General features: G+C 41.9%; 5 protein-coding genes and 1 long non-coding RNA gene across 6 annotated transcripts in view; 2 read left to right on the top strand and 4 right to left on the bottom strand.

Moving 5' to 3' along the window:
- Positions 1–21248: 21248 nt before the first annotated feature.
- Positions 21249–37352, bottom strand: LOC138978748 (carbohydrate sulfotransferase 13-like). The gene is made up of 3 exons (XM_070351540.1): positions 37087–37352; positions 23909–23976; positions 21249–22442 (listed from the first exon to the last, which is right to left on the bottom strand). The coding sequence occupies exons 1-3, from the start codon at positions 37172–37174 to the stop codon at positions 21321–21323; spliced, it is 1278 nt and encodes a 425-aa protein (XP_070207641.1). The 5' UTR covers positions 37175–37352; the 3' UTR covers positions 21249–21320.
- A 16561-nt stretch (positions 37353–53913) lies between these two features.
- Positions 53914–91679, bottom strand: LOC138978762 (DNA repair protein REV1-like). The gene is made up of 19 exons (XM_070351551.1): positions 91526–91679; positions 90010–90124; positions 89140–89308; positions 87417–88222; positions 86515–86801; positions 85377–85501; positions 83794–83948; positions 82128–82247; positions 79869–80089; positions 78359–78503; positions 77269–77399; positions 68811–69046; positions 66203–66308; positions 65342–65602; positions 62474–63034; positions 60989–61315; positions 58392–58581; positions 57645–57747; positions 53914–56009 (listed from the first exon to the last, which is right to left on the bottom strand). Exons 1-19 carry the CDS (start codon positions 91676–91678, stop codon positions 55886–55888), a joined length of 4335 nt encoding a protein of 1444 aa, XP_070207652.1. The 5' UTR covers position 91679; the 3' UTR covers positions 53914–55885.
- Positions 91680–92638: 959 nt separating this feature from the next.
- LOC138978768 (phosphatidylinositol N-acetylglucosaminyltransferase subunit P-like) lies at positions 92639–101305 on the bottom strand. The gene is made up of 4 exons (XM_070351557.1): positions 101097–101305; positions 99582–99654; positions 94639–94757; positions 92639–93649 (listed from the first exon to the last, which is right to left on the bottom strand). Exons 1-4 carry the CDS (start codon positions 101179–101181, stop codon positions 93540–93542), a joined length of 387 nt encoding a protein of 128 aa, XP_070207658.1. The 5' UTR covers positions 101182–101305; the 3' UTR covers positions 92639–93539.
- Positions 101306–102754: 1449 nt separating this feature from the next.
- Positions 102755–115013, top strand: LOC138978750 (cathepsin L-like). Its single transcript, XM_070351541.1, has 11 exons — positions 102755–102944; positions 103199–103243; positions 104036–104149; positions 104505–104612; positions 105009–105100; positions 105953–105980; positions 108671–108775; positions 109704–109770; positions 110216–110428; positions 112867–113002; positions 114462–115013. Exons 1-11 carry the CDS (start codon positions 102880–102882, stop codon positions 114638–114640), a joined length of 1152 nt encoding a protein of 383 aa, XP_070207642.1. The 5' UTR covers positions 102755–102879; the 3' UTR covers positions 114641–115013.
- Positions 115014–127033: 12020 nt separating this feature from the next.
- LOC138978749 (uncharacterized) lies at positions 127034–131205 on the bottom strand. The gene is made up of 2 exons (XR_011459792.1): positions 128660–131205; positions 127034–128414 (listed from the first exon to the last, which is right to left on the bottom strand). It is a non-coding gene; the product is annotated as an uncharacterized lncRNA (long non-coding RNA).
- A 4050-nt stretch (positions 131206–135255) lies between these two features.
- Positions 135256–144179, top strand: part of LOC138978751 (uncharacterized) — a 12635-nt gene continuing 3711 nt past the window's right edge. The window contains exons 1-2 of the mRNA XM_070351542.1: positions 135256–136081; positions 138344–138564. Coding sequence (XP_070207643.1) covers positions 135540–136081; positions 138344–138564 — 763 coding nt within the window. The 5' untranslated portion in view covers positions 135256–135539. The remainder of the gene's footprint in view (positions 136082–138343; positions 138565–144179) is intronic.

A 144179-nucleotide genomic window follows, 5' to 3' on the forward strand; every position in this document is an offset into this window, starting at 1 on the left:
GCGTTGGCACTGTCGCTCAATAATTGCTTATCAGCTGACACTGTCCCCTCCGCCAAACAAAAACAAGTCGCGTAAGGCGAAATTACTACATTTAGTCAAGCTGTGGAACTCACAGAATAAAACTGAACGCACTGCATTTTTTCACAATGACCGTAGTCCGCCGCTTGTGCAAAACGGACTTTGGTATTGCATTTCAGCATGGAGGCTTACAAATTGATTAATGACTTTGGTAATTAAAAATCTGAAAATTTTAATTAAAATTTTTTTTTTATAAAACGATCTAAAATTACTTTTATTGTATTCTTCATCATGTTCAAGTTTTCACTAAATGTTTTAACATAGAGGGGGAATGGAGACGAGGGTCGTGGTGTATGTGTGTATGTGCGTGTGTCTGTGTGTGTGTGTGTGTGTGTGTGTGTGTGTAGAGCGATTCAGACTAAACTACTGGACCGATCTTTATGAAATTTGACATGAGAGTTCCTGGGAATGATATCCCCGGACGGTTTTTTTTCTCGATAAATACCTTTGATGACGTCATATCCGGCTACGAAACTACGAGTATGCGGTCTTGGTGAAAAAATGCAGTGCGTTCGACAGCTTGACTAAATGTTGTTATTTTGCCTCACGCGACTTGTTATTCTCTGGCTCAGCAGATTGCGATTCGCGGTGACTATCGTCTGCTTCGATCGACTCGACAACACTACTACCACTCACACTGACACTGTCCACATTCGCGGTGTTCCTGTCATTTTGATTGCGACATGATGTTCAAATCCAAATCGAAAGCACTGACTGACTGATAAACTATCGCGAACCGGCGAACGCAAACGCTGAGAGTGTGGTTTCCCAGTGGTCAAAACATTTGTTTCAGGGATGAAACGCCAACTTTTGTGCTGCAGAAAAATGGCGAAATTTGTGTCCAGAAAGTGCCCGACACTTTGAAATCTGCATGCTTGTGCTGCACACACCTCTTCCATTTCCACAAGAGACTCATGAGTTTTATGAGGGAAAGTGTGTTATGAAATGCCTGGGGACATTGACGAGTTATTGCAGTTTGCGGCTGCTCTCCACCGAGGCATTCTTTTCGGGCATACAGTGGTGACTTTTCTGTGTGAAAATCAAGCTGGTACTAGTGGTAGAATCAACACAAAAACTTGTGACGTCACAGTGCACCGACGTCACAGTGCACCGAAAACCACGTGACCACTACTTGACCCCAGGCGACTTGTCTTGGTTAGCCCCGCAACACTAAATCTTCAACTACAACAACAATTATTTTTCAGTTTTTACAATATTTTTCCAGAGATGTTTGTAACATTTGGCATTCGATTTTCAAGTTTTTGGAGATACTTGAAAACCTTGGACTTTTCCTTTAAGGCTGGAGTTTTGGGCTATTTCTTTGTGTCTTGTATATGATATGAATGTATTGAAATCCTAACTGGGCAGAAAAGAAAAGCAGTGGAACCTCAGTCCCTTTTCAGACTAAATCAAGTTCCTAGTTTGTTTTAGGACCCTGAGTCAATTGTACGACTCCTTTTGCTATGATTTAAGGCCTCGTTTCTCAGACGTTTTCTTCTTAGTGTCACTAAATTTACCTGCATTGTAAGGTTTTTAAAAACCACCGTAGTGATATCTGCATGCTCACTAGTCATGGTTATCCATAGGGCCTACTGCCTGGCCACACAGCCAGCCTCAGTTTTAGCCTTGCCTCTGCAGCAGTCTGCATTCAGCTATCACAGTGAACTTACAGTCTCTTGCCGCATTCAGTCCTCTCTACTTTGTGCTTGTGTTTAACCTTACCTTAGTCTTATATGCAATACAGTGTAATCATTACTATACACGCCTTCACAGTGTTGTCTATGTGTGTGAGTGTCATACTACACATACATGATCATATCATTACAACCACCACCAAAAAAACACAAAAGGACGACGGCAAACAAAAACACACAAAAACAAGAGAAAGATAGAACACTGAAACCGTGGCAAACAAAGGAACACTAAAACAAGCAAACCGTCCGCTGAACACACAATAATAATCACACACACACACACACACACACACACACCGTGACACACACTGACACCGTGACACACACACACACACACACATCGGCACATACTTTGAGGTTTTGCTATTATTTTTTGTTTGCAGTAGAAACTCGGGGTATACACTGTTAAAATGTAACAAATACTGTCTTAGCTGTCATAATTATATAGACATTTTTGTGTTATGAAAGCTTTGGCTGTGGACAGAAACGAGTCCGTTTTAGGCGGCAAATTTAGAGTGAACGCTGCCAGAAGTGAAACAAAGCTAAAAAGCCTAACGGTTTTGAGGTTTGTGTTTCTGCAATTGTTTTGACATGTGCAACTTATTCAGAGAGGGTGAATAAAGCGAATGAAAAAAAAAAGATTGTTTTGAGCGCTCTAGCGCCGTTAGTTTGTCAGACAGGAGGTGGTCCATATTAGGAGCCGGTCCGGCGCATATTAGGAGCCTTTCCCCTACGTCTCCATCTATTTTTCGGATCCTCGAGACGTCTCACTCTACTGCACACTACGGGTCGCCGCGAAGAAATCATTGTGGGATCGTGGCGGTGGGGGGTTGAGCGTACTTGGACGGTTAGCACAAATACAGATAAAAAGATGTATTTGTGTGTAAGTTGGTACGTTTACGTCGGACAAAAGCTGCTTTCTTTCATATTTCTGCAACCCTGTTAACTGAGTCACGACTTGCTATAATCACGAGTACGCTGACGTACGAAGCAAACACAGGCCGTGAAAACAGGCTTGCCTTTTTGAAAGGAGCAAGCTTACCCGGACTCTTGTTCGTCTCATATGACTGCACATCCAGATCGCGATGAACTCAGCCGAGGACCTTACTCGGCAGAAATGCAATTATGCATGTGTTTTGAAAACTGAAACATTTACGCAGGACAGAAAATGGGTCTCTCTCTCTCTTTATGTTTCTATTTGTCTAGCTCTATCTGTCTGCCTCTGTCCCAGTCGGGTATCGCCATAACGGCTAAAGGGACGTTAAACAACAATAACAACACAGGCGGTATTTTTTGATGTGTGAAAAGCTTTTGATAAAGTTTGGCACAAAGGATTATTGGTAAAACTAGAGTCGATTGGTGTTCGAGGCCGACTATTGTTATGGTTTCGTAGCTATTTAACAAACCGTGTTCAGTCAGTTGTTGTTAAAGGTGCCAAGTCAGAGCTAAAAGGTTTACAAGCAGGCGTTCCTCAGGGTTCAGTGCTAGGCCCCTTGTTATTTTTGATTTATATAAATGATATTGTAAATGATATTGAGTCTGTTATCAAATTGTTTGCTGATGATACTAGTTTGTCACTTGCATTACATGACCCGATACGACGTGCCGAAATTCTTAATTTAGACCTTGATAAAATTAGTAGATGGGCAGCACGCTGGAAAGTTACATTTAATGAAACCAAAACAAAACTGCTGAATATAAAACGTGATTTAAACCAAAATGACCCCCTATTTTTTAATGGAAATCTCCTGGAAGACATACCAGAACACAAGCATCTTGGCATTTTTTTGCAAAACGATTGTAAATGGGACGCTCAAATTAGAAATATTGTGAAAAAGACCACTTTGTTGATTAACTGCTTAAGATATTACAAGTATAAGTTATGTAGAAATAGTTTGGAAATAATGTATAAATCTTTTATTCTGCCACACTTCGATTACGCTGATGTGTTATGGGACAATTGTACTGAAGCCTTATCAAACACACTTGAAAAATTACACCTTGAAGCATTACGTGTTATAATTGGCGGTGTGCGGGGAACAAGCCATGATAAGATTTACAAAGAAAGTGGTTTTTGTAGTCTAAAGGAACGCCGAAAACGACATAATTTAATCTTATTTCACAAAATGGTTCATGGTAAATGTCCACAATATCTAATTAACCTCTTGCCACCACTAGTCTCTTCACTAAATCCCTACCACAGAAGACGACCATTCGAAAGATTCGTACCAGCACATAGGACAGAAATATTCAGAACATCCTTCATTCCATTCTCCACAGTTTTATGGAATAATTTGCCTGATGTGATTAAAACAACAAATTCAATAAGCGAGTTTAAGCATTATTTACAAAGTCCTGATCATAGTGTACCAGCTTATTATTATTTTGGAAAACGACAGACAGAAGTTCAACACTGCAGAATGCGTTTAAATATTAGTAACCTTAATTCAGACTTGTGCAAACGCCATCTAAAAGATAACGCACAGTGTGCTTGCGGTGATCCAAATGAAACATCCGAACATTATTTATTAAACTGCACTTTGTATGCAGATGCTCGTCTGACAACAATCAACTCGTTGCCTGTTCATTTCAGACGCGTGGAAATATTATTAAAAGGTAGCGAGCATTATTCTGTTCGTAATAACATATTGATATTTGAGTCTGTCCAATCGTTTATTGTTAAATCTGGTCGATTGATTTGATGGATGTGTTCACGCATTGATAGTGTATATGTGTGTGGGCAGGCGTATGTGTACCTCCACACTGCCTCTCCCTGTGTTATCGTATTTGATTACATAAGCAGCGTATAAGTAATGATTATTATCGTTTGTCTCGTATTTTACATGTTAACGAATTACTGCCTTCCATAAAAAATTGTTACATTTACCTGAATTTACATGTTGCATGTCTTAGACTTGATGCTCTCTTCCTATGCGCTTTCGTCCTAGTCTCTCCTTGTGGTTGTTAGTACTTTCTTCCTCCTCCCCCTCCCTTTTCTTTTTATCTTCTGTAGATTCCTTTGTTCCTAGTTAGCTCCCCATCCCCATTCTTTCAATTTGTTCTTCTGGTTTATTGTTGTTATGTCCACCATTACGAACATGTGTGTAATTTCTAGTAGTACTGTTCTGGTCACGTGATATAAGCATTTGCTTGAGTGCGTGTCCTAGTTGTGTGTTTTGAACTGTTCATGCGAAGAAATCCTGAATAAAACTTTGTTTAAACCAAACAACAATAACTACCCAACTGTCTCTGTCTCTCTCGATCATCTCTCCCCCCCTCCCCCTCTTTCCCTCAACCCCACCCCCCCCCCCCTTCCCTTTCTGTTTCACTGTCTGTCTCAATGTCTCGCTGACTGGCTGTCTCTGTCTGTCTGTCTATCTCTGTCTCTTGCAATCTCTCCGTTTATAAAAGAGATAATCCAAGGTGTGTGTGTATGTATGTGTGTGTGTGTGTGGGAGGGGGGGGGGTTGAATGACAACAGGGGTCCCGGTAGGACAGGTAGTAAACAAGTCTGCACAACACTGGTGGGCGAAAAAGTATTCCATGATGACAAGTACACTGAGGCTCAGAGAAAAGAATTCTACACATCACTGGCTGTCATAAAAGGCAGGCCATGATGACGGGTACAATCCTACCCGGACCCTTGTGTCGCCCCGCTCTGCTGCACATTGGGCACACGTTGTACCCGCCGTGAACTATAACAGGGGCAGCATGCAGCTACTGATGTACCGGTCTAATTCATTACACCATATTATGGTGTTTTTGCACGCTGCAAGCATGACGTAAAGTTGTCACTGCATAATTATATTACCCCTTTTCAGGGGCCAATGGCCTGTAAATAAATAATCCACTGTCCACTGTCATCTCTCTCTCTCTCTCTCTCTCTCTCTCTCTCTCTCTCTCTCTCTCTCTCTCTCTAATATAGTTAGAAACAACGAAAGGATAAGTTCCAGACGTCTGTTTATATATACACTACCTCTCCACCTCCCTCTTCTCGTGAAGCCAAAGGTGTCAAACAAAACAAAGACAACTGACAAAAGTCAGTTAAAGTTTATGAAATAATAAGAACACGCTGAACCGTGTAAAGTTAGAAAACACTTAGCTGCTCTGTAAAAAGTCTTAGCCTGTACAGGCGTTAACACTACAAGTTGTCACAACTCAGTTCTTCATAAAGGATTAGGGTGCACTCAACTCTCGGTGTAGCCAGGGTCCACTGAGCAGCTAAGTGTTTTCTAACTTTACACTGGTGTTGCTGCGACTTTCACCTGTATGCACCACTGCGCCACGGCGTTTCATCGAATCGAGAGTTGAGTGCACCCATGCGTAAACGCCCCCCCCCCCCCCACACCTTGTCATCTTTCTAATCCTTTATGAAGAACTGATGAAACGCCGTGGCGCAGTGGTGCATACAGGTGAAAGTCGCAGCAACACCAGCAACAGCCGTAGAACAGCAACCGTACAGCAAGAGTGTAGCCCGTCTCCAGCAAACGTGTAGCCAAAGTGTAGCACGTCTCCAGAAACCAGGTAGAAACCGGGTAGCAAACCTCCAGCAAGTCTCCAGCAAGGCTCCAGCAAACGTGTAGCCAAAGTGTAGCACGTCTCCAGCAAGTCTCCAGCAACCAGGTAGCAACCGGGTAGCAAACCTCCAGCAACCGGGTAGCAAACCTCCAGCACTGAACCGGGTAGCAAACCTCCAGCAAGCTGAAACAGAGTAGTTGGTGCAGTTACCATGGCAACAATCCCCCCTTTTTCCACCTTTAAACATATCTAACTTCCCCCTTCAGCGAGCACGTGGTACCTGCAAGAATAGACTTTTAATAACAACTCAAGACATTTTCTCCCGGCCTCTCCATATCTGCAAAAACCATATACAGATTACAATTTAGCGTTATAATGAGCAAGTTATACGCTATCATGGAGAAACAAAACAGAGTTTACATTTCACAGACATTGACCGGTCACCAGCGTAAAGTAACGGCTAACTTTCTCAACAGCTCGTAAAACGTAGCTCTCCCAAGCAAACCGCTTGAATATTTGGCTCCCGCTCGTCAGCGAAAATATGTAGCCAAATCCCTCCGTCCTAAGCCTTCTGTGTATTGCACTAACATCAGAAGCCCGTTGGTAGACCTAAACCTGTCTTTCAACGCGTTGGAATCCTCCAAATCTTAGTCAACGGAAACCCAGACCTGTACGTCTGTAAAGTTCGTGTAGAAAAAGAAAACAAGTCGCGTAAGGCGAAAATACAACATTTAGTCAAGTAGCTGTCGAACTCACAGAATGAAACTGAACGCAACGCAACGCAGCAAGACCGTATACTCGTAGCATCGTCACTCCACCGCCCGTGGCAAAGGCAGTGCCAGTGGAATTGACAAGAAGAGCGGGGTATTCGTTGCGCTGAGAAGGATAGCACGCTTTTCTGTACCTCTCTTCGTTTTAACTTTCTGAGCGTGTGTTTAATCCAAACATATCATATCTATATGTTTTTGGAATCAGGAACCGACAAGGAATAAGATGAAAGTGTTTTTAAATTGATTTCGAAAAAAAATTTTGATAATAATTTTTATATATTTAATTTTCAGAGCTTGTTGTTAATCCAAATATAACATATTTATATGTTTTTTGGAATCAGCAAATGATGGAGAATAAGATGAACGTAAATTTGGATCGTTTTATAAAACTTTTTTTTTTTTAACAATTTTCAGATTTTTAATGACCAAAGTCATTAATTAATTTTTAAGCCACCAAGCTAAAATGCAATACCGAAGTCCGGGCTTCGTCGAAGATTACTTGACCCAAATTTCATCCAATTTGGTTGAAAAATGAGGGCGTGACAGTGCCGCCTCAACTTTCACGAAAAGCCGGATATGACGTCATCAAAGACATTTATCAAAAAAATGAAAAAAACGTTCGGGGATTTCATACCCAGGAACTCTCATGTCAAATTTCATAACATGAGATCGGTCCAGACACACACAGACACACACACACAAACACACACACACACACATACACCACGACCCTCGTCTCGATTCCCCCCTCTACGTTAAAATATTTAGTCAAAACTTGACTAAATATAAAAAGACGGGAAAGAAAGACCATGTGATCTCCCTGACCAATCAGCAGTCGCCTGTCCTAGAACAAGCGATCTCCCTGACCAATCACTGGTCGCCTACCATACACATGTATAGCATGCTAGGAACACGTGATTTTAACAGTGAGCGAAAAATCACCCCATAATTATTCCCGCACGGATTTCACGCCGGCAATTTCCACGTGCATTACGTGATTTTCAGCAAAAGCTTTTTCCGCAATGCGGCGACCAGCACAGGCGCATTACGTTGCAATTTGGGAAAGGCGCCCCACAAAGAGTTCCTTTCCCACTCGTGTCACTGAAACCGTGACAGACTTATTTTGGGGGAAATTTGGAATCACTACATGGTTGTTCTCAGATGTTATGCGTTCTTCCGGAAAATGTTTTTATACCCGTCACAGGTTTGTGAATTTACATCCTAAACATACATGACTTTGCATGCGTACAGACAAATAGTTGTTACAAAAACTGCCGAAGTTTCATTTGAGTATGACGACTGACGGACATTTGATAGCCATGTAAACACACGAGAAAAAAATGGAAGGTTCAGGCTGTTTGCTATTGACAGTGGTTATCACTGAATGCCTCTCAAATCATGCTGCGGTCACGGATGACTGAACATAGCTGTCGCACTGCAATCCTCAAAAAATATTTGATCGTGTTTACAGGATTAGGAAACGTAAACTAGTGATTGTATTTATATGAGACTTTGGCAGTATGTGTAACATCTATTTGTCGGTACGCATGCAAAGTCATGATATTTTTGGATGTAAACCTTAGAATTTATGACACGTTTTAAAACATTTTCCGGAAGATTACTTACCATCTCAACAAATATCTGTAACGATGCGAAATTTTACCGGACGTACGTCTCGTATGTAGAGTTATAGTGGGGCTCGTATGTTGCAGACGCACTCATAAATCATTCACATCTTGCAACAAACATCATACTTTGTGATATTGTTCTTTATAATTATTTAAGGGATTTCAGATACAGAGCCACTTCAGAAATCGTTTTTTGTGTGTTTTTGATAGGGAATAAAAGGCTGCATTTACAGCAGACGAAATTCGTACCAAAAGCGCTCAGCAGTAAATATTCCCAACTCAGCAAATGTAAAATTCAATGGTTTACCATGCACCAGAAGTTGTCTGCTGATAACACATGCATGACATAAATACTCATATCCCATGACCTCCCTTCTTTGTCTCTGTAACTTCAGTATGGGTATATATGTTGTATTTTTATAGCTCAATAAATACATCATGGACTCCAAAAAATATATGATAGTGCAGATTCCGATTTGGGCAAAGGACTACTTTCCTCCCGACCTTTGACCTCGCTCGCGCCGAACAATGTGACACATTTGTATGAAGTTCTAAAATCGTATTGCACGGCTCAGAAAACCATATCAGTTGCACGCAAAAATGAATCTCAGAACTGATCTGATGTATGAGATGCAATAAGCAAAAGTTTCTTTCATTATGAAAGCAATGCAGGTCGAAAAAAACGAACATTCAACTTACAAGATAACCAGATGCTAGCGAACCAAAACAAAAACACGAGTACCCTCCCCTTGCATCGTTAGCAGACGACTTTTGAGAATCTGTCGGTAGTGTGTTTTGCCGGTGTGCGCCTTCAGCTATCAAACATCGGCTGTTTCACGTGTTTTGCGAGCAAGTCTACTCTTTTGCCTGGCTCTGCAGTAAGTCCACATATTTTTCCGTAATCCAGTCATATTCCTTCAAAATGCAATCAATCGGCGGTGACAGACGTGTCGGTCGCGTTTTCCTCTCACCCATACCAGTTTAAGTTCATCCATGCAAACACACTCGCAAAACAGTTTATCACGTAGATACATTTCAAATAGGGAGCAAATGGTTAAATCTAAACCTACATATTTGTTCCCTAAGATTTGCTTCTCTGTCAATAAGCCTAATTACACACGTTCGAGAAAAACAACGTGGAATCAATTCTGAATCGAGTAAGCCAAATGGGTCCCAAACCCGTTTCGCCCGTTCTGCCGACCTGAAACGCAAAACAAAAGAATTGTGCGCTTCAACTAAACTAATTTCTATTCGACTTCATTACTTTCTTGCAACTTATGAACCTTTACTTAAAGCTTTTAAATGGTCTGAAAGTAGTGTTACCGCGTACTTATCGATGCACTCATTCGTTTTATTTTTTCAGCGACGGTCACTTAGTTTAAGGTTGCAAAAGGGCTAAGTCTCGCTGGCAACAGTTTTACCCTGCACAGATCGCAACAGTGCCGCTAGTAGTCTACACTTTGTGTTTGATGGTAGAATGGGATATACAGATTACAACACTCGTGTTTTTTTTATATGGCTTGTATTTCAGTCAAGACCCAGCGGGAATATCAATCGAGAGACACTCGCCAGAGGCTCGTGTCTCCCGATGATATTCATCCGCTGGGTCTTGACTGAAATACAAGCCATATAAAAAACCACTCGTGTTGTAACCTATACTTACTAGTGGTACCCGTGCTACGCACTTTGTGTGCTGCGCATGCGATGTCATTTTGTTGGTTATGTGCTTGTGAAAATGTTGTTTGCACCCCTCCCCCCCCCCCCCCGCACATTATCCCGCATATAATGAATTATATTCTCTTGGTGAAAAATAAAATGTTAACCCTTACACCGGTGCAATTCTGTAACACATGTTACATAGCCACTTGTGAATTAACAGAGAGAAAAATAACAAAAAACAGTCATATAGGTTTTCGCATCAATGGGAGGTAATCGGAACTGACCAAAAAGACTGCGCGACCGCACGCGACTATACAAACAAACAAAATAAAATACAGCAGGTATGACGTTTGCATGAATCCATGATTACGTCTACATGAACAACAGTGATAAAAGTGCGCATCTCTTCCCAGCCGTGCAGCGCTTTGAAAGTTGGAAGCATTAAAATTTAAACGGGTAAAAAGCCATCGTGAAGATACGAAAAAAAGTATGACGTCTAAAATACTTAATGATTCAAACGCATAGTATAACATATGTAATTGACAACAGAAAATATATACATGGTTCACACACACAATCGAGTGCACACATCCATGCTTATTTAAAGTCATGTACACACACACACACACACATACATACATGGCATCAAGCAACACACAATTAAATGACACATATGGAATATGGAAAACGTATAATGGACATGAACATGGCAAGTAATTTACACCGTTACCTACTATAAAATTGATGATATATATATACCACTCACTTGCTATTCGCCTAAAAGCTTGCGGTGTGCTGTGACACATATAAGAAACCAGAAGAAAAAAGGACTTTACTTTGGCGAAAAGAGCATATGCTGCTTATTTTTGTACATAACTGCTATAACTGTATTTTTTCCGAACACTTACATGTAAACAACATAGATATATATCTTACCATTTCACTAAGACAGCCAAAATAACGGTCAAATTAAGGGGAGATCATGATGACGTACATGTCTATGGTTGCACCGGGGGAAAATATTTAGTCGCTGGAACCTATAAGGTTGTGAAAATGTTGTTTGCACCCCCCCCCCCCCCCCGCACATTATCCCGCATATAATGAATTATATTCTCTTGGTGAAAAATAAAATGTTAACCCTTACACCGGTGCAATTCTGTAACACATGTTACATAGCCACTGGTGAATTAACAGAGAGAAAAATAACAAAAAACAGTCATATAGGTTTTCGCATCAATGGGAGGTAATCGGAACTGACCAAAAAGACTGCGCGACCGCACGCGACTATACAAACAAACAAAATAAAATACAGCAGGTATGACGTTTGCATGAATCCATGATTACGTCTACATGAACAACAGTGATAAAAGTGCGCATCTCTTCCCAGCCGTGCAGCGCTTTGAAAGTTGGAAGCATTAAAATTTAAACGGGTAAAAAGCCATCGTGAAGATACGAAAAAAAGTATGACGTCTAAAATACTTAATGATTCAAACGCATAGTATAACATATGTAATTGACAACATTGACAACAGAAAATATATACATGGTTCACACACACAATCGAGTGCACACATCCATGCTTATTTAAAGTCATGTACACACACACACACACACACATACATACATGGCATCAAGCATCAAGCAACACACAATTAAATGACACATATGGAATATGGAAAACGTATAATGGACATGAACATGGCAAGTAATTTACACCGTTACCTACTATAAAATTGATGATATATATATACCACTCACTTGCTATTCGCCTAAAAGCTTGCGGTGTGCTGTGACACATATAAGAAACCAGAAGAAAAAAGGACTTTACTTTGGCGAAAAGAGCATATGCTGCTTATTTTTGTACATAACTGCTATAACTGTATTTTTTCCGAACACTTACATGTAAACAACATAGAGATATATCTTACCATTTCACTAAGACAGCCAAAATAACGGTCAAATTAAGGGGAGATCATGATGACGTACATGTCTATGGTTGCACCGGGGGAAAATATTTAGTCGCTGGAACCTATAAGGTTGTGAAAATGTTGTTTGCACCCCCCCCCCCCCCCCGCACATTATCCCGCATATAATGAATTATATTCTCTTGGTGAAAAATAAAATGTTAACCCTTACACCGGTGCAATTCTGTAACACATGTTACATAGCCACTGGTGAATTAACAGAGAGAAAAATAACAAAAAACAGTCATATAGGTTTTCGCATCAATGGGAGGTAATCGGAACTGACCAAAAAGACTGCGCGACCGCACGCGACTATACAAACAAACAAAATAAAATACAGCAGGTATGACGTTTGCATAAATCCATGATTACGTCTACATGAACAACAGTGATAAAAGTGCGCATCTCTTCCCAGCCGTGCAGCGCTTTGAAAGTTGGAAGCATTAAAATTTAAACGGGTAAAAAGCCATCGTGAAGATACGAAAAAAAGTATGACGTCTAAAATACTTAATGATTCAAACGCATAGTATAACATATGTAATTGACAACAGAAAATATATACATGGTTCACACACACAATCGAGTGCACACATCCAATCCATGCTTATTTAAAGTCATGTACACACACACATACATGGCATCAAGCAACACACAATTAAATGACACATATGGAATATGGAAAACGTATAATGGACATGAACATGGCAAGTAATTTACACCGTTACCTACTATAAAATTGATGATATATATATATACCACTCACTTGCTATTCGCCTAAAAGCTTGCGGTGTGCTGTGACACATATAAGAAACCAGAAGAAAAAAGGACTTTACTTTGGCGAAAAGAGCATATGCTGCTTATTTTTGTACATAACTGCTATAACTGTATTTTTTCCGAACACTTACATGTAAAAAACATAGAGATATATCTTACCATTTCACTAAGACAGCCAAAATAACGGTCAAATTAAGGGGAGATCATGATGACGTACATGTCTATGGTTGCACCGGGGGAAAATATTTAGTCGCTGGAACCTATAAGGTTATACGGCGACTTATCAGGTGATAATGTTTCGAACTATTTAGTAAACAAATCTATGGAATATTTTGGAGTTCCATTAACAGATAAACAGATCTATCTATCTTCTTATTATTTTAGGTTCGTCTGGGGTAGAGAAATAAAACACACAGCTAGGTTCGTCTGAGGTGCGGTCGCGTGTTTAGTCGAACCGAAAGTTGAAGAAGAACCAATCACAGATCTCTTTCGCCGCGATGTCAAAGTTCAGGTCAAAGTTCACTGTTGTCTGCTCAAATTTGCGAGACAAACCTCTTCAAACTTTGTTCGTGGACAAAATTGGAAGTCGGGACCTAGCGGAATCGATTTCCTGGGTCACGTTGGCATAGCAACCGAAGGAGAAGGCACAAATCCGCGCGGTTTGGTCACAGGAATCGAAAAACCACCGAAAATCCTACCAGTATTATATAGTAGATGGGTATTTTTGTGTTCTGGTATTTAATTTGATCGTTTTTAGAATTTTATATATCCGCAGCATGATAATTCAAGATGGCGGCCTCCGCAACATTGCGTGTTTTGATTTGAGCGAAAACAACGTTTCTGAAGGTAAGTTTTCAAGACTACGCATCCATTCACCAATGTCACATCATTTTACTGTTTAATTCTCCCCTGGGGTCTGTTATTCATCGGGTGAAGCGCTGAAATGCAGAGACTTTGTTTAATCTTGCAATAGCTCATTAGCTGGATTGTGATGCTGATAGATCTAGATCTATCTGTTGATTACAAGTAAGGAAATCATGATCGCCACGCTGGTGATTTTAAACAGATTAAACGAACTTTGAATAAAAGGCGAGGAGAAATAGATTGTTCATGGTATGATAAATGATTAGTCCTGCCTACGTTACGTTAAGGACTTCCATAAGTCTCTAAACGGCTGAGGTGGGGAGGGGTAGAGTCAAAAACTGAGTGAGGGTAGGCCAGATAGTAGGATGACCAGCTGGAGATAAAAACACTCCACTCCCCATGTCTTTACAGTGTTGTGATCAAACTTTCAAAGACGGTAGGTAACAGACAAAAGCATGCAGTGTATGCTAATCAAATGAGATAAGTGGTTTTGAAAAATGAAGAGGTACCGCTCTTTGAGTTTTACAATTTTGGTTTGTTGCTTGTTTCTCATCCTTTTGCTTAGGCCAAAAAAAAATAGGTCTGTTTACGGTAACCCGACCGACCCTAGTTTTTTCGCCCGACCCTAGACTTTTTTTTGGCATTTGGGAAAAAGAAAAAAATTCTTGTTTTTTTGGCAAAATAACGTAAAAATATGGTTTTTTGGAAAAAAAAATCCCGACCTACCGACCCTATTTTTTTGGCCTATGTTACCGTAAACAGACCTATTTTTTTTGTGGCCTTATTCTAAGTTGACCGTGCATTGGTGTGAATTTTATTTTTACAGGATATATACAAGAGTTACACCACATGCCGGTTCCTGGGAACAAGCGTTCTGCATTTATTCCGGTGCCACAGAAGGGAGCTGATTTCACTAGTACTACTGTATCAAAGTTTGTTACCAAATACATCTTAACAGTAAGATTTTTTTATTTGTATTTAATTGGAACATGTTTGCACATCATTTGTAAGCGACCTCTGTGAATTTGATGGGTTTAACGTACGTACCCTCACTATGGTCAACATTCTGTTAGCGACTGTTTGAAGCGAATAAATGTAGCGGTCAGAAAGATTCCAGAATCAGTTGGGTCACTGGAAACTGTGTTTGTTTGTTTTTTAACCTGAAACAGTAAGAATTATACGAATTCATGAAATAAAATTTTCTTTCATTTTGGTCTGTTGTGTGAAGACTTGCTAACCCGGCTTTGACCAACTCTCTGAGATAGTAAACATTATTCAAATACATTCAAATAAAAATTTCACTTTTCATCTTTTGTGTGAAGGGTACCCCAGGCTGATTTCCTGCACCATGGATGTAGAGGAGGCCAGACAGTCTGCTTCTCATTCCAGCTGTGTTGCGGTTTTTTCTGCTCGTGAAGTGTATCGCCACATTGCCAAAGCCATTGGCCAAGAGAAGTCACCCTGTCTGCCCATTTTGCATAGCCTTACAGGCTGTGACACTATGTCGTTCTTCAATAATCAGAAGGCTTGGGAAGTATGGCAAGCATCTGAAGACGTCACTCAAACTTTCTTCAGGTTGTCTGCTCCTCTTTGTAAGCTGAGTACCACTGACAGGGCAGCACAAGAGCTTTTTGGTGTACATTTGTAGGACAAAACCAGCAACGTACTGGGTGTAAACAGTGCTAGACGGTACCTCTTCAGTAAAAAGAGCTGCCAAATTGACCATAATCCCCTTACAAGTGAGGTGCTGCTGCAGGACATGAGATTGAGAAGAGCCATCTACCTATTAGACTTCCAAACTCTGTGGGCTGGCAGTTCAAGGCTGGAAAGTGGGAGTCATTCTGGACGAGCTTTCAAGAGGTATCCAGCGTGTGCCGAGAACTCATGAGATGTGCCTGCAAGAAGAGCTGTACAACAAAACGCTGCAAATGCTGCTAAGAAGGACTGCAGAGCACAGCTCCCTGCAAATGTGCTTGCATGCCTGTGAAAACTGTCAGCATCTAAACTGTGCAAAAATATTATTGCACGCATTTTCATACCCCAACTCAAACATTTATTCCTGTGTCATTTTATTCAAACTGTCTATGCCATTAAAGGCTCGCATCTTCGCTATCTGGCACATTTTTTTTTAACATCATCATTTACGCCGTCAAAATAAGGATACCCTTGACGTGACAAAGAGATGTGACAAAAACTTCGGGTACCTTTTAAAAAGCCGACGACAATTCCTGAGGCACAACTGGGTCACTGTTGTATACGAAGAGAAAGTCAACTTGATTATCCATCCAGAACAGGTTGTTTTATTTCGCCATCTTGCATATTTCTAGTGTTGTGCCATTGTACCTACTGATGTATGTGTCGATCTCACGGATGAGATGTTTATGTGTCAAATTTGAGGGATACCCAAGTCAACTAAAATCCATGTATTTTAGCAATGACCAAGTGGGTTGCGTTGCAACTTTCACGAATGTGTGTCTACACACGAGGCGTAGTTCAACCGTTTGAGTACACTTTCAAATCTTCACGAAATAATATTTTAAAAACTGCCACAGGTTTGTTGACTTACATCCCACATATTTTTGACTTCGCATGTATATATGACAGATGGTTGTTTCAAGTACTGCCAAAGTTTCTTTTGAGTATAGACACTTGCCGGAATGTGCTAGTTGTGTAAACACATGAGAACAAACTACGTTTTTGAAATACAGCGATTATGAATTTTAGTCGACTTTTGAGTTGATACATTACATTTTTATCAGTTTTATTTTGGGGGTACCCTTATTTGGGCGGCGGTCAAATAACGCATGTAAAGGCCACCTTTTATCTTAAAAGTGTTCCAGTTAGCCAAGTTGAGTGCCCTCAATAGCATACATTGAATATAACAGCACAGGAATGAATGTTTTCGTTTTGGTATGAAAATTGGTGCAATATATTTATTTTTGCACAGTTTAGGTAATCCACAAATTCTTCAACCCTGCCACCCACACCGTCCAATCATTCTCTGCACCAACAATATACATGTATTGTTTTGTTTAAAATGTTTTTGTGTTAGTTTCTATTGCAAGAGAATGTCTTGTAGCATCAAAAATGCCTACATACCCTTTTATTGGCGGCCATTTTGAACATTGTAAAAAAACTACCGATTCCTTAATTTTTTCACGGTGGCTCTGTATCAGGTTTTGTTAAGCAAAAGCAAATGTCCATTTACGCCAAATTTGCTGTTAATCACATGAAGTGAAATATGCCTAACATACCCAACCGTTTACACTGGCGGCCATTTTGAAAAATTGTTTAAAAACTACCCATTTTTTTATTTTTCGCGATGGCTCTGTATCAGGTTTTGTTAAACACATGAAACTCTTCATATTTTCTAAATTTGGTGTTTGTTGCATGATTTGAATGATTTTGCAACATAGGAGCCCCACTATTAAGATCCTGAAAGTTTTGAAGCAATCAATGCAGGCATTGCTGAAATATAGCGCTTTTAGTCACGGTACTCCTCAAAATGGACGCAAAAACCTCTCGTTTTCTACTGCTCGTGTGCTCAACGCCTGCATCAGTAGAACTGACATAACACAAGAGATAGGCTACGCCAGATAGCAAAACGTTGCCACGTTAAGCCTATTTTGACTTTTTGTCGATTTTGTACTGATTGGTACATTACGTGATTGTCAGGTCGATTTTGGGGGTACCCCGACTTCGGCGGCGGTCACGTGATACCTACACTGAACAGAAGTCTTAGATCTGAAAAAGTGCCTTTAATGGCATTTACAGTTTGAATGACATGACACGGCAATGAATGTTTTTATTGGGGTACGAAAATGAGTGCAATAATGTGTTTGCTCAGTTTGTCACTGAAACGAGCATATGGCCTGGAAGATTTTCTTATCTTTTCACCGTATCAAATCAACTTTGGGGAGGGGGCTGGGGTGCGGAACAAATTCTTTCTCACAAAAAAACCCCAACAAAAACAGGATTTTTGTCAGTAAAACACACCGTATGCCACCGTATGCCAAGCTACTCACTACATTTGAGCTCAATTGACCCCAGAGTACCAGAGAAACAAGAGTTAAGTCTAATCCGTAGACAGAGAAACAAACAGAGAAACAAACTAACAAACAGATAGAGTGAAACCTAAAAGCCGCTTTATTACATAAAGGCGGCTTACAAATGTAACCGAGTGCCAATTTACTTTACCCTTTCTCACCGAGCACAAACACTCAAAGCAACTGACACAAGTTATATTACCAGGTTCTTTTATTCCATAAGATGAAAAGGGGAATGTGTGGGATAACGGGGGTTTACTTTCAAATACAAAACTTTCAATGTATTACAACAGGACTAAACAACTCCAAAAACAACGCTCTCAATTCTTCACTCTAAAACTATATTCTAAATTCTCCCTTTAAAGCTACACTTTAAAAACACACTAAATCCTTCCTCCAAACTACACTCTAAAACTCTAATCTAAAAACAATTCTTAAAAAAAACCAAATCTACAAAAACTCACTGAGCCCCTCTAACAAAAACTAGTCTACAGAACCCAGTCCACGAAAACCAGTCTACGAGAACCAGTCTACGAAAACTAATCTACGAGAACCAGTCTACGAGAACTAATCTACAAAAACCAATCTACGAGAACTAATCTACCAAATCCCCATCTACGAAAACCTAGCTAGAAAACCCATCTACAAAAACCTAGCTAAAATAACCCACTAAAAAACCCGTCTACGAAAACCCCCTCTAAAAAAAACTAACTGAATCTAACTACACCCCTCTAAAAAGACCCCGTCGCACACTCCGCCATCCTGCAAACCACAGAATGCACGCCGTAAGCATACGTAAACAACTCAACAATTTCAACTACCACAAACTAACTCTTTGAACAACAAAACACATCATTCCTATCAAATAACATACCTACAATACCGTTCTCTCAAACGGTTTTCTAAAGCATTCAATAAACAAAAGTTTTCCCAAACATTCAACTCACAAAACAGTCTTCATGAACATTCAAATAAATCCTCCCCCAAGCAGCATACTCTTCTTCTCACTGCATAAGGCCGGGGTTTGGTATTGCATTTTCCTCCGAAAACGGCGTATGGTTGCCTAAATGCCGGGGTAAAAACGGTCATGCACGTAAAATTCCACTCGTGCAAAAACACGAGTGTACGTGGGAGTCTAAGCCCATGAACAAAGAAGAATAAGAAGAAGGTATTGCATTTCAGCTTGGTGGCTTAAAAACTAATGAGTGAGTTTGGTCATTAAAAATCGGAAACTTGTAATTAAATGTTGTTTTATTAAACGATCCAAAAACAATTTCATCTTATTCTTCGTCATTGTATGATTCTAAAAACATATAAATATGTTATATTTGGATTAAAAACAAGCTCTGAAAATAAAAAAAATAAACAATTATGATCAAAATTAAATTTCCTAAATCGATTTAAAAACAAGTTCATCTTATTCCTTGTCTGTTCCTGATTCCAAAAACATATAGATATGATATGTTTGGATTAAAAACACGCTCAGAAAGTTAAAACGAAGAGAGGTACAGAAAAGCGTGCTATGCAGCACAGCGAAACGACTACCGCGCTGAACAGGCTCGTCAGTTTCACTCCGTTTTGCACAAGCGGCGGACTACGGTCATTGTGAAAAAATGCAGTGCGTTCAGATTCATTCTGTGAGTTCGACTGAGCTTGACTAAATGTTGTATTTTCGCCTTACGCGACTTGTTTTTTTATTAGGTCACAGACCTGGAAGACCCAGGTGCAAGACGAATAATTCATATCACTGCATACACACACTCGACTCACTTACAACCACACGCACACACTGACACACACACACACACACACACACACACACACACACACACACACACACACACACACACACACACACACACACACACCAATTAAAAAAATCCTAAGCAGGCTGTTGAGGTTCGGTACGTGTCCAAGTGGAGGGATGGCCTTATCCCATGTGAAAGCCTGTGCAGATCAGTGATGGTGAGATGAATTGCTAAAACCCCTGTCACATGGACACAAGGGCTGCGTCATCTTGAACACACGGCCAGTACCGTGTAACTGGCCTTGACACGGAACGATCCAAGGGGGGCAATCTCAGTCATCTGAAAGAGGGAAATCCAAACGCAATCCGCCTTGTTCGATTTTATGGGCTTGGACGATAGAGAAAAATAAGAAAAGCAAAAGCTGGAGTCCGTTCTGGACGAAACTGCTATCAAGAACGCAGAATTGATTTTTCTGAGTTTTTTTTTAGCCGTAAGCGCCATGTTTATCAGAGCAGGAAACTCTTCCAGAGTGAGGCCCCTTTGTTGGTTTCACTGCGGCCGCATTGTGAACAGCAGTTATGAGAAATTCGAAATGAGAAATGGCGCTTACGGCTAAAAAAAACAAAAACTCAGAAAAAATCAATTCTGCGTTCTTGATAGCAGTTTCGTCCAGACTAGACTCCAGCTTTTGCTTTTCTTATTTTTCTCTATCGTCCAAGCCCATAAAATCGAACAAGGCGGATTGCGTTTGGATTTCCCTCTTTCAGATGACTGAGATTGCCCCCCTTGGATCGTTCCGTGTCAAGGCCAGTTACACGGTACTGGCCGTGTGTTCAAGATGGGGCTGCGTCCTCACGGCGTTCCAAGAAAAATGAAGAACGCCGAGGCGCGCGCAGTAGGGCCACAGCGCCGGAGCAACGCGGTTGCATCTCCATTTGACGTGGTGGTGTCGCCAAGAACGCCATGCAACGGCGCGCACTTTGAGCCTGCACAAAGCAGGCGTTCTGATATGCGCGTGGTAGGAACGCCGTGCCCACGGCGCTCTGAGAAATGTACAACGCCGTGCCAACTCCGTGGAAACGCGGGACAGTGTGACAGGGGTTTTACACGGGAAGGACTGTGCCTCCCAAACTAATCATGCATTTCAAAAACCAGTCAAGGATTGCATCGTGCCATTGACTACTTTAAGAGAAAAACAAATAAAAACAGAAACAAAGAAGAAAACTCACAAAAACTTGACAGACAGACAGAGATACAAACAGAGAGACAGAGATACGAACACAGAGAGAGAGAGAGAGAGAGACAGATAAATACACAGAGAGGCAGGCAGACATACCGACAAACAGAGAGACAGACTGAGAGACAGATATACATACATACAGACAGACAGACAAACAGAGAGACATACAGATATACAGACATACAGACAGACAGACAGACAGGAAGGTAGGCAGGTAAGTGGGCAGACAGAGTCGATCTCATCCAAACACACACCACAACATCAATTAGTAAAAATCCCAGCCAATGCACCAATAATTGACTACAACGAACGCGGGGGAGCACTCAATATTCCCACGTCAGTCATAAATTTTGAAATAACTGAACTTTCTGTTCGGTTGGTAAGGCTGCGAGGGGAACACATCTTCCAGGAAAGGGTCGAAACCAAACATCTGGAAATCTAAGAACAGTGTTTGCTGTAGCTGAATCCGATCTTCCAACGGAATCTGAGCGAAGGCTTCTCTCAGCGACTCTACTCGCTGCGCTTTTCTCTCCGGCTTGTCCTTAGAGGCTTCGTACGCCTTTAACGCCTTGTCAACGAACTCGGCCAAGGTGATGTTAGCGGCGGCTCCCCGGGCGTAGGGGAAACGTTCATGCTTGTGTATGATTCCGCGGATCTGGTACTTCTTCCACAGGCGGCGGCTGGCCTCGTCCAAGTCCATGCACCTCTGCACCAGGGCGCGTCTGTCCTTGAGGAAGACCATCCTGGCGTTCTGCACGATGGTGTCCTTGTCGTAGGTCCGTCCGTACTGTATGGGCGACCCTATGGCTTCGGTGATGTAAGGCATGTCTTGTTTGATGGTCTCCAGGTGGCCTATGTACCGGTAAGGGTGGCTGCACATGTGACAGTGATCGTGAGTCGGGACGAAGTGCGCGTCGCGGTTCTCGCCGGTCCTTTGCGAATCGATGACGTAATTGACGAACTCTGGAAAAGTGACGTCATGGCCGCAGCGCTTGCTCCGCTCGGAAGCGTCGGCTCTGAACTTCTGCACGGTGCGTCGCCCGGTCACCCTCCAGAACAGCGTGTTGGGAGTCAACAGCTTGTCCACGTAGGCGGAGAGGAGTCGGGAGTACGGCTCTCGGACGAAGGTGAAGTAGACCTTCTCGCCGTCACTCTGCGGCGCCCAGTCGTTGGAAGCCTGCACGCCCTGGGCCTTCATGAAAACTTTGATGGCGCTGAAGAAGCTACTCCACGTGGTGCTGGCCGCCTTGGCGATTCCACAGAAATACACCGTCTTGTTCATCACGGGCCTGTACGGCGGGAAAGGCTGGAAGCCAGCGGCCGGCCTGAATTGTTTGAAGAGGGAGGAATTCCCGTACAGCCTACACGCCGATTGGAGAACCTCTCTTCGGTGTTGAAAACGTCTCTCTACCCTCTGAGTGTCGTCCAGTGTGTCTGGCGGTTGCGACTGAGGCCGGACCTGTTGATTACATAATTCCATGTTTATGTACAATGAAAATGGACATTAAAGTATTCAAACAGAATTGGGGGGGGGGGGGGGGGGTTAACGTCATCACGGGGAATTTCCTATTAGACATGTATGTGGTGATATGCTAAAATAAAATTAAAGTATTCCTATCTTATCTTATGTTATGAGTGTTGGAGAACTTAAAGATGTAAACAAAACAAAAACTATTTTTTGAACGGACCATGCCCATGCCAAAGACAGCACACGTGTCAAATGTTCGCATTTGAAGGCTTCTTCAGAACAAAAACGTATGAAAAGCTAAATCAAACAAAACAAGTCGCGTGAAGTAATATCCCATCTTTTTTTTTTTTTTTTTAGGTAAGCCCACAATGTCGGCCTGAAAACCTGGGAGCAGTCATCGTCGAGACTACTAAAACCTGGATAGCCGAAACCCGTACACGAAGACGGGTCGAGGAGGTCTTGACAAAGAAAACCAACCTAACACCTATTTTGCATAAACCGATTTTCTTTATTTCCGAGCGCATTTTTAATTTGAGACACCACACAATTGCGCGAGTGACCTATTTTAATTCTACTTCCGACGGGCGCAGTGGCTTAGTCGATAAGACATCGGCCTCCTTATCGGAAGGACGTGAGTTCAAATCCCGGCCGCTGCCGCCTCGTGGGTTAAGGGTGGAGATTTTTCCGATCTCCCAGGTCAAGTATGTGCAGACCTGCTAGTGCCTTATCCCCCTTCGTGTGTACACGCTAGCACAAGACGAGGTGCGCACGGAAAAGATCTTGTATGTAATCTATGTCAGAGTTCGGTGGGTTATAGAAACATGAAAATACCCAGCATGCTTCCCCCAAAAGCGGCGTATGGCTGCCTGAATGGCGGGGTAAAAACGGTCATACACGTAAAAACCCACTCGTGCAAAAACATGGGTGAACGTGGGAGTTTCAGCCCGTGAACAAAGAAGAAGAATTCTACTTCCTGTTCTCAGGGGTTGACTCCTACCTTACAGGCACAGTCCTAGCCGTGAAGACAGTTCTGCTTACTTTTTCAGATGTGGCAAGGCTTTACATGGGTTTAAAAAATCCCTCCACTTGGACAAATACCAACAATCAAAAAACCACATCCTGACTAATTCATCCACATTCACACACGCACGCACGCACACACACACACACACACACACACACACACACACACACACGCGCGCGCACGTAGGCACGCACGTACGCATACACGCACGCACGCACACACATACGGCACACACACACACACGCTCTCTCTCTGTCTGTCTGTCTCTGTCCGTCTGTCTGTCTGCCTCTCTCTTTCTCTCTCTCTTTCTCTCTCTCTCTCTTTCTCTCTCTCTCTCTCTCTCTCTCTCTCTCTCTCTCTCTCTCTCTCTCTCTCTCTCTCTCTCTCTCTCTCTCTCTCTCTCTGTGTGTTTGTATTGACAAGATCTACTTACCTCGAGTTCGGCCATATGACGAATTGGACCTTTTTCAAGTCCAAAGGAGCGAAATGCATTTTCTGACTCTGAAATCACAAAAACAGATGCATGTTCATGTACATATAATCTGTTATTTTTCACATGGCAGATAGGTATAACGAAGTGTGTGTGTGTGTTCCGGGTAGATCATTGATTTGATTTTCTTCTAATAAGAAAAAGTTTTGCCTATTCGGATTTTTTTAAATTTTTTTAATTGGTACCTTACGTTTATGTCAGATCGATTTTTTGTTTTGTTACAAAATAACAACCCCCAAGCTGAACTGAATAGCTCTTAGGGCGATTTGAGACAGGTTTTTTTTTTTTTTTTAGACATATTCCCTTTAATTTCACAATAAAGGCACACTTTGCTTCACGTAAACCATCAGTTTCTGGTCACAGACACTGTCTGGCTTTTACACTCACCGCTTGAGAACATCCTAGGTGCCCGGCCTCTGTAAAGAGCGAACATTTTTCAAAGAATTTATTTTTGCGTCTAGTACCACAATCGAACGCCTCGTTTTGGCCCAAGAACTAACTTTTAAAATATAAATAATAAACTGACAGCTTAATTGGAGCTTAAAAATTCTTAAATCATAAAGAATTCCTTTTTTTCACCAAGACAAGATCAGTAGGCCCTACAACTCGAAGTTTTGACAGTTTTAAAAAAGCGAGCCCGGAAGCAGGTGCCCAAGCAGACGAATTTTGCTGCATATCGCCTGCTTCTTTGAAGCCAACCACCGCCGATAAAATGACTCGCAGTCGTTTGTTGCATTTTAGATTCAGAGGTACACAATTACGTGCTATTGCAGATACTCGAGTCGCATTAAAATCAAAAACTGACGACGAAATTGTCAAAAAAATGCGAGTGTGTGACACGGGTTCACGATGGCTCAGGGGTAAAATAAAGCACGCAATCTGGTGTGTGGTTTACATAAGCTAAATAGCCATTCAAACTAACTGTGTCATTTAATGCTGTTAAATACTTAGTGTGTTCCATAAGGTTAGAACTGCTTTTTTCGTGAGAAGATTTAAATCGTTCTGTAAACTATTTGAGGCAGACTGGGCCTTTAACATGTACATAGCCTGAACATTGCGAGATTTATCTACGATTTAGAGAAGAGTCCATTATTTGTACCATAAGTGTTTGTTGTCTGTCTCCTTGGAAGACCACTGTGTCGACGTACTGTAAATGTAACGTTTTGTTTTGTCAGTAATTAAACGTTCCGTTAACCTACAATTCTTGTTTTTGGCTCACGTAAGTGTAGCCTATGCGATGGTAAACTTTGTCTGTCTGTGCGTATGTATGTATGTATGTATGTATGTCTGTGGTAGAAACTTTAACATTTGACTGAACACCGCGGAAATACTAATTTCACTTGGTTATTATCCAAGCAACATCTTCAAAGTATTGAAGCAATGATCAACATTTCGTCGGCATGTGTGTAGTTAATGTGTGTATCCAAAGAAAACGGGTGGTGGGGGGGTTTTGGGGGGAAAAAAGCAGGTGACTGGTTTGTGTCGTGTGCGGTATGTAGACCAGGTCAGGGGTCAAGATCAGGTCAGGTCGCGTGAAGGATTGTGGTATAGATTCACTTTTCAGTTCTCACCGAGTTGCATTCAAAGACGATTTCACATTGTTCGGTTTCTTAGCTCAAGAAAAATAGATAAAGAAGATACCAAAGGAGATTTCCAACAGTCTGATCTGTACAGCGTGTTTCCAGTGTGCGCGAAGGAAGAGCTGTCGAAAGCGCAGTGTCGATCTGGCAGTCGTGTCCCCGGTAAGTACAGACAGATCTAGTGTCTCCCACTCGTACAGCGTGTCACGTAAGCTTACTGATAATCCGTTTTGTTTAATTTCTTTCTATTTCAGCAGACACGGATATCAACAACAGTGCTCGGCAGTCACCTCTAGTGAAATGAGTTGATCTAAACTGCCTGTAATGTTTGGATGTCTTTGTTCTTGGTTCGATTTATGTGAATTTCAAGACTTGCAGTAGAGTCTCACGTTTCCTCTGCCCGTATAAAACTGTCCACCATTTCTTTGAACATGCAGATATATATATATAAGAAAACGGAATGAATCTGTTCTCAAAGTCAAAATGATTACGATTTTGCCTCAGTTTCAAAACATGCTCTGTCATGGTTCTGTCTGTAAATGTTGGTGCCTTTCAACAACTTCCTTAAATTTGAAAGACAGTTTTTGAAAGCTAGATCTACCTAGATCTGTATCGCGTTTCATTCCAGACTCCTTCTCTGTGATTGTGCTGTTTGCTGTTTACGCACTATCATGATTCGCTAATGTTTGTAACGCTTGGTAAACTACGCACTATCATGATTCGCTAATGTTTGTAACGCTTGGTAAACTACGCACTATCATGATTCGCTAATGTCTGTAACGCTTGGTAAACTACGCACTATCATGATTCGCTAATGTTTGTAACGCTTGGTAAACTACGCACTATCATGATTCGCTAATGTCTGTAACGCTTGGTAAACTACGCACTATCATGATTCGCTAATGTCTGTAACGCTTGGTAAACTACGCACTATCATGATTCGCCAATGTCTGTAACGCTTGGTAAACTACGCACTATCATGATTCGCTAATGTCTGTAACGCTTGGTAAACTACGCACTATCATGATTCGCTAATGTCTGTAACGCTTGGTAAACTACGCACTATCATGATTCGCTAATGTCTGTAACGCTTGGTAAACTACGCACTATCATGATTCGCTAATGTCTGTAACGCTTGGTAAACTACGCACTATCATGATTCGCTAATGTCTGTAACGCTTGGTAAACTACGCACTATCATGATTCGCTAATGTCTGTAACGCTTGGTAAACTACGCACTATCATGATTCGCTAATGTTTGTAACGCTTGGTAAACTACGCACTATCATGATTCGCTAATGTCTGTAACGCTTGGTAAACTACGCACTATCATGATTCGCTGATGTCTGTAACGCTTGGTAAACTACGCACTATCATGATTCGCTAATGTCTGTAACGCTTGGTAAACTACGCACTATCATGATTCGCTAATGTCTGTAACGCTTGGTAAACTACGCACTATCATGATTCGCTAATGTCTGTAACGCTTGGTAAACTACGCACTATCATGATTCGCTAATGTCTGTAACGCTTGGTAAACTACGCACTATCATGATTCTCTAATGTCTGTAACGCTTGGTAAACTACGCACTATCATGATTCGCTAATGTTTGTAACGTTTGGTAAACTACGCACTATCATGATTCGCTGATGTCTGTAACGCTTGGTAAACTACGCACTATCATGATTCGCTAATGTCTGTAACGCTTGGTAAACTACGCACTATCATGATTCGCTAATGTTTGTAACGTTTGGTAAACTACGCACTATCATGATTCGCTGATGTCTGTAACGCTTGGTAAACTACGCACTATCATGATTCGCTAATGTTTGTAATGTTTGGTAAACTACGCACTATCATGATTCGCTGATGTCTGTAACGCTTGGTAAACTACGCACTATCATGATTCGCTAATGTTTGTAACGTTTGGTAAACTACGCACTATCATGATTCGCTAATGTTTGTAACGCTTGGTAAACTTAACTTGAAACAGCTTCCTTTTCTTTGTTGGCATTTTCTTTCAAGGCAGCACAACGTAAGATTAGCTTCTTTTGGACAGCAGGTAGAATGCGAGTCGTGCAAAGAAAGCTTGCTGTGGATGTTTGTTCTACATAATGGCACATGTGATTCTGTATGTTTCTGCGGTTAATGTTAATGGTTTATTTTTTCCTCTGTTGGTTTCTTCCTCCTGAGTTAATCGTTATTACCCAAAAAAGACCATAAGAGAGCAAGGGCGGATCCAGGATCCTAAGGAGGGGGGGTTCACACCCTAACGTTTTTGCACAAATTTGAAGGCGCGAAGGCCTGAATTGAGGAGCGCCCGAACATGCTAGGGGGGTCCGGGGGCATGCCCCCCCCCCCCGGATTTTTTTTCTCCAAGGAAGCAAAATTAATGCTGTAACCTAGGGCCACCTGAGCTCAGAAACTCATTTAATCATCTCTCTCTCTCTCTCTCTCTCTCTCTCTCTCTCTCTCTCTCTCTCTCTCTCTCTCTCTCTCTCTCTCTCTCTCTGTTGACCGTCAGAATTATTTCAAGAACCAGGCTGCTGCAGTCAGTTGACATGTTTCGCATATTGTAGGGTTCCCAGGCTGCATAAGTAAAGTGGCTTGTATAACCCGACTATTCAGTATCAAAACATTGTTTATATTTGTGTAGGTTGTAGTCATCACAACAAATCGCATTTTGCCTTTTGTTTCAGAAAGGAGGATAAGTAACAAGATCGACGCAGCCTCAGCCACATGACGACTTCCGAATTTAGATCCACTCGGTATGGTGACAAGTCTTGATGAAAAGTATAAGACTGAGGACAGCAGTGGAAAAAGTGACCACATGGCAGGTACCTGTTGCTTAGTGTCTGCAGTGAAAAAGACAGTACCCGCAGATCTACTGCTGATTTACGACGGGCAAGCTACAATCCAGGGCAGAGAACACTGCAGCGTTGTAACCCAACTCTTCATTTGTTTCAGGAAAGCACGTCCTTACAAATTAACATTACAATTCTCTGATACAAAGACAAAGTGCATAATGTACCACAGGAACATCCCGATAATTGAGTGGGACAGGATTTAAAAAATTCCCAGGGCTGCAGTGAGGAAGTACACGGTTTTTCTGTCATTGACCTACTTTTCACACAGCCAGTATGCGAAATAATGGTCTTCTTGGTGACTGTTCATGCCCAAGAATGCGGAGCTGGTTGCCAGCAGGACAATGTGTCACTGGACAATATCATAGACGAGGACTAGGGAAAATAACCTCATGTGAACCTGTCTGATTGTGACCATCGTGACACCTGTTGGATAGGTCGAAGTACACCCACTTTGGCCTAACATGCAGACGACACAAGGGAAATAACTCCCGCTTTGTAAGGGGGAGTTCCGGTAATAAAGATGGCTACACCAAGTTCCTCAACTGTCCTGTCTGCTTTGTGACCACGCAATACCACATGGTGGCAGCGGTGTTCAACCCACAAAACAGGTATCAAACATTAAATAACACAAAATGGCTAACAATGACCAAAATAATCGCTCAGTAACCCTACCTCCACCCAATCCATTCAATGGTTCCCCTGCGCATTGGGACACGTGGCTCTCCCGATATGACAGGTATTACCACGCAACAGGCCTATCTAAGAAGACAGAGAGAGAACAGGTCAGTACTTTCCTGTACACGATGGGAGAAGGGGCAGACGACATTTTAGCTACACTAAAAGTAGAGGAAGCCACAATCACTCACGCTGATCTCAGAAAAGCAGTGGCTGGTTATTTTTCTGCAAGGAAAAATGTCATCGTCGAGAGGGCAAAGTTCAACAAAAGGGTACAACAGCCAGGCGAACCTGTGGAGACTTTCATCCAAGATGTTCACAAAATTGGAGCTGACTGCAAGTTTGCGGCTCTCCAAGATGAACTGATCAGAGACAGAATTGTAGCCGGGGTAATAGACGACGCTCTATCAGAGGAACTGCAGTCTAAAACTGACTTGACCCTTGACCTAACCATACAACTCAGCAGGCAGGCCGAGGAGAGAAAACAGAACCAAAACATCCTGAGAAACACCTCAGAGACGGTCCATTTTGTCAACAAAAAGAAGCACTACCAAAAAGGGTACGAAAAAGGCAATAACTTTCAGAAGACACAAACAAAAACCCGCGGCGCCTCTCACTCGGGAACTGAACATAGTTGCGGATATTGCGGGAAAGAACAACACCCGCGGTACAAATGTCCCGCCAGACAAGCCACATGCACCAACTGCAGAAAGGAAGGCCACTATCGCACAGTGTGCCGCCAACCACAACGCGTGCAGCAAATAGAAGAAGAGGAGGACTCTGACTCAGGCTCTTTTCTTGGCTGGGTCTATGAAGTTTCAAAAGACGATGGCACATGGTCTGCCCAAATTAAAGTCAACGGCATACCCCACAACTTTAAACTGGACACAGGCGCATCGGTCACAGTCGTGGGGGAATCTTTGACAAAAGGGAAAATTCTGAAACCTTCAACGAAAGTACTGAGAGGTCCCGGGAACACCCAACTTCACGTATTGGGTACTCTCCAGGCAACACTGCAATACAAATCAAATGAGATACAAGAAACACTCTATGTGCTGAAGGGACAACCGTGCGCCCTCCTCAGCAAAACTGCATGCATAAAACTTAATCTCATCGCCCGCATCAATTGCGTTTCTGCCCAATCTCCTTCCACGCCCCTCACACACACACCCGCAAGCCAAACGAACCCCAAAACAGACTTTCCAGAACTGTTCAAAGGGCTAGGGTCACTTCAAAAACCCTACCGCATCTCCCTTGATCCCACGGCCAATCCAACGTGCATATACACCCCTCGTAAGATCGCACACCCTCTCCTGCCAAAGGTGAAACAGGAGATCGATGACATGCTACAGAAAGGGGTCATCTCGCCAGTCGAGGAGCCTACCAGCTGGTGCTCAGGAATGGTAGTTGTACCTAAACCCAACTGCGCGGTTCGCATTTACGTTGACCTCACCGGACTCAACAAAGCGGTGAAAAGAGAGGTCCACCCCATGTTTTCCGCAGATGAAAGTCTGGCGAAATTGGCAGGCAGCAAGATCTTCTCAAAACTTGACGCCAAGAGTGGATTTTGGCAGATCCCCCTCAGCGAAGGGTCCCGCCTTCTCACGACCTTCATCACACCCTTCGGCAGATACTCTTTCAACCGGCTTCCCTTCGGTATCTCTTCAGCTAGCGAGATATTCCAGCAAACCATGACAGAGATCCTTGAAAGGGTCGATGGCGTCATCTGCCACATGGATGATATCCTCGTTCATGCGCCAAACCGAGAGATTCACGACAAGATCCTGAGGACGGTCATGACAAAACTCAGAGACGCAGGGCTTACGCTCAATGAAAAATGCGAGTTCTTCAAAGACTCCATCTCCTTCCTGGGTCACATCATCGATCAGCATGGAATCCGTGTCGACCCACGGAAAGTCCAGGCTGTTCAAGACTTCCCAGCTCCAAAAACAGTCACAGAGCTACAACGTTTTCATGGAATGATGAACCAACTGGCAAAATTCACTCCAGGCCTGGCAAACATGACACAACCACTTCGAGAGTTTCTGCGCAAAGACACATCATGGCTGTGGGGAGACGCACAACAGACGTCTTTCACCAACATCAAAAAACTGCTCATCTCAACGCCGGTACTGGCTCATTATGACCTCAAGAAAGAAACTGTCATTGCAGCCGACGCCTCGAACACAGGCATTGGCGCAGTCCTGTTGCAAATACAAGAGGACAAAACACGTCGCCCAGTCTGCTACATCTCACGTTCCCTCATAGACACAGAAACGAGATATGCTGTGATTGAAAAAGAAGCCCTAGCAGCCACATGGGCCTGCGACCGACTCAACGAGTACGTCTTAGGTCTTGACTTTACGATCGAGACAGACCACAAACCACTCGTTCCGCTTCTGAGCACCACAGAGATCGCAAAAATGTCACCTCGTATACAATGTTTCCGCCTGAGACTGATGCGCTTCAATCCCAAAGTGATACACGTGGCAAGAAAAGAACAAACAACGGCAGACGCACTCTCTCGTGCGCCAGCGTCAGAACCTCAAACGACAGATCTCAAATTTATCAACGAAGTCACTGCCTACATCAGACATACAATTAAAATACTGCCCGCTTCAGCACGAAAACTAGACGAAATCAGACAAGCCCAAGAGACAGACACTGAACTGTCAGAAATCAGAAAACACTGCCTAAACGGATGGCCCGGCTACATGCCACAAAATCCACTGCTGCAGCAGTACTTCAAAAACAGACAGCACCTCACAATAGTCGATGATCTGCTGCTCTACGATGACCGCATCGTCATTCCCCTACAATTACGCCTGGACACACTCGATCGTCTACATGAGGGGCGTCACCAAATGCCAAGCTCTAGCGCGCACTTCCGTCTGGTGGCCCAACATAACTGGACAGATTGAAGAGATGGTGAGAAAGTGCCAAACATGCAGCAAACTGCGACCAGCAGCGAAGGAACCACTACTCCCTTCGTCAATACCTGACAGACCCTGGTCAAGATTGGGCATGAACCTTTTTGAATTCAAAGGCAAAACTTACCTGATTGTGGTGGACTACCTGTCGAGATGGATTGACATGCGCCCTCTCCACCAGTTGTCCAGCGCTGCAACCATCAACGCCATCAAGAGCATCTTTGCCACGCACGGCATCCCCGACGTGGTGATGTCTGACAACGGGCCGCAGTTCTCCTCGTATGAATTTCAAAAGTTCGCAGAGAATTACGGCTTCACGCATACTACCAGTTCTCCCAAATTCCCTCAGAGCAACGGCGAGGCTGAAAGAGCCGTACAGACCCTCAAAAACCTATTGAAAAAATCGGACGACCCGTACCTGGCCCTACTAACGTACAGGAGCACACCGCCGGATTCACAATGGCCTGGCCCTTTCTGAAATATTAATGGGCCGAAAACCCTAACGCGACTACCCGTACATCCATTCACACTCCAACCAACACTCCTCAACAAAGAGCTGTGGCAAAAGAAGGAAGAAAACTACAAGGAAAAACAGCGACTCAACTACAATGCCAGGCATGCCGTTAAAACTCCGCCAAACCTGAACCCTGGGGATTCAGTTTTCATCAAAGACATGCAGACACCAGGGCAGATCCTCGAGCGACACAACAGTCCTCGCTCCTTCATCGTCCGCACTGAAAAAGGCACCCTTCGTCGCAACCAGTCACACCTCGTAGCGACTCCGGGTGCAGCCCGGCGCCGACGCCAAGGCGAACGCCACATCACAACTGTCAACCAGCAACACCAACTCCACCAGCATTGCCAGCCTCACCCGCCACTGTGGCGACACCAGGCATGACAACCCGCAGTGGCAGAGCCGTGAAAGCCCCAGACAAACTAAATCTGTGAAACAACCAGAACGGTCGTATGGTGCACTCTATGTCAGATGCCCTGGCCACAGCATCATGCATGCTGTCGCGACGGCTCTTGACAGTATATTATGACACGCCATGATTTGTGTTTTCATTTATAACCGAGTGTTTGTTCATTTTGCATGGCTAGTACTAGTCACATGTTTTACGTTTATCACTTTAATCTGTTAACCTTATGCAGTGCACCCATGCAATAAAGTGTAGATCCCAAATTGGTCCGAGAAAGGCCCTTACGGCTCACCAATTTGGGCAAATTAGCAGGAATGTGTGGTTTGTGCAGAAATTGTGAAGATCCCACATCGGTCAGAGAAAGGCCCTCAAGGCTCACCAACTGTGAACGATCAACTTAAATTAGAGTTTCACGTGTGTATTTTTTTTTAGATGGTGAACATGGACATCAACACAAAATTGCTATACATGTACTTTCTTTATTTGAAATCTCCAAAAAACATCCAGGACTGACGCTTTAGAGTGACATACAATTTTGACCTCACACGTATTATTGCAACAAACATTTTATTTTCACATGTTTAGTTGGAAAAGGGGAGAGGAGTGCATGAAGCTTGTAAGTTGACGTTTACAAAAGTTTGAAGTTTGTTTAGTTTATAATTTTGTGTTAAGAAAATTGGTTTAAAAATATTCTAAAAAGGGAGGTGTTGGATAGGTCGAAGTACACCCACTTCGGCCTAACATGCAGACGACACAAGGGAAATAACTCCCGCTTTGTAAGGTTAACTTCCGGCAATAAAGATGGCTACACCAAGTTCCTCAACTGTCCTGTCTGCTTTGTGACCACGCAATACCACAACACCCATATTTTTTACTCTTAGTCGTATGACAATTCCAAGAATATATTATCTTGATACGCAAGCTCTGTGTAGGTTAATAATTGTAGATAAGCTTTGCCATGATAATTATGCTGATGCAGTTTAAAAGTGTGTGTGTGTGTGTGTGTGTGTGTGTGTGTGTGTGTGTGTGTGTGTGTGTGTGAGAGAGAGAGAGAGAGAGAGAGAGAGAGAGAGAGAGAGAGAGAGAGAGAGAGAGAGAGAGAGAGAGAGAGGATTGCACAAGATCTCCTTCAGGGACAACTACACCAACAACAAATACACAGTCATTTTATACGTTTACCTTCTTTTGAAAATTATACATGGAGTAGATATGATGCGTTAGTTTTAACTCTGTGAGACTCTGTGTGTGTGTGTGTGTGCGTGTGACGGAGTGATTGAGTTTGTGTTACTGTTTGTCGATTTCTTACGGGAGCCTTGAAGGCTTCGCCTCTTGTTTTTAAAGTTATTAAAAGATGGAAAAGCTCAACTTTTCTCAGCCCTAACATAGTCGGCCGTAACCTAACTTATGCACATCTATGCATGACCCATTATTTGTACGTGTAGCTCCTAGGCCCGAGAGAAATAAATACGAACAAAAACGTTAAATACGTTGCTGTCCGGATGGTGTTTGGTTGTTAAAAAAAACAAAGCCCTGAAAAACATATAGACAAGCTTTTTCTGATCACATGCACTATAATATTAAATGACACGACCACCAGTGCAGTTGTTGCAGTCGTTTCTGTGCAGTCCTGTGAGTCAACACCATGGTTGAAAGTAAATGTTCGGGGTAAATGTCCTGCTGTGTGTCATGAGGTAGAACCGTCATAAACGCTGCCGTCAAGAAGCAATGATCATGTTTATTGCGCACTTAGATAGTGGGGGAAGGGCTCCTAATATGGACCGGCTCCTAATATGGACCACCTCTTGATCTGACAAACTAACGGCGCTGGAGCGCTAAAAACAATTTCATTCGCTGTATTCACCCTCTCTGGAAAACTTGCGCATGTCAAAACAGTTGCAGAAACACAAACCTTAAAACCGTTAGGCTTTTTATCTTTTTACATTTAGTCAAGTTTTGACTAAATGTTTTAACGTAGAGGGGGGAATCGAGACGAGGGTCGTGGTGTATGTGTGTGTGTGTGTGTGTGTGTGTGTGTGTGTCTGTCTGTCTGTGTGTGTGTGTGTGTGTGTGTAAAGCGATTCAGACCAAACTACTAGACCGATCTTTATGAAATTTGACATGAGAGTTCCTGGGATTGATATCCCCGAACGTTTTTTTTCATTTTTTTGATAAATGTCTTTGATGACGTCATATCCGGCTTTTCGTGAAAGTTGAGGCGGCACTGTCACGCCCTCATTTTTCAACCAAATTGGTTGAAATTTTGGTCAAGTAATCTTCGACGAAGCCCCGACTTCGGTATTGCATTTCAGTTTGGTGGCTTAAAAATTAATTAATGACTTTGGTCATTAAAAATCTGAAAATTGTAAAAAAAAAATAAAAATTTATAAAACGATCCAAATTTACGTTTATCTTATTTTCCATCATTTGCTGATTCCAAAAACATATAAATATGTTATATTCGGATTAAAAACAAGCTCTGAAAATTAAATATATAAAAATTATTATCAAAATTAAATTGTCCAAATCAATTTAAAAACACTTTCATCTTATTCCCTGTCGGTTCCTGATTCCAAAAACATATAGATATGATATGTTTGGATTAAAAACACGCTCAGAAAGTTAAAACAAAGAGAGGTACAGAAAAGCGTGCTATCCTTCTTAGCGCAACTGCTACCCCGCTCTTCTTGTCAATTTCACTGCCTTTGCCATGAGCGGTGGACTGACGATGCTACGAGTATACGGTCTTGCTGAAAAATGGCATTGCGTTCAGTTTCATTCTGTGAGTTCGACAGCTACTTGACTAAATATTGTATTTTCGCCTTACGCGACTTGTTTCACTTTTGGCTGCCTTCACTCTAACTTTGCCGCCTAAAACGGACTCGTTTCTGCCCACAGCCAAAGCTTTTATCACACAAAAATTGCCATATATGACAGCTAAGACCGTATTTGTTACATGTTAGCAGGTTTGACCCCGAGTTTCTACTGCAAACAGAAAATAATAGCAAAATCTCAAAGTATGTGTGAGTCCCCTAATATGGACCACCTTCAACAAATCGAAGAAAATAAAAGCTAAAGGCTATTTTCATTAATTCATTAAGAAGCTTGCTGAAAATAACCTATAACTAGCCCTCGAGCTTTCAAAAAAATATATCAAATTGTCTTCTTTTTGCGGAAGTTGATAATTTCACTTATTTTCACTCTGTTTTTGATATGCTTCTTTAGTTTCCTGGTGTGCTTCAAATAATGCTCTCATCAACCCGAAACAGATAAATCTAAAGCATATTTGAATTAGTCTGACATGCACAATAAGTTGTATCATGTTATTTTGAAGTATAGAGGGCTTTTGACAGTGATTTGTGAAGGCCGCTTCACTGGTCCATATTAGGAGCCTGGGCGCCTAATATGGACCATTTGTGATTTTTTCTGTATTTAATTTTTGCTGAATGTCTATCAAAGCTATTTCACTCTAATTCGGCCTAAAGGTTCACTTAAGAGAAGGACTACCAAACACAAAATGAAACTTCTTCGCAAGAAAACAAGCTAGTTATTAGCATGAAACAAAAAGTGGTCCATATTAGGAGCCCTTCCCCTACGAGTAGTAGGCATACGCGATATAGCTCTTCTCCCTTCTAAATTAATTTTATCACGAGGGGCACCCACTATCCCGCGTTGCAGTGGTGTTGATAAACGACCAAGCCATACAAACACACAAGTATTGAACACTGAAAAAACAGCAACAACAAAAATAGCCGCAAAACATGTTGGGAACGTTTCAAAACCTACTGGTCGCTACATATTGACATTGAGTGTCTAACCAAGCATAAAACCAACAGCAATCAAGCGAACGAAGAAGTAAACAGACTGTGGTTTCTGTTCTGTTTATGTTTTTCTTCGGTTAGTTTTGAACTCTCTCCGTCTCTCTCTCTCCGTCTCTCTTTTCTACTCTTCTCTCTCCCTCTTTTCCACTCTTCTCTCTCCCCTCCCCCTCTCTCTCTCCCCTCACCACCCCCATCCCCCCCTCTCTCTCCCTCTCCGTCTCTCTCTCCTCTCTCTCTCCCAGAACACTGCTTACTCTATTACCCTCATTAAATACAGAATTATAATTGTCAGTGTCTTTCTCTCTGTGTATTCAGTTCCATTCAACTTACTTGGCGATGTCCAAACTCGAAACAACAGCAGCAGAACGAAACACACCCCAGATCCGAACACAACTTTCTTCACAGGAAATCTCAACATTTTTCTCGTGTGAACTCACTTCGTGCACATATCCCAATATTTACAGAACTTTCACCAAGGAGTGAATTTTTTGTCACTTTTGTTGTATGGTATTTTTTCTTCTTCTGGTACTATCTATGACATTAGATGACATCGGCTGGTTGGCGAACGCAAACCGCCATTTTGACACGCAGCACAGCACCCCACAGCAGGTGCAGACACCGAGACTGAGTTTTGGAAGGAATTTATGTTAAAGATACATCCCTCCCCGATAGACTATGGCTATGCTGTAAGTAAACAGTAAGTGATTACCTTCATTAAATACAGAATTGTCATTGTCAGTGTCTTACTCTCTGTGTAATCAGTTCCATTCAACTTACCTAGCGATGTCCAAACTCGAAACAACAGCAGCAGATCAATGCAGACCTTTGCATGGAATAACAAAATAGCACCCTATCATTTGGACACAGGTTAGAAATCCACAACATGTCTGGTTTTTTTTATGCGGAATAGACCTTTTCGGTATCTGAGCAGATCTCGCGAGACTCGCTCTTTGTTATGCTTTGAACGTCGCGAGAATTTCGTACCTTAATTTGCTTTTGCAGCTAGCGCGAGATCGCTGTACTACACTTATGCTTTGCTATGATCTGAAGTTTGCGAGATATTAAGAGAGCTTGGAATACCGATAGGGTCTATTGATTTTTATTTTATTCTATCCCACGAACTTGTAATCGACTTGAGAAATTTTCATACCGATAATACATGTATGATAAAGAAGGATTCTTTGTGCCCGGCAAGAGGCTACAGTTGAAGATGGAAGTTCACCAAAAATTGGGACCATTCTAACAACAAGACGTGTAAGGCGAAAATACAACATTTAGTCAAGTAGCTGTCGAACTCACAGAATGAAACTGAACGCAATGCAACGCAGCAAGACCGTTTTCTTGCGCTGAGAAGGATAGCACGCTTTTCTGTACCTCTCTTCGTTTTAACTTTCTGGGCGTGTTTTCAATCCAAACATATCATATCTATATGTTTTTGGAATCAGGAACCGACAAGGAATAAGATGAAGGTGTTTTTAAATTGATTTGGACAACTTAATTTTGATAATAATATTCATATTTTTAATTTTCAGAGCTTGTTTTTAATCCAAATATAACATATTTATATGTTTTTGGAATCAGAAAATGATAAAGAAAAAAGATGGTCGTAAAGTTGGATCGTTTTATAAATTTTTTTTTTTTTTAAATTTTCAGATTTTTAATGACCAAACTCACTCATTAGTGTTTGTAAGCCACCAAGCTGAAATGCAATACCAAACCCCGGCCTTCGTCGAAGATTACTTGACCAAAATTTCAACCAATTTGGTTGAAAAATGAGAGCGTGACAGTGCCGCCTTAACTTTCACGAAAAGCCGGATATGACGTCATCAAAGACATTGATTGAAAAAATGAAAAAAACGTATGGGGATTTCATACCCAGGAACTCTCATGTCAAATTTCATAAAGATCGGTCCAGTAGTTTAGTCTGAATCGCTCTACACACACACACAGACAGACACACACACACACACACACACACACACACACACATACACCACGACCCTCGTCTCGATTCCCCCCTCTACGTTAAAATATTTAGTCAAAACTTGACTAAATATAAAAATACGGTGGGTGCAATAGTCGCCCCCATTTTTTTAGCAAAGGCCACCCAAGGCCGCTTTGGACGGGTAGAAATTCCGTAGTTTCCAGGCAATGCACACCGCTACGATCGGAGTCAACTCGTAAATATCTCCTGCTGCGCAGCAGCGTCAGGGGATGACTTGAGTCCCCTGGCATATTACCCTACGCTCGATCGCAGCACGGACCTACATTCCACTGGATGGCTGTCTCAGTGCGCGCTCTCTCTCTCGCCTTGTCAGGCAGTGAGAGAAACGAGGTCAAACCATAGATATCTCTGGTGTGAATGTCTGAAGAGTACTCGGGTCCAGCCACAGAGATATAGAATATTCTATATCTCTGTGGGTCCAGCGCGAGCGTTTTTTATTGTCTGTCTGTCTGTGTGTCTCGACTTAACAGCTTATTGCTGGGAAACTACTGGGCGCAGCTCGTTCAAAAGTTGATACACTAACTTGATAATAGGTCCGATTGATCGTATTAAAACTTCATAATGTTACCTGGGACCTAAATGCGAAATAAACCACAAACAAGAAGGGCAAAGCCCATACGACTCACATGCTTTACACATTTTTCCTACCAAAATACATGTGACCTTTACCCAAGGTCAAGGTCATCCAAGGTCATGCAACACAAAGCTGTTAATTCAAGACATAGGAAGTACAATGGTGCTTATTGGCTCTTTCTACCATGAGATATGTTCACTTTTAGTGGTTCACTACCTTATTTTGGTCACATTTCATAAGGGTCAAAGTGACCTTGACCTTGATTATATGTGACCAAATGTGTCTCATGATGAAAGCATAACATGTGCCCCACATAATTTTTAAGTTTGAAACAGTTATCTTCCATAGTTCAGGGTCAAGGTCACTTCAAAATATGTATACAATCCAACTTTGAAGAGCTCCTGTGACCTTGACCTTGAAGCAAGGTAAACCAAACTGGTATCAAAAGATGGGGCTTACTTTGCCCTATATATCATATATAGGTGAGGTATTCAATCTCAAAAACTTCAGAGAAAATGGGAAAAATGGGAAAAATAGCTGTTTTTTAGGCAACATTTATGGCCCCTGCGACCTTGACCTTGAAGCAAGGTCAAGATGCTATGTATGTTTTTTGGGGCCTTGTCATCATACACCATCTTGCCAAATTTGGTACTGATAGACTGAATAGTGTCCAAGAAATATCCAACGTTAAAGTTTTGAGTACATAGACTCACTTTTGCTTTTTCAAACTCCAGAGTTAAAGGTTATAACTTCCATGGTCTTGTAGATCTTTTTATTCTGAGCACAGTGATGTAAATTTGCATTCTGTAGGTGAATTAGTTTAGTAGTTATGTACATTTGAAAAGTGCAATTTTAGGCCTTTTAAACTCACTTTTTTCAAGAATAAGAAATCGTCAACTTTGGAGCCTCACTGTGAAACCAAAATAAGAAATATGAAGCTAATTTTGAACAGATTACCTCTCCATATCTAAGACTTTTAGCTCAATTTTTTTCTCCAAAATTTACGGGTAAGAAATAATTGAATTGAAGAACCCAAACTTGGGAAAATCGTTCAATTTTACCGTTCAAACACTTCTAATCTTTAAAAGGATATATTTCAGCTTCTAACTGTCCGACCAACATGAACTTTACATCAAAATGATCAGCATCGACAGATCTGTAAACACATGTACACAGACAAAGAAATAAAACAGGTTTGAAAATTTTCATTTTTTAAGGCTTTTTTAAAATTTTTAACATTTTCATCTGGAGCTGGAAGATTAGTGCCGCCCAGATGAGCCTTGAGGCTGGCTGTCAGGTCCTCAATGCTACCAGTGAGTCGAAGGCAGCCCTTCTGATTCAATACTGTTTTCTGGTATCGAATTTGGTCCTTCAATGCGTTCAACTTCAAGAGGGTTGATTTCTTTTCTCTTCTCAGTCGTATCACCAGAGCATCAACATCTTCTGCAATGACACAGGGGCAACCAACAGCCGTCAGCTTTCTTATTAGCTCGGTTTTGGTTGCTGCCTGCCTGGCCTCCTTTGCCGCCTTTTTTGCCTTGTTTTCCAGGAGCCTCTACCTCAGTCGCAGCAACACCGCTTTCTCTTGTTGGCGGTTGTGGTGTCGCAAAGACTTCCCTTTCCTTCGAGCGAAGGCAAGAAGATGGCTAATTGACTGGGTCTCCAGTTTCTTCTTCAACCACAGTGTTGTCCTGTTGTGGCTCAGCATATTTGTTGACGACCTCTGGTGGACAGATGCATTGCGCCGCTTGTTAATGTCATAGCCCAGGTCACCGAAAAAGTTTTCACCGAGCAGATTTGTCAGTGGGCAGTGGTTGAGGACATCTGGGAAGGGAACTGGTTGTCCACTATACACACCATCTTCCAGAAAGTCATTCAACTGCCTGCGCAATACACTGCACATGTCTGGCATCAGCTGCCGTAGAGTACACTGGACTGCTTCGATGTGCTGACTGGCAAAGTTGTAGATACTGTCCTTCAGGGCTGCTTTGTCTCCTTGCAGTTCGAATTCCCCATCAATGCCCAGAAAGGGAGGGTCCAGGAGAGTGCTGGAATCTGCCGTCCAACTGAAATAATGCATCAATAAAATACTTACAAAAATTCAGCAATTAATACAATATATATTGCTCGTGCTATCACAGAATTCTTTCCTTACATTTCTTTGTTCTTGAATATAAAGTTCAGCTAGAGTTGCAAATTACTCTGGTATACGCAGATATTTTTGAATTCATTCGTACAAAATTAACCCTTGAAGTGTCAGAGAAAAATGTAAGTTTGTTAATATGAAAAGAAAACAGTAAAAAGCTGAAGAATAGGCTGGATATTCTGCAACTTGCTTGTCCATCCTGTGGATCATGAGCTGGATATACTTGTGGAACTCTGTGCTCCTCTCTCTCTCTCCCTCCATCCCACTATCTCTTTCCCTCCCTCCCTCCCTCCCCTCTCCCTACCTCCATCCCTCCCACACTTCCTCTCCCCCCTCTTCTTCCTCCCTCCTCTCTCTCCCTCCATCCCACTATTTCTTTCCATCCCTCCCTCTTCCTCCCCATTTATCTCTCCCTCCATAGCTCTCCCCCCCCCCTTACCCTCCCTCTCTTTCTCCCTCTCTCCACCCCTCTTTCCATCTCTCTATCTCCCTCCCTCCCTTTATTTCTCTCACTCCCTCCATCCTACTCCCTCCACCCCCCCCCCCCCCCCCCGCCCCTGCTGTGTCTCCTCTCTCTCATTCTCTCCTCTCTCTCTCACTCTCTCTCACTCCCTGTCTAGTCTCTCCCCCCCCCTCTCTCTCTCTCTCTCTCTCTCTCTCTCTTTCCATCTCTTTAAGTAAGTTTGTTAATATGAAAAGAAATAATTTCCAAAAAATATTTTCCAGTCGCCCTGAAACAGGCTAAAGTCATTCCTCTGTTTAAATCAGGTGACAAAAGAGACCCCTCAAATTATAGGCCAATTTCCATTTTGTCTGTGTTATCAAAACCACTGGAAAAGCATATCAACAAACACATCCTAACACATTTCAACCAAAACAACTTATTCCATCCTAAACAATCAGGATTTAGAGCTAAGCATTCCTGCCACACTGCCTTAATCTCTCTTGTTGATCAGTGGTTGGACAAAATAAACGATAATGAATTCTGTGGTGCCATTTTCGTAGACTTTGCAAAAGCCTTTGACGTAATTGATCACACATTATTGCTTAGAAAATTCGGTTTGTATGGCGTCGGATATGATACTATCAATCTTGTTAGTTCATTCCTCTCTGACAGACAACAGACAGTTCTTACAAACACTAGAGCATCGAGCATGCAAGCTGTAGATTACGGTGTACCACAAGGATCGGTATTAGGACCTCTGCTCTTCTCAATATATGTTAATGACCTCCCCCTTTATATTCAACATTTATGTGAACTTTTTGCAGATGATACCACAATTCACTCCAGTAACAAAAATTTAACTCGCTTATCAGAATCCCTCCAAGGAAGTCTAAACCAGCTGACAGAATGGACTGACCTAAATCACATGTCTCTTAACCCAAAGAAAACCAAATATATGATAATTACAACTAGACAAAAACGACAGAATTTTACCTCAACTGGTCCCGATTTAATGATTGACGGCAATATAGTGGAAAAAGTCGACCATCACAAAGTTCTAGGTGTCCACATCGATAACAACCTGTCTTGGTCAACTCACATTGAACAACTTAGTAAATTAGTGTCAAAGAAAGTGTACCTCTTATCTAGAATTAAACACTTCCTTAATTGTCAAGCCAGGAAGTTATTTTTCACTGCTCATATTCAGTCTCTTATTGATTACGCATCCACTCTATGGGACTCTGCAAGTGATAATTCCCTAAAGCTACTCAGCAGATTACACAAAAGAGCGCTAAAAGTAGTATTACTCAAACAGACTACTCTCACCGACTCAGACTACATCAACATAGGGGTCCTACCTCTGAAGTCAAGAATGAATTACAACAAAGGAATAATGATGCATAAAATTATGACAGAAAATGCACCCGAAACCATTTGCTCAAAGTTCTCTTTGAAGAATTCGCACCACTTTATAAAACTAAACACTCCTCTTCCTAGGATAGACCTATTTAAATCAAGTCTTGTTTATTCAGGAAGCAGCCTCTGGAACGCTCTTCCGGACGCCCTGCGGCAATCCACCAACACAGATTCTTTTAGAACCAAATATTCTTTCCATTTAATGAACTCTATGAACAAATAAACTTGATTGGTATGTTTTCTTTGTATACAGTTGTTCATTATCGGAATTATGGTTTATTGTGACAAAATCACGAAGATTTGGCTCTGTAATACATTGTTTTGCTGAGCTAATGTATTGTTGGGTTACTTTCCGTTTATCTTCATTGCTTTACACCCAATTTTGAACACTACCTTATGATCTACAATGCTTCTACATAATGCGCTTCATGTACATAAACTTATATGTTCTACCATTAATGTTTTTATGTAACCTTTTTTTCCCTAGTCATAGTTATAGTAAAATAGTTTAGTCCCTCTTTAGGGCGAGGGCCAGATGCAAAAAAGCATACCTATGCTTATTCTTGTCACCCTCGAAAAATAAAGATTTGTCATTGTCATTGTCACTGTCATTGTCATTGTCATTGTCATTGTCTTTCCATCTTTCCATCTTGTGCAAATTCGTAGTGTTATTTTCACTGTTTTGTCATTTCTCTTGACAACACTTCTTCTTCCAAATATTCTGATAAAACCAAATAAGTCCGCTTGCTTAGATCTGCGCATTTTTTGTTAGATCTGATATTGGGGGGTAAAGTGGTAAAACCAAGTAAGTCCACAATTTGCCCAACAAAACCAAAACCATCCATCAGATTATTATGAAAATCGGGTTTTAAACGTAAATTAATGCTATTTATCTTATTATCTCGGTGGTTTGATCTAGATAATCATCACTTTTGATACATTTTATCAAACAGTAAAAGTCGTTTTTCTCGGAAGTAGCGTCAGTGGACTTACTCGGTTTCAGCACACGGCAGAGTAGGCTACAGACAGACAGATCTAGATCTAGCGTCTCCCACTCTTGCACTGTGTCTATGCTTACTGTGTGTGTGCGTGTGTATGTGTGACGGAGTGATTGAGTTTGTGTTACTGTTTGTCGATTTCTTACGGGAGCCTTGAAGGCTTCGCCTCTTGTTAGTGATAACTGATGTAATGGTATCGTTTCTTTATAAGGAAGCCAAAGGCAATTCTCAACTGTAACCCGAAATACCGGAGAACGTTGCAGCATGCAAAGCACACCTTGAAACGACATCGAGCAGACGACACAAAACCGCTGATTTTGCCACGGGTCACGTGACCTCGCTTTTTCCATGATTTTCCACTTATATTTAGGTGCTACAACCACAAAACCTTCAGAAACCATGAATATAAAAGCCCAGTCAAAGTTGCCCATTCAACAATCCTTCCTTTGAAACGTACATTTAATTAAATCTGTTGAGAACCACAGCTACCATTTTACACACATGAACACCATCAATGGACGACCGATCTCTGCACATGCGATCGGCATTACTCGCATGTATCCGCACAGATTTTATTTATAACTGATAAAAACAATTTGAATCAGGATTCTTAAGAACTGTACTCACCAACAAGAGCTTTGAGATTCCATGATTCGCATGGACGAGGCCGAGAATCAGCGATGTCTTCAGTCGCTCGACAGGGCCGTGAACAAGCTTCGGCCATCACGGCTCAGGGTGACTGGGTTGCACAGACGGCTTTGTTTACGTTTTTCTCCCGTAAAGTGCTCGGCGTACAAATAACGTTTAGGCAAGAAAAATATCGCATTAATTAGTCGAATACTTCTTCTTTCTGATAATATCCTTTTGAAATCGATTGTAAATCGCAAAACTTCCAAAAATGTATATCATATATTTCATTTGCTTTGCACGTTTTCTCGCCAACGTCCGATCCCGTTTACCGTTACATGTAAATGAAGCTGAGAAACAAAGCTTTTAATTGGTTATCATTTCTAGGTCAACCGATGAAACAACGCGAAGCACTCTGAGATTGTGTGAGCATACTGTCAGGCCTGACATGCCACAGAGCGTGACGTAATGGCATCCGGTGGTCACGGGGCCCTCGGTTTGAGAGTTGTTATCTGTTCTAGCTCAACAAATACAAACAACCATCACCACAGAAACCAAGATAAGACTTCAAACTTTTGTTTCATTCAGTTTTTTATTACATGCGGTACGTAATTACACCAGAAATCATTTGTGAACCATTAGCAAAACGGGATAACACCGGCTTTGGGACAACTCGGGAAAGAGGCTTTTGACTACCTAACAATGTGAGTCAAAAAACGACTTGGCGATGGGAGGAATTTGCGGTGCTAGAACGGTGCAAGGTCTCGGCCAACCAAGACTATGGCATACTCGTAGCAAAGCCGCCGAATGGTACCGTAAACCAAGAATAGTGACGTAATTACGTCACGGTCGAAAGTCTTTGACGTCAATGCCTCCCTGTAGTCTTTTTCTCTCGCGCGGTGTGTGTGTGTGTTCATTTTGTGCACATGTGTTAGTGTTACCGTTTGTGTGTGTGTGTGTGTGTGCGCGTGCATGAGTCTGTACTCGTGTGTGTGTGTGTGTGTGTGTGTGTGTGTGTGTGTCTGTGTGTGTAAGAAAGAAAGAGAGAGAGGGAGGGAGTGAGGGAGAGAGAGTGTGTGTGTGTGTGTGTGTGTGTGTGTGTGTGTGTGTGAATGTCTGAAGAGTACTCGGGTCCAGCGCGAGCGTTTTTTATATTAACATAACAAGTCAGAATATATTATTATGTTTATTTCAATAACTCGTAATATTTTTTTCGGTGAAGTTTTGTATTTCATTCCTGTGCTGCGGACTAGCATTTGTTCCAATTTCGTCTGCATGAAGGCGCCATGCAGGTTTAAAGCCTTATTTCTGAAAAACAATGGCATTTTTGTAATGGCCATGTTTCTAAAAACCCTTATTTTATTCTTAACTTGCCTTTTGGGGCATAACATAAAATGTAACAAGTGTTTGAAAGGTTTATGTGTTTTCGTTGCAAATAGAACCCCCGCTAGACCACATGACGTCATTTATACTTTCGTCATCGGAGATCTTTCGTATTTTAATCAGTGTCATTTCCCAGTTCTGTGTTCTGCGGTCGTTTTGACTGACTTTACAAGTTGAGAAAACCAATGACACTTCGTTTTTGCGAAGCAACTGAATATATGAAAAGAAAAGAAAGCGTGCATAAGTATGTTTGGGTCCTGCAAGACTTTATGACCAACGATTTCTCCCTTGGAAGTAAATGAAGATGTCTGCTTTTCGTCTGCTTTGAAGGTAGGGAGATTTTACAGCGCACACGGTAAATTGCAAGTAGTATTGGACACGAATTTTGTTATTATTCTTTCTTCTTCTTCTTCTTCTTCTGCGTTCGTGGGCTGAAACTCCCACGTACACTCGTGTTTTTTGCACGAGTGGAATTTTACGTGTATGACCGTTTTTTACCCCGCCATTTAGGCAGCCATACGCCGTTTTCGGAGGAAGCATGCTGGGTATTTTCGTGTTTCTATAACCCACCGAACTCTGACATGGATTACAGGATCTTTTTTCGTGCGCACTTGGTCTTGTGCTTGCGTGTACACACGGGGGTGTTCGGACACCGAGGAGAGTGTGCACACAAAGTTGACTCTGAGAAATAAATCTCTCGCCGAACGTGGAGACGAACTCACGCTGACAGCGGCCAACTGGATACAAATCCAGCGCGCTACCGACTGAGCTACATCCCCGTCCATTCTTTCTTCGAAGTACCATAGATTTGTTCTTGGCCATATTTTCGACCTGTGCATCGTTATATTATGGGAAAAACACGTTTGAACGCAAATTCGCAAAGTAGGGGAAGGGCTCCTAATATGGACCACCTTTTTATTATAGCTAATAACCAGCTTGTTTTATCACCAACAAGTATAATATTTTGCATGGTGGTTTTTCTTTGTCCAGGGTACCCTAAAGTTGAATTCCAGCTAGCAAGTTGTGCTAGAAACTCAGCAAAAATTAAACAAAGAAAAAGTTGCTAGTGGTCCATATTAGGAGCATGGGCTCCTAATATGAACCTGTAAGGCTCCTAATATGGACCACTTTCAAATACTCCACAAACATTCAAAATAACACGCTACAACCAAGTATGTCACTTTAAGGCGTAAGGGTCACCCAGAATTTGGAGAAAAAAAAAACGTTTTTCAGATATACTAAATTATGATGTTGCCAAAAGCTAGAACAATATCTCTATTTTCATGTGCAGTTTACATTTTGTCTCTAGCATACATAGTTTTCTTGCAATAAGTGGTCAAAGTAGGTTGGTGGGAATTAAAAATCCCTTTAATCAAGGCCTCTGTTGAATGAAATTATCGGTTCTGATGATGAATTTGATTCCAAAAACTGCTCAGAACAGTCTGACACAGATGATGAATCAGACAGTAGCTCAAGTGAAGATAGTTTTGATTCTAATCTCTTGATGACCCCCCCATAAAGGACATAGACTGATAGATGTTAAACTTTTTGCTGTTTTATGTGGTGAAAGTTCGCGCGAAATCACAGGCAGCTACACTGTCTGCATGATCAACTTGTTTAAATATTCACCTATTCCATTGAAACTTTGCACATCAAAGGTTCACTTGACGGGCTATATTATGTTCTAAAATAAAGCTGATAATCAAAAAAATATAATTTGTTTGATTGTGTGATATATCATAATAATATATAGAATTATAGTATTCTTTTCTAATGCTACTAAAAGCAAAATTTCCAACAAAACAGAAAGCTTTTAGAACATAATGTAGGTAATGATGCTTTAAATATGTGTGCCAATTTATTTTTCAATTGGACACATACTTTTTTTCCAAGAGTGCAATGAAAAATGCTAAAATTAGCATTTTTGCAGGTTTATTTTGCCCATTTTGTTATGAACTAAATAATTCTTTCAGTTGTTCTATTTAATTTAGACATTCAAACTTGATGTTTTCTGAAAATATAATGATTTTTGAAGAAAACTACCAAACATCAAGCCAATTCATTGATTGCAAGTGACTGAATAAAAAAATAACAGTTTTGGTCCGACAATCTGGGTGACCCTTACGCCTTAAAGTTTATTCAAACGTAAACCTGAACAATTTCATTCAGTTCAACAAGAAGAAGAATCAAAATACAACATAACAGTCACGAAGAACAGAAACGAAGCGGATTCATCAAAATTGACAGGGACAGATCGCCTCATATTGCAGTGAAATTCATATTTATTTCACGACAAAAGAATTAATACTTCGTATGTGTGAAGTAGAAACAACAACAACTTTAAACCTCATCTCTAATGTCGAAATTGTGTATGTTGATAAATGAGCAAATGCCCTCGCGAAATAATCATAAAACTGTAAAACTATTTTATCGACACATAAATACATCGTCAACAGGAACAAAACAGATACATATCGTGAAACAAATTGAAAAAGTCGACATGGACAATTTATGTTCATTACTTTCGAAGTTAAATTCGGCAAAAAGTGTTAACACGGTATAAAGCGCTTTGAACTTCGGATAAGGCGCTATATAAAATACCCGTTATTATTATTATTAAAGAAACGACGGGTGGTAGGGGGGGTGGTGTATATGGGGCGGGGGTGTACATGTATAACAGGGGGGGGGGGGGGGGGGTTGGTGTATAGGGGGGGTGGGGGTGTATAACAGGGGGGGGGGGGGGTAACGGGGGGCCAGGAGGAAGATAAAAATGGTACCGTGCCTTGATGATTTAATGTGAATCAAATAAGTGTCAGAAGGTCATTGCTAATTATTAAAGAAAAAATAATATGGGGGGTGGGAGGTGGTGAGGTTAACACAACCTGGGAATGGTCTGTCGAGTTTGCACGATGAGTTGCGTTGTAATCCCGAACGTATAATGCAAAGCTGCACTTAGTGATTATCACTTTGGTAAACATTGGCCACCGGATAAGCCCTCCTTCATAGGAAAGGCTGTGAAGGTAAACCTATCCCATGTATCCTGAAGCCAAACAAAACATGACACCGGTGCAGGTTAGGAAACCAGGCACATCCTGCACTGAGCAGCGCCGAGAGATTGATGCGAGATAAAGTTTAGATTTACTGCCGTGGACTGGTCGGGGGGGGGGGGGGGGGGGGGGGGTAAAGATCGGGTAAAAAGGAAGTGGATTCAGCATTGTTAATATCAATCTGCTGTCATTCCTGGACAACTCCATGGCAGACAAGCAGAAATAAATATAGAATAGAACACTTCTTATAGGCGAACGCGGCAGTTAAAAAATCAAAATCGTTAAAGGCAGAGTAAGCCTCCCGTAAACCATCACAGATACGGTCAGGCTTTTACACACAGTACAAACACCCTTTCATTTAAACACTCACCAATTGAGAACATCCTAGGTGCCCTCCGTAAAGAGCGAACAATTTTCAAAGAATTTATTTTTGCGTGGTTTATCTTACCCCTGAGCCATCGTGAACCCGTGTGATCCAGTTTTCCCTTTTCACAATGCAGTCGTCATAGTTAGTCATTTGAATGCGACTCGACGTGAGCTTATCTACAAAAGCACGTTTTTTATGCACGAAACAACGGCTGTGGTTCACAAGAACTCTAGCGATGGCTTTTGACTGTTGAGAGGAACGGCGATTTGCACTGATAAAACCGTCGTCTGCCGCCACGACTCTTGCGTGACCCTGCTTCCGGGCTTTTCTTTTTTTAAACTTTCACAACTTCGAATTGTTCTGATCTTGTCTTGATGAAAAACGAATTCTTTTATGATTAAAGAATGTTTGTGTAACAAGCTGTCAATTTATTATTTAGATTTTAAAAGTTAGGTCTAGCACCAAAACGAGGCGCCATTGTTGTAGAGGACCAAGTCCACGAAAATAAATTCTTGGAAAATGTCTCACGCTCGACAGAAAGCAGCCAGGATGTTCCCGTTCGGTGAGCGTTCAAATGGAAGTATGCTTGTACTGTATTTAGACGCTCGGGGAGCTCTGTGATGGTTTACGGGAGGCTTACTGTGCCTTTAAGCCCTTCGCGAGACATGGCAAGCCAGCGTAGGTCAGCTGACAACGCACACGAACTCAGAATGAGTTCAGAGCTTTCTCATCCACTGTCGGCTTTACATGTCGGATGAAATGTTCAAGTCAGTCGCAAAAGGTGTCAGTGTCCATCCACCCACTCTCATTGCTTGTGGCAATGGAACCAAGTGGCGCTCCATCCGCTAGTTCTGGGGGCATACGCTTCCGTTTGAATATCCCCGTGGGTGGTATAGTACGTAGTTGCCATTGGCCGACGCACAGCATACAACCGTTGTGTTTGTGCCACGTTCCCCGCTCGAAAGAGAGCCTATTTGATGTGTTCCCTTCTGGCCAAACACCTTCTGGCACTTCTTCTGGACAGTGCTGACGCCAGTTTCATCCATATTGTAGATGTGTGAACCTACCAGTCCGTTTTCATCGATGATCTTCTCAAGCAGGTCAAGGTAGCGATAAACAGCTTCTTTGTTGAATGCTTGGGCTCGAGCCAATGACGTTGGCTCCGGCTGCCTCAAACTGATCTCAGGGTGCCTTCGCATGAACGTCTGATACCATTTCTTTCCAGCCATCTTTTTCTCTTCGTTAAATGTGTGCCGACATCCCGTTCATATCCGCGATCTCAAACGCGAGAGCCATCAGTGCCCGCCTAGTAATCCCGAAAAAAAATTACACAGAGAGAGAATGTGCTTCACCAGCTGAGCCTCAATTTCTTCTGGCAACAGCTGGTGTCTGCCGAGAAGTTTTGTCTTTCCATTTGCGTACTTGTTCTTGTTCGTTATATGACGCTTCAAGGTTGCTTTCGGAATGTTATATTCCCTTGAACACACGTTCAGCCCTAGGCCATAGTAGTAGGCGTCCAATGCCGTGCTTAGCACTTCGTGAGTCCATTGGCCACTGAAAAAATAGAGACACGGGATAGGTATAGCACACACACACACACACAGACACACACACACACACACACACACACACACACACACACACACACACACACACACACACACACACACACACACACACACACACAACTCATAAATAAAGATGTTGGTAAGTTTCTTCTTGGTAAGATCAGGAACTTAATGACGTCATGCCAAGCTGTTTAGAATTGTTCTATTCTTTTGTGATGTTTTGATTCATCTGCAATCACTTTGTAAAGTTTACGGCGCCTAATATGGACCTTTGGTCCCCTAATATGGACCGGTCCATATTACGCGCCCACAGGCGGTCCATAATAGGCGTCCATGCATCCTTCAGTATTTGGTTCTCCAGGATTACAGAAAGCCAACACTCGCAACATACAATGCAGACACCCTGAGGTGTCCGATAGAAGGTGTGGTTTATCTTGTAAGCTATTTATGTGCAAAAACACTGATGAGTTTCGAGGGTCAGATTTAGAGTGTAAGCTATCAAAAGGGAAAAGGACTCACCGTTTGGGCTTCCGTGCTTTCCCGGATATATTTAACCTCTGCAAGTCAGCAAGGGAGAGTAACTCTATTGCTTGCAATCATTTATGATTGCTCTCGCCTTGTTATTTCCATGGAAGGGGGTGGTCCATATTAGGAGCCCTTCCCTTATGTGTGTGCCAGTGGGGACATGTGTCTGTGTGTGTGTGTGTGTGTGTGTGTGTGTGTGTGTGTGTGTGTGTGTGTGTGTGTGCAGTGTGTGTGTGTATGTGTGAGTGTCTGTCTGTCTGTCTGTGAAAAGCTTTTCTCAAAAACTACTAAACGGATTGTTATGAAAATTGGTACAGACATTTTTGATAGCATTTGCTTGAAGCATATTTCGCCGATTTAGGATAGGGCTATTTGATGACGTCATATTTGACCGTTTGCAAAAGTTAAAAGTTGAGGCGGCACTCTCACGGCTAGTTTTTCATTGATTTGTTTAAGATTTTTGTTACATGATCTTTGACTTGGTGCGGACTATGGGATTGCATTTCAGCATGGTATCTTAAAGATTTGTTTATGAAATGTTACCTCAAATTTAGCCGATTTCTTAAAAGTCGATATTTGAATCACAAAGGTGACATCATTGTATTCTGTATTGCCTTCTGTGTCCAAAAAGATATAGGGTTAGATTAAAAAATGGGCTTAAAATGAAGAAACCCGTTATATAGCGACTTTCTTTATTGCTGGAAGAAGACACACAAAATTATCATTTCTCTCTTCTTTATCAATTGCTGATTCAAAAAATATATAGCTTATGGTGTTTGGCGATGAAAATTTGCTTAAAAAGCAGAAATTCCTTGAAAGGAAAAAATGCTTCCAGCCTGTATTGACTGTACACTCTGTTCGGCAGATCAAGATTTAAGCGAACGTCATATCAAGTACACGTAAATGACGTCATTTTGAAAGGCGAGAGATTATGACATGACCTTGAGACTTTCTTTCCCCCAAACACATACTGCTGCGTCGCCAGAAATAACGGTCAACAGGGGGTGTGACCATTGATATCTATGGTGTGACGAAGAAAAGAACAGGACCGGGGTACTATGTAAATTATGAGCAGTTCTTCCAAACCCATATAATAACTGACACTACCAGCCTGTTTTCGCATTTTGAGCCAGAATTTTTTGTTTTGGCAGTCCCGGAGCAAACGATCCAAATATCTTTGCGAATTTGCATTCAAACGTACGTTTTTTCCCCTCGTAATTTAACAATGCACAACTCGAAAATATGGTCGCGAACAAATCTACAGTAGGGGAAGGGCTCCTAATATGGACCACTTTTTACATTTAGTCAAGTTTTGACTAAATGTTTTAACGTAGAGGGTGAATCGAGACGAGGGTCGTGGTGTATGTGTGTGTGTGTGTGTGTGTGTGTCTGTCTGTCTGTGCGTGTGTGTGTGTAGAGCGATTCAGACTAAACTACTGGACCGATCTTTATGAAATTTGACATGAGAGTTCCTGGGAATGATATCCCCGGACGTTTCTTTCTTTTTTTCGATAAATGTCTTTGATGACGTCATATCCGGCTTTTTGTAAAAGTTGAGGCGGCACTGTCACACCCTCATTTTTCAATCAAATTGATTGAAATTTTGGCCAAGCAATCTTCGACGAAGGCCGGACTTCGGTATTGCATTGCATTTATACGTTGAATCCTTCTTTAGAAAGTATGGGTTGTACACGACCCACATCAGTTGGCCTAGTGGTAAGGCGTCCGCCCAGTGAGCGGGAGGTCGTACGTTCGAACCCCGGCCGGGTCATACCTAAGACTTTAAAATTGGCAATCTAGTGGCTGCTCAGCCTGGCGTCTGGCATTATGGGGTTAGTGCTAGGACTGGTTGGTCCCGCGGTGTCAGAATAATGTGACTGGGTGAGACATGAAGCCTGCATGTGCTGCGACTTCTGTCTTGTGTGTGGTGCACGTTATATGTTAAAGCAGCACCGCCCTGATATGGCCCTTTGTCAGTGGTCAGCTGGGCGTTAAGCAAACAAACAAACAAACAAACAAACATCATCCGGACTGTGTAGTCCAAAGAGTGATCAGGTGAAAGTTAAAGGATGTTCTTGTTCCATATAAAAGTTTGAATTTATACCTGTGACGGTAAGCATTGGCATGTATGCTGGAACGGTGGAACCCTGTACTGTGCAGTACTGTGCTACCTTCGATGTAAGGCCCCTCCAATGAGAGGACACCTCCCAAGGAAGGACACTTTGTCTATTTTCCTTTACTAAAGATCCAAAGGGTGTCCTTTCATGGAAGGTACCGTTGTAATACTTCAAAACCAGTGATCACACAAACACACAGACAAACATTGATTGAAGAAAAAGAAAAAAAAGCAATAGACTTTTTAATTTCTTATCTATTCTAAACGTAGTGGCTGCACTGATACATGTACCCATAGTTACCAGCACATCTGGTAGAAAGTTTCTGACCAAGAATAACTTAGATGAATATGACTAAATGTGTGAAAAGCAAACATAGCACTTAATCGAAATTCATGTTCAGCAACGAAACATGACTCACCAATACTCTTTCTCTGTAGAACACATCAATACACATACACACACAGATACGCACACTAACACACAAACAGAAGTGCAAATATCTAGCACTGACCAGGACATACACACACACACACACACACACACACACACACACACACATACACACACGCACATACAGATGCGCACACTCACACACACAAACGGAAGTGCTAATATCTAGCACTGACCAGGACATACTCTAACAATTATTCACATGCAGATCATTCATTATCACAGAAAAGTCCAAACCTTTAAAAACGTTCAACTATAAAGGTCAAATCTGTACATTGTAAAGAGAATGGTGGATTAATAGAACTCTCCCGAGAAGTGCGTGTACTAGTTATATTCTGAGTTCATCTAGCTCCTCTCTAGTCTGATACAATCTACCACCAGACATGGGATTCTGAAATCTCCAATTTTACTGAAAATAGTAACAGTAACAGTGAGGAAAATTGTGGTTTACATCCGCTTAATAGTACTGACTAAAACACAAGACAAAATTCCTTCAGTCAGGGCTTTGAAATGACAGAAAATTGCTAATGTACATACTGTACATAGAAATCCCACATCTGTTCTATGCAGAGATTGTTTTCTTAAGTGACAGTTTTATTACTTTCTTTTTCCCAACAAAAAAGCAGGGTTTTTTCCTGCTTTGTAGCGACTATAGTCTGCAGTAAAAGTTTCAATTTCTTCTTTTCACAGATAGTTTTTGTTAAGTTGTTGATCAAGCTTACCGATGCTTGACACAAACACATCCACTAAAGACAGAGAAGGCGATGCTGTCATCTAAATAGGAAGATAACACATACAACGTTTTTAATCACAGCGCCACATAGGCAGTCGTACTCCATCTTCAGAGGATCTTTTCCCAGTAAACAACACGGCCAAGCAGGTGCAGTCTTAGTTCTCCGCTCCGCAAACTTTGATGAGCAGTTTCAGGTAAAAAACATTCTTCTTCTTCTTCTTCTTCTGTGTTCTCGTTGCCATGCCAGACTGTCAAGGTTGTTGATGTGATTCCAACGAAAGCGGCTATGGGTGCCTAAATGGCGGGGTAAATATGGTAATACACGTAAAATCCCACTTGCCCAAAAATCAGGAGTGTGTGTGGGAGTTTCAGCCCATGAACGCAAAAGAAGAAGAAGTTGATGTGATGAAGTCTGCAGTTCACCGCAGGGACTAAAGCTGGGCCACACAGTTTCTCCTTCAGGTCCACCGTCCCTGGTCAGAATTCGCTTCTCAGGTCCGCAGGTTGGGCATGTCTGGAGGACATGTTCCGGAGTCTGCGTGCCTGTTCCACACGGGCATTCGTCTGTGTGGGAAATTTTCATTCTGTAGAGGTGGGCTAGTAGGAGCCGGCAATGACCGGTCCGGACCCTGAAGATGATACTGGTGTTGTGCTCTTGTAAGGCGTTTGATGACATCTTCTTCTGAGTGGATGCCAAGACGGTTCTTTCACACGTGCTGAGAAATCATTCAACAGTAAAGTGAAGCCGTTTTTAAAGTGCTGCCATACGCTGATTTGACCAAGTCCTGAGTATGTCTCATAATGCTGGCTAGACTGCCCTTCCAAGATGGCCGGGGCTGCTGGACTATTTTCCTGAAACAGAAAAACAATACAGCGCTACCTCTCTTTTGAGTCCTTCCTTTTTAGGACCTTCTTTCCCGGCATTTTACATTTATACATTGTAATAAATTGTGTAGTAGAGAGATATCTCGCACCCTAGAGATATCTCGCACCCTAGAGAGAGAGAGAGAGAGAGAGAGAGAGAGAGAGAGAGAGAGAGAGAGAGAGAGAGAGAGAGAGAAAGAGAGAGAGAGAGAGACTTTTTATGACCTTCTTTCCCGGCATTTTACATTTATACATTGTAATAAATTATGTAGTAGCGAGATATCTCGCACCCTAGAGATATCTCGCGCCCTAGAGAGAGAGAGAGAGAGAGAGAGAGAGAGAGAGAGAGAGAGAGAGAGAGAGAGAGAGAGAGAGGAGAGAGAGAGAGAGAGAGAGACTTTTTAAGACCTTCTTTCCCGGCATTTTCAATTTATACATTGTAATAAATTATGTAGTAGAGAGATATCTCGCACCCTAGAGATATCTCGCACCCTAGAGAGAGAGAGAGAGAGAGAGAGAGAGAGAGAGAGAGAGAGAGAGAGAGAGAGAGAGAGAGAGAGAGAGAGAGAGAGAGAGAGAGAGAGAGAGAGACTTTTTAAGACCTTCTTTCCCGGCATTTTCAATTAAAACATTGTAAGAAATTATGTAGTAGAGAGATATCATGCACCCTAGAGATATCTCGCACCCTAGAGAGAGAGAGAGAGAGAGAGAGAGAGAGAGAGAGAGAGAGAGAGAGAGAGAGAGAGAGAGAGAGAGAGAGAGAGAGAGAGAGAGAGAGAGAGAGAGAGAGAGAGAGAGAGAGAGAGAGAGACTTTTTAAGACCTTCTGTCCCGGCATTTTCAATTTATACATTGTAATAAATTATGTAGTAGAGAGATATCTCGCACCCTAGAGAGAGAGAGAGAGAGAGAGAGAGACAGAGACAGAGAGAGAGGGAGTGAGAGAGAGGGAGAGAGAGAGAGAGAGACTGAGAGAGACTGAGAGAGAGAGAGAGACTGAGAGAGAGAGAGAGAGAGAGAGAGAGAGAGAGAGAGAGAAACTTTTTAAGACCTTCTTTCCCAGCATTTTCAATTTATACATTGTAACAAATTATGTAGTAGAGAAATATCTCACACCCTAGAGATATCTCGCGCCCTAGAGAGAGAGAGAGAGAGAGAGAGAGAGAGAGAGAGAGAGAGAGAGAGAGAGAGAGAGAGAGAGAGAGAGAGAGAAAGAGAGAGGCAGAGACAGAGAGAGTGAAAGAGAGAGAGAGATTGAGAGAAAAACAGCCAGAGAGACAGCGACAGACAGAGCGAAAGAAAGCGAGATGGATAGAGAGAAAAGAAAAAAACCGACACACACATGCAGAGCCAACCAGAAAGAGACAGAATTGAATTGAACTTTATTTTACAAGGATCAATTAAGATGGCTATGCCTTTTCTTACAATCTGTCCTTGGGACGCACAATGATAAATAAAAAAATTAAACAGTTAACAACAAAAAGAGGTAGGAAAAATTAAACATGTGATGATAATGATAACAATGATGATGATAATGACGATAATCATGATGATGAGATAATTATGATGATGAAGATGATGAGTGGATAAGAAGAAAGAGAGAGAAAACGGCAGTGGCACCAACCTGTGGAGAAACCTGAGGACGAGGTCAACCTGCTCCAGGTTGCTGTCGAGCACCAGCTGCCCCAGGTAGTTCACCATCACATCCACATCCTGGTCCTGGGGGTCTGGATTGTCACACAAATACAAGGATATAGCCCTCAGCAATGTCATGGTAACAGGTTTTTTTTTAAAGCCAGGGAGTGATGATGAAAAATGCAAGCAATTGGGTAGTAGATACCAAAAAGGCACACACACACACGCACAAGTGCATGCAGGAAAGCACGCACATATACACAGATAGACAGACAGACAGAGAAACACACACACGCACACACACACAGATAGACAGACAGACAGAGAAACACACACACGCACACACACACAGATAGACAGACAGACAGAGAAACACACACATGCACACACACACAGATAGACAGACAGACAGATAAACACACACACACGCACACACACACAGATAGACAGACAGACAGAGAAACACGCGCACACACACACATAGACAGACAGACAGACAGAGAAACACACACACACACACACACACAGATAGACAGACAGACAGAGAAACACACACACGCACACACACACAGATAGACAGACAGAGAAACACACACACACACAGATAGACTGACAGAACCACACACACACACACACACACCCACACAGATGCACACACGCACACATAATCACACGCATGCATACACACACGCACAATAAGGATGCACAGACAGACAGACAGACACAATCAACCAACCTGTGGTAGAATCCAGCCACTCGGAGAGCAGGGCTCGAACCTCAGACAGCGTGACCGCACCGCAAAGGTTGATGGCTTCACTACCGCCTGCCTCTCTGCTGTCTGATGATGATGTTGATGTTGATGGTGGTTTTTCTGTTGCTGCTGATTCTGCTGTGGATTCCTCATGCATGGAAGCAGGATGTGTCGCCTAGAGGAAAAAAACACACCAAACAAACAAAAATTAAACTGATAGTTAAATAAACATCTTAAAGGTCCTTGTCTACATTTTTATACCGAAATCGTTATTTGACCATTAAAATGCAGATTCTATTATCTACAAATATCAACAATACACCCCCTTTCGATCAGGAAAGACGAAGCCAGTGTAGTCGTTTGAAAATTCATTGTAGTATTCCAGCGTAGTACTCATAGTAGGATATCCTTATTTGGAAAATGCCAAGCGCAAAACTCCTCTCAAATCCCGTGCATTTCGTGCGTTTAAAAAAAAGCGTGGACAGCGCTCCAGTGTCAAACTGTTGCTGCACTTGTTTGGGCGTGGCTATAAGCATAGTGACATGAATTTGATTGGTCAGTATTTTTAGGCAAAGCACATGTTCTCAGCAAACAGAAAACAAAATATTGGAAGCGTGAGTCACGCTACCCAAAAATAAAATCTTTTTTTTACATAGGGGGCCTATATTTTCTTTTCTATAACTTTTTTCCCCATGGTTCATTCATCATCTGACATAACTTTTTAGCGAAATCTAACCATAAGATTATTGAAAAAAAGCAAAAATGTAGACGACCACCTTTAACAAATACGTTGATTAATCAATCAATTAATCAATGAATGTATGCAAGTATTGTGCTACAGTGGAACCTCCCTTTTAAGACCTCCGAAAATCTGAGAAAATCAGATCTTACCAAGAAAAGCAAACGCTTATAAGACTGTCACCTTTGGCATGTGAATCAGAAACTATCAATCAATCAATATGAGGCTTATATCACACGTATTCCGTGGGTACAGTTCTAAGCGCAGGGATTTATTTTTAAAATTTTAAAATTTTTATTTTATGCAATTTATATCGCGCACAGAGGGATTTATTTATCTGCTGCTCCAGCTCGTTAGACACTGAAGAAAGTGACAATTTTATACTTGTTGACCCTTCTTCTTCTTCTTCTTCAGCGTTCCAGAATGTTCTGGTTACGTGTGAGCTCGTTTGCCCATTTGGGTTCCCGAAACTATACTCTGAGAGCATAGTCAGCTTCACTCTGCTTTCGTTGAGTAGGCATGCTGGATATTTTCATGTTTCCATAACCCACCGAACTCTGACATGGATTACAGGATCTTTTCCGTGCGCATTTGGTCTTGTGCTTGCGTGTACACACGAAGGGGGTTAAGTCACTAGCAGGTCTGCACATAAGTTGGCCTGGGAGATCGGAAAAATCTCCACTCTTAATCCACCAGGCGGCAGCGACCGGGATTTGAACTCACGACCTCCCGATTAGGAGGCCGACGTCTTACCACCACGCCACTGCGCCCGTTGTTGACCCAAATTCAACCCTTCTGTGACTTGGAAATATGACCATGCTACACAAGTTAAATGAAATGATAATTTTCCATTGTTTTAGTACCCAAACATGACCCCAATGAGATTTTGACATTTGACTTTGGGTCCAGTATATTTGGTTCATGTCTGGAGGATATTGAATCCTAGAAGTGTGTGGGATTTCGAAGCTCTTGCTTTCAAAATTTCAAGAAATTGATAACTTTTCATAACTTTAATCCCAACATGACTTTGCTGTGACCTTGAAACTTGTTCAGCTTTTTAAACAAAACTTTATTCAATTTTTATCATGACAAAAAACAATGCATGGATTTTACGATTACTAACTCAAGCATTTAATGCTTATTTTAAGCAATCATAGTAAGTACAATACAAAGGTTAACATGATGGTGGGCTAAATACATTAACTCCTTTCAGGAAACGATAAAGACAGAAAAACCTGGTACACAAACCAACAGAAACGGGAAGGGGTTGGTTTGTTTGTTTGTTTGCTTAACGCCCAGCCGACCACGAAGGGCCATATCAGGGCGGTGCTGCTTTGACATATAACGTGCGCCACACACAAGACAGAAGTCGCAGCACAGGCTTCATGTCTTACCCAGTCACATTATTCTGACACCGGACCAACCAGTCCTAGCGCTAACCCCATAAGGCCAGACGCCAGGCGGAGCAGCCATTAGATTGCCAATTTTAAAGTCTTTGGTATGACCCGGCCGGGGTTCGAACCCACTACCTCCCGATCACGGGGCGGACGCCTTACCACTAGGCCAACCGTGCCGGTGAAGGGGTTGGTAATAAAGAAGGTGGGTAAAAAGGGCACGAGAGAACAGAAATAGTAATAAGGGAAAAAGAAGAAGATGAAGAAGACTTGGAGTGCCAATATTTGAAGCGAGTGGATCTCATTTCAATAATAATAATAAATAATAATAATAAAACATTCTGTTATAGTGCTGTTCACCGCCAAATGGCAGTCTCATGGCGCTTTAAATGCACATAAGACAAACACGCAAAGTTAATGCGTTTTGTGATCAGGGATATTTCACTCACATCTGCCTGCACAACAAAGTCAAGCTGTCGTGGAGTGAAATCCTTCTTCTTGGTTGTCATCGGTCTGCCCTGTGGTACTTTGAAAACTGGACTCCCTCGACCTCGACCTCTGCCCCTTCCACGACCTCGACCTCTGCCGCGACCTCGACCTCTTGACCTGCTTGACCCCACGGTCTGGACCTTTGGTGGAGATGGGAACGGGATCTGTATTCTGGGTTGTTGATGTTGCTGTTGTTGGCGAGGTGGGGATGGTTGCTGCCTGGTGTAGGCAGCTCGGATTTCATCTTGCAAGTCTTGGGGTAAAGCTTCCATACAGCTTGGGTCCAACTGAAGAATTACAGAGAAAGAAACAAGAAGCGTGATCAACCATTTAGTCAAGAACGGAATCCAGACACACCAGCTGCAAAGCGATGACAGTCGAGCACTGACACACCGATTCGCTCTCACCTTCCCAAAACACACATACGCACGCACACACACACACACACACACACACACACACACACAGTGACACATGTGCACACACACACACACACGCGCGTGCGCGAGCACACACACACACACAACGTACATATACACATCTTTGTGACCAGTGATTACTTGGCTGAATGTAAAAACTTGAAGACACGAAATTCCACTAACATTAAACGTTTTATTCCAGGACTGGCACAACATAACAACAGAGCTGAAGAATTAAATGAAGATTTTAGTCACAATGAAAGGTATTTCTGTAACAGGTTCTGTACATATATTTCTATCTATACCATGAAAGATTTGTTTGTTTGTTTGCTTAACGCCCAGCCGACCACGAGGAGCCATGCCATGAAAGATTGAATAGCCTTGGTAAGAGTATATCTTTAGTTGTCATTTTTGAAAAAAGAAAGGCAGTAGCATAGTTAAGAATTTTTTTTTTTGATTATTCAAAATATTGTTGTTGTTCCTTCCATTTTTCTTTTTGCTCTCTCAGCATTGTCGAGTACAGTGGAACTCACCTTTTAAGACCTCAAAAAATCTGAGAAAATCAGGTCTTAAAAAGGGGGTTCCACTGTATGGTTTGTTGTCAACTGTTTGTTTGTTTGTTTGTTCGTTCATGGGCTGAAACTCCCACGGCTTTTACGTGTATGACCGTTTTTACCCCGCCATTTAGGCAGCCATACGCCGCTTTCGGAGGAAGCATGCTGGGTATTTTCGTGTTTCTATAACCCACCGAACTCTGACATGGATTACAGGATCTTTTTCATGCGCACTTGGTCTTGTGCTTGCGTGTACACACGGGGGTGTTCGGACACCGAGGAGAGTCTGCACACAAAGTTGACTCTGAGAAATAAATCTCTCGCCGAACGTGGGGACGAACTCACGCTGACAGCGGCCAACTGGATACAAATCCAGCGCGCTACCCACTGAGCTACATCCCCGCCCTGTTGTCAACTGTGACACTTGCATTACGAAAGATGGAAGAGAAGAGGAGAGGTTGAAGAAACATACCTGTGACAAATTTGGCAGAGGCGAAATCTCTGACCTAGCACCATTCTCATCGCCTCTGCCTCCTTCGTTGTTATCCTCTTCTACATCTTCACCCTCCGACAACAACACCACATCATCATTTGAATCATCATCGTCATCCACATCTTCCTGATCCAACCCCAGCTGGTGAGGCGGTGATTGAGACCCCCCTGAAGAACATCCTCTAAGCCTCTGAGAACTCCTGCTGGGTTTACTGCTGGTGTTTGATCTTGATGACCTTGACCTACTTAGTGAAAACTTTGGGGATCTTGACTGTGTAGGTGATGACCTACTTGGTGAGGCCCTTGGTGATCTTGACCTACTTGGTGAGGACCTTGGTGACCTTGACCTTGTTGGTGAGGACTGAGAGTCATCTGAAAGTGACCTTTTTTGCCTTGATGTTCTGCTGCTTGCGTCTGATTTTGGGGGTGATGATGATTGGTAAGCTTTGGAGGCAGATCGGCGTGATCTTGAAGATGTCATTTCTTCCTGGAGTTGCTGCCTGATGTCTGCTGGGAGTTCCTGTAAAACGTCCGGGTCAATCTGGAGACAGTAAAATAAATTAAATGTCTTATTAGTTAAGAAACAACACACACATATAACATTAATACAGAGAGGGGGAAAGCAATTAAGGCTCCAGAAAGCTAAAATACCTTTGCCAGAAAGCCAGTTTTGCTGCATCCCTGGATTGTTGACTGTGGTGCCATGGCCAGTAAAACACAAAAGAAACAGAAGACAAAGAAAGATAACAATTGATAGTTGAAGCTCTGTGGGAGAAAAATGAGACCTGAAATGGCATAATCTGTCCAGCTGGTATGCACAGTGCTTGTTAATGTTCACAGCTTTTGATCGACAGAAGGACGCTGATACTTGTGTTCAAACATGTCTGATTTACACCTTTTACAGACTTTGCAAGCTGACAAGATCATCTTCAGTCCCGGACATGAAGCACTGAACAAATAGGTCCGAACAGTTGTGCTTTTCACAAATCTTCCATGTAAGTTACAACAGACCTGTGCACACTCAAAACGCTCATCAGTAGTAAACAAACCAAATTTCAGTAGTTTTTAAAATGTTTCAGTAGTAAGCTGTAACCAATCAATCAATCAATGAGGCTTATATCGCGCATATTCCGTGGGTACAGTTCTAGGCGCTCTGCAGTGATGCCGTGTGAGATGAAATTTTATACGGCCAGTAATTGCAGCCATTTCGGCGCATATTTACCTTTCACGGCCTATTATTCCAAGTCACACGGGTATAGGTAGACAATTATTAACTGTGCCTAAGCAATTTTGCCAGGAAAGACCCTTTTGTCAATCGTGGGATCTTTAACGTGCACACCCAATGTAGTGTACACGGGGGGAGTTCGGACACCGAAGAGAGTCTGCACACAAAGTTGACTCTGAAATAAATTTCCGCCGAACCTGGGATCGAACTCACGCTGACAGCGGCCAACTGAATACAAATCCAGCGCGCTACCAACTGAGCTATATCCCCGCCCAGTTCAAGACATAATTCTGCTCACAAAGCACACAAACTGAAACACTATGATGCAGTAGAATGGGACTGGTGACAGAGCTATCTGAATCTCGCACTCTTTTTTTCTTTTCCATGTTTCACTTCAATCACAAGTTGCCACGTAGACGCTGGACGAACTAAATCTAAGAACAAAGACTCAATGAGAACACGCGCGCTTCCAGTAAATCGGAAAACGTCTTTTCAGCGCAACGGCCAACTAATTGGTCAAAACATCTTAAAACAGAAAAAAAGTACAAAACTTTTATTTTGGAGTAAAACATCGGAATTTCGGAATTTTAATTAAAATTCCGTAGCACCGTATTCTGCATATAAAAATCGGAGAAATTACGGAGAAACCGTAGATGTGTACAGGTCTGTTACAAGCATCAGGTCGACCCTTGTACATACAGTGAATTAAACATCCCTTTCAAGACCTTCAAAATCCTGGTCTTAAAAAGATGGGAGCCTTAAAATGGAGGTAAATTTACACAGCTTATCAACAGGAAATCTGAAAAAGTACGGTCTTAAATTGGAGGAAGTCTTTCTTTCTTTCTTTATTTGGTGTTTTACGTCGTTTTCAACCGTTCAAGGTTATATCGCGACGGAGGGAAGGGGGGAGATGGAATAGAGCCACTTGTCAATTGTTTCTTGTTCACAAAAGCACTAATCAAAAATTTGCTCCAGGGGCTTGCAACGTAGTACAATGTATTACCTTACTGGGAGAATGCAAGTTTCCAGTACAAAGGACTTAACATTTCTTACATACTGCTTGACTAAAATCTTTACAAAAATTGACTATATTCTATACAAGAAACACTTAACAAGGGTAATATTTTTTTGTTTGTTTGTTTGCTTAACGCCCAGCCGACCACGAAGGGCCATATCAGGGCGGTGCTGCTTTGACATATAACGTGCGCCACACACAAGACAGAAGTCGCAGCACAGGCTTCATGTCTCACCCAGTCACATTATTCTGACACCGGACCAACCAGTCCTAGCACTAACCCCATGATGCCAGACGCCAGGCGAAGCAGCCACTAGATTGCCAATTTTAAAGTCTTAGGTATGACCCGGCCGGGGTTTGAACCCACGACCTCCCGATCACGGGGCGGACGCCTTACCACTAGGCCAACCGTGCCGGTAACAAGGGTAAAAGGAGAAACAGAATCCGTTAGTCGCCTCTTATGACATGCTGGGGAGCATCTTTCTTTCTCGTCCCAACCAATATGGGACTCCCCCTAGCCCGCGGGGGGTGGAGGAAGTCTTAAATTGAACTGTTTTAAAAGAAGGGTTCCACTGTACAAACTTCAAAGACAATTGACACACACAAACCTGTGAGAAAGACAGCTGCATGGGATCAGACGACACAGAGCTTCTTCTGCTTCCTTCGTCTCTCCTTCCCTGGCTGGAGTCGCTCGACGACGTGTCAGAGGGTGTCGCCCAATGCGAGCAGCCGGGCTCGTCACTTCCTCGTCGTTTTTTCCGTGGTCTCTCACTGGAAGGTGCAGAGTGAGTTCCCTTTGCACTACGCATCTCTCGCTCTATCTGCTGGCGAATGTCTTCTGGTAGCTCCTTCAAGACGTCTCTGTCAACCTGTGAAAATGGTGGAGTTTTGAAATAGGGTAAAGTTTTGCAGGTTGACGTTAAAATTAAAAGAGTAAAACGGGTTAGTATCAAATGAAATACCCCAACCTCCCCCTCCACTTTTACTCTGCATACATCCCCTTCGTAAGCACTTTTGAACACATTCCAACTCTCCATCACACACCAACTCATATTTGTGAACAATCACACACACTCACTTTTTTAACACACATTCTGACTATCAGTATCACACACCAACGCATAGTTTTGAACTGACACGCACAAGCACACACACACACACACACACACACACCCAACCCAACACACACACACAATAAAACACCCAACACACACACACAATAAAATCTGCCCTGTTGACCCCCTCTCAGGAAGGACCACTTGCCTATTACGACCACCAAAGGTTCCCAGACAATTGTCATGATATACTCACCTTTCCATATAGTGACCACCTGTCTAAAACAACGACTTTTGGTCAGTCCTTTGGGTGATCGCTGCAGACAGGTTCGACTGTACAAACAACACTTTTCATTAGAAGAAACAAGAGAAACGCTTGAAGAAGTCAATGAGAAAGGAGAAGAAGAAACAAACCTGCGACGGTGAAAGGAAGAACTCTGAGTTATCCTTCTTGACCCCCGAGTTGAATTTAGGCAGACGGGGAAGTGGTGGTGCTACGTCTTTGCTTCGTGTCTGTCGTCTGCACAGCGCCAAACAAACACACCTTTCATCAATCAGGTTTGAGCTCGGTGTGACCAGACCGGTACAGTGGAACCTCTCTCTTAAGACCCCCGATTTAAGTCTTCCCCCATTTTGAGACCTTGCTTCCCTCTCCGCACCAAACTCTATGGGAGCAGACAAGACCTGGAAGCCACGACGTCATTCGTCTCGCAGACTAAACTGATGGTGTGACGGCGAACGCAAGAAGAAGAAGAAGACTCCCTCTTTGTTAAGACCTGATATTCTTCAGGGGTTCAACTGTATTATACTATTTAACTTCCTTTCATTTATTGATATTTGTGACCCTCCACAACGGAATGAGTCGCATGTTACCTTTGCATGATTTTCATATTTTTACATTTTCCTAAAGAGTTTTTTTATGCTGTATCCAGTGGTGAAAACCGTTTTAGAAAAGAGCGAAAACTGTTGAGTTATAAGCCTGTGACTAAGGTGACCCTCACACTGTTACCAGACACTCCCCGGACTTATATTAAGCCCAGCGCAGAACCGCGCGAGGTGACATGCGACTCATTTCGTGGTGGAGGGTCACATTTTCTTTTTTACTTGAATAGTTGCATGCAGGTTGTTTTGAACATCCCCACCCCCCTTCCCCATTTTCCCCTCTAGTTTATCTGCTTTCTCTTTTGTCCCTACTTTTTTGTTTTGTTTATCCAATTAGTTCTGATTCATTTTCAATACAAAGAAAACCAAAATTCTGAAAATGTTGGTTCTCTGAATCTCTTGGCAGGATTCTTTGCCTACAACAAAACGATTTCAGAATATCAATCAATCAATCAATCAATGAGTCTTATATCGCGCATATTCCGTGGGTACAGTTCTAGGCGCTCTGCAGTGATGCCGTGTGAGATGAAATTTTATACGGCCAGTAGATTGCAGCTATTTCGGCGCATATTTACCTTTCACGGCCTATTATTCCAAGTCACACGGGTATAGGTAGACAATTATTAACTGTGCCTAAGCAATTTTGCCAGGAAAGACCCTTTTGTCAATCGTGGGATCTTTAACGTGCACACCCAATGTAGTGTACACGGGGGGAGGTTCGGACACCGAAGAGAGTCTGCACACAAAGTTGACTCTGTGAAATAAATTTCCGCCGAACCTGGGATCGAACTCACGCTGACAGCGGCCAACTGAATACAGAATAACATCTATCTAGCAGTCAGACCTTGTGTCTTATTTCAGACGTTTTATTCAGTGGTTTTTATATTTAGTCAAGTTTTGACTAAATATTTTAACATCGAGGGGGAATCGAAACGAGGGTCGTGGTGTATGTGCGTGTGTCTGTGTGTGTGTCTGTGTGTCTGTGTGTGTGTGTAGAGCGATTCAGACTAAACTACTGGACCGATCTTTATGAAATTTGACATGAGAGTTCCTGGGTATGAAATCCCCGAACGTTTTTTTCATTTTTTTGATAAATGTCTTTGATGACGTCATATCCGGCTTTTCGTGAAAGTTGAGGCGGCACTGTCACGCCCTCATTTTTCAACCAAATTGGTTGAAATTTTGGTCAAGTACTCTTCGACGAAGCCCGGGGTTCGGTATTGCATTTCAGCTTGGTGGCTTAAAAATTAATTAATGACTTTGGTCATTAAAAATCTGAAAATTGTAAAAAAAATTAAAAATTTATAAAACGATCCAAATTTACGTTTATCTTATTCTCCATCATTTGCTGATTCCAAAAACATATAAATATGTTATATTCGGATTAAAAACAAGCTCTGAAAATTAAATATATAAAAATCATTATCAAATTTTTTTTTTCGAAATCAATTTAAAAACACTTTCATCTTATTCCTTGTCGGTTCCTGATTCCAAAAATATATAGATATGATATGTTTAGATTAAAAACACGCTCAGAAAGTTAAAACGAAGAGAGGTACAGAAAAGCGTGCTATGCAGCATAGCGTAACCACTACCCCGCTCTTCTTGTCAATTTCACTGCCTATGCCGTGAGCGGTGGACCACGAGTATACGGTCTTGCTGCGTTGCATTGCGTTCAGTTTCATTCTGTGAGTTCGACAGCTACTTGACTAAATATTGTATTTTCGCCTTACGCGACTTGTTTTTCTTTTCTCAAAAAAATAACTCTTATGAATTCATGCCTTATTACATGATGAGCACACACACACACACACACACACACACACACATACACACACACACACAAGAGCACACACACACACAAGAGCACACACACACACACACACACACACACACACACACAAACACACACACACACACACACACAAACACACACACACACACACAAGAGCACACACACACACACGAACACACATACACACACACAAACACACAAACACACACACACACACACACACAAACACACACACACACACACACACGCACGCACACGCACACACACACACACACACACACACACACACAAAAGGAACAAAGTATAAAAAATAAAGGGAAAAAAAAAGAAAAAAGTTTATGGAACCTTGGAGGGGTTACAGCATCCTCTTCGCTCTTTTCTTCCTCCTCATTATCGCCTGCCTCGGAAATGGTCGGCAAACTCGGCTTGGGAGATGTCGTTCTTTGTTCTTTCTCCACAGGCTTTTCTTGTGGTGCGGAGCGTGCAACAGCAAAATTCAAGATGCTCTGGTTGCCCTTGGTTACAGAACCAGCTAAGGTTCCAAAGTCTGCAGACTCCAAGCGATGTGTCTGAATACCGACCTGAAGATGAAAATAAGAAAAAGATTTTAAAAAAGTTGAAAAACAAAAGAATTCTGTACTGACCATGCAGTACAAAAAAAAAGATAACGTCATGCATGCTTTGTGGATATAAAAACCTTGCATAATGGCGCTTCTAAAGGCAAATTAAATTACATATTCTTACTCCGAGTCACATATTTAGCATTGACGCAGTCGAGATGCTAGGTAGACTGAAAAAACGCTATCCCGTCTATAGTATAAGGGAAGCAACCCAAGCAAAAAAGTAGCAAGCTTGCTACCCTGGGTTGCCTCCCGTAGCGTGCATCACGCCACAGCTCTCGTACCCAATACGAGACACCCTCATTCGACATCTTTCAGCCAGAGAGACAGGTCGTGCTTGATTTCGCTCCTAGGCTGTTGTTTGCTGTCTGCTTGACACCCACCAGCCTCGGCTCCCCGTCTGCTCATAGCTGTTTCTAGCGGTGAGATTGTTCCATTTTGTTGTTGTTTGCTTTGCCATTCTGCTGAGAATTTTCTCGTCCGCGGACTTGTGAATTTTGCTCGGTAGTTTGTTGCTGTGGCCGCCATTTTGGTCGCCATTTTTCGCTTACACGTGGTGTATTTTGCTGGTTAGTTTGGGTCCGTGCTCGGACTTTTAGCGTCGACCAGTAGCACTTTTACCTGCTTGTAACTTGTACTTTGTGCTAGTTTATTCTGCTGAAGTTTTAACGTCCTAGAGACTTGTGTATTTTCAGTAGTTTGTTTTCTCGCGTGACAGCATGTCTGATAGTGAGAAAAAAGCGAGCAGCTAAGGCCGAGAGTAAGGGCAAAGGCCCTGGCAAACCTAAGCCCTCGGCTTCTACTTCTTCGGCTAGGAACCCCACGGTTCACGTTTCTGACCCGAAGACTAACTTCGTTTTTTCGGTGCCCATTTCGGCGCCGGAGGAAACTTCGTCTGGCTCGCGGGCGGCGGGCATTACCGCTACCACGTCTGTGGCTAGCCTTTTGTCCTCTTTGCTTCCAGAAATTGAGATGGCGTGGACGGACCTTGTTTCCAGCTCTGCCTCCCTCCCGGGGGTGTGCGACCCTCGGTCGTTGGCTTCCTGTGTTCCTGTTGTTTCCGGATCACCTGTCCAGCCTGCTGGCTTCGGCGTTGGTGCTGGAGGCGGTGAACAGGGAGGCGTTTCTCTTCTCGGCCGGCGCTCGGTGGCTACCGCCTGCGGGAGTGCACCTGAGCAGGTCCCTTTTGGGATACGGTCGTCACAAGGTATGTGCTCGCAGCAGCCGTCCGCGGCAGCTGCACTTCCGGCTCCGGCCGGAAGTAGTGGTTCACTGGACAGCGGACAGACCATGGTCCCTGCCGGTTTTGAGCTACGAATTACGTAAGCAGCCGTCCGCGGCAGCTTCCCTTCCGGCTCCGGCCGGAAGTAGTGGTTCACTGGACAGCGGACAGACCATGGTCCCTGCCGGTTTGAGCTACGAATTACGTAAGCAGCCGTCCGCGGCAGCTTCCCTTCCGGCTCCGGCCGGAAGTAGTGGTTCACTGGACAGCGGACAGACCATGGTCCCTGCCGGTTTGAGCTACGAATTACGTAAGCAGCCGTCCGCGGCAGCTTCCCTTCCGGCTCCGGCCGGAAGTAGTGGTTCACTGGACAGCGGACAGACCATGGTCCCTGCCGGTTTGAGCTACGAATTACGTAAGCAGCCGTCCGCGGCAGCTTCGCTTCCGGCTCCGGCCGGAAGTGTTGGTTCACTGGTTCGCGGACAGCCCATGGTCCCTTCCGGTTCGAGCCTTGCCCTGCTACAGCAGCCGTTTCCGGCAGCTGCTCTTCCTGCCTGGGCAGGAAATGTAGGTCAAACGGGTCGTGCACAGTCATCTGTCACTTCCGGTTCCGGCCTAGGGCTTCCGGGTTGTGGCTTGCAGACTCCTCAGCACCAGCTATGGCATAGTTCTGCTGTTGCGTCTGCACTCCCTGCTCCTCCCGGCTTTTCCGGTTCGGTTCCCGCTGCTTCCGTTGTGTCGCCGGTGAATTTCGAATACGGTGGTTCTCCTGGGCACACAGGCTTTTTGCCTCTGTTGGGACAGCAGCAGCCACCCACTTCGGTGGTGGCCGCTAGCTCCTCTCTTCAGCTGCCTTCGGTCGTTGGTGACTCTCATCTTCCTCTTAGTCAGGGGTGAGAGTTTCATCGATGGCCAACAGGATGGGCGTTCGGCTTACGGCCTTCCCTCGCAGCGTCATTTGTCGGGTTCTTTTGGCTATGAGCCGTCCCCTTCAGGTGGCGTTTCGGACTTCGGGTCCGTGTACGAGGAGCAGCTGCCTTCGGCGGCTCTGGCCAGCTTCCGAATTTACGTCAGCAGTCGTTCGCGGCAGCCGCTTCCAGCTCCGGCCGGAAGTAGAGGTTCACTTGCTAGTGCACAGACTACTGTCACGTCTGGTTCGAGCCTTGTGCTATGACAGCGGTCGCCCGCGACAGCTGTTCTTCCGGTTCCGACCGGAAGTGTAGGGTCACTGGCTAGTGCACAGGCTACTGTCACGTCCGGTTTGAGCCTTGCCTTACGTCGGCAGTCGTACGCGACAGCGGCACTTCCGGTTCACGGAAGTAGTGCCTCGTTGGAACGTGGACAAATAATGATCCCATCCGGCTTGAGCTGCGCTATACGTAAGCAGTCGTCCGCGACAGCTTCTCTTCCGGCTCCGGCTGGAAATGTTAGTTCATCGGTGTGTGGGCAGCCCATGGCCCTTTCCGGTTTGAGCTTTGCCCTTTGTACGGCAGCCATTTCCGGCAGCTTCGCTTCCGGCCTTGGCAGGAGGGTAGGTCAAGCGGGTAGTGCACAGGTTACTGTCACTTCCGGTTCTGGCCTACGGCCTACCTTTGGGTTCCGAGCTTCAGCTCGTAGGTGGCTCAGCACCAGCTCTGGCATAGCGCTGCTGTTGCTGCCGCACTTCCGGCTCCTCCCGGATTTTCCGGTTCAGTTCCCGCTGCTTCCGTTTGGTCGCCGGTGAATTTCGAACAAGGCTTGCCCTATGGGCATACAGGCTTCTTGCCTCTGTTGGGACAGCAGCATCCACACACTCAGGTGGTGGCCGCTAGCTCCTCTCTCCCACTTTCCTTGGTTTTTGGTCCCTCTCATCCTCCTCTCAGTTAGGGAATGAGCACAATCGATTGCCAACAGGAAGGACTTCGGTTGGCAAAGAGGAAGCAGCTACTTCTGGTTTGAAGAATCGCCCTTAGTAGCTTTTCGCCTTTTTGCCTTTTCGCCGAGCCCCCCTCTTCGACAGGGGGTGGCCTCCGGCGTCGGTTTCGTTGCTGGTTCCTCAGGGTTCTGCTTCGGAGCTGGCATCGGAATACCTTGCCGCTCCTGCGCAGGCTTCCTCCTTCGTGCCCTTAGCGGACCAGAGGAAGTTGCCTTGGCCAAGGTCGTCTCGTCGCCGCCTGTTGGCCTTTCCCCGTCCGCGTGCACCGTTTCCGGTCACGCCGGAACTTCTTCGCTTCTTACGAAGCCGTTGAGGAAGGATTCGGTTCTGCCGTTCTATGGGCAGAATCTCCTATTCTCTGAGGAAGGGGGCTGACAACTTTCGGAACTCAGTTCCATTTCCGAGGCTCTCCTGCGGGCGCTTCCTTGCGCTCTGGCAGATTCCTTGGCGCCCTTTCCCCTTAGTAAAGGGCAGGACGCGGAGGAAGTGTCTCACTCCTCTCCACACTTACAAGGGTGAACGAGGCACAGATGAGGCTGTCCTCTCTGCACTATTCCCATGCGGTCTCGTGCGGAAGGGACTTGTTTCTTGCCCACTCCCGGTTTTCTGAGGAGTCGACAAGGAACATTCTCAGTTCGTCATCCTTGGTGGACGGTCTCTCTCCGGCAGCCTGGCCTCTCATGCCAGAAGCAGGGGATTGAGACCAACAGAGAACAGCGGTTCCCTTCTTTTGAGCTTCAATTTGAAAGCAGCAAAAGCAGGCCGCTCCTGAGCAGGCTATACCTAAGCGGACTCAGCCTAAGCGGCCTACGTCCTCAGCTCAGGTGAGATTGTTTCTTTCACAGCCGTCATAGGTACGCTGGGTTTTTGAAACAACAGCCGGCCTTAGGGCTTCGGGGCGTTAGCCTCGGCGGGAGCAACAGCCATTTCATCCGTTGGAGGTGGTGGTTGTTGCTTTCCTTGTGCTTGCGGCTTCGGGCTTCGACATTCTTTCTCTTTCCCAGCGTATGGGTGCTGAGAGGTCGATTTCCGTTTAAAAGGGGGTTTCTGCCTTTGGGCTTCCCCGTTTTCTCTTGCCACGAGCTTCTGGACTCGGTCCAGGTTTGTCTTTCGCCGAGTCTGACTTTGTCTTTCTCTAGCGATCAGACGCGTTCTGGTGTTTCGTCCAAACTTAAGGTTCACTTGAGTTGGCCTCGGAAGTAACATTCAGATTTTCCTGAGGGTGCATTGTCTGGGCATTGCATGTTTGAGAAGTCATTCTTGGCTTGTCACTTTTTCTCAGGTTTTTTGGCTACTCCTCCCCTTTTTGGGCAGAGGTCTAGCTAATGTTCCAGTTTTCTCGGTGCTGGCCTCTAGGCCAGCATCTTTTTCGGCGGCCGAAACTTTTGGTTTCTTACTGTGCCTGTGTACTTTGAGTACTTTGGTGCAATGGCCGGCCTACGGGCAGCAAGGCTCTCGGCCTTAGCCTGTGTTATAGTCTCCTGCCTGTCGTGTTGCGACTTTGGCAATTGGTTCCTGTGACTGCGGATTTCGTCTCTTCCTCTTCTCCATCATGCTTGCATGATGTGAGTTGGGACGATTTCTGCTGGGGTGGGCTTCCGGCCTGGTCACCCCTTTTTCACTTGCAACTATGACTATTACTGAGAACTCTGGTCTCGGGAGGCTGACGGCTGGTTCGCTCTGCGGGTCCGCATTTGCGGTGCTTATGCACTACCTTAGGTCGCTTCGTCCCCTTTTTTACCCCTCTCTCTGCTTTCGCAGGGATGGGCAGGGGACGACCGGTGACCGTCTCCCTTGAGTTTTGCTCATTGAGTTGGACCCTGGTACTTGATACTCAGACGTCTCTCTCTTTCCGGTTTGGAGTTTGGTCACTCTTCCGGAGCTGACTGTTCTCTCAACGGCCTTTTGGGCCTCACTCCATCCCAAAGTTTTCTTACTTTGGCATGGTTGCCTTATGGTCTCCGTGAGGGTCGGTCCTTTTCAGGGCTTAGCCGGCAACCTTACGCACGGATCTTTTCCAGGCCATTAGCATTTCCTTCCATTTAAGGGGGGGGGGGGAGGGCAGCTTGTCCTTCCCTCTACTTGGTCGGGTTTATCCAAGACTGGGGTCCTTTTCCGGACTGTTTTACGGTTCAGAAGATTGGAAGAAGTGCTGGGCACAGCTTACTGGCTCTCTGAGGTCGTCTTTCGCATTTCTTGCCTGAGAGACATCTCGGCTGTCAATCAGGGTGGTTCTCGGTCCGTTTCTGTCCTTTGGCAGTGGGCCAGTTCCTGGCAAGGGTTTAGAGTGAGTCAGTGGTTGCTTTCTCACGGGATCCTTTCCTGACTTTTGGCAGTGGGCCAGTTTCTTGGCAAGGGATTTTCTTGCCCTCCGCCTTGTCATAGCTTATGCTATCTTTCCCTCGGCTCGGCCCGAGCCCATTTCCAGGGCCTGGGCCTCCTCCTTGGCCTTTTTTGCCTATGGGGTTTGGATGATGTCCTGCGCACAGCTTCTGGCGCTAGGATTTTGTCTTATCAGGTTCTGCAGACATTGCTGCCCTCTGTCAGGATGGGTCTCGGCCTATTCCTTCCTTGGCGGCAGCTGGCTTTTGTCTCTCCAGAACTTTAGAGTGAGTTTGAACTTTTTGATCTTACCCACCACCTTGTTGGAGTTATCTGCTAAATATGTGACTCGGAGTAAGAATATGTAATTTAATCGAAAATTTTTAATTAAATTTTCATTTGATTAATATACTTACCCGAGTCACATAGGTAATTCCCTCCCACCTTCCCCGCTTGTAGTTTCTTTGGATTCTAGAAGTCGAATGAGGGTGTCTCGTATTGGGTACGAGAGCTGTGGCGTGATGCACGCTACGGGAGGCAACCCAGGGTAGCAAGCTTGCTACTTTTTTGCTTGGGTTGCTTCCCTTATACTATAGACGGGATAGCGTTTTTTCAGTCTACCTAGCATCTCGACTGCGTCAATGCTAAATATGTGACTCGGGTAAGTATATTAATCAAATGAAAATTTAATTAAAAATTTTCGAGTTTTATTCAGTAAATGCAAAGCACTCAGGAATTCCAAGCTGCAAAGGTTTATGACGTTTCTTTCTGTTACGGTGTAACGACTGTTTCAACTGCCAAAACTACTTCCTTTCTAAACATGAATACTGCTGTGGTATGTATGAAAGCGTGAAATATTGTGTGTGCTTAACAAAAACACAAATACAACAGCGGAAAAACTGTTGATCAAACCTTAAAGATAGGCTTCTCTTCACTACTTCTGATTTTTTTTTTAACTGTTATCCAAAGTACTCTTGAAATGGTCTCTAACTCTAAGGTATAGTGGCAGACTAATAGGAACAAGGTCTCAAAAAGTTCTCTGTCCTTTGGGGAATATTGTTTCTTTTTTTCTACAAGTTAATATTTTTTAAAACACCCTGAGTTAAGAGTTCCCCTCGTTAGTATTTTTGTTGTTGAGATCTTTTTTTCTTTACCTCTCTCACAAAGTTCTCCATCCTTCAGGGAATATTGTTTCTTTTTCCTACAGTGGGACCCTCTTTTCAGTCCCCATGATCTGAACTCATTGTCTTCTTCTTCTTCGTTCGTGGGCTGAAACTCCCACGTACACTCGTGTTTTTTGCACGAGTGGAATTTTACGTGTATGACCGTTTTTTACCCCACCATTTAGGCAGCGATACGTCGTTTTCGGAGGAAGCATGCTGGGTATTTTCGTGTTTCTATAACCCACCGAACTCTGACATGGATTACAGGATCTTTTTCGTGCGCACTTGGTCTTGTGCTTGCGTGTACACACGGGGATGTTCGGACACCGAGGAGAGTCTGCACACAAAGTTGACTCTGAGAAATAAATCTCTCGCCGAACGTGGGGACGAACTCACGCTGACAGCGGCCAACTGGATACAAATCCAGCGCGCTACCAACTGAGCTACATCCCCGCCCAACTCATTGTCTATCCCAGACCTGGGAACCCCTGTTTTGCGCTTAGAGTATTCTCAAACAAACTTGGTGTATTTTCAGAAAAATGAGCGTACTCCACACATCATTTGAACGTCCATGATTCAAACATGCTTCCCACGCGTCTGTCACATCGTTAATTAATTTTACCTATACATTTAAAACAAATGCTTTTTACAATGTTAACTGACAAAAACTGTAATCATGTGTCAACATACTGCATCGGCACCTGTGAAGAAAAGTAGTGTAGGAATTTTTCTCGTCGTATTTTTTCCCCACTGACCGTACTGATCGTATTCTAGACAATCATGCGTACAAAATACGGCGAAATCGTATGGGTTCCCAGGTCTGCTATCCGTACCCACTCATATGGCTCTATCTGACCTAGCACGGATATATATCCGTACACACAGTCACTTCAGTCGCTTCCTGTAACGTCGATCTAACGCCTGCATTCCATCGTGTTGATACACAGTTTCTACACAGTTACTACAATTCTGAGTGACCTGCTCTCGGCTAAAAAAAACTTGGTGAACACAGGTGGGGTAGAAAGTGTGGCTTTTCCTTTTAGGACCTTTCCGTTTTCAGATTTAACCTCTGTCAATGCAGGCGGGGATGTAGCTCAGTCGGTAGCGCGCTGGATTTGTCTCCAGTTGGCCGCTGTCAGCGTGAGTTCGTCCCCACATTCGGCGAGAGAAAGAGGAAAGAGTCAACTTTCTGTGCAGACTCTCCTCGGTGTCCGAACACCCCCGTGTGTACACGCAAGCACAAGATCAAGTGCGCACGAAAAAGATCCTGTAATCCATGTCAGAGTTCGGTGGGTTATAGAAACACGAAAATACCCAGCATGCTTCCTCCGAAAGCGGCGTATGGCTGCCTAAATGGCGGGGTAAAAACGGTCATACACGTAAAATTCCACTCGTGCAAAAACACGAGTGTACGTGGGAGTTTCAGCCCACGAACGCAGAAGAAGAAGAAGAATGCACATCCGATTCAAGACGCAATTTTCTCAGATTTTTGGAGGTCTTCAAACTGGGTGCCACTGTACCACATCACTCTCTATCCTCAATCCCATGACAACATTCTTACCCCTCTCAGGTCAGCAGAGTTTGCCTTCATCGCTTTCAGCAGAGACACCGCCTCTTTACCCAGCATTCCTGCATCATCTGTTGCCATGGGTAACGTCGTGGATTTTGACAAATTGTTGCAGATTCCATGACCTGTTGCAGAAAACAAAATAGCCGTACAAAGAGAACAAAGGAAGGCAGGAAGGGTGAAAACTGAAAGAAAGACAGAAAAGACAACTGATTTGGAAATTGCATATCCCACCATCAGCCCTTGAAAGAAAGAGATAAAGAAAGAAAGAAAAACGAACAAAAAAGAAAAAAAAAGTAAGAAAGAAAGAAAGCAAGAAAAAAACAAGAGGCGAAGCCATCAAGGCTCACGTAAGAAATCGACAAACAGTAACACACACACACACACACACACACACAGAGAAAGAGCATAGGTGAAACTGTGCAAGAAAGCGAGACACTAGATCTAGATCTGTCTGTCTGCATGTAGTCTACTTACAGGGACACGACTGCCAACTTGTCTCGGCCCGCTCAAAATAATAATGACCGAGACTTTCAGTACTTCCTTCGCGTGACGTCTAACCCTCTTACGTCATAATGTGATGTCAATGTAATGTGACGTCTTCAAATGTTAGAGTTTCTACCACAGACATACATACATACATACGCACGCACACACGCACGCACACACAGACAGACAAAAGTTAGCATCGCATAGGCTACACTTACGTGAGCCAATGACAACTGACGTATAGCTTACATATGCCACCCCCATACCACCTATTGCTGCTAACAATCACATCCTGTTTTAAAACAATACCCAAACATCAATGGGCGGAAGGGTTTTGTTTTCAAAATTCCATGAAATCGGAGCAAAACAAATATGCCAGGGAAAAAAATTGTAATGCATGTGCTACAACAGGGTTCTGGTCATGAACAGTCCTCAACAGTTTGTGTTTAAAAGCTTAGACTTCATACCGACAAAATAATACACTGTAGCAAAACTGAATACATTTTCTCGACCGGTCCTCAACATTTTCTCAACCGGCACAACCCTTCACAATGAAGCTAACCTTTTTAAAGACTGAGAAATGCCAACAACTTACCCATAAACTTTGCCGTCTCTGTGGGGGCATCAGACCGCCGGACCATAAGCTTGAGAGTCAAGCTTCGACCTCTCATGTTGATTGCCTTCAAGCGAGTGCTTACCTCCCCTGCCAGCTCTTCCACAAACTTCACGGCATCTGCATCCTGTAGAAATACAACAGGGCGAAAGTATGTTAAAACAAGGAAAGACAGATTCCATCGCACGCAACCATCGCAATAACGACAAACAAATAAACAAAAAACAAACCTAGAAGCATAAGCAAAGACAGACAGACTGCCAGATATAACAAAACAAGAAAGGTAGGTTGTTGGAACGTTTGTTATTGACAAAACAATACATTCACAAATATATCGACCCAACAGTCTTTTAAGTGCACAGACAAACAATAACGAAAACTTATCTGGCTGATTTTTGTCTTCCCCCTGCCACGAAGCCGCAAGCGAATAAATGATAGACTGTTTTAATAACCTTTTATAAATGATGAATGTTTTGGATAGACTGACAGATAAACAGACTTGGAAAAATACAGCACACACACATAAGGTATGTGGTGTCTTTACCTGATTCACTCACACCAGACAAACAAACATGAAGTATGGTGCAGATTTGACTTGCTAAGGCATGGTCTTCAGTTAACCTTCGCCGGTGGTCGTGGGTCCGTGTGGGCCCAGAAGGGTGTTTAATTGCAAATATCTCTTAAACTAATTCCAATTTTTTTTAATGAGCTTTAAAGAATGCCTCAGGCACTTAAAAAGCTCTATGTCCTAAAATTTCAGTGATAAGTAATGAAAGAAAACAAAGGTCAAATTTAGACTACAAACATCGTGGGGCCGTGCAGACCCATGTTTCTCAAAGAAGGAAAAGCGTGCATCTTTGAGAAGCATGGGTCCGCACGGCCCCACGATGTCTTCCGTGTGTAGTCGATAACCCGGACTGGCGAAGGTTAAAGAAGTTCATGTTCAGTTGTTCCTGACTTGTAACCAGACAAGACTATTTTCAGCACCGGCCAGAGATCAAACTTTACGCTGTACAGCCATGCACACAACCAACCAACCAAGCCCGTAACAAGCACTTCAATCAATCAATTAATGAGGCTTATATCGCGCATATTCCGTGGGTACAGTTCTAGGCGCTCTGCAGTGATGCCGTGTGAGATGAAATTTTATACGGCCAGTAGATTGCAGCCATGTCGGCGCATATTTACCTTTCACGGCCTTATTCCAAGTCACACGGGTATGGTAGACAATTATTAACTGTGCCTAAGCAATTTTGCCAGGAAAGACCCTTTTGTCAATCGTGGGATCTTTAACGTGCACACCCAATGTAGTATGCACGGGGGGTGGTTCGGACACCGAAGAGAGTCTGCACACAAAGTTGACTCTGTGAAATAAATTTCCGCCGAACCTGGGATCGAACTCGCGCTGACAGCGGCCAACTGAATACAAATCCAGCGCGCTACCAACTGAGCTATATCCACTTACGCACACAATCCATCAACCTCAACTTACAGTTTCAAACCTGATCCCGTAGTTGACCTCAGCCGACACAGACTTGCGCTCCTTCTCTGTCCTGATTGGGCGATCGTCCTCTCCGCGACTGAAGCGATACAGGGACTGGCCTGTTTTGGGTCCAAACTCCTTCTGTAGAGCCGACAGGGTCAGTTTCTGTAGATCTCCACACGTCTCGATGCCCATCTTAGACAGCTTTTTGGTCATGGACCATCCAACTCCTGCAAGTAGAAAATATGTGAGCTTAATCATCATTAAAGATACAGTGGAACCTCCCTTTTACGACCTCCAAAAATCTTAGAAATTGAGGTCTTAAAAAGGAGGGAGTCTAAAAGTTAAAATGGAGGTAAATTCGCAGAGATTATGGACAGAAAATCTGAAAAAGCAAGTTCTTAAAAGGGGAGGTCATAAATTGGAAGGGGGGGGGGGGGTGGTTGTAAAAGGGGGGGTTCCACTGTACATTCCTTCTCCAGTGAAGCAATCATGTGCAGCACCAAAGATGGTCCTGGCTCTCGCATGGAATAATATCATCCTTCAATTTGGACACATGCTACACATAGAGCGCCTGACTGCTTGCTTTCTGTACACAGTAGGAAGTGACGGGCGCAGTGGCCTAGTGGTAAGACGCCGGCCTCCCAAGCGGAAGGTCGTAGGTACGAATCCCGGCCGCTGCTGCCTGGTTGGTTAAGGGTGGAGATTTTTCCGATCTCCCATGTCAACTTATGTGCAGACCTGCCAGTGCCTTATCACCCTTCGTGTGGACACCCAAGCACAAGAGCAAGTGCGCACGGAAAAGACCCTTGTCAGAGTTCGATGGGTTATAGAAACACGAAAATACCCAGCATGCTTCCTCCGAAAGCGGCGTATGGCTGCCTAAATGGCGGGATAAAAACTGTCATACACGTAAAAATCCACGAGTGAACGTGGGAGTTTCAGCCCATGAACGCAGAAGAAGAAGAAGTAGGAAGTGACCCGAATTTCCCAGTAACGGGATAATGAGGTAATGGAAATGGAAGTACTCCACCCTTGTTCGTAGGTGTCTGAATTATGAAGCAGAGTTCAACTAACAGCTTGCACACACAAATGAACACAACTAAAGACCGACTGTATCAGACCTGTTTACCCCCATAAGTGTTTTGGAGTAATGCTCAGCCCCAAAAATAGTAATCCTGGCACAAAAATAGTAATCATCCAGCATTCGTCGCCAATTACAACGCACATGACAACTGTGTCTGCGAAACGCAATCATGCACATATATCCATCATTCATTAACAAAACACATTAGTCAGTTTTTGTAGTCATCATAATTTCAACGAAGATCACATCAAAAGCACATGCATCACTGATTCTTTTTCTTTTGCTCGTAGTAGGCCTTTTTCAGTGTGTCAAGCGCTTCTCTACTGTACTTGCACTTGCCGAATGAGTGAGGGCGAGACTTCACCACTAGAATAAGGCTCTCCAGCGTCTTATTAGACAGACATGATCTCTGGTCAGTCCTGTGCTTTTTCACCCCATTTTGCCATTGAAAAAACAATGCCAAACATGTGAATTGATTAAAAAAAAAAAAAAAAAAAAAAAAAATTTTTTTCATTTTTTTTATTTATGAAAATCGTAGTCTTGACACGGATAGCGGAATGGCGTATTTTTTGCAGAAAATCGTAATAAATTACGCCAAAATCGTAAGGGTAAACAGGTCTGCTGTATATTAGGTTATTGTATTTGTCAGACTTGATTGTACCAAGTCCCTACACATGTTGTAATGCGCTTAGAGCCAAATATTTTTGTTTTTTGTAAGGGATAGGCGCAATATAAATACACTTTATTATTATTATTAATGTTTCCTTACATGTCTTCAAAAACAGCATTTCTTTTTCTAAATTCAAAGCCAAAAATTCTATCACAGGAACTGCAATACTGCGGAACTCCCCTTGTAAGACGTACACAAATCTGAGAAATTCAGGTCTGAGGAAGTCTTAAAAGGGGGGTTCCACTGTACAAAAGCTTGCTCAGGCCAACAAAAAACCCAGTCTGTTTACGGTATCATAGGCAAAAAAAATAGGGTCGGTAGGTCGGGATTTTTTTTCTTCCCCAAAAAACATATTTTTAAGTTATTTTGCCAAAAAAACAGACTTTTTTTTTTCCTTCCCCCCCTCCCACCCCTCCCCGCAAATGCAAAAAAAAAAAGTCGAGGGTCGCGCGAAAAAATAGAGTCGGTCGGGATACCGTAAACAGACTATTTTTTTTGTTTTTGGCTTTACCTGGTAAATCTTTGGCGGGCTGTTCCTTGATGAAGTCCAAGACGTCGGCCTGCAGCAGGTGAAACTGACCGTTGGGCTTGGCCTTCCGTGTAGCCATGCGAGCCAGCAAAATGCTGCTACCTACAAAAATATGAACAAAATTGGAATGAAATATATAAAGTCTCTTTTTAAATATGTCTCAACAGCAGCCCTGAAAGTCCAACAAATGGTGTACTCGCCTTTGGCTAGTGATTCTGAAAATTTACTAGCAAGAGAGCAAACTTTACTAGCCAAACCAACAATTTGTTTCAGCAACTTTACTCTCATTTGACGAGTAGATGAACAATTCTTCTCGCCAGTTACGTAGAGGTTACATGCCAAGTCTCAGTGATTATTAAAAATAATGGTTGAAGTTTGCGGATCATGAAAAATGCGAGCTTCACCTCTTTATTCCTCCTTTCTTCAGTTATTCAAAGAAAAGAAGAGTTTTTGTGCGAAAGTTTGATCAAATCCTATTCACTCAACCAGTCTACCTGCGCAGGCGATTGAATAATGCGCGTTGTATAGTTCAAGGAAAATCAATCAATTCTGTTAACACTTCTTGTCAGTTTCCCTGTTTTGGACTAAAATCGAGTACACAGTTATGTTGTTATTCTGCTGTGGTGGTAAAGGCAGATAGTGTGTGTTCTGTTCATGTTTTGGTATCACTTAGGAAATGTTCTTTCTTCGAATGGGACAAGCAGACGAACTTTTCACCCGTGTTCCAACGTTAAAAACTGTATGAAGTTCAGTTTTCTGGGGCAAAATAGTGTATGAAACTGCTGTATGTTCTTTAAATTGATGAGATGTGTGCATTTGGTTGCGTGTGAACTGTTTATAAAATGAAATTTTGTCGAAAACTAACCGTCGGATTGCATTTTTTTGTCCAAGCAACTCAGTTCAGAAAATTTGGAAGGGGAACTACTCTAGTCGCTAGACAGAGTACGAGAATTACTTGCCTTAAGAGATCTAAAGCGAGTTTCTCTGCACTGATCGTTAGATTTGGATTTAGAAAACAACCAAACTCATGGATTTTATTTGGAGATTAATGTGTTTAAGCCTGTAGTTGCCATTTTAAATGCAGTATGTTTGTATTGTTTGGTCTAGAAATGTATATTTCGTACATTGGAGCGTTCGGAACTTTTCAATCGCTAAAGTAGTTCCCTGAAAGTCTCATTTATCAACCTGTGAGCTATCGAGGATTCAGGCCCGTTGTTGGGTAAGTGATTTTGGTTGTTGGGTAAGTTACCGAAAAATAACTAGCGCTACACGTTTACAGAGAGAAAGAAGCAGAGGGGGGAATAAATGTTTCTACTCATCATGGCGAGTAAAATACTCGCCACTTTCAGGCCTGAACAGGTTATGAGAAAATCAACACAAATGACAAGCTAATTATAAATTGCTGAAAGTACAGTTTCATTATCCTTAAACTTCATACATAGCCAAGCTCTGCAAGATTTCAAACACACAAACGTTAAAACTCACACATTCTTTCACACATTCTCCAATTCAAAAAGAACTCCTAACTCTGAAAAACAAAACAAACAAAACAAAGCAAAAACACAACCACACCATAGAATCAATCTAACAAATACAATCAAACACAAACAATGCCTGTTACGTCCCAAGGCCCATGAGCAAATCTTACCAACGCCACAAGAGGCGGTGCAGCCAGTCTTCTGGGCGACGTCTTTCCGCAGTAGTTCAGCAAACTCCAAAGGGGTGGAGCCAGTGTCAGCCAGCAAATCTGTGCAGTCTACCAGCATCTCATCACAGCTCACTGCTTCTATGTCATGGGTGTAACTAAAAGTATATAAATGAAGCAATTTTTTTTTACTGAAATCAGTTCTAAAATCACAGTTCTGCTAAGGAAGAGAGTTCAATCAAAATGGATGTGATTGAATAAAAGGGTGATGTATAATGGAATGTTTAATCACTGACAAAACCACAGTTCCCCCCCCCCCCCCCCCCCCCCCCCTAGAAATAGAGACAACGAACAGAAAATAAGGACCTGGTGGCGCTGCTTCTTCAATCTCAAGACGTCAAACGTAAACCAGGTGTCAAATGGTCTTTTCTTTTCAAAATGTCAGTGTATCATGTAACGCTAATTCTATCACTCTGAACGCATGAAGCCACTTAAGTGCTCATTCAAGTTTTCTGTTTTTGTTTGTTTGTTCTTCACTTCATGCCCGTATGATGTTGACAGAAGATTATAACTGGCTCTGTATCCAATCACACATACAGTGGAACCCCCCCTCTTCAGACTCCCAAATTTAAGATAACTCCTTTTTAAGACCTTGTTTTCTCAAGCTTTCTGTTCTTGACCTCTGTAAATTTACCCCCATTTTAAGACTCCCTCCTTTTTAAGACCCGCTTTTCTCAGATTTTGTGAGGTCTCAAAAGGGGGGTTCCACTGTATTTCACATAAATACAGCCTAGAGACATAGGCTTTAAGCCTCTGCAGTGTGCAATCAATCAATGTATTTTTTTCTTGTTTCTTTTACATTTCCTTGTACACTGAACTGTGCATCCAAAGTCCATGAACAGGGATGGCCAAATCGTCCGCCCGATCGCCAGGGGCGAGTAAGAAATCCACCGGGCTAGTAGAAACCGCTTGACAACTCACCCGGCTAGCCAGTAAAAATTCTGGTCAAATACAACACTTTTGGTTTTTATATCGAGTTTCAAAGCCATATAAACACTGCAGATGCAGCTGCTATATGGTATGTACCGGGCTAGCGACATTTCTGGCGGGCTAGTGACTTTCATGAAGTTACTTGCCCGGCTGGCGAGTTTAAATTTTGAGATTTGGCCATCCCTGATGAAGAAACAAGAATCCAACATTTGTTCGTCGTTTGTCTTTTTCTGTAAAATGTATCCACAGGTGCTTTTGTAACTTCTTTTCGCCATACTTTTTTTAGTCTATGGTTCATCTTTTTATGCTTGTCTGTATTACTGGTATGGAAATCACAAACTTGATGTTTCTTTTTGAAGTGAGCAATCACCACACACATAAGCAGAGACCCTAAATACATTCCAAACCACAGACACGCTCAACATAACCTGCTAATCAAGTATAATAAATATATATTGATGTCCATTAATAGAAGAACAATCACACTTTTCTGTCCTTTGTAATAGTATGCTATTTGTGGAAAAGAGAAAAAAAAAAATAAATAAATAAAAGAATCCAACCGTACAACATGATACAGGTCTGTGTTTTCACGCTACCTGGCCACTGTATCATAGAGAATCTTGGACACCCTGTTGTAGCCCTCAAAGTCGTAGGGAATGGTCATCAGCTCTGGACACAGCTGGCGGGCTCTGCCCATAAACATCCCGTTCTTCACGCCAGACTGCACACAAAAAACACACACACAAACTTGTGTATGAAATCAAGACTGAAACCCTAAAGAATCACAGTGTTACACAGTGTCTACTATTCTCTCAGACGCACAGTGTTACACAGTGTCTACTATTCTCTCAGACGCACAGTGTTACACAGTGTCTACTATTCTCACAGACGCCAGGAGACTGGTTCAGCATGGCTGAGGTGCACGGGAAAGTTATCAACAGGGTGGGAGCCAGCCGCGGTGTTGGATTGGTTGAAATTGAGATTTGTTGTAGTTACAAACGAATCAGAGCCTGTGATACTGGGTGGCCGAGTGGTAACGCACTTGCGCTCGGAAGCGAGAGGTTGCGAGTTCGACCCTGGGTCAGGGCGTTAGCAATTTTCTCCCCCCTTTCCTAACCTAGGTGGTGGGTTCAAGTGCTAGTCTTTCGGATGAGACGAAAAACCGAGGTCCCTTCGTGTACACTACATTGGGGTGTGCACGTTAAAGATCCCACGATTGACAAAAGGGTCTTTCCTGGCAAAATTGTATAGGCATAGATAAAAAAATGTCCACCAAAATACCCGTGTGACTTGGAATAATAGGCCGTGAAAAGTAGGATATGCGCCGAAATGGCTGCGATCTGCTGGTCGATGTGAATGCGTGATGTATTGTGTAAAAAATTCCATCTCACACGGCATAAATAAATCCCTGCGCCTTGAGTCCGAGTCTGGAGATACGTGCGCGATATAAGACTTCATATAACATACGTTCTCTTCTGTTTTGGTGGCACCCACTTTTTGCTTGTGCACCTTAGCCAATAACTCTCACTTAATTACTCTACTACACATGTCATATGCATTTAGAGCGCTTACTTCCCTTTGTTCATCAAACCTTACAGAAGAATGTCCTGATATAGGAAAGTGATCACTCATGTCTATATTCCAGAAATCTACCTGTGTTTAATGAATGTTTTCACACCTGGAAGATTAACATACATGTAAAAAATCTGCAAATAAAAACACCCTCAGTCTTACCTGTCTCGCTTCATAGCTACAAGATGCAATTTCGGCCCAAGAATGAAACGTATCCTTGCCAGCCGGCCAAGCATGTACCCTGAAGTCCCATTCTGTGTGAGCCTCGTCCATGTTTTCATCACTGTCAAGATCCATGGTAGCTCCTGTGTCAGTTGTAGGTTTCTTTCCCTTCTTGCCACCACTCTCTCTGCGCTTTTCCCACTGCGCCTTTTCAAAGGCAGGGTCAGAACCTGGGATCGGCTCAGCCATACCTTTGTTGCGCGAGTGAGTGACTGCTACCGGCTTGCCTGAAAATTGATGAACAGAATTTTTGCCCTTAAAACATTTCAAAAATGCTCTCATAAGTTCTAAATGTACAACTCTAGTTTTCATTTTAAAGCTTCATTTCTAACACTAGCACCCATGTTGCTAAGAATTGTTCACTTTCAAGATGTACAACCTACAAACGTATCACAAACAAACCAGTATTGCCATCTCTCAAAACTTACCTGACAGCTTCATGCAACAACAAACCATACTCTCAACTGATTTTGTTTTTGGAAGGAAACTAAGCGCACCTTGATTTTGCTTCGTTACAGCTGGCCTTGTGTTGCTAAAGTGCCCATGCTAGTTGCTACTTTCATTACCAATGAAAAGAAAACCCTAAAATTCATAGAGACAATTCACTGTCAATATAAGCATTCAGCCCTTTTCCCTCAGCAATTCATTCTTGATTTTTTGTTCACTGTTGTACAGTAATACATGTACCTGCAATAAAATTCACCCTTTGGACTGGCCAAGCATGTCCATACATTGCAGGTGGCTTGTCATGACAGGTATACATGTACAACATAAGATCCCCCCCCCCCCCCCCCCCCAATTCACAAAACAAAGCAACTCTGACAAAGATCAACAGCCCTCACCTCTGCACTTGGGATGGTTGAGCAAGCCAACCGACACGAAGAAGCAGTCCATGTCGACATGCATGATCACACGCTGTGTTTTGCCGCGCCTGGACGACTCGAGAGTCTCCTGCAGGCCTCTTGCCACCATTTTCTCCACGTGGAACTGACGAAGACGATCACGCCCTGGAAAATTACCGCTGTTCTCCTTCTGCAGTGTGTTGACGTAGGCTCGGAACTCGGCGCCCCATGTTGAAATGTGGTGGAGTCTGGAGTGGGCGTAAAATTCTGACAGGAATTTGGGGTCACCTGCTCTTGGCAAGGCTGCACTTTTGGAAGGGGAAGTTTTTGATGCAGGGGAAGTAGCCGAATTGTTCAAAGAGTTTGGAGGATCTTTTGTTTTCTGTGGACTGATCTTTGATGCATCCAGTGCAGCATTTGAAGTTGATACGCTTTTCTGAGCTGACGAAAAGGCGTCAAAGCTTTCTTCCTCAAAATCACCATCGGGAGCATTATCTCTCCACTCATCTTCAAACTCAGGTGAAAAGTCATCTAGAATTTGAACAGGAGCATCATCAACACGGTTTTTAGACTTGGCGCCCTTTGCACTATTTTCCTTTGAAGCAGGTTCTTCTTCTTCTTCTTCTTCTTCCTCAGGGACTTGTGACAGTAAGCTGATTGTGTCGGCAGATTCTGTGGGCTCAGAGCCGTCAGCAGAAGAAACACTTACAGAGCGTGTCAAGACTGTAGAAAAAGACGCTAGAGAATTCCCTTGTCTTGTGTACAGCTTGTATGGCGCATGAGACAGTAGCCTCCCAGCCTTGATACTGGAAAGAAACAAGATGACAAGTCATCAATCAAAATATTAAGGTTTCAAGACAGGAGTTGGCATATATGGTCAATAACAAAAACAACTCACAGAATAGATTACAAAATTGGAATATCGCACCTCTAAACATCTGAGAAATTCAGGAGGAAGAATTAAAATAGAAAATCAACAGAAAATCTGGATTGCTGTGATCTAAAAAGGGGGTTATCTTAAAAGGAGGTTCAACTCGACCCTAGCCCTTTGCCTCCTGAGACAAGGGAAGTAACTTTGTCAAATTCAATTTCAAAATCTAAAAACTTGTATCAAAGTAACCACTTCCAAATTTCCATAATTATGAATGCTAAAACCTTCCAAGAGGCTGGTAGAAACGGAAACATACATACTTCACAGGAAGCATTGCGTACAGCAAGCGTTTCTGAGATCTGCATGTGGGTTCTAGCCGGTGTGACGTTTTCATCTTTCGCTGTGTTGATATTTCGATTCTCGGCCTCGTTAATCTAGTATAAACTCTACACTGAACAAAAAAACACCCTTCGATAGTACTGATAAGCGACCTTGTGTACCTTACACTCATGGGGCCAAATTTGTCCAACCAATTTTTTTTTATTTAACTTGAAATTTGATTCATCCTCAAATGTTTCCCTTCTTACTCAAGGGACGTAACCACTCGGTACACGTTTTCGAAAAATCGATTTTGGGGATGAAATCTATTAAATTTCACCACCAATTTTCTTCACATGCAAGAAACTGACATGCTTTTTGTCCATAAATAATTTCACTTCTTAATTTTACCAGGAAACAACATTTCAGTCTTGAGTATATATGGAGGGGGAAATATGTACACAGGCGAAAGATGAAATCGTGACACCGGACGCTCCGAGAGGTAAACAAAGATGTAAACCTATACACACACACCTCTCTGTAATCCATTCAGGTTTGACGACCTGAAAGTCTCGGAAACTGTGAATCTTGCTGTTGGCCAGAGCAGTGGCGATGACGTGAGTCACGACCCTCTTCCTCAAATACTGCTCATAATGACCCCCATGCTCCATCATGAGCCGACGCAGTTCATCAAAAGTGGGCTCTGCACAGAAGATAGAGAAAAACGAATAATCACAATTCAAAGGCAAGAACACTGACATTCACACACTGCTTGTTATGACCACCATGCTACATGATCTGGCAACCAAGTACGCCTAATGTCTACTCTTCACAGAAATAAAATAAATTAATAATAAAAACTAAAATAAAAATAATAACACATGTGTAACGTCTTTCAGTTCAGCACATACACGGAGGCAACTCCTGTCAGTGTGTTCCAAGCTTTATTCATTTCTTAGTAGAGGCAAGCACATGTATGGTACATCGACCTAGATATTCTCTAGCATGGTGGGGAGTAACGTGCAGTGCGCATGTCCCGTGACGTATGCCCTTGTTACAATGCGCATGTCTGGCCTAGTGCCTTACTAAGCTCACTAATCGTGCCAACATGCAGACACACACACATGATTAGAAACATTAGACCAAAAAAAAAAAAAGGTCTGTTTACGGTAACCCGACCGACCCTAGTTTTTTCGCGCGACCCTAGACTTTTTTTTGGCATTTGGGGAAAAAAAAAAAAAAAAAATCTTGTTTTTTTTGCAAAATAACGTAAAAATATGGTTTTTTGGAATAAAAAAAAAAAAAAAAAAAAAAAAAAAAACATCCGGACCTACCGACCCTATTTTTTTGGCCTATGTTACCGTAAACAGACCTATTTTTTTTTTTGGCCTTAGCAGAACTCACTTGTATAGCCATTGACATAAATGGACACTCCCTCAAAAATGCATGACTTGAGTCCTTCATGGTTGCTGTTGAACTGATTATCATGTTTCTGCTTCTTTGCTGCCATGTAACCCCCCTGAAAAATAGTTTACTTGAGGGAAATTCCCACCACACACAGTGACACACACACAAAATGTCATCAACAAACTTACTCAAAATTGAAAAAGCCTGAATCACTATGCACAATGTATAGATTTTGCTGTCTTTTGTGAAAATGAAAGTGACATGAGTAGAAAGCATTTATTTTAAATGTTGGCTTCAAGTTTATTTTGCACTAATACATTTTAAGAATTGATTCATCAGAAAACAGCTCATTAAAAAAAAAAATTTAAAAAAAGAGAAAAAAGAAAAGATTTTGTGTTCCAATTTGAACTGCAGCAACATGCCCCAACAGTGTTGTTCCCAGACAAAGAGGATAATAGGTCAGTAATGGATCTGGACTGAAAATATGTATAGGTCAAATCTTCTGGCTACAAATAGCATTGCCACATCGCCCAGCTTCAACTGAGGACACAGTGAAAAGGCACTTTTTTTTCACTTTGAGTGAAAAATAATTGGCATAATTGATGTTTGTGAGTCACATATTATGTATCAAATAAAAAAGGAATGAATAAAGAAATTATTCAAAAACAAAGTTTACTGTATGAAATTAATAAAAGATGTGTTTTGGCATATTTTGAGTGTGAAAGTGCGTGTTCGTCTTCACTGCCTCTCGCGGCCATTTTCGCGTCACTCTAGTCTTAGCAGACGACCAGTTCATTTCAAACTGCTCGGAATACCGTAATTTTCATCTTTCCCATATCAAAAACCGCGAACCCCCGGAAGCTACATCTCCGTCAGCATGTCGGTGAATATTACTCGTGTGAGTTTCACTAAAATTTGGTCTGAAAACTTCCATCGGCATACACGGTTAAAATGCAGTTTATAAAACATTAACTTCTGTTTCATTTAAGCCAAAAATCAAAAGAATCGAGCGAGAAATGACTTATTCCCAACGATTATTCCCACCTTGTGTACAGTGAACTTTTAAGACTCTTTTAGATGCGCACACCCAAAAAACGTCACGTTGATAGTCGTCGTCGGCTTCTGTGGCGCACCCGCCAACCACCAACCCAGGCGGGTTATCCAGATCCAGATCCAGATCCAAAACTGGACCTGAAAAATGCGAAACTCGGTCGATCAAAAGCCTGAAGAGGTTGCGATCTCGGCTCGCTCAAACTCAAAGCAAAGTGATTTCAAACTAAAATGACCATATCTCGAGAACTACTGCACCGATTTAAATAAAACAAATTGCTATGTGCTCAGAATTTTGATCTCTTTAAAATGGTGTGTTTCTTGTCATTCAACCATTAATTTCAAAATTTCATGTGTCATTGCTACTACAAACAAATCTGAAAAAGTAAGGTCTTAAATTAAAAAGGAGGAAGTCCAAAATTAAATAATAAGGGTCTTAAAAAGGGGGTTGATCTGTACTCACGAAGCCAGCCCATCCCCCACTGTCACTGCCTTTAGACTTGGCTGCCTCTGTCTTGCTGGGGGCTTTGCCAGGGATCTTTGACGCTGACGAAGAATCTGAGGATGAAGCTGACACTCCATTGCTCTTTCTCTTGCTAGTCTGCCTGGTTGACATCTTGCCCTGAAAACCATGGACTGAGAATAACATTCGTGAGCAGTAAAATAAAAATCAAATGTAAATAAACCTTAAACTTAACCTCTCGTCTGAGTTGGGTTTTGTTTAGTCGAGAAATACCGATGTGAACTTGAATAAATGAACGCTATGAAAAACAAAGGGAAACAAGAGTTTTGGAAGAAGCATTATGTGGTACACTATCCAAATAAGTTTTTGGAAAAGATGTCAATTTTTGCGGATCTTAGTCTAACCTCTTGCAACACCAGATGCTGGTTACTGTTTCAATGGGAATACCAGTCGTTTTAAAACAGAAAGTAGACAGGAAACAAGTAATTTCTGCCTCCATTTTTACTCAGTTCGGCAATCAACTTGCAGCTTCTACATCTTACACTCATCAGGCATGAAAATCGGAAGATCGTTTCTTTGAAACCGTTGGGTGAAACTTACCTCACTAATGTGCAATCTAACACATGCATACCAACCTTTTCATGCCATTAGCAAACTCGCGGTAAAATCGTACGGCAGTCGTAATCATGTATCCCTCATTCATAAAACAAGCACAGGATGGAAAGATATACTAAGGGAACGTTGCACGCAAAAGAACTGCATATCAAGCTGACAACGAAAGAACAACTTTATGTGTCTCTTTCAGATATGATGGCACTTTTGTTTTGCGACAATAAACGGGAAGTTACTGTGGTTAAGTCTGTGTTTTGACTTACAGAGTTACTTCCCTTGATCTTGATATATTACGCCAACAGGTCCCAAACTTGGCTTATAAGAATTTTTTTCACAAACTCGCACAGCAGACTCTGAAGGAAAACAAATGGTGTTGATGGTACTTCTTGTGCTCTCTCTCTCTCTCTCTCTCTCTCTCTCTCTCTCTCTCTCTCTCTCTCTCTCTCTCACACACACACACACACACACACACACTCAAAAAACATGCACATAGAACAAGAATTTTATTCCCTAAAGTTGTTTATTACAAATACTTCACAGCACCATATGTATCAGTAAGTTCAATACTGATGTTCAATGCATTCGAAAGTTTAATCATCTTACAGGTGGCTGCATTTACCAGATATTTTCTCAATCAATCATGAACAAGGGCAGGCATGGGAATTTTAAAAAGTCAAAAAGGCTGAAAATATTTAAGTAATAGCAAAGTGAATGGCGAAAAGCACCTATCCTTACTCGAGGGGTCCGGGGGCATGCCCCACCGGATTTTTTTCTCTCCAAATAACCCAAGTGGTGCAATTTGATGTCATCTGAGCTCCGAGTTGCCATTAAATTAAGTTTTTAGAACCATTTTTGCCTTCCCCCAATTATTTTTTCGGCGGACACTTTTGCTTTTTTGGCGGAACAAAAACAAAATTTGGTGGAAATTTGCCTTTCGGCGGAAAATTCCCATACCTAAAGGGGAAGAACTTAATAGAGAGAGGAATAATCAGCCCCCCCCCCCCCCACATCCAGCCCTGATATGATCTATGATAAATATCACTCCATGATTCCTGAGTTACTTGCAGCAGATCCAACATTCTTGTGTAGTGTATAAGCATTAATCAGCACCATTTGTATAGATCTCGCCTACTATAGCTTTTAAGTTTCATAACTGAGCTAGCATGCAGGCACCCCTTGCTATTTCCATACACTGACAATGTCAAACATGTTAACTTAGCATTATTTTTCTCAGTAGAAAAGTCATAGCATAGGGTAGAATGTATTTGATAGAGAACTGACAATTAACCAGTTACACCCGAAATAATTGCCTATGCAAGCAAGAAAATGACAGCACCATTTGCATCTAAAGGTCCACTTTTTTTCTTTAATTTATAGATCAATATTTGTGACAGATTAAATGTTATCTGTCAAGGTAAAGAAGTCTGTTGACCTCTACAATGTCAAGATCACGTAATGGTGGAATAGCGTCTGGAGGAAGAGGTCCAGGGTCTTGTGTGTTCGCATGGGAATCTGAAATACACATGATATACATTGTACAAGCACACACATTCAGAAACAAAATTTGTTAGTGGTTTTTCTTCTATAATATAGATTAAAATACTCATTATTCGATTACAGATTTTGGTCACCCATTTTTTTTATATAAATAAATAATTAATAATGAACACAACTGAGATCATAAACATTACCCAAACCACAGACATTATCATAAACATCATTATCAATGTGAAGAGACTATATTTATTCTAACACCACCTTCAGGGAAGTCAGAAGGTATGTGATACACAGAGTTTTTGTTAGTTGGTACAATGTAACATGAATTGTCTGCTGCAGAAAACAATAAAATCAAGCACACGTGTACATCAACAGCAGATGTTGAATTTAGTCACAAACAGACAAGCAAGTAAAGAAAGCTCTCGGTTATGATCAAAACCCGCAGAATTTATGGTACATTTACATAAAATGGTAGTCTTGAACTAAAGTGTACTAAATTCATAGCTCATAATTCAGAGGCATCTAAGCCTTCAAATTTGCAGAACCTGCACTTGTAAACTTGTATAACAAGTCATTTTAGATCCCTTTGAAGTCACGGAATGAACTGTACCTTAGTGTACAATTGCATTTCGTTTACATGCGTCAAAGACAGAATCATCCGTTTCATCCAACAGGGGAAGTAACTCTGTCGTGTAAATGATGTCCCTAGGTTGAAAACGTGAGCATTTTCGCGTCATTTTCGTCCATCAAACAACCAAATTAATTAATTATGCTTAAGTTTGGAGATCAATCCGTCAATCAATTTCACGACAAATGTTCTTTGGGTTGTTTACACAGGGACTTGTAGTTGTATCAAAAAAAGGTAAAGAATGCCGCTGGATTCTGAGCTATGAATTTAACACACTAAAGTTCCAGATTACCCATAAAGTTACAAAACCAAACGTTACAAACTATCATATGCCAGCATTTATAATGATATGTGTACCACACCAAAGTTCTGATACCTGTGATAATGTTGACAGAAGTAAGAGGGGTTGTGTTGATAAAGATAAGACCCAGGTAAGTCAGGTAAAACAACAGAATGATGACACACAGGTACACTGGTAGTGCCACTGCCCAATACCTGGAAACAAAAGAAAACAAGAAATGCAAAGCCCATACGACTCACATGCTTGACCTTGACCTTTACATGACCTTGACCTTCAGGGTCAAGGTCAAATAACTAAACCTAGCAATGACATCATACACTAAGAACTGCTTTACACATTTTTCCTACCAAAATACATGTGACCTTGACCCAAGGTCAAGGTCATCCAAAATCATGCAACACAAAGCTGTTAATTCAAGACATAGGAAGTACAATGGTGCTTATTGGCTCTTTCTACCATGAGATATGGTCACTTTTAGTGGTTAACTACCTTATTTTGGTCACATTTCATAAGGGTCAAAGTGACCTTGACCTTGATCATATGTGACCAAATGTGTCTCATGATGAAAGCATAACATGTGCCCCACATAATTTTTAAGTTTGAAACAGTTATCTTCCATAGTTCAGGGTCAAGGTCACTTCAAAATATGTATACAATCCAACTTTGAAGAGCTCCTGTGACCTTGACCTTGAAGCAAGGTAAACCAAACTGGTATCAAAAGATGGGGCTTACTTTGCCCTATATATCATATATAGGTGAGGTATTAAATCTCAAAAACTTCAGAGAAAATGGGAAAAATGTGAAAAATAGCTGTTTTTCAGACAACATTTATGGTCCCTGCGACTTTGACCTTGAAGCAAGGTCAAGATGCTATGTATGTTTTTTGGGGCCTTGTCATCATACACCATCTCGCCAAATTTGGTACTGATAGACTGAATAGTGTCCAAGAAATATCCAACGTTAAAGTTTTCCGGACGGACGGACGGACGGACGACTCGGGTGAGTACATAGACTCACTTTTGCTTCGCATGTGAGTCAAAAAATTGACAGAAGTTGTAAACCTTATGATCAAAAGGCTCATCTTCTTTTTAGCGTTCGCTGGCATCATATATTGCCTAGAATAGCTCTTTATTTTTTTCTGATCAGACTCTAGTGTCAATCTGTTATTTCATTTTTCTATAGTGAGTGTGCATTTCATACACAGGAATACACACACAACTGCTGTTTCGTAGATGTATATATTTGCTTTATAAAGAATAAACTAAACATTACTGAGTTAGAGATCTTGGTTACCAATTTCCTTAAACCAAATAAAGAAAACAATAATAAAAAATGCATCACAATTGTTACTACATGTAGAGCCATCTTTTTATCATCAATATAAAACAAGTCGCGTAAGGCGAAAATACAATATTTAGTCAAGTAGCTGTCGAACTCACAGAATGAAACTGAACGCAATGCCATTTTTCAGCAAGACCGTATACTCGTAGCATCGTCAGTCCACCGCTCATGGCAAAGGCAGTGAAATTGACAAGAAGAGCGGGGTAGTAGTTGCGCTAAGAAGGATAGCACGCTTTTCTGTACCTCTCTTTGTTTTAACTTTCTGAGCGTGTTTTTAATCCAAACATATCATATCTATATGTTTTTGGAATCAGGAACCGACAAGGAATAAGATGAAAGATGTTTTTAAATTGATTTCGACAATTTAATTTTGATAATAATTTTTATATATTTAATTTTCAGAGCTTGTTTTTAATCCGAATATAACATATTTATATGTTTTTGGAATCAGAAAATGATGGAGAATAAGATAAACGTAAATTTGGATCGTTTTATAAATTTTTAATTTTTTTTACAATTTTCAGATTTTTAATGACCAAAGTCATTAATTAATTTTTAAGCCACCAAGCTGAAATGCAATACCGAAGTCCGGGCTTCGTCGAAGATTACTTGACCAAAATTTCAACCAATTTGGTTGAAAAATGAGGGCGTGACAGTGCCGCCTCAACTTTCACGAAAAGCCGGATATGACGTCATCAAAGACATTTATAAAAAAAATGAAAAAAACGTTCGGGGATTTCATACCCAGGAACTCTCATGTCAAATTTCATAAAGATCGGTCCAGTAGTTTAGTCTGAATCGCTCTACACACACACACACACACACAGACACACACACACACAGACACACGCACATACACCACGACCCTCGTTTCGATTCCCCCTCGATGTTAAAATATTTAGTCAAAACTTGACTAAATATAAAAAAAGATTGATTTATTCTAAAACAACATTCAAGACAAGCAAAAAAAATTGCAATATTTGTGTGTGTGTGATTTATAGATAACATTATATCCTCCCCCAAACACACTCTATGTTACTAGCCCTCAAAAAAAATTCACTTTACATTTTACAATTAAATTGCTTCTGAGGCCAGTCACAAGTCAGTATATATATATATATATATACTAGATGAATACCCGCTTCGCCGGGTAGCCGGCTTCGCCGGGAAGAAGTACTTAGAGCCGTACGCCGGCTTCGCCGGGTCCGAACAATGGACCCGCCAAGCTTAGGTCCCTCCCAGATTCGTGGAATGGGAACAGCACGAAAATGATTCAGTGGCCATAATGCCATTCCTGACCATATCGAGTCCCATCCTTGTCGACGAATGTAACCGTGTTAATCACCTTTGGAGGCGAACTCCACTCAAACAGGACTGAGCAAGTTAGAGCTTATCTCTAAGCCCTTTTGAACTGTTATGGCTTCTCAAAGGAAGGCCAGTACATAAAATTACACAAAAGCCGCCAGACCACATCACAAACAGAACTGAACAATGCACAGGTGTTGCTCACATAGAGACACACACACACACACACACACACACACACACACACAAACACAGAGAAGCCATATCTATAGAGAGATAGATGACAGTGTATTTTTCGCGTGGCTATAAATTGATTCGACCTTTGCACTTTTACAGTGAGGATAATTTACGGGTCCAATTTACGTTCTGGACACTGCGGTGACCTTCTAAAAATAGTAACAGAACGCCGGGAATATCCGAAGATGCCTCCTTCATACAATAGTGCACCATACGAAGGAAGGGAGGTAAACGCTGAAAACATGGAGAAGATGAGAAGATAAGGAAGAGTTACTTATAATGGTGAAATGAACACAAAAACCAAATTCGGTTCAGAGCTGAGAGCACGTGTTGAAATATCTCATCGATGATATTGTGTCCGGGGTGTAGCTGAATACGGTGTCCAAATTTGAAAAAGATCCACCGAGAACTTTGGCTTTGGTGTGTCGGTATGGGGGCCCGGGTAGCTGAGGTGGAACCAAAATAGCTGAGGTGGAACCAAAATCGGTTCAGCGCTGTGCGCTGAGAGCACGTGTTGAAATATCGACCAGGTTGTGTCCTGTACCGGGTCTACCTGAATATGCCCACCAAATTTGAAGCAGATCCATCGAGAACTTTGGCCGTGCATCGCGAACTCACACACAGACACACACACAGACACACAGACACAAGTCGTATATATATATACTAGAATGAATACCCGCTTCGCCGGGTAGCCGGCTTCGCCGGGAAGAAGTACTTAGAGCCGTACGCCGGCTTCGCCGGGTCCGAACAATGGACCCGCCAAGCTTAGGTCCCTCCCAGATTCGTGGAATGGGAACAGCACGAAAATGATTCAGTGGCCATAATGCCATTCCTGACCATATCGAGTCCCATCCTTGTCGACGAATGTAACCGTGTTAATCACCTTTGGAGGCGAACTCCACTCAAACAGGATTGAGCAATTTAGAGCTTATCTCTAAGCCCTTTTGAACTGTTATGGCTTCTGAAAGGAAGGCCAGTACATAAAATTACACAAAAGCCGCCAGACCACATCACAAACAGAACTGAACAATGCACAGGTGTTGCTCACATAAAAACACACACACACACACACACACACACACACACAAACACAGAGAAGCCATATCTATAGAGAGATAGATGACAGTGTATTTTTCGCGTGGCTATAAATTGATTCGACCTTTGCACTTTTACAGTGAGGATAATTTACAGGTCCAATTTACGTTCTGGACACTGCGGTGACCTTCTAAAAATAGTAACAGAACGGGAATATCCGAAGATGCCTCCCTCAAACTATAGTGCACCATACGAAGGAAGGGAGGTAAACGCTGAAAACCTGGAGAAGATGAGAAGATAAGGAAGAGTTACTTATAATGGTGAAATGAACACAAAAACCAAAATCAGTTCAGCGCTGCGCGCTGAGAGCACGTGTTGAAATATCTCATCGATGATATTGTGTCCGGGGTGTAGCTGAATACGGTGTCCAAATTTGAAAAAGATCCACCGAGAACTTTGGCGTTGTGATGTGGTGTAGCGGCTATGGTGTGTCGGTATGGGGGCCCGGGTAGCTGAGGTGGAACCAAAATCGGTTCAGCGCTGCGCGCTGAGAGCACGTGTTGAAATATCGACCAGGTTGTGTCCTGTACCGGGTCAACCTGAATATGCCCACCAAATTTGAAGCAGATCCATCGAGAACTTTGGCCGTGCATGGCGAATACACAAATACACAAATACACAAACACACAGACACACACACAGACACAAGTCGTATATATATATAGATGCATGAGCCCAACAGCACTCCCCACCCCAAACCTGATTACCAATTGAAAAAAATTGAAAAAAATACTTTCACTTCACACTTTACAATAGTCTCCTGTCCGCCCAGCCGACCTTCCCCTTGACCCTGCTTGTGACCTCGATGTTTGATGCCCCCGCAAGGGGCACGGTACTCTCAAAGCACCCAAAACCTCAAAGAGAGATAACTGGCGGAAACCTTCCTATTGTAGTCTCCTGTCCGCCCAGCCGACCTTCCCCTTGACCCTGCTTGTGACCTCGATGTTTGATGCCCCCGCAAGGGGCACGGTACTCTCAAAGCACCCAAAACCTCAAAGAGAGATAACTGGCGGAAACCTTCTTATTGAATGACTTACTTCTGAGGCCAGTATGTGAGCCCAATAGCACTCAACCATGAGTCAGGAATGTATGCCCACACCAGGTACAGCCCTGTAACAGAGCAGCAGGTGCATGGTCACTTTATTTTCATTTTGTCAGTGAAGACATCACCATTTTAAAGGCAGCGTCAGCCTCCCGTCACAGACACTGTCAGGCTTAGCGCCCGTTCCTCTGAACAGTCAACTGCCACCGCTCTAGTTCGTGTGAATCGTGTTTTGGCGCTAGAACTAACTTTTAAAATATAGATAATAAATTGACAGCTTGTTAAACAAACATTCTTAAATCATAAAAGAATTCTTTTTTCATCAAGACAAGATCAGCACAATTCGAAGCTTTGAAAGTTTGAAAAAAGAAAAGCCCGGAAACGTGTCTTTCTCATAGCAGACGACGGTTGTGCCTAGCGCCCGTTCCTCTGAACAGTCAAATGCCACCGCTCTAGTTCGTGTGAATCGCAGCTGTTTGTTGCGTTTAGATTCAGAGGTACACAATAACGTGCTATTGCAGATAAGCTTACAGCGAGTCGCATTGAAACCACAAACTGACGACTACATTGACTGTGAAAAAAGGAAACTGGATCACATGGGTTCGCAATGGTTCAGGGATAAGATAAACCACACAAAAATAAATTCTTTCAAAATTGCTCGCTCTTTACGGAGGGCACCTAGGATGTTCAAAAGCGGTGAGTGTGCAAATGAAAGGAGGTTTGTACTGTGTGTAAAAGCCTGACAGTACTATATGTGATGGTTTACGGGAGGCTTACTGTGCCTTTAAGTACAAACTGTTGTCTGATTACTGTGATACTGATAGAGCTAAGAGGCCAACAGTAATTAAGTACAGTGTAACCCCCCTTTAAAGACCCTGTTTTTTCAGGCTTTAGGCCCCCCAAAAATTGTCTGTTTACAGTAACATAGGCAACAAAAATAGGGTGGGTAGGTCGGGATTTATTTAATTTTTTTTCAAAAAAACCCCATATTTTTAAGTTATTTTGCCAAAAAACAAAGACTTTTTATTTTTTATATTTTTTTAATTTTTTAATATATAAAAATTATAATTTTTTTTCCCAAATGCCAAAAAAAGTCTAGGGTCACGCGAAAAAATAGGGTCGGTCGGGATACTGTAAACAGACTTTTGGGGGGGGGGCCTTATGTTCCTAACCTCTGTATATTTACCCACATTTTAAGATCCCCTCCTTTTTCAGACCTGATTTTTTCAGATTTCTTGAGGTCGTAAAAGGGGGGGGGGGCATTGTAACACCAACCACCATAATATTGGAACAATCTTTGGTAACAGTCCAGTAAATTAATTGATGTCCATTAAGAAGCTTAGAATTTAAAAACAGTTCTATTTTTTTTTTCATCACTTCGCTTATCTACCTCTCCTAGTTGTCTACATGAACAAGCATGTGCATACATAATATATATATATTCATTTTTTTCGGGTTGGGGCACGGCACGGCACATGCATCAGAATCAGCTTTCTTTATGCTCGCTTACCCAGGCCGATGTAAGATGCTAGGTACAGCACATAGCCATAGATGGCTCTCTCAGGTGTAGGTGAAGGTCTGTGTTCTTGTGTCATACTGTCTGCAATTGTCCAAAACGCATATTGCAGTGAAAGACGATCGGAATCAAATGAGGCATGTACGGAACTTGCAGAATGGAGTAGAGACGTCTAGAGACAGAAAGCGGAACTGGACCAAGGGACATCACTCTGATGAATGATATTTTCTCTCTCTCATTATTTACCTCCCCTAGAATTATCAGCCGTGGCTGGTGGGGAAGCACAACTAATGTATTATAAAATAGTAACTAAATAAATAAACAGCGCTATTCATGTCAATGAAGTCCGACGAGCAACTTGAGCACTTCACTTAGAAGCAGAAGGGTTAACATGCACAGTAATCTACAAAACACAAGATGTGACGTTAAATAAAATAAAAAATCTATATAAAATACTACTATCTTGGAAGGAAGCACAATCATCCAGCAGATATTTAACGTTATTCGTGAGCAAAGAAAAACATTCAGGGATCATTTTCGTATGAACTAAGGCAAACCGACAACGTCACGTGTAACTTTCCTCAGTGTTTCTCTCGAAAAGGAAGGGGAAAAAAAGAAAGAAAAAAACCCTCGAGAGTCTTTGGCACCCCTAAAAACCCGACAGATTTGTTTCCAGAATTCGTCAATTGACCCAAGGAAAGAAATGCTTCTCGAGTAAATGAGAAGCCAAAGCAACTATATATAACTCGGATAAATTTAAAGCACATATATCTAGGTAATCTTTCACATGCATTCACCATCTTGTATTGATTGCATAGCCTCAGTTTAACGAGACGACCATGCAGTTATCTCATCAGTCCTGATAACTAGTTATCATCACAGGACAAAAGTCGTTTGACATAAGGACACTTTACTGAAACCTAAATGCCTACTGTCCTACGAATCAGTCGCGAAGATGACTTTGGTGGTGGAGGGGTGTGATAATGTTGAGGATTACTTTTTTTCTTTTTTTCAATCAATGACATTTCACTAGTATAGTGATTCGTTTGAAATTAATAGCATGGCAATCGCAACACCGCCTGCTCACCCACAACACAAATGGGGAAACACAGACACGCACACAGACACAGACACACGGACACACACGGCGGACACTGTGTTACTTGAAACAGTGCAAGGGACACGTTGGAAGAATTGTTAATATGCAAAAGAATCAAGGGCTCTAGTTCACGAGAGAACATGTGTCTCATAGATCAATCAATCAATCAATATGAAGCTTATATAGCGCGTATTCCGTGGGTACAGTTCTAAGCGCTTGTCGAAGAGTTGTCAACACAGGACTAACAAAGAAACTAACATCTACAGACGGACACGAACCCTATCACACACTAGCAAACCCTGATAAACATACAACAAACAACAGTGTTTAACAACAATGTACACATCAATAGCTAGGTCCAAACAAAATAATATTAAGCACAAAGAAAACACCTCTCACAGAGCACAGCACAAGAATGTCTTTTGGGGCACAACACATCACGTCGAGCATGAAAGTCGCAGCCAGCTACGGGAAGAACTGAGTCTTCAACCTACTCTTGAACGCGTCAAGAGAGGGGCTCATAGAAGTAGTCATTTAAATGATTTGACTTCAAAAACATCGACACTGAGGACGCAGTTGTTTGAGTCGCCTCTTAGTTCTGCTACTGAAAGGTACTGGGTTTTCAGACATTCTTGACTTCCAGGATTTTCATAATATAGGCTACACAAGAACAGCACGATGAAACTACTCGTGGGTCTATGTGTGGCCTTGTACTTCGCTGTCATCGAGGCATCTCTGATTCCGTAAGTTGATTTCATTTTTTTTAACTGGTGTTCATTCAATTGTATGTGTGTATGGTGTGATATAGCCAGAGTATTGTTAACGGACAGCATACATGATGTCATTAAACTTCAAGGTATGGTTTCATTTCCGGCAAAGCACATTATCCAACTTCCAAACACATTTTGAAAGTTATTGGCTTTTTGTAGCAGGTCATAATGCCATTAGGTAAACCTGCTGAATTGAACGTTTAAACTGAATAATTCTGTCATTGCAGCGATCCCTACCCAGAAAGCAAAGAAGATGCGGCGACATTGTTTCAGTGAGTAAGCTTTGTTTGTCTGTCTTGTTTGTCTAATGTCTGATTTTCTGACTGTCTGTCTCTCTCTCGCTCTGTCTCTTGCTCCACTGTCTGTCCGGCTGTCTGTCTATCTACCTGTCTGTCTGTCTCTCTCTCTTTCTCTCTCTCGGCCCCTATCTCTCTCTCTCTCGGCCCCTATCTCTCTCTCTCTCCCTCTCTCTCTCTCCCTCTCTTTCCCTGCCTCTCTGTCCCTCCCTCCCCCTCTCTCTCTCCCCCATCTCTCTCTCTCTCTCTCTCTCCCCCATCTCTCTCTCTCTCTCTCTCTCTCTCTCTCTCTCTCTCTCTCTCTCTCTCTCTCTCTCTCTCTTAGATTCGATGTATGTGTGCACGTGCGTTCGTATGAATACAAGTATATGCGCGATAATGCTCTCTCGCGCGCGTGTGTTTGTATGTGTTGAACAGGTGACTTAATGGGCTGTTCAAGTGGTCCGCATACAGACAAGAGATGTTGCTTTGCCTTCACTTTTATTTGAGTCATTCACTGATAGCGGGATCGATTCAAGATTGATTGACTGATTGATATATGATATTTTATTGATGGATGGGTGAATGGATGGATGAGGGGGTGGATGGATGGAGTGATGTATGGATGAATAGATCGATGGATGAATGGATGGTTAATGGGTGATTAAGATGGGTGGTTGATAGGTGGATGGGTGAGTGTTTCATTGGAATAATGGATGCACATTAATTCATTTATAAAATAATGATTCTGATATTTGTGCATCCCGATTGTTCTGCAAATGTCCACAGGTTGTGGAAGACAGACTACAGTAAGGTTTACAGAAAATCTGCTGAGGAAGGCTACCGCTTTGAAATGTTTGTCAGCAACGTGAAACACATCAACAACCTGAACAAACAGCACAGGTAAACTTTAGTATTTTTTTTCTGCATCTCACTGCTTGCTTCCCCCGCTTCTCCAATGTGTCACTCTGTCTCTATCTCCACACTCTCTCGATATTAAAATTTTCTTTGTGCAGAGCAGTATCCTGAACGCAGATGTTCCATAATTATGCCGCTAAAAGAGAGGATAGAGTGACATTTGTTCTGCATAGGAATCCTCGCCAGTTTAGAAAAAGAAGGAATGATGACCCATGCAGCACAAAATACACCATTTACTATTTATTTCATTTAATTTTATACCTTTTTGTTGTTGTTGTTGTTGTTGATGCTTTCACTTCTTTTCCTTTCTCCTCTTTCATCCAATCTTTTTTACCTCCAGAGGAGAGGTGACATTTGAGTTGAATCAGTTCGCCGACATGTCACCTGCCGAGTTTCGTAACACAGTGCTGATGCCAAAGCGTACCCCACCTGTTCATCCTCCACACAAGTATGTGCAACGAGTCAGTGTGTGTGTGTGTGTTGCGTGCGTGCGTGCATGAGTGCGTGCATGCGTGCGTGTGTGTGTGTGTGTGCGTGCGTGCGCGTGTGTGTGCCGGGAGAGGGGTTAGATCAGCTGACATATACTATGTGTATGCGAGAGAGAGAGAGAGAGAGAGAGAGAGAGAGAGAGGGAGAGAGAGAGAGAGAGAGAGAGAGAGAGAATGAGAGACCGGGGGGGGGGGGGGGGGGGGTGTCCGTGTCAGTGTGTCAGTGTGTCTGTGTGCATGTCTGTGTGCATGTCTATGTCTGCCGGTCTGTCTGTCCATCTTGCTGTGTCTACTGTGTTGCCTGACTGAAAGCCTGTCACAGATGTCCAACACTTGATGCTTGAGTGATTTTACAGGTACATGAAGGTGTCAGTCACAGATCCCCTGCCTGAATCTTTTGACTGGACAGAGCAGAGTACACAAGTGGTCACGTCTGTCAAAGACCAAGGTCTGTTTCACAATGAGTTGCTTAATTGATTGATTGATGGATGGATGGATGGGTAGATGGGTGGATGGGTGGGTGGATGGGTGAATCGATGAATGGATTGATGGATTAACGGATGGATGGCTTGATGGATGGCTTGATAGATGGATGGCTTAATTGCTTGATGGCTTGATGGCTTGCTTGATGGATGGCTTGATGGATGGCTTGATGGGTTGCCTGATGGATGTCTTGATGGATGGATGAATGGCTTGATGGATAGAATGATGGGTGGCTGGATGGCTTAATGGCTTGGTGGATGGATGTATGGATGGATAATGCCGTTTGATTGACAACAACGTTTGCAACCCTTCGGTCGGGATCTCCCTTTACGGACAGTAAGTGTTTGTTTGGTTGGTTGGTTGACTGATGGAGTAAGTGTATGTTTGGTTGGTTGGTTGACTGATGGAGTAAGTGTTTGTTTGGTTGGTTGGTTGACTGATGGAGTAAGTGTTTGGTTGGTTGGTTGACTGATGGAGTAAGTGTTTGTTTGGTTGGTTGGTTGACTGATGGAGTAAGTGTATGTTTGGTTGGTTGGTTGACTGATGGAGTAAGTGTTTGGTTGGTTGGTTGACTGATGGAGTAAGTGTTTGTTTGGTTGGTTGGTTGAATGATGGAGTAAGTGTATGTTTGGTTGATTGGTTGTCTGATGGAGTAAGTGTATGTTTGGTTGACTGGTTGACTGATAGTGGACGGACGGATGGACGGACTGCATGGTCAATTGATTGATTAAGTGTGGGGAGGAGAATCATCGGACAAAAGGTCGGATAGTTTTAACATTCCATAACAAGCGCGGTCAGTGTTTTCTTCATGTTGCAGGCAGTGCAGGGACATGCTGGGCTTTCAGGTAAAACGAGACACCTTGCGACTGTACTCTTTGTTAACACTTATCTGCCTGCTGTCATTGTTTTATCTAATCGATTGAATTCCTTAAAGTTCGTTGATTAAATGCGATGCGAAAAATAAGAATATCGAACTACCTACATCCAATAAGAGGAAAAGTAGTCCAAAAGAGAAGCATGGTGCGCTAAATCTGTCCTGGTTGGTCAAGGTCACATGGTGCGCTAAATCTGTCCTGGTTGGTCAAACAAGTCACATGGTGCACTATATCGTTCCTGGTTGGTCAACGAAGTCACATGATGCACAAAATCAGTCATGTTGTTCATAAAAGTCACATGGTGCACTAAAGCAGTCCTGGTTGGTTAAGGTCACATGGTGCACTAAATCTGTCCTGGTTGGTCACACAAGTCACATGGTGCACTAAAGCAGTCCTGGTTGGTCAACGAAGTCACATGGTGCACTAAATCAGTCATATTGTTCATAAAAGTCACATGGTGCACGAAAATAGTTCTGGTTGGTCAGAAAAGTCACATGGTGCACTAAAGCAGTCCTGGTTGGTCAAAAAAGTCACATGGTGCACTAAATCGGTCCTGGTTGGTCAACGAAGTCACATGATGCACAAAATCAGTCATGTTGTTCATAAAAGTCACATGGTGCACTAAAGCAGTCTTGGTTGGTCAAAAAGTCACAAGGTGCGCTAAATCTGTCCTGGTTGGTCAAACAAATCACATGGTGCACTAAAGCAGTTCTGGTTGGTCAGAAAAGTCACATGGTGCACAAAAGCAGTCTTAGTTGGTCAAAAAATTCACACGGTGCGCTAAATAAATTCTGGTTGGTCAAACAATTAGTCACATGATTCACAAAAGCAGTCCTGGTTGGTAAAATAAGTCACATGGTGCACTAAAGCAGTCCTGGTTGGTCAAAAAGTCACATGGTGCACTAATTAAAGCAGTCCTGGTTGGTCACACAAGTCACATGGTGCACTAAAGCAGTCCTGGTTGGTCAAAAAGTCACATGGTGCACAAAAGCAGTCCTGGTTGGTCAAAAAAGTCACATGACGTGCGCTAAATCAGTCATGTTGTTCATAAAAGTCACATGGTGCACAAAAGCAGTTCTGGTTGGTCAGAAAAGTCACATGGTGCACTAAATCAGTTCTGGTTGGTCAGAAAAGTCACATGGTGCACTAAAGAAGTCTTGGTTGTTCAAAAAGTCACATGGTGCGCTATAAATCTGTTCTGGTTGGTCAAGCAAATCACATGGTGCCCTAAATCAGTTCTGGTTGGCTTAAGCAAGTCACATGGTGCACTAAAGCAGTTCTGGTTGGTCAAAAAAATCACATGGTGCACTAAATCAGTTCTGGTTGGATAAGAAAATTACATGGTGCACTAAATCAGTCCTGCATGGTTGGTCAGAGAAGTCACATGGTGCACTAAAGCAGTTCTGGTTGGTCAACAAAATTACATGGTGCACTAAATCAGTTCTGGTTGGACAAAGAAGTCACATGGTGCACTAAAGCAGTTCTGGTTGGTCAAACAAGTCACATGTTGCACTAAATCGGTCCTGGTTGGTCAAAAATTCACATGGTGCACTAAGGTCAGTCATGTTGTTCAAAAGGTCACATGGTGCACTAAAGCAGTTCTGGTTGGTCAAAAAAGTCACATGGTGCACTACAGCAGTCCTGGTTGCTCAGAGAAGTCACATGGTGCTCTAACGAAAGCAGTTCTGGTTGGTCAAAAAGTCACATGGTGCACTAAAGCAGTCCTGATTGGTCAAAAAATTCACATGGTGCGCTAAATCAGTCCTGGTTGGTCAAACAAGTCACATGGTGCACTAAAGCAGTCCTAGTTGGTCAAACAAGTCACATGGTGCGCTAAATCAATCCTGGTTGGTCAAACAAGTCACATGATTCACAAACGCAGTCCTGGTTGTTAAACAAATTGCAGGGTGTGCTAAATCAGTCCTGGTTGGTCAAACAAGACTTATGATGCGCTAAATAAGTCCTAGTTGGTCAAACAAGTCACATGATGCACAAAAGCAGTCCTGGTTGGTAAAAAAAATCGCATGGTGCACAGAACAAACAAACACACACACATACACACACACACACACACACACACACACACACACATACACACAATCATATTAAAGCTGTGTAGCTCTTGGTGCGATTTAAGATGGTTTTTTTTCGGCAGGGAGTAGTCATTTGAGCAAAAATTCAAACTTCATAAATTATTGATCTGATCAACAAAGGGAAGTTAGCGCTCTAAATGCAAACAACATGTGTAATGGAGTAAATGAAAGTTATTCGGAACCAGTCTCCTGGCACCTGAGAGTATAACAAGCTTTGACATGAAAAAAAGGAACTTCATAAATCCTACGATCATGTGTATAATTTCTGCACGATCGACATTAAAATGACAAATAAGAAACTTCACACATCCTTCGAGTATATGTGTAACATTTTAGTACGATCGGCATTGAAATGTAAAAAATGGAATTTCATTAATTCTACGGGTATGTGTATAATTTAAGCACGATCGGAGAGAGAATAACAAGCATTGAAATGAAAAATAAGAAACTTCATAAATTTGTACGAGTGTGTGTACAATTTCAGCACGATCGTAGAGAGAATAACAAGCATTGAAATGGAGAGAAAAACCACCTTCATAAATCATACGATTTCGTGTATAATTTCAGCACGATCGCAAACATCGAAGGTCAGTGGGCGATGCAAGGCAAGACCCTGACTGACCTGTCCGTGGAACAGGTGGTGGACTGTGATGGTTCCAAGGATGAGAAAGAGTCAGTGGACAGTGTGTGTATGTGTGTGTGTGTGTGTGTGTGTGCGTGTGCGTGTGCGTGTGTGCGTGTGTGCGTGTGTGTGTACTGATTGTGTGTGTGTGTGCGTGTGCGTGTGTGTGTGATTTCAGTCTGTGAACTTAATTTTACTTTTGAACAAACACACCCTGACACTCCGTTGAGCTTGAACAAAATACAGTCTCTCTGCCTCTGGAGATACACACTAGTAACGTTCGTTCGAACATGTCCGCACATCTACTCAAATACAAACTAACTGTCTGTGCGTCTGTATGGGTTTGGTGTTCATTTCGGTGTGTCCGTCTATCTGTATCACGAGATCATCACTTGTAAAGTTTGTCTGTGCGTTTTGAAAAGCTGATTGCTAAAATGTCTGTTACGTTCGTTTTGTTATCCGTTGATGCATGTTTCATTTCATAAATAAATCCCTGCGCCTTGAATATGTGCGCGATATATATTGCATAAAATGAAAATAAACAAGAAATTCCTCCGAGGTAGGAAAAACACCCCCGTCAAAGGGAAATAACCTTCTCAGTTGGTGGCAGTGACTGAGTGAGAATGGTTATTTCCCTTTGACCATTAATATTTCCCTCTATAAGTCCTTGTATAATTTTAATCCACCAATAACTCCCTAACCGTGTGTTTGACTGGTCCCAATTTTTGTAAGGACCGTCTCAGGAAAGTATAGAACCTGTTCACCAAGTTTGGTGACGATCGGTCCGTTCATTCTTGAGATCTATATGCGAACACAAACACACAAACAAACAAACAAACAAACAAACAAACACATCGACCGAAACCTATACACACCCCTATACCGGGGGTGTAATAAAAAATAAATCCCCGCGCTTAGAACTGTACCCACGGAATACGCGCGATATAAGCCTCATATTGATTGATTGATTGATTTCAGTCAAAAAGCAGACTGCGGTGTGTTCGGAGGGTGGCCGTTCCTCGCTTATCAGTACATTCAAAAGGCGGTAAGAAAATCAACTATGAAAAGTATGAACTGTCAACAAAGGGATTTGGTACTCGCCGATATACGATGTAGTATTTGTGTGAAAAAATTGTAAATGTTTATAATGGTGTGTGTAACGTGAGGAAAGAATATATCTCTCTATCTTCACGACATGTTTGTAAATAAAGAGAGTTAGAGAGAGAGAGAGAGAGAGAGAGAGAGAGAGAGAGAGAGAGAGAGAGAGAGAGAGAGAGAGAGACGAAGAGAGAGACGGAGAGACAGAGAGATAGAGAGAGAGAGAGCCTGGAGAGAGAGAGGGGGGGGGGGGGGGAGAGGGAGAGACACTGAGATGGGGGCGGGTGGAGATACAGACATAGACACAGGCTGACAGATAGAAACTTAAACATAGGAAATGAAATTGTGCAAAGTACTGTGAAATGCATAGTTTTTACGTCCAACATTTTCAGGGTGGGCTTGAATTATGGACAGACTACTCCTACTGCTCGGGGATAGGAGGAGGAAAAGGGAGTTGCTTCCCTTGCCCCGCTCCGGGATACAACAAAACGCTCTGCGGACCCCCAGCAGAGTACTGCCTGAAGAACGAGAGCTGTGCCGCCAAAGTGGACCCCTCCAAGTTTGTTCCTGATCTCAAAGTGGCCGACTGGAAGGCCATTTCTCAGGTAGGGGCATACGTATAGTATAGAGGTCGGTTAGCTCAGTTGGTAGAGCACCACTGGCACTAGATGGTTCGAATCCCGGCAGGGACTGACGGACACGGGTCAAGTCACGTTATGTGCAGACGGCCTCACTGAGAGACGGTATCCATGCCCCACCTCCGTGTCACCACAGTGGTACGTAAAAGACCAAGGTCATGCTGCCATACGTGCAGGTGGCTGATTACACTCCCTAAACACACACTGGCGCGGCACACCGTCAGCTGTTGCTGCTAGCTTTCCACTGGGAGGAAGCGACCCGACCAAATTTGCCGGGATTGGGATAATAGAGTGTATGAAATATAATGAAATGAAAATAGTTCGACGTTGGTTTTAATCCCTTACTTACGCCTCAAATTTGTATTCATTAATTGAAATGTATAATTAGTCAAGTAAAAAAGAAAAAAAAAGAATTTACCTATTTTCTCCAAATGCCTGTCAGGGCTAAAAATGTTTGACCGGAAGAATGTGCGTATGTATTTAATGGCAGCTGGATAGTTGTTCAACTTAAACGGTGGAATCAATGAGCCTCTAAACAAACAAAAAACATCATACCAAAATCGACATCCTCGCCGTTTCTTGTCAGTACAGAGTCATTCTGATTTCATCGCTCAACGGCTATTGCCAGTTATCTCTCTGACCGGACGCGAAACTCCTGCGCGAATCTATCAAAACAAGTTATCTCCCATATGTTGTTTGCGAGCCGTGTTCGCGAGACGAAAATAATTGCAGATAGGCCGACTTCGACAGTGATCTCCGTTCTGTTCTTCACAGTTATGATAAAGACATCGTTCAAAGGTCAAAACAAGTCGAAATTTTGGGACTGCTGCCGGAAGGAGACCGTGATATATGGTTGCATCACTACAGAAAAAATCGTCTGCTTCAGCGAACGCCGAAACCAAACGGTTGATTATCACGTGACACTTTTGCCATATTTAGAGTTGTTTGCACAGTAAAAAAATAGCTCCCTTGAAACTGTCTTACAAATCAATTCCTTTGTAATTTAAAAATCACACAACACCATGAAAAATCATTATCGACGAATCTGCTTAGGCCTACATCCATAACACATTACAACAAGAAGAGCAAACGCTCGATCGAGTCACTTTCGCAGTTCTGAATATTATATGAGGCATCAGATGGACAGGAAGAAATTGCTATTCACAACACAATGAGTCACGTTCACATAAAATTTGAGCCCGGTCACTTTTATAGTTTCCGAGAAAAGCCCAACGTTAAGTTGTGTGTTGCCGAACAGAAAAGGCTAGTTATCTCCCTTGTTTTTCTGATAACGTTCGTAAAAGGCTACAGATGTAAATACTTTGATGTAAAGAATAATCCTACAAAGTTTCAATCACATCCGATGAACTTTGTCAAAGATATAAAATGTCTAATTTTTCCTTTGACGCTGACCTGTGACCTTGAAAAAGGTCAAAGGTCAACGAAACCATCGTTCAAGTGTAGAGGTCATTGGAGGTCACGACTAAACAAAATATGAGCCCGATCGCTTTGATAGTTTCCGAGAAAAGTCCAACGTTAAGGTGGTGTCTACGGCCGGCCGGCCGGACGGCCGGCCGGACAGACTAACACTGACCGATTACATAGAGTCACTTTTTCTCAAGTGACTCAAAAAGCTCTAAATATGTAAAAAAAAAAAAAAATTTTTAAATCGGTTTCCTTGCCAGACAAGGAAACTCAAGGCATCCTGTCAGGGAGAGAATGAGCCGAACTCATTTTGACCTGAGGTCAGGATGGTAGGCCTACAGAGTTGGAATTTCTTGATTAGCCTAAATAGTGTCCAAGAAAATTAATTCTTGACAAAATAATCCACTCTGCACAGCGAGCACTTCGCCTGTTGCCGATGTTTGGTATGTGTCCAAGTGGCGGGATGTTCTTATCACACGTAAAGGCCTGCATGGCCAGATCTGAGATGGTGAGCCAAATGTGACCCTCCACCACGGAATGAGTCGCATGTCACCAATTTGCATGATGTTCATATTTTTACATTTTCCTAAAGAGTTTTTTCATGCTCTATCCAGTGGTGAAACCCGTTTTAGAAAAGAGCAAAAACTGTTTGAGTTATAAGCCTGTGACTAAGGTGACCCTCACACTGTTACCAGACACTCCCCGGACTTATATTAAGCCTAGCGCAGAACCGCGCGAGGTGACATGCGACTCATTTCGTGGTGGAGGGTCACAAATGGTTTTTCGCGAGAAGGACTGTGCCTTTACTGGCAATCAGAAACAACGAATTTGACCTTAAAACTGTCACGTCACATGTATACTTTCAAATACTAATCAGAGAGATGTGGAATGAAATTGTGTAAACGGGAAGGACTTCGTCTTTAATACGAGTACATGTACTCCACGCACAGTATAACAATGATCATACAATTTTCTTTCAGAATGAGACAGAGATAGCGGCCGCCATGATGACCACTGGCCCTCTGTCCGTAGCACTGGACGCTACCATGCTGCAGTTCTACCGCCGTGGTGTCTTTGCGCCTTTTGTCGGATGCAGCAAGACAGCGCTAGACCACGGTACGTTTCACCCCACCCACCCACACCCCCCCCCCCCCCCAAAAAAAAAAAAAAAAAACCCCACACAAAACAACAACAACACACACACAAACACACGCACAAACCCAGACAACCCCCCCCCCCCCCCGCGAAAAACCATACAAAATCTAAACAAAACCCAACCAAACAGACACACATATACACACACACACTAAACACACACACACACAACCACCCGTCACTCCCCACAAGCCAAGTAAGGTAATTATTTAGAACGCTCAATGATTGACAAACCAAGACATGTACACATACATCGACCGATTTTGTTTATTCTTATTGGGTTGATTTACTTGTCATTATCTTGTTTTCATCAATAGTTGAACGTTATGTACGTATAAGTTACAGCTCCGTCCATCCATGGTATCGCCTGATATTTTGTCGAGACTGGGGTCAATGAATATGATGACGTCACTCGAGGCTCTGTCTTTTCCGGAACTGGACAAAACTGGCCTTGCCAAGACTGAAACAAAATATAGTTCTACAACTTCTAGGCTTGGGTTGATTGCCCATGATGAATTTCCAATGATTTGTTTCCACATCCCATGACAAATTCTCTTTACTTTGGTCATGCCATATATACGTTACAGCTCCGTCCATCCATGGTATCGCGTGATATTTTGTCTCGACGGGGTGAAAGAATATAATGACGTCACTCTCGGCAGAGCCTCGAGTGACGTCATCATATTCATTGACCCAGTCTCGACAAAATATCAGGCGATACCATGGATGGACGGAGCTGTAACTTTACGTACGATACCTTTTTATTCAGTTTTGGATGTTCGCAGTGTATCAGTTTTTGCATTGCTTTTTTGATTTAAATTATTTTTTAAATTGTTTTTATTTGAATCTTGTTGCATGTATCTATTCTTTTGAAGATGCAACAAAAACATGTAGATCATGATAAGTTTTGCTTTGTGTTTTGACTTTTGAACAGCTCAAGCTATCTGGTTAGCATCCTGCTAACAAGAAGTTAAAATGCTTCTGAGTTTGTGCATGAACATGTTATTCTTATGGCGCAACCGAAACAAATTGCGTTTTAAAGCTGTTTGGAAACAAAGGAAACCAATGCCAGCTTATGTTAAATATTGTATGCCTTAAATGTTTATGCCTTTGAATGCCTTTGAGTATTCCTGGAAACGCAAAACGGCAACAGCGAACTAAAATCGAATTATTCGGTGTGTCGCTTATTGGATAAACTGCTCACAATTTACCACAACGTTCATAAGGTTTATTCACATATTCTTCTTCTTCTTCTTCTTCTTCTTTGTTCATGGGCTGAAACTCCCCCGTTCACACATGCCTTTGTACGAGTGGGTTTTTACGTGTAGGACCGTTTTGACCCCGCCATTCAGGCAGCCATACGCCGCTTTCAGGGGAATTCACATATTCAACAGCATTCTTTTTTTCTCCATACTTTCAGCCGTGCTGCTGGTGGGCTGGGGAATAGAGACGGTGTTTTTGGAGAAGAAGCCGTACTGGAAGGTGAAGAACTCGTGGGGAGAGAGGTGGGGCCAGAAAGGCTACTTCAACATCAAGCGAGGCAACGGGGAATGCGGCATCAACACTCAAGTCACCAGTGCAGTCCTGCAGAAAGCCTAGAGCGAAATGAGAAATTAACTTCTGAAGGGGATGAGGGGAAAGGGGATGGTTTTGAGGAGATAAATGGGGAACAAATTGCAAAGCGGCTTTGCCTCTTTAAGGAAATCTACGGAAGTCTGGCAACAATACTGAAGTCACCAATACAATCACGTAAAGAGGCTGGGATAACGTGTGTGTATACTGATGTAATGCATGGGTGTTTGTGTAGACGGTGGTAAAAGCTAGAGAAAAGTAAAGAAGAAGGGAAGAAAGCAAAGATCAGAGGTTGAATGCTGTTGTCTTGAACTTTAAGGAAGTATCCATAAAACATGCATGCATCCAGTGTTTGATTTTATATGTCTGTCAGTATCAATGAAATAAAACAAAAAACCGATGTGAACACTATTGGCGTCTTTTTTTGAATATTTAGTGTGTGGGTCTGCTATTCAAAGTTGCGTGTCGGTAAAGATAACTTATTTCCAGCATAAGCACTCTTAGAAACCACGATTATTTACACACAAACCAAATTCTACAGCCTTGTGGAATTGTATTTTGAATTTCGTAATTCCGATGTGAATTTGCGAAACTGATTAATTCAGCAAACATTCCTAGTGTGGACAAGAGGAAACAATGAATGTACTATAGATTATGGTAAGTGTGTAAAAGGAAGGATACTCTTACTCTATGTACAAGCCTGGAAAGACATATTGTCATGTAAAGATATATTTTCATGTAAAGACATATTTTCATGTAAAGACATATTGTCATGTATTTGATGTGTACACAGAAAGGAATGTCTCCTTAACGCTCGTCAGTTGTTGCAAGTTATACTTTGTGGACCATCCCGTTCACTTAAAATTCAACTACATTATAATGGCTCTTTCCCTTTTTTATATTTAGTCAAGTTTTGTTTTTAAATGAATTTGTCCTCATCTGATGATATAGATTAGAGTGGCAATGGAGCGATTCCATTTTGTGAGAATACGAGTAGCCGACCTACTGAAGGGAAGTCCTGTAAACCAAGACGTACTTGTGTACATTTGTTAATTAATACTTAATTACCGAGAACAACATCAAGGGTCTTTGCATGAGGATTTTGTATAACAAATTGCCCATGATTAACTTTCCGCTTACACCACCCAGAAATAAATGGCCAGTTTTATACATGGACTACGGTTGCTAATTATACACTCAGAGTTTGATATTAACCACGAGTTTGTGGAGGCAGATGAGAGAATTGAGAAAAAGATTGAGAAAACTTCCTTTTGTTGTGTGTGTGCAGCCCCTTTGAATAGTAGAAGCGAAAAGAAGGTTACAGTATTTAGGACACATATTCTACGCAAGGCTATATGACAACAACAAGCAGTGAATACATTACGACATAATTTACTGCGAGGCAAGCTAAACTGCTACCGGTAAAAAAAAGAAGGTTGGCTTCCTTACAGCTATACGCTATTAAGGCACAATCTGTCTGTCTGTCTGTCTGTCTGTCTGTTTGTCTCTCTCTGTGTGTGTCTCTCTCTATATTTTGCTTTGATTTTATTCATTTTATTTTATTTTATTGGCATTGCATATTTGTACCTGTTCTACAGATGAGAGTAATAAGCAGTGGAAGGGTCTTTCTCCAGCTACAAGCACACCAAACCCCTGCAAGTTTCACAAAACTAAAACCAAACAAACAAAAAAACACAACAACAAACAAACAAACAAACAAACAAACAAGCAAACAAACAATAATTACCGAATCAGACTGTTGCCTAAATGGGCCGCAAACAAACAAACAATAATTACCGAGTCAGACTGTTGCCTAAATGGGCCGCATCTCTTCAACTGTCCATAAACAAATCCAACAAAGTTGTATCCGTCTATAATCGTCTATGGACTGGATAATATTGCACTGAGCGAGGATTTGTTTTATTGCGACGCAGTCACAGCAAGAATGTCACAACACCCAACAGCTTCAAAGTCGGACGTCCTTCATTTGAACTTTGCACTCGGCAAAAATGCAAATCTAAAGTGCATCGACCGGCGAGACATTAGTCATAGAAGGTTAGGATTACTCTGTCTTCTGTGTGTGTCACATACAGTGTGTGCAGTGCTGCGTCGGGTTTGTGCGGGGGAAATTACAACAATCGGTGAGTGTTCTTACTAGAATAAAGATAACATGTACTGTGTATAGTTACCTGAACAAAGATAAACAACAATGTGAGAGAAAACCAACAAACATATCTTGATTACAAGGCCGTTACACAACTGAGCCCAAATAAGTCTTATCTTGTACACATGACGAAGTAAAGAAAGCAAGGAATAAAAACAAGTTACACGTTAAAGCCAATCCTCTTTTTCTCTTATTCTTACCTTCGCAGCGGAAAACAGCAACATCCGAGAGACAATCCAGCAACGAGTGTAAATCTGGTACGACACAGCAAGCCATGTAGTATTCTATGGCATTCCGTTTGTCAAATAATTATTTGAATACTTTTTCATGTTTTTTTCACCAGTTTTAGCTAAATAATCATTATTTAGAAGCTCATGTGCTAAATAAGTAATTGTTTATAAACAATGTAAAACAATTCTAAATAATTTTTTATTTACGTAAACCATTCATTATTTACCTAAACAATTCATTGTTTACGTAAATAATTCATTGTTTACGTAAATAATGATTTATTTACGTAAACAATATATTATTTAGACTTATATTACATTGTTTATAAACAATCAGCAATGTTTCTAAATAAATCATTATTTACGTAAACAATGAATTATTTACGTAAATAATTCATTGTTTACGTAAATAATGATTTATTTACGTAAACAATATATTATTTAGACTTATATTACATTGTTTATAAACAATGAGCAATGTTTCTAAATAAATCATTATTTACGTAAACAATGAATTATTTACGTAAACAATTCATTGTTTAGGGAAAGCAGTTTTCATTATTTAGGGGAATCAAGAATTGACTTTTAAGCTTCATTTTTTTTCTTTGTGTATATACTATAATTCAATACAAGGTATCTCCAAACATTATTTATCAGAAAATGTTCGTAAATTTGTTTATTTTACAAGCTGAAATTGCCGTACGAAAAGAACTGAATGCGAAAACAAACAAAAGGTCAAGGTCATGACCGGGAGTGTTTAGTGTTTGCATTCTCTCCCTGGAAGTTGTTGAAAAAAAAGTTTTCCGTCCTAAGTGTTCTGTTCTGTCTCAACAAAAACTGTTTGTTTCTCTTTCCATTTCTCTTACTGCATGATTAAACTTTTTGTTATCTGTAGGTTACACAACACACCACAACTTGGTATGAGCTCTGACGCGATGACGTCACACAGTCGTGTGCAGAGTTGTCCGGCCTTGCCCCATGCATTCCGGCGGAACTCGCGAGAAGGCAACACGCGAAATCTGCACTCTGAATCTCTCGCATTTATCGACATGGTCTCTAGTTGTAGTGTTAAACATTGCCATAACAGACAAGATAGAGATAGGGACAGAAGATTCTTTTCTTTGTTGTCAACGGAAAGGACAAAGAGATAAGGGATTTGACTGCACGACGCCGGCGAGAATGGTTGGCACAGCTTCAGCTGAAGAATTTCAACTTTGAATCAACAGCTAGGAGATCTATTACGTGTGCTCTGATCATTTTGTCAATGGTAAGTACTCATGCTTTTGTTCACCTGCCTTGGTTAGTCTGTGTTTGATGCAAGCTGTGTTGTAATGGTAGTGTGCGGACAGTCGGTCAGTCCTGCACCGAGTGCAGTCTATGACTGAGTGAGTCAGTCTTACACTTACTCTCAGTGTAACAACTTATCATGGTTGCCCAAAACCATGACTTGTGAGAATGCCATATGCAGGGTTCGTACAGGTGCTTGAAATCCTGGAAAGTGCTTGAATTTGGAGGGGTCAGTTTCAAGGGCCTTGAAAGTGCTTAAAAAATTGACAAGATCCTTGAAAGTCCTTGAAAACTCTGATTCTGCAAACTGATTACACAATAATCAACCAAAATAAACAATTGCAATGTTTTATTTTTTTCATAACCTCAAGGAAAAAGTTGAACAGTAACCCACAGTCCCTTTTGAGTCTGTCGGCTCATTAAATCATTAATTTTTTTACATCCAGTGTTTTAAATCAGTGTGCAAGACGGGGGTATATAATTATATAATTACCAGCGAGTGACCCATTACGGCAAACCTTGAAGCCTCGAAGGTGAGAGGGTGCTTGATTTTCTCTTCAGAACGTCTTGAAAGTCCTTGAAAAGTCCTTGAATTTTAGAACAAAAAACCTGTACGAACCCTGCATATGTGAAATACTTGGATTTGATAATCAGAATTTATTTGAACACTAAATGGTCATTGTTGATACAACTTCATAGTTCAGTTTTAAAGGGTAGATCTGTGTCGAGATTTACTCATTCATTTTGTTTGGGCGACTTATTTTTAAAATAACTCCCAATCCATAATTTACAATACATTTGCCTTTGATTTTTTCTGCAGGGCAACCATCTGTGGGAAGTAAACAGTCCGAGCTGGACACCTACTTTGAAACTTGGGTATGGTGCAGGGACACAGCCTGACAGCCAACAAGGACAGTACCAGAGACTCAAGGACTGAAGGAGAGGAAGAAGCTTGTGGGGAGTGAGTCAACTCCTTGTCCTTCTCACCCTAATTTAGCAGAGGATGCTGGTGATGGCGACGGTGAAGGTACTTCGGATACAGCAGAACTGGCTGCTCCTCTTCCCGAATGACAATTTTGCCTGGATTTCTAAAGATGAAGAAAAGCAGCTACGGGATGAACTTAACAGGCTGGTGCTAGAAACTCGGGAACTTAAAGACGAACTTGCCAAGAAAAAAATGACACTTGAATCTTTGAGGGACAATGACGATACTGAACGATATTTTACTGGGATTTCTAATTTCTTCACACTTGTTACATTATTTGATTTTCAATCAATCAATCAATGAGGCTTATATCGCGCATATTCCGTGGGTACAGTTCTAGGCGCTCTGCAGTGATGCCGTGTGAGATGAAATTTTATACGGCCAGTAGATTGCAGCCATTTCGGCGCATATTTACCTTTCACGGCCTATTATTCCAAGTCACACGGGTATAGGTAGACAATTATTAAATGTGCCTAAGCAATTTTGCCAGGAAAGACCCTTTTGTCAATCGTGGGATCTTTAACGTGCACACCCAATGTAGTGTACAAGGGGGGGGGGGGGGGGGGGGGGGGGGAGTTCGGACACCGAAGAGAGTCTGCACACAAAGTTGACTCTGAAATAAATTTCCGCCGAACCTGGGATCGAACTCGCGCTGACAACGGCCAACTGAATACAAATCCAGCACGCTACCAACTGAGCTATATCCCCGATTTTCTTGCATCGCATTTGCCAACACACTCGCGCAGAGCACTGACACAGTTTCAAGCTCTCATTCATGCATATATACGCCTTAACACACCTCTGCAACACCTGGCATACATCTTTTCTGTGTCAAGAACATCTGCCAGCAAAGTTTTTCACGAGACTGTGCATATCATGTACCACTACCACAGACTGCAGCCACTTGTTTTCTGGCCAGACAGGCAAAGTATAAAGACAAGTATACCGCCACAGTTCCTTCCCTATCCATGGAACAGAGTAGTGTCCATTATTGACTGTTTTGAAATATATTCATTGAGAGACCCTCCAGTGTTGATGCTATAGCGCTAGTGCACTCACCTGGTCTAACTACAAGCACAACAATACAATTAATATGGTGCGCCAAATTGATATTACTATCGTTAACTGTTATGTAGAGTTTCGAAACTATCGTTATCTGTTATATAGAGTTTCAGAAACTCTATATAACAGCTAACGATAGTTTTATCAAAAGCGCGTTGGTATCGTTCCCAAATGGGAAAACCCTGAAATGCCATTGCAAAACTGTCTTTTTGCTACGAAATGTACATTTTAACTAGAAACATAATTTAAAAAACTACAACATTATTTAGTTAGTGACCGTTCTTCTGTTGTCGTCTTCTCAAATCATTGTTGAGTTTGTTTAATATTAGCTTTATCATTTGTACTTTCGGCCGTACCGTTTTCCACGTGTGCGGTTTGAAGACGGTAGGCCTACTGAATATTCGCGGAAAAGACCATGACGCATTACACAAAACAGTGGGTTTTTTTCAAAACAAACACAAAACAACGTGTTTCCCGAGTGACATCCCCCAAGGCGCGTTTTGGAAAACACTGCATGCTTTCGCATCGTGTACCGTTGCCCACTGCATGCATGCCAGCCGTATGTGTACAAACTGACCCGCACACAGCGCGGTAGCCAGAACGGGTCAAGCTGACACTGACCAATATTTCTGTGAAAACAGGAAGCGTCCTAGCTGTAACGAAGATTTGATTACTTGATTAAACGAAGCAGCGAAATGATGGACTTATCAGACGACAATTAGTTGAATATGATCTACCAGGGATCGCGCTAGCTTTTTAAAAAACGCGTAAGTCATACGCAACGAAACGAAAAAAACGCGTCACGGACCAATATTTTTGCGTACTACGAAAACACGTACAGACACAAACAAAACACGCACGAAAGACTTAAAGACACTCCTTACCTAAATACGGCGAGTTTTCCTGTCGAACTCCGCGCACGCCTGTCGAATAACACCCCTGCTGTCTCCAACCTTCGGGCCTTGCGAGTTTGTTTCCCGCTCTAATACGACTAGACACACTTTCCGCCTTTTGGAAGCGTGAGATGGGAGAGCAGCTAATGTCTGTTTCATTATCCGACAAGACATTATCTGGTAATACCCTCGTTACGTTCGTTTGTGATACTTCGATGCAAAAAGAAACGGACTTTAGTTTTGACGCGCAGATTTCATGTGTGTCGTCACTTCTCGAGCCCTATAGTCAGTTTCAGGATCGGGTGATTATTAAGTCAGAGCAAAAGCGCTGCGTGAAGACAAGAAAAAGTTACAATATTTTTGCGTATGGCTTACGCGGCGCGGCGAAAAAAACGCGCCAACGACTTTTTAAAATGCGTCAAATACGCAAAAATCGTGCGTAAACGCGATCCCTGATCTACTAAATCATGTTGTAGTAATTTAGTGCAAATTCGCTCGAACCAGAGACATGTCTCTGCTCGAACGAAACGTTCAGCAGCCATTTTGCCGGCATCAAAACATCCGACCACGCCATCGCTATTTTTAGAAACTCTATATAACAGTTAACGATAGTAATATCACTTGCGCGCACCATGCCGCCGTTTTGCGAAACCCTCGTTATCTGTTATTCATAGTTTTAGCAATAGCGCGCACAAACGCGCTATTGATATATTATAACTCTAAATAACAGTTAACGATAGTTTCGAAACTCTAACAGTTAACGATAGTTTTGAAACTCTATATAACAGATAACGATAGTTTCAAAACTCTATATAACAGTTAACGATAGTTTCAAAACTCTATTTAACAGTTAACGATAGTTTTGAAACTATATAACAGATAACGATAGTTTTGAAACTCTATATATAAGTATAACAGTTAACGATAGTTTTAAAACCCTGTATAACTGTTAACGATAGTAATACCAATTTTGTGCACCATAAATTAAATACCTAATATCAATTACACCTCAAGGCCATATTTCTTTTATTTCTAAAGGGTGGGGTGGGCTTTCAAGTGACAAGCACATCACTGCAAATAGTGGGTATCTAGACAATATTGTACAAAATGATGTCATTTTGGCCGACAGGGGATTTGACATTAATGAACTAGTGGCTATGAGAGGTGCACAAGTGAAAATCCCTGCCTTTACAAGAAAGAAGAGTCAGCTTACAGCTTATGAGATAGTCAACACGCAAACTAGCTAATCTGAGAATTTATGTTGAGCGAGTTATCGGTATTCTTTGGGGAAAGTACACAATTTTGAACTCTGATATTCTGACTGATCTTTTGTTTGCAAGGGAAGAGGAAGAAGTGGTAACACTGGACAAAATAGTCACTTTATCATCTGGGCTTGTCAATGTTTGCACAGCCTAGTGTTCAAACTGAAGGCATTGTTTAGACTAAAGAATATGTTAATTAAACTCCAGGGGTGTCGTTTGGATCGGCCCTTCGGCGAATCGCCGATTTTTTTTTTACTTTGGCCGAAACTTTCATGTACTTATCGGCCAAATGTCCGAAGAGTATTCGTCTGAATCGGCCAAGATTTGTCCGGGTTTTTTATTGGTCAGGCTTTTGGGCGGGGATATAGCTCAGTTGGTAGCGCGCTGGATTTGCATTCAGTTGGCTGCTGTCAGCGTGAGTTCGATCCCAGGTTCGGCGGAAATTTATTTCAGATTCAACTTTGTGTGCAGACTCTCTTCGGTGTCTGAACTCCCCCCCCCCCCCCCCCCCCCCGTGTACACTACATTGGGTGTGCACGTTAAAGATCCCACGATTGACAAAAGGGTCTTTCCTGGCAAAATTGCTTAGGCACAGCCGGTTAATAATTGTCTACTCCCGCAGTGGGGCACTGCGGTTATGAAATGAAAGGCCCCTACTGTTCTTGGAACCGCAGGAGCTTTCTAGTTTGCTGTTAGGTAGATTTTTGGTTCCTCTTTCATGTCATGCTCTCTTTTTCTTCATGAATTCTTTTCTTTTTTCTGCCTTCTTGCTCATTCACCTGTATTTTTTCCAAAAATCTCTTCTCTTGTCGCTTGTCTCGCGATTCATGTATAGTTTAATCTGTTAGTGTTCTGATGTAAGTCCAGCAGTAGATAGGTTAAGCCTATTTTAACATACTGGAAACTGGTAATCTTCCAGTAGGTATTAATTTAGTTTTACTAAAGCCTGCTGGGACACAAATAATGGGTTAGTGCATTTGTAAACAGGAATCGCTTGACAAGTGGCCCCCTTCATCCCCCCCTTCCTCGTCCTGATATGGCTCTACGTAGTCGGCTGGACGTTAAGCAACAAATAAACAAACAAATAATTGTCTACCTATACCCGTGTGACTTGGAATAATAGGCCGTGAAAGGTAAATATGCGCCGAAATGGCTGCAATTACTGGCCGTATAAAATTTCATCTCACATGGCATTACTGCAGAGCGCCTAGAACTGTACCCACGGAATATGCACGATATAAGCGTCATTGATTGATTGATTGATTGATTGATAAAACTGCTGCCGATGTACTTAGACAACTGACTGGCGTTTATTTTCTTCGTGAATACCAAGAACGAAACATCAGTGTTTTGAGCGCAAGCCATTGACAAAAACTATAGCTGCCAGAGTGGTTTCGACAAGGGAAACCACACTTTCTGCGGACCGCTCAGGCTCAGCGTTTGCGTTCGCCGAACATCATGTCGCAACCAAAAAAGAAGAAAAAAACTCAATTGATCAGTGGCCACGGTGTGCTACCCTTCGCCAAGGTAGGTGCTTCTGAAAAAAATAACAGCAACACCGCGAATGTGGACAGTGTGAGTATAGGGGTAGTGTTGTCGAGTCGATGGAAGCAGACGACACAAGCTTAGCAGACGACAGTCACATTCACCGGCGTATCGACATCTGCTGAGATTGAAAAGCGACATCCAAATCGTGGTTTTCAAGCAAATTGGCTCACCCTAGGCCTACACCCATGGCTTAGCTATGAGGGTGGGTCCATGTTTTGCAAACTGTGCAAGAACGGTGGATGTAAAAATATTTTCACCAGGGGAGGTTGCCAAAATTTCAGCATTAACTGACCACCTCGCTAGCAAAGACCATGCCAGATCCATAGATGTGCTCGTGTATCAGGAAACCTTCAAAACAATGGATAAAATCACAATGTTATGTGACGGTGTCAGAGTGTGTTTATGTTTTATTGGTGTTTCACCAGTCATATTTCCAACTGAAAGGCTTGTCAAGATTGGAAGAGTTTTATTGTTTTACTTTCAAAACATTAAAGTTAAAGGTTTGAAAAAGTTTTAAAGAATTGGTGTCTTTGTGTTTTACTTAAATCAACAAAGCTGATTGTTTCAGTTGCAGTATGCAACATATGTTCTGTGTTCCTAAGACAATGATTACCTCTTGTGCTTCAATGTTGCGGTGACTTTCGATGAGCCAAAATAATGGCCGAAATTTTTTCAAAATGTCCTAAAGCATTCTGACAGTTTTGGCCAAATGTCCCAACATAAAAATGTCTAGCAACACCCCTGAACTGTGGTGTCTTGTATCTGATTCTGATGTCTCTCATGAGCAGTAGCAATAGTCTTTCTGTTATTATGTTTTCACTGGACGGAATCTTGAATTTGAAGATAAAGGCATTGTTTAAAGAATGTGTTAATTAAACTGTGGTGTATTGTATCTAATTCTGATGCAGGTGTCTCACATGAGCAGTAGCAACAGTTTTTCTGTTATGTTTTCACTGGATGGAAATTTGAATACACATACATGTATCATGTGTATATGATCTGACCTGCTGCTATTTCCTTCCATTTCAAGAGCAGATTTCACTCTTTCTATCACACACACACACACACACACACACACACACACACACACACACACACCACATTAACATACACTTTGAAATCATTTTGCATAAATGTGACATGTATTGACACAACTGACAAAGGTTGAATTATGCTGATTAACCTCAAAATAGCTCTACACAGGAAACAAGATAAGGAGCATTGCAAAATTAAATGGCCTACACTTGAAATGCGAGCACACATTTAAACTACCAATAACATGCAACTTCAAGCAACACTGAACATACCACTACCAGTATTGCAGGTATCAAGCCAAAGTGAAGAGAAGAACACTTTCACTAAATGTTCAAAATTGAAATAACATACTGTGGGCATGTGAGTCATTAACTATTCATTATGATAAATAGACCTGTGCGCTTTTTTGCAGAAATAAGTGTGTTCAATTTTGTTGTCATCAAAACAGAACTAGTTGATAATAGAAACTAACTTTCAGTTCCACTGCCAATTTAAACACTGTATTACTTGACTGTACTGATGCAGAACTACGCTGGACCACACACTCTTATTTGTTCCCTAATTCAAGCAGCCAATCCGTGTCACTGGAAACATTGAACAAGGAGAATGAACAATATACCTGGCTGAATAAGTTGATAATCAAACTGCTCATGATTCTTTGTTATTCACAGCAGTGGATGTAAAACAATCACAAAATAATGTCCTGTATGCATCATAATTTATACTTGTAGCACTTGATTTTGTATTGTGGTCGGTGATCCTAAACAAAATGTATGCCTACATCTGTGCATGATTTTACTTTAAGAATAAAATGAAACAAGAATGGAACAATTAATGACTTCTCTGTGAGTGTGAACTGTGATTTAAAACATTACATGCCCTCTTTTCTCTCCCTCTTTACAACTTTACTACTGGCCACTTTCTGTGTGTACAGTCATACATGATGTTTGTTTTCCCACACACATGAGCAAGCGAGTCTGGCATTGTCACTGTTTCTTGCTGCGTTTCACGGCTTGTGTTTGCAGCTGCTCCTGGTTCACATCCACTGCTTGTAGAGGCTCAGCTTCTCTGTCCAGCCAGTTTCCAACTAGCTCTGGAAAAACTGCGAGTCTGAACACTTTCAAAGCTTTCTCCACACACATTGCCCAAAAATCACAGCCAGGCAATACTCAGACAATAACTTTATCCACAGTAGTCCACACCATGAAATCGCAGTAGGAGGAACTGGTCATAACAATCTGGCACTGTACCGGTACTTGACTATTTAACTTTTAAGTATGGGTGGTCCTTGCGCAGACAAAGCATCCCCTCACTGTTAGATTCCAAACAGAAATGGCGGTCTGTCACACACACTCAACAGCTGACTCCTTGAAGGTGAAGGGACGTGTGTGCAGGTTTCTCCAACTCCGGCCATGCAGGTTTCTCCAACTCCGGCCATGCAGGTTTCTCCAACTCCGGCCATGCAGGTACAGTGTGCTGACAGTATGTTGCCATCAAAAGTGGCGATGGTCCAAGGAGAAAGTGCTGGTTCATTAAGGCGTTGTGAATGAAGAACCTGAAACATAAATTGAAGATCGCACAAATCAGCATTCAGCTAGGTCAATCGAATGAATATAACTCGACGCACATACTGTCAATGTGCTTTACAACATTAACAATGAAAAGTAAACAACAGATTTTTAACTGAATATGAACATGAAGCTCATTATAATTATATATGGTCAAGAGTACAGAATAGTGTCCAGTCTCTGTGACATGAGCATGACAAATATAATTTTGTCATAAAACAATCTTTTTTACTTAAATTGGAGCATATAGTTATCTTGATACTTCCTACCGAAAGAAATTTCAAATGGGCTATTTACTGAGTAGTATTTGAAGAAAATGTATTTGGTTTGCATGTAACGGTAACACCGTGACCCTTTCAATCAACATCAACTTAAAACAAATCCAGTTTAATTCCAGGTCTTTATTTAACTTTAACAGCCTGCTACAAGTGTACTTTCAATGATTAAATCATAACAACAGTGTTCTAGTCTGATACAGTATTGAAAACTGCATGTAACTGTTGCATGTACGTAACTTTACACAAAGCAGAACATTTGACTCACAATGTTAAAAAAGTAACATATTTAAGTAAAATAAACAAACAAAAAGTCTTCAAATATGTTAAGCCTTATCTTTATATTTAATTGTAAGAAGAAAAAGTTCATTTTTCCAATTTCTGAATTATGTTATAATGCACCATGCATTTACAACATCAGGCGTTCCTAATTTCAAGGTAAAATGACTGAGTAAATGTACTGTATTAAAGGCTCCTACATTGTCAAGGTATGAAATACTTCAGTTAAAGTATTAATTAAGGTTAAAGTATCCCAACAATTGTTTTACTCGTTTTAATGTATAAAATAGAAAACCTAGCAATACATGCATGTAACATAACACTGTGACCTATCCTTTTTCTTACCCATTTTTCACCAGAAAAAGAAATCCATCCAGAATTAAATGTTCTACAAGTAAATACATAGATATAAACATATTTCACATCCAAAAATGTGAGTCCAAGTGATAAAGGGAAAGAATAAATAACAAGAAAAGACGTATGCAAGTAACTTTACACCAACTAGTGCTATTTGAAGGTGAAATAATTGTTATACAGCCTCTTAATCACTTAAATCGTACTAGTAATTGAAGAAAACATTCTCTTAATATTGAATGACCTATTGAGTGCTTAAGACAGTGAAATAATTGAATTTAAGTGGATTCAGAGCCAGTTTTAGGCAACAAACAAAATATCCCGAATAAGGGAAAGGCAAACATATCCATTCAACTTTTGTTATTACTTCAGCTACACCTTAGTAATCAAAAGAGAAATACTCAAACAAAACAGCAAATGTTAGACAAAACATTGGGCAACAACCAAAAATGTCCTACCAACCAAACTTTGCTACCAACCAGCCTTTCCTATCTTTCAGATTGTAACTAGACAACAGCACAACATGAACTCAAAAACAAACATGAAGCTGCTAACCACAGATGTGGCACTAACAGATGGAATAGAAGAGCCTCTGCATACATGAAAATCAATGACAGTTTTGAAATATTAACAAAACAGCGTTCCACCCACTCGTATTATTTTTTATTGTTTTTTTTTATTATGGAGGGAATGCATCTAGGCTGGTTGACCTCATGCTAAACAAATACATGACAACAGTACAGCTTCAGAAATCTTAGTGCATGGGAACAAAGGGCCACACATAGTTCTAAGTCTGTTTGCTCTCACGCTGTTTCTTCAGGAAATGTACTTCTGCACCATCACCAATGAGGGCTTGAATCTGCAACACAAAATAACAAGAAATTCCGAGGTGATATTCAAAGCGTACCAGTTCCACATAACTAATCTCATGAAAATCATCAATTTGATTGAATTAAACATAAATTACCATGCATGTTAATATATTCGTGTACATTTAAACAAAAACTAGTATCATTGGTACTGAAACAAACAAAAAAAATAAATCCCCAGTGCCTCAATTCTCACAATTTCTTCCTGAATGTATTGAAGTCCTTGTACTCTTACCCCTGGAAATGCAGGTCACAGTATTGTCAGCTGAGTCCACACCACTCTGTTCTGCAAACTTCACTGGATGTTGTCTCAGTTGATAGTGTCCAGGGAAGGAAGAAAATTTAAAAAAAATTAAATGCTGGACCGATGAAACAAACTTTTTTGTGTCCTGAAATAGCATTCCTAATGCTGTTGATCATGTGTGTGTTATGTTACATTGTGATTCAAACACATACTGTTAAAACTCATCCTAATACATAATTATTCACTCTTAGTCTGAAAACACTCACCTTCTTTGTGAATTTTTGTTTTTACCGAGTAAAGTTACATTCAAGCAATAGATTAAGTGGGTTTTTGTTTGTTTGTTGACCTGCATTAAACCATATCTTGGTTGTTAAGCAGCCTTAAAAAAAAAGCATCCACAGAAAAGAAAGAAAAGATAATAAACTATGTTGACGGCAATTTTTACTCATACATGTAACTTAACACCGAATAATCCCTTAGTCTATGATTATGTTTGTGTTATGTGACATTCAAACACATGTTTAAAAAAAATGCTTGTACTAAATGATCCACTCTTTGAACATTATAGTGTGCAATTAGTGTGCACAAAAATGTGAAATTCTTCAAGATACGTTTGAAAGTAACTTTACACAAAACCTATGGTGTCATGTTACATGCAAACACCTTTAATCTATTTTGAAGCATTAAACAGTTTGAAAAGCAAAATTGTTGACTGTTTCCATCCAGTCACCTTTCAAAGTGGGATGGAACCAGTCAATGAAATCCTGAGTTCATCTTAGCAATGCCATTTGAAAATGTCAGTATGACTGCAGGTACATAACATGCATTTATCGTGTTAAGTTACTTGCATGCACGTTTTTACTGCATGTAACATAATGCACAATTATAATTCAAATGTTACCATGAAGCAAACAATTCATTTGTATTAAAAAGCTCCTATTCAATAGATTTTGCTATACCAAACTTGTGTGATGAAAAATACATGAGTGTAACTTAACACCACTCTTTATGGAGTAAAGTTACATACAAACACATATATCACTAAAACATCCCTTGTGCAGGCGAAAACACAAACTGAAGTTAAAGATCGCCATTCAAAACGCATCATCTTGAAAAATCAGACAGGTACTTGCAGATTCAGTTTCCATCAACAAGGTGATAGTTAGCATGTAACTTTACACGGGCATGTTGTCACTGTGATTGCGTTAGGTTACGTACGAACAGAACATTCAAACTTGGGTTTAAGATCGTACCGGGGCCATCCACATTCATCGAGAATGCAAATGTTCAGATTATTGCATATTTGTTTTCCTTTAAAATTTCCCCGATCTAAAATGAATGCAGCACTTGCTTGTACGTAACGTTAACGATATGTACTTTCGTGTTAAGTTACAATCACGCGTCAAGATGGTAAAAAAATGGTAAGTCGGAACAATTTTTTTTAATCCTTCGAGATCTCACAACACTACGTCCAAAATTGGTCTTCTCGCTAAAAAACATGTGAAAATCATTCTCCTAAAGCAAACATATTCACGCATGTAACATTAAAAACAGTAACACCAAAAGTAAGCATGGTCACTCACAAACATGTGCTCATAACAAATCAACAAACATTTTCCACAATTCCAAATGCGACTAAGATAACCCCTGCTAACACTGTTTTCACGTTCATGCCGTTGTTCATAAAAATGATAATGTATTTTGGTCACTTTACTTGCATTTCATGTCTTTCACTGACAAAACTGCATAAACGTAACCATAAACAGCAAAACTTACCTCATGCTTTTTCGCCACAATGATCCATCAATGCTTCGACCAAAACAGCATGTGGCCAGCTCTTTTGTAAACAATATTCAAAATGGCCGCCGCTTACGCAAAATCTCGTTCACGTCCTAGTGAGGGATCGTTTTTTGTTGCATGCGCGTAACATAAGATTTACGCGGTTTTCAATTATTTTTTCCCTTGGACTGCTATGTAGAGTGGAATCAAGAAACCGCTTAAAGTCCTATGCCGAAATGAAGGCAGCGACAGAAGCTTTAAAATCATGCTGTTTCCCACCTACGCGAGACTTCCAACTCGTTGTTAAAATGAAGACGAACTCGGTACGAAAAACTAACGCGACGGTTACGCGCAAGCAGCCGTCCTTTGAACGCAATTATACACATCGCCGGTCATTCGTTCGTCCTGACAGTAAACCTGCATTGAACTGTTTTGTCTTTCATAACATGATATGATTGATTCAGTTTCAAATTGTCTCTGGTAAAGCGAACATGCAGCTTCAAAGTGTAGTGTGTGAATTGTGTCACGTTTCGCGTTTCGCCGACAACCGACTTTTTCGAACTAATCCACAGATATATAACTCAACAGACACAGATTTGAACACAAGAAGACATGCATATTGAAATCAACTTATTTTGAACAGATTAGAACAGGTTTGATTGAGGTGCATGTAGAATGGTTGCCTTTACAAGGCTAGTTTTGTGACCAACTCGTGATACAGGCACTCGACGCTCTGTTGTACTCTTGACCATATATAATATTTTGCAAGCTATTTCAAAATATAAATATATTCAAGACTATCTACAGCTTTTGTCGTAGTCCAGAATACAAACTAAAGCGAAGAATATATTAAAGACAAAGCCTCAACACAATATCCTGAACTGCAACTTACAAGTGAAATCTGCAACACAAGACAGAGAACACTCACGTTCATTCATTATTATATTTATAAACTGAAAGCACATTCTTACCTTTGCAGAAATGACAGAGTTTTGACAGCCATCAGGGCTGTAGCGCTTGACATCCCTCACCCAGCCAGAGACAAAAAGTCGGTAGGAATCCAAACGTTTGTAAGCTTTCAGCAACATGCACTCTTCTCAGTTCTTGCCAAGCACAAAATTGAAAATAATTTACGATGTTGATGTAACTCAGCTCTGGCAGATCGTCCCGATTTGCTGACCAGCACCTGGTTGGAATGTCATACGGATCATTCCCATCACTCTCCAAAATCTTCTGATGGTATCGCCGCCTCTCCTCTGGTAACAATCGCTCAGAATATGTTCGCTTCTTGCCCGGTCGCTGTTTCTCCATCTTGCTTTCAAGGCAAGGGAAGTCACTCCAGGAGGCATTGTTTCCCGTTTTTCAACGGTTCACAGCTGTTTTTACTTTTCTCTTTGAAATGAAACGATGAAAGGAAGAGAAATGGAAAGACAGGCATGTTGTTGGGACATAAACAGAACAGAGAACATAAGGGGAAAATACTGTGTTTCAACAACTTCAAGCAAGAAAATGCAAACACTAAACACTCCCGGCAGAGAAAACCCTTAATTGACCTTGACCTTTGACTGTGTTTGAGATCAGTTATTTTCGTACTCGGCTTGTAAAATAAACAAAATAATATCCAAACAACAGCTATTTTAAGATAAGAGTGTGTGGAGAGACCTTGTATTCAATTATAGTAATCACTGAAAGACATAAAACTTAGTTCAGAAGCGAATCCTAGAAACCCCTAAATAATGGAAAATGTCTTGGCTAAACAATTCATTGTTTACGTAAACAATGAATTGTTTACGTAAATAATTCATTGTTTACGTAAATAATGATTTATTTAGAAACATTGCTGATTGTTTATAAACAATGTATTATAAGTCTAAATAATATATTGTTTACGTAAATAAATCATTATTTACGTAAACAATGAATTATTTACGTAAATAATTCATTGTTTACGTAAATAATGATTTATTTAGAAACATTGCTGATTGTTTATAAACAATGTATTATAAGTCTAAATAATATATTGTTTACGTAAATAAATCATTATTTACGTAAACAATGAATTATTTACGTAAACAATGAATTGTTTAGGTAAATAATGAATGGTTTACGTAAATAAAAAATTATTTAGAATTGTTTTACATTGTTTATAAACAATTACTTATTTAGCACATGAGCTTCTAAATAATGATTATTTAGCTAAAACTGGTGAAAAAAACATGAAAAAGTATCCAAATAATTATTTGACAAACGGAATGCCATAGTATTCTGTTTATCCTACGTACTGTACTTACGTATGTTTTACTGAAAATGTCCTGCAGTCGAGGCAGCTAGCTTGAAGACGCTTGTTTTGGAACCTCGATCTCTTCTAAAGCCTCGTGCAATCTATTACGTCAAAGTAAAGAAACGTCACCCTAAAAGTGTGGCGTGACGTGTTAGTTGGGTAAGGGTGCGTATCGCTGGCGCTACGTGTCATGTGTGCTACGTGTCATTTGTCCTACGTGTCATTTGTGCTACGTGCCGCTATCGCTACGTTGATTAGTGCTACAAATATTTTGTCTGTGAGTCGCTATCATTCGTTCTTTATCACTACGTGTCGACAGCACTACATCTTTTAGCGCTACGTGTCATTATCGCTACGTGTCAATACCACTACTTACTGACGACTTTCTCTTTCTCATTTTTTCTCTCGCTCTCACTCCTTCTGGTTTGTGTGTGTATATGTATGTCTGTGTATGTGTGTGCGTGTGTGTGTCTGTTTCAGTGTGTGTGTGTGTGTGTGTGTGTGTGTCTCTCTCTCTCTCTCTTGCTCACTCGCTCGCTCACTCACTCTCTCTCTTGCTCACTCGCTCGCTCACTCACTCTGTCTCTCTCTCTGCCCCCCCCCTCTCTCTCTCTCTTTCTCTATCTATCTCTCTCTCTTTCTCTCTCCTTCTCTCTCTCTCTTTCTCTCTCCTTCTCTCTCTCTTTCTCTCTCTCTCTCCTTCTCTCTCCTCTCTCTCTCTCTCTTTCTCTCTCTTTTTCTCTCTCTCTCCCCCCCCTCTCTCTCTCTCTCTCTCTCTCTCTCTCTCTCGCTCTCTCTGACGGAATATTTTGTTATTTTGTTGTTCCTTTCACTTTGCCAGAGATTTGTACTTTTTGGAAGAAAGTCTCTGCATGATTTTCAGTTGTTTCTTTCGGATTTTGATCTGTTTAGAAAAAAGGGCTTTGTTTTTGACAAACTGTAAGACAGTGTTATTGCATATTTTTTTTAATAAAAATATTGACACAAGGATATAACCGAGGATATTGAAACCCTTTCTTCTCTCCCAAATTCTTTTATGAAATTAGAGAGGGAGAGAGAGAGGGGGGGGGATTGACAGACAGACAGACAGAGAAAGAGCGAGAAAGCGGAAGAGAGAGACAGTTAACAGAGAGAGAGAGAAAGAGAGAGAGAGGGATGGAGGGTGCTTTTTATTTCATGGTTGGTTGGTTTTAGTTCTTAATGCACTGTTTTTGACAATAGTTTTCATTCGGTAAAAGGCAAATTCAATTACCGCTCTCTCTCTCTCTCTCTCTCTCTCTCTCTCTCTCTCTCTCTCTCTCTCTCTCTCTCTCTCTCTCTCTCTTCATTACACACACACACACTCACACACACACACGCACACGCACACACACAAACGCATACGTACACACGGTATCGTACACACAAACTCACACACAGAAAAACATCCGTGTATGTATATGTACATACGGTATCATGCGAGAGAGAGAGAGAGAGAGAGAGAGAGAGAGAGAGAGAGAGAGAGAGAGAGAGAGAGAGAGAGTGGGGAGGGGGAAAGAGCGAGTGAGAAAGAAAGAGCGAGAGAAAACAGAAAGACAGATGGGGAGAGAGAGGGGGAGGGGATCGGGAGAGACAAGGAGAGAGCAATGTAAAAGAGGTACAGAGAAAGAGCGATTGAGAGGTGCAGAGAGAGAGAGAGAGAGAGAGAGAGAGAGAGAGAGAGAGAGAGAGAGAGAGAGAGAGAGAGAGAGAGAGAGAGAGAACTCAGAATGGTTTATTATACTGTACTAAGGCCACAGACTCATATACAAACCACGGGGGATGGGGGAAGAACAAAGAAAAAGAAGAAAAAACACACACACACCAACAACAATCATGAAATAAATACGTGGTGAAAAAAAAGAGAGAGAGAGAGACAGAGACAGAGACAGACAGAGAGAGAGACAGAGAGAGACAGACAGACATACAGATCCGTCAGACAGCCATGCAGACAATATATATACACACTCACACGCACACACAAAGGGAAGTGTCTGCCGTTTGAACATGTAGTATAGTGCTATCGACACGTAGCGTTATCGACACGTAGCGCTACAGTACATTGGTTTTTCAAAAATAGTGATATCGACACGTAGTTCTATTGAGACGTAGTGATAATGGCATGTGTGAATTGTGGCAATAGCACTACGTGCCGATAGCACTACTGTTTTTGGCAATTTGTGTCGATAGCACTACAGAAAATAGCGCAAACGATACGTAGCACAAATGACACGTAGCGCTAGCGGGACGCACCGGTTGGGTAATTAGCGAGCGCAATTTTTTTTCTATAATGACGTTTGTCTCGGTGACTTTGGCATCATAAGCATTGCAAAAACAGGTCCCTGCCAGACCTGCTTGACATGACCTCATTTACATGATATACACTGTGACACGTGTGATTTGAACGATTATTATCTCACGAGTGTCTCTCTCGCGTATGTAGGATAAAAACAAGTTACACGCTAAAGCCAATCCTCTTTTTCTCTTATTCTTACCTTCGCAACGGAAAACAGCAACATCCGAGAGACAATCCAGTCGCGACGTACATAAAGCATCAAAACTTTAGTATAATTACTCTCTTTCTCATCCATACCTTGTCAGCGGGGAAAAACAACAACAACTGAGAGACAATCAAGTAATAGCGTATACATACAGCACCAAAGCCAGTACTCTCGCTTGTTTCAACCGTCTTGGCGAAAGGGGTAAAAAACAATACCAAAAAACAACAACCAAGAACTCTTCTGAAGAACCAAGTTTTTATCTTCAACCCAAGAGCCGGGTGATATACTCACTATGTCTTCCTACAACGACCTGAGCAAGTACTACGGCGACTTTCAGTTTCTAAAGGAAATGAAAACGGTAGCGTTCGAAGAAATTTTACGAATGAAAGCAGAATGCAAAGACCCCGACTTCTGGAACTCTCAAGTCAAGCGTGGTTTCCACACCGAAACTGATGACGGAAGGGACATGAGAGTTATTCTCCCAAACGGTTTTCGCGCAGTCAGCGATTTACTGCCCAAGACCGAATCGCTGGAGCCAAAAGAACTCCACAATCTCGAGAAAGGGGTAACGGACAACCTGTCTCGCAAGGAAATACACTTTGTGGGGTTCGTCGGGACGAAACTGGATGCTTCTCTATCGCGCAAAGACGTGGTGAACGAAATGATTGGTCTGGATAACGTGTTGGTGACAGAACTGGCGGAAATAGACGGAATGTTGGCTTACGTGTCAGGAGAGCGAGTCAAGGGAGGCGACTACACTAACCTTGTGTTGTTCAGAGACAGAGGAGTCGCGGAAGAGCTGCTTAAGTCTAGTAACCACGGAAAAGCTGTCAAGTAAGTTTTATTTTCATAGATTGATTGATTGATTGATTGATTGATTGATTGACAAAGAGACCTATACCTACTCAGCTAGAATGTATTGAATGTTATTTTATTGCAGTACATGCCATTGTATTGTGTTGTAGGCTATAGTATTGTATTTTATTTTATTGTATTGTATTCTATTCTATTGTATTGTGTAATAAACATCATTGTATTATTTAAGTTGTCAATTGTAGGCTAGAGTATTCAACTGATTGATTGATTGATTGATTAAACTCGGTTGATTTAGAGAACATTTTCCATTGAAACGGGACCATGATAGTGGCAATGACAAATCTTTATTGAGCGAAGGCGATAGAATAATCTGTGGTATTGCTTGATGTCTAGTCGTTCGCTATGTGCATCTGTGCGTGTGTCCGTGATTGTACACACGTATTATTTTTTTCGATTCTGTTCTTTTTCTTTGTCTGTTTCTATCTTTTGGTCGTGTCTGTTTACTCATGTTCTTGTTTTACTTCCATTGGTTTGTAGTCACAATTTTTCCAATTTCACCAGAGAGTGAACATTTTATTGGGATGACACATGAACATGTCTTGAATACTTACGCATGTAAGAAACGTTGAGTATCTATTTATATATACACATGTGCGTCACAAAGTGTATAAAATAAGTACACTAGCGGGCACGTATTCATCTTATTTGACAGGCGGTTAATCCTTTTTACATTTAGTCAAGTTTTGACTAAATGTTTTAACATAGACGGGGAATCGAGACGAGGGTGTGGTGTATGTATGTGTGTGCAGGGGCGGACGAGGGGGGGGGGGGGGCACGTGCCCCCCCCCCCCGAAAAAGAAAAAAAAAGAAGAAGAAAAAAAAAAAGATTTTTCTATGCTGATTCTATGGCCATTTCTAAGTTCAAATGGCACCAGATGGCACCATTTTGCTTCTTTGGGCAAACATTTTTTCCGGGGGAGCATGCCCCCGGACCCCCCTAGGAAATTCGGGCGCTTCGCGCCCATCACATTCACTTTCGATTCAAAGTGCCCCCCCCCCCCCTTACAAAGCAACTGATCCGCCCCTGGTGTGTGTGCGGTTGTGTGTGCGTTTGTGTGTGTGTGTCTGTATGTGTGTGTGTGTGTGTGTGTGTGTGTGGAGCGATTCAGAGAAAACTACTTGACCGATCTTCATGAAACTTCACATATCTATATATTTTTTAATTCAGGAGAAGATGAGGAATACAATGAAATGATTTTGTAATCTGTAAGTGAAAATTCGTTTTGAGCAAACTAATTAACTATTTTTTAAGCTTCCAAGCTGAAATGCAATCCCATAGTCCGGGCTCCGTCGAAGATTGCTTGACTAAAACGTGTATCAATTTGATCAAAAGTTGGGGGCGTGACAGTGCCGCCTCTACTTTAAAAAAAGCAGGATATGACGTCATCAAAGACGTCTATCGAAAAATAGACAAAAAATATCTGGGGATATCATACATGTGAACTTTCAAGAAGATCGGTCCAGTAGTTTTCTTGGAACCGCTCTATACAAACACACACACACACACACACACACACACACACACACACACACACACACACACACACACACACACACACACACACACACACAGACACCACACCCTCGTTTTGATTCTCCATCTATGTTAAAACATTTAGTCAACACTTGACTAACTGTAAAAAGAAAATCAAGGTCTTAAAAGGATGAGGTCTTTAAATCAGCCGTCTTGTATGGTTGGTTTGAGTGTACTACGATTTACTGACTGACTGACTGACTGACTGACTGACTGATTGACTGATTATAATAATAATAATACGAATATTTATAACGCGCACATATCTCACCAACAGGCGACTCACTGACTGACTGACTAACTGACTGATTTATTCATCAATATTCATTGATATCAACGCTTCGTGTTGTATAAACACATTTTTCAGTGCACTCGTACCTGCGTTCTACAGCTTAACGTAGTATAATCACATTTCTTCAGTGCACTTGTACCTGAGTTCTAAAGCTTCATGTTGTTTTATCACATTTTTTCAGCGCACTCGCACTTGAGTTCAACAGCTTCATGTATGGTGCGAATGGTGCTATACTGAATGAAAGAGTGCGACATGAAGTTCTTGTACATCATTGTAAAGAGTGTGAATGACGTTTTAGTTTAGATGTCAAGCGCTTAGAGCAAGCCTTTTTAACGAAAGTTTTTGATTTAGCGCTATATAAATGTTCTTATTATTATAATCATATTTTTTTCAGTGCACTCGCGCCTGAGGTCTTCAGCGACGTGCACATACACTCGGGCGTTCTGCAAGACGGTTTGACGTCATCGTTCTTTGTGCTTCGGAGAACCATCTTCTTGTGCTTCACCGTGCCACCGGAAGACCCACGGCGCAGGCGCGTGCAGATGTGGAGGGCATGCCGGAAAGAGTCTGACGTAGTCAAGGTCCTTCCAAGGCCACCGCTTCCCGACTCGCTATGTTAGGGCCTCTCAAGGGTTTCAATCTTTCAGCATCTGCTGTTTATGTTGTAACAGTATTCGTTCAGTATTGTTGATGATGTTGCAATATTGTTGATACTATTATTTGTGTCTTGTAAGTTTTTGTCGATGGTGGTGGTGGTAGTGGGTGGGTGGTGGTGGTGACAATTGTTGAATCACTTCTGATCAATGATCTTTCTCCCGAAGAATGTTTAACAGAATAACAAAAACGGACAAAAACATCTGAATGAAATACCAAACCGCGGTATTATTTCTTGGTTTTATCCTTTTGGTGAAATCCAGGTCAAAAACGTCTTTAGTTTGGGACCTTTTGTGCAAAATGTTATTGACGAGCCGCACCAGCGGCTCGTCTTTGGCGACGGGTAAGTAGCTTGCAGGAGGAGAAATTTTTGTTCATGGGCGATTTCTGTGACGTATGTACCACGGTCAGCCCCATTTTGTTGTGAAATACGTCATCAGTTTGTGTACACAGGAAGTTGTGACATCCGTCACCCTATGGGAGGGGTGAAGGCAACATTGTTCATCAGTAGAAAGTTGTGAAATCCGTCACCCTATGGGAGGGGTGAAGGCAAAATTGGTCATAACTGAGTTTGTGTAACACAGGAAGTTGTGAAATACGTCATCCTATGGGAGGGGTGACGGCAAAATTGTTCAACAAAAACATCATAGGTCGAACTGTGCAGGGTCAACCGCAACAAACTCTAACCATTCATACTTTGAAGTATTTGAGTGACTTATATACCGACATTTTTATTTCTTATTTTTAGCACAGGTGTAGGAAAAAATCATGAACCAAAATGTTATTTATTTTTTAATTTAACATTTGTTTTACAAATGTGACCATGGTCTTTCAAACATACAGTGACATTAAACATTGTTATGTTGAAAAAAAGAAAAAAAGCTTTTGTGCACAAATCAGAAAATACATTGTACATTTTACCTACAGGCCAAACAGTGTCCGTGGCGGCAAAGGACCTATATTTTTAGATCAGTCACTGTGGCAAGTTGTCAAGAACAGGCGCTTGCATTTGGATGTGTCCACTGATAGTAGGTTTGGTTGTGATCATGATCAATCAGAATAATGTAGGAATAAAAATGTATGACAGTTTGGTATGATGCCATGTAATTCACATATGCTGAAATATGATATTATACATCATATAATATTAATATGGCTGTTGCCATGACCATGAACCCCAAGAAAGGTTTAATGTTATGTAAAATCAAAATACCAAAATCAAGCACCTATTACACGGCTGTTCCTTGCTTACGATTAAGTTGACAGCTAAATAGGTCATGACCCTCGGTCACGGCTGCTCCCTGTATTTCGGTCCCTGCTGCCAACGCTACAGCGCGCGAGCAACGAAAAGCAGTCTCGCCCCGCGCAATACTACCGCATAATGCGTAACGCAAGTGTGTCAAATGTGACCACCCCTTTTATGATAGCAAAGAGGGCAAAGGTGCCCCGTATGATTTCCGTTCTTTTCTGTGGAAAAAAAGCAGGTGAGTGGATGGATCGTGTCGCAATTCCGTTGCATTCACGATACCACCCTACGTCTGCGGGATTTGATTTGGTTGTTTAATTGAGGAGACGTTTTCCGGGGAGTCTTGTACGTTGTAAAGTTTCATATGTGTCGGTGATTGTTTGACCACACGCGCACATTCAGGAATCGGCGGAAATCGACATGTTTTGGCCTCGGACATACGTACAGGGTTGCTCGCGCACCAACGCACATCGTGCACACGATCGACCCCCGTCCCCCACCCCCACCCCCACATAAATACACACGGTGACATACTCTGTCAGTGATACTCTATGTCTGTCTGGCTGGCTGGCTGGCTGGCTCTCTCTCTCTCTCTCTCTCTCTCTCTCTCTCTCTCTCTCTCTCTCTCTCTCTCTCGATCTCTATCTCTATCTCTATCTCTCTTGTATGCTTCTTTAGTTTTTTTTTTACATTTAGTCAAGTTTTGACTAAATGTTTTAACGTAGAGGGGGGAATCGAGACGAGGGTCGTGGTGTATGTGCGTGTGTGTGTGTGTGTGTGTCTGTCTGTCTGTGTGTCTGTGTGTGTGTGTGTAGAGCGATTCAGACTAAACTACTGGACCGATCTTTATGAAATTTGACATGAGAGTTCCTGGGTATGATATCCCCAGACGTTTTTTTTCATTTTTTTGATAAATGTCTTTGATGACGTCATATCCGGCTTTTCGTGAAAGTTGAGGCGGCACTGTCACGCTCTCATTTTTCAACCAAATTGGTTGAAATTTTGGTCAAGTAATCTTCGACGAAGCCCGGACTTCGGTATTGCATTTCAGCTTGGTGGCTTAAAAATTAATTAATGACTTTGGTCATTAAAAATCTGAAAATTGTAAAAAATAAAAAATTATAAAACGATCCAAATTTACGTTCATCTTATTCTCCATCATTTTCGGATTCCAAAAACATATAAATATGTTATATTTGGATTAAAAACAAGCTCTGAAAATTAAAAAAAATTAAAATTATTATCAAAATTAAATTTTCGAAATCAATTTAAAAACAGTTTCATCTTAGTCCTTGTCGGTTCCTGATTCCAAAAACATATAGATATGATATGCTTGGATTAAAAACACGCTCAGAAATTGTTTACCTGTACCAACAGGTGTAGAATCCTTGTTTCTTTGATATTGTCAATGTTTCGGCTCGTGTTGATCCTGGGATCAACTGAATTTCTTGGTATGTCTTATCATGGTCCTGCGGTGATGGTGGTGATGGCGTGAGGCGTTTGTGTGTGTGTGTGTGTGTGTGTGTGTGTGTGTGTGTGTGTGTGTGTGTGAGTGTGTGTGAGTGTGTGTGTGTGTGTGTGTGTGTGTGTGTGTATGTGTGTGAGTATGTGTGTAATTTATTTCTTAAGTTGTGCAAAAGTGAAAATGGCATCACTAGTAATATAAGTGTTACAAATCATTGACTTGCTGGTTTGTTTTCGTTTTAACTTTCATCAGAAATACTTCGTTTCATGTATAGTTAAAGGCAAACACTTTTTGACTCACATGCGAAGCAAAAGTGAGTCTATGTACTCACCCGAGTCGTCCGTCCGTCCGTCCGTCCGGCCGGCCGTCCGGAAAACTTTAACGTTGGATATTTCTTGGACACTATTCAGTCTATCAGTACCAAATTTGGCAAGATGGTGTATGATGACAAGGCCCCAAAAAACATACATAGCATCTTGACCTTGCTTCAAGGTCAAGGTCGCAGGGGCCATAAATGTTGTCTAAAAAACAGCTATTTTTCACATTTTTCACATTTTCTCTGAAGTTTTTGAGATTGAATACCTCACCTATATATGATATATAGGGCAAAGTAAGCCCCATCTTTTGATACCAGTTTGGTTTACCTTGCTTCAAGGTCAAGGTCACAGGAGCTCTTCAAAGTTGGATTGTATACATATTTTGAAGTGACCTTGACCCTGAACTATGGAAGATAACTGTTTCAAACTTAAAAATTATGTGGGGCACATGTTATGCTTTCATCATGAGACACATTTGGTCACATATGATCAAGGTCAAGGTCACTTTGACCCTTATGAAATGTGACCAAAATAAGGTAGTGAACCACTAAAAGTGACCATATCTCATGGTAGAAAGAGCCAATAAGCACCATTGTACTTCCTATGTCTTGAATTAACAGCTTTGTGTTGCATGACCTTGGATGACCTTGATCTTGGGTCAAGGTCACATGTATTTTGGTAGGAAAAATGTGTAAAGCAGTTCTTAGTGTATGATGTCATTGCGATGTTTAGTTATTTGACCTTGACCCTGAAGGTCAAGGTCATGTAAAGGTCAAGGTCAAGCATGTGAGTCGTATGGGCTTTGCCCTTCTTGTTGTCTCTTTGTAGTGACTTTTTGTTTTTCGATCCTAAAAGACACACACTTTTGTTAAATTCCGATTAATGTCCGTTTTTTTATATTTAGTCAAGTTTTGACTAAATATTTTAACATCGAGGGGGAATCGAAACGAGGGTCGTGGTGTATGTGCGTGCGTGCGTGCGTGTGTGTGTGTGTGTGTGTGTGTGTGTAGAGCGATTCAGACTAAACTACTGGACCGATCTTTATGAAATTTGACATGAGAGTTCCTGGGTATGAAATCCCCGAACGTTTTTTTCATTTTTTTGATAAATGTCTTTGATGACGTCATATCCGGCTTTTCGTGAAAGTTGAGGCGGCACTGTCACGCCCTCATTTTTCAACCAAATTGGTTCAAATTTTGGTCAAGTATTCTTCGACGAAGCCCGGGGTTCGGTATTGCATTTCAGCTTGGTGGCTTAAAAATTAATTAATGACTTTGGTCATTAAAAATCGGAAAATTGTAAAAAAAAATAAAAATTTATAAAACGATCCAAATTTACGTTTATCTTATTCTCCATCATTTTCTGATTCCAAAAACATATAAATATGTTATATTCGAATTAAAAATAAGCTCTGAAAATTAAATATATAAAAATTATTATCAAAATTAAATGTTCCAAATCAATTTAAAAACACTTTCATCTTATTCCTTGTTGGTTCCTGATTCCAAAAACATATAGATATGATATGTTTGGATTAAAAACACGCTCAGAAAGTTAAAACAAAGAGAGGTACAGAAAAGCGTGCTATCCTTCTTAGCGCAACTACTACCCCGCTCTTCTTGTCAATTTCACTGCCTTTGCCATGAGCGGTGGACTGACGATGCTACGAGTATACGGTCTTGCTGAAAAATGGCAGCTACTTGACTAAATATTGTATTTTCGCTTTACGCGACTTGTTCATTGTCTTGACCTTGTTGTATTGGATGGTTTTATTTGAGTTAGCTGCGTGTATTCGACATGTTGTGTGTGTTTATTTTGCTAATATCCCTCGCTTAACCGGCGATGGTTTAAACCAACAGTAATTGAAATAGCGTGACATATGGGCAAGTGGGATATTTTGATCTATATTGAAGTTTATATTTGGGGATCCTCCCCAGCTTCACAAAGCTGAAAGGAACTCTTACCGCTTTTGCAGAACCACCGTAGTAACCATACTAAAATTATTTGTTATTTATATACTGTCCACAGAAATATGCAGACATATGTTAGAATATATTAATCTTTCTAATATATTAATCTTTCATAGTGTGTTGTAATTGTTGTTGACAGGGGAACATGCGAAATAAATTGCCATCGCAAAGTTCCACAGGTCAAGTAAAGAACCTGTATTACAGATACGACATTCTTCTTGCTTCATGATAAACATTCATAATAGGCTCACACTTTATAGCACGAGTTCTATCTAATATACCTGGATATAATGTATGTCATATACTTTAGAACTTCGTTATATACAGTTTACATTAGACTTCAGGGGCAAATGTAATAGTTTCTGAAACCGCAAATGTTATATTAAATTTTAAGTGTATATACCGTTGTTGCTTGTTAGAATAAAGTCAAATCATTCATTTTCAACATTGTTTAAAGGCACAGTAAGCCTCCCGTAAACCATCACAGATACTGTCAGGCTTTTACACACAGTACAAACAACCTTCCATTTGAACGCTCACCAAACGGGAACATTCTAGGTGCCCTCCGCAAAGAGCGA

Source organism: Littorina saxatilis, linkage group LG10 (assembly GCF_037325665.1).
Source record: "Littorina saxatilis isolate snail1 linkage group LG10, US_GU_Lsax_2.0, whole genome shotgun sequence".
NCBI classification, from domain to species: Eukaryota; Metazoa; Mollusca; class Gastropoda; order Littorinimorpha; family Littorinidae; genus Littorina; species Littorina saxatilis.

Bases quoted from the DNA above. Each gene is read 5' to 3' on its own strand.
- LOC138978762 (XM_070351551.1), bottom strand. From the start codon at position 91,678: ATGTCAACCAGGCAGACTAGCAAGAGAAAGAGCAATGGAGTGTCAGCT. The intron at 78,504-79,868 runs GTAAGTTGAGGT...GTATTTCTACAG, and splicing joins ACGGGATCAGGTTTGAAACT to GATGCAGATGCCGTGAAGTT. The intron at 63,035-65,341 runs GTTTGTGTGTGT...TACTGTCTCCAG, and splicing joins TGCAGCTGTCTTTCTCACAG to ATTGACCCGGACGTTTTACA.
- LOC138978768 (XM_070351557.1), bottom strand. From the start codon at position 101,181: ATGACACAAGAACACAGACCTTCACCTACACCTGAGAGAGCCATCTAT. The intron at 99,655-101,096 runs GTAAGCGAGCAT...GCTCTGTTACAG, and splicing joins AGCATCTTACATCGGCCTGG to GGCTGTACCTGGTGTGGGCA. The intron at 94,758-99,581 runs GTAAGTCATTCA...TTTTGTTTCCAG, and splicing joins CTCACATACTGGCCTCAGAA to GTATTGGGCAGTGGCACTAC.
- LOC138978750 (XM_070351541.1), top strand. From the start codon at position 102,880: ATGAAACTACTCGTGGGTCTATGTGTGGCCTTGTACTTCGCTGTCATC. The intron at 104,613-105,008 runs GTATGTGCAACG...GTGATTTTACAG, and splicing joins CCTGTTCATCCTCCACACAA to GTACATGAAGGTGTCAGTCA. The intron at 113,003-114,461 runs GTACGTTTCACC...CCATACTTTCAG, and splicing joins CAAGACAGCGCTAGACCACG to CCGTGCTGCTGGTGGGCTGG.
- LOC138978748 (XM_070351540.1), bottom strand. From the start codon at position 37,174: ATGTTGAGATTTCCTGTGAAGAAAGTTGTGTTCGGATCTGGGGTGTGT. The intron at 23,977-37,086 runs GTAAGTTGAATG...TTGTGATTTCAG, and splicing joins TCGAGTTTGGACATCGCCAA to AGTCAGAAAATGCATTTCGC. The intron at 22,443-23,908 runs GTAAGTAGATCT...TGTAATCAACAG, and splicing joins GTCATATGGCCGAACTCGAG to GTCCGGCCTCAGTCGCAACC.